This window comes from Brienomyrus brachyistius, chromosome 16 (assembly GCF_023856365.1).
Source record: "Brienomyrus brachyistius isolate T26 chromosome 16, BBRACH_0.4, whole genome shotgun sequence".
NCBI lineage: Eukaryota > Metazoa > Chordata > Actinopteri > Osteoglossiformes > Mormyridae > Brienomyrus > Brienomyrus brachyistius.
Genome location: NC_064548.1, coordinates 28,423,484 through 28,567,662, shown reverse-complemented (window position 1 = coordinate 28,567,662; position 144,179 = coordinate 28,423,484). Strand labels below are relative to the sequence as shown.

The window sequence follows — 144,179 nt, the reverse complement described above, 5'->3', positions numbered from 1 at the left end:
GTTTATAAGCATCCAGATCCTTGCCGATTTCAAATGTTATTAATGAAATGACTGGCTATCACTTCTGTCCTTACTTTTAGTGTAAACTAAAAGGATTGTTTTCCCCTGACAATACATAAATAGTTTATAAATAAATAACAGTTCTTTCTGAGTCATAAGGGGATCTGCTAGCAAAGCATGCTAATCACAGATGAGATTTCTTGCATTACAGGTGAAAATTGTCTTTAGACAGGAAAGGAAAAAACATATATGGGCAGCACCGCTCAGCATTTGGGAAAATGAACTCATTCATTCATCTCATCATTTGTTCACTGAATAGGTAATTGGGCAAATGCAGCTTGCCATGCATTAACAGCAGGACTGGGTGTTGTTATTTTGACAGCTCTGCCCCATGTGAACACTCGAAAATGAACCAACTGTAGCTTTTCATGCCTTAACAGCATCACTGGGTGTTATTTTGACAGCTCTGCACCATGTGCACACTAGATAATTGGGCAACTGCAGCTTTCCATGCCTTAACAGCAGCACTGGGTGTTATTTTGACAGCTCTGCACCATGTGCACACTCGAAAATGAGCCAACTGCAGCTTTCCATGCATTAACAGCATCACTGGGTGTTGTTATTTTGACAGCTCTGCACCATGTGCATACTCAAAAATGAGCCAACTGCAGCTTTCCATGCATTAACAGCATCACTGGGTGTTGTTATTTTGACAGCTCTGCACCATGTGCACACTAGATAATTGGGCAAATGCAGCTTTCCATGCATTAACAGCATCACTGGGTGTTGTTATTTTGACAGCTCTGCATTATGTGCACACTAGATAATTGGGCAAATGCAGCTTGCCATGCATTAACAGCATCACTGGGTGTTGTTATTTTGACAGCTCTGCACCATGTGCACACTAGATAATTGGGCAAATGCAGCTTGCCATGCATTAACAGCATCACTGGGTGTTGTTATTTTGACAGCTCTGCACCATGTGCACACTAGATAATTGGGCAAATGTAGCTTTCCATGCATTAACAGCATCACTGGGTGTTGTTATTTTGACAGCTCTGCACCATGTGCACACTAGATAATTGGGCAAATGCAGCTTTCCATGCATTAACAGCATCACTGGGTGTTGTTATTTTGACAGGTCTGCACCATGTGCACACTCGAAAATGAGCCAACTGCAGCTTTTCACGCCTTAACAGCATCACTGGGTGTTATTTTGACAGCTCTGCACCATGTGCACACTAGATAATTGGGCAACTGCAGCTTTCCATGCCTTAACAGCAGCACTGGGTGTTATTTTGACAGCTCTGCACCATGTGCACACTCGAAAATGAGCCAACTGCAGCTTTCCATGCATTAACAGCATCACTGGGTGTTGTTATTTTGACAGCTCTGCACCATGTGCATACTCGAAAATGAGCCAACTGCAGCTTTCCATGCATTAACAGCAGCACTGGGTGTTGTTATTTTGACAGCTCTGCACCATGTGCACACTAGATAATTGGGCAACTGCAGCTTTCCATGCCTTAACAGCAGCACTGGGTCGTGTTATTGTGACAGCTCTGCACCATTTCTGTATCATAAACAGGCTCTCCCAAATTCCTTTAATGTCCTTTAATGATGCAATATGCCCTTTGCTTATTATCCTTTTTTGACTCGTTAACTCTCATACTCATAATATCAATAATGTTAATTTAAGAAGTAGATTTAGCAAAAATTCAATGTGGGCATAATAATAATTATCCTGATCCTATCTCCAATGACCCGGTAGGTTGTTATATTGCAGCAGGCTTTGTTTGTGCTGTCAGAGTTGCTTATACACCTCTGAACACTTTACTAAGTTTACGGTTATAATCTCTCCCCTCCCCCACCCACTGTTGCAAGATTTCCCCCCAAAAATTCCTCTTTTATAATTATGCCATACAGAAGAATCTCTCCACTATTTATATAAGTTACAAATATATAGTATCCTGATACCATGTCACTAATGGTTACAGTGACAGTTACTTGCATTTCATAGGTGTCCCCCAACCCCACTGTAGAATATTCCCAAACAGACAGGACTCTGTCAGTCATACCAGCAGCATTTGAGCACATAAAGGCAGCCAGGCAGCTTGTGGGACACTCACCCTGAGAGTTTTGGCATCTTCACAAAGCTAAAGACATCCATACGTGCTGCAGGACTTCAGCCAGGGCTCCGGGCTGGATCTCACTGCTGTGCCATGCCACGCAATTTATTTACACGTGCAAAAGGTGAATAATTCAAACGTAGAAATGAGAAGTGGAGGAAACCAGCAGTCAGGCAGAGAGATGAGCCCCTTGTCCAAATGCCTGCATCTCCGTGCCTCGGCGACACAAACCCTTGGTGCCCGGATACGGGGTGGGGGGCGCAGCATCCCCGGCTCCAGCCTACGGAGTGTGCTGGCTGCATTTAGCCACCTTCATGCAGCTTATACAGCCAAGGAATAATGTGCAGGAAGCTTGCTGGGAAAGCAGCACGGATATGGGAGCGAGAGGGAGAGAGGGTAGATGATGGAGGGGGAGGGGGCTGAATGGGTGGCGTGTTTTTGTGTGTGTGTGTGTGTGTGTGTGTGTGTGCGTGTGTGTGTGCGTGGAGGGAGATGCACGAGAGTAGGGAGAATGTCAGTCACCACAGACTGATGTTCCCAGCGCTGATGATTTCTGTGCCATGAAAGGGCAGCCTCACTGGCACTCTTTAATCATCCTTTATGGCTGAAACAGCAATTGGTGAACTGGGGGGGGGGCAGAAAAAGGAGCTGGGGAGGATGCGGTTGGGGGAGGGGGGGGGACATTGCAAGCAGGGGTGGGATTCAGCCACACCGATCTGCCAGATGCATTAAGTGTAAGATGGTACACAGACATGTGTGTGTAAGTGTCAGCTACAGTAGTATACGGAAAGGTGCACATAAATATAAACTAGTACACCCACATGAGCGTGTGAGTGTAAAATACACTGGTGTAAATACAGACACTGGTGTGCAAGTATGATCTAGTATACCAACAAGTTCAAGTGTAAGCCAGCATACACATAGAAAGAGAACTGAACAGATTTGAAGAGACATTTGTGACATCAGACTCCTTTTCAGGGTGGCGGGTGGGCAAGTACATCTGCTATAGCAGCACAATTGGCACCCAATATCTCCATACTGCATGAGAACTACAATATAGGGCCACCCAGACGGAAGCCTGCTGCTAAAAAAATTAAACGGACGTAACTGGAACCTAATGAAACTCTGTGGCTGACGATCAGTCTACGTGATTAATCAATGTCTTTAGAATCACTGGGTCTCATCAGAGAATGTGAGTAGATGGCATAATATCAGTCGGAAGTGAACAACACACCTCTCATTCACTGCTTCTCAAAGGACAGAGTTTTTATCACAATGAAAACCATTCTTCCCACTTGATCAGAATGACAGACTCACTCCAGAGCAATGTGGGTAAAAGAAAAACTAGAATATGTTTCAGAGAGAAAGCACAAGACCCCATGGCAGGGGTGTCCAACTGTGGTGCTTAAGATCTACTGTCCAGGTGGTTTTCTATCCTACCAGGCTTCTGATGAGCCCAACCGGTTCTCAGGTAAATACAGGGACAGGTGTGGCTCATCAGAAGCCTTGGAGAATAGAAAACCTACTGGACAGTAGCTCTCCAGGAGTGGAGCTGGAGACCCCTGACCTACGTAAGACAACTAGGAAGATCAAAGGAACTGCGACATAACCTGTAGGCAAATGTCAAATAATTTGCAATAGATTCTAATAGATTAACTGAGAGGATTTGGTGCATCTTCTTCAATGTTCTTTTGCCTATGAATCACAAAGCCTTGAAATTCAATAACGAAAGTGCTCTCGTAGAGTGGGGTTAGAAATGCCATTCAGGCTGCAGCACTTCCTTTGATTAAGAAAGAGCTTCTTTTAGTCATATTTATTTTTCTTTCCTGCATCTCAGTCATACCAGGATCCCATTAAGAATCCATTCAGCACAGCCAGATCAAGGCATGTGAGCCTTAGAACCGATCTGCTATTTACATCAGTTATGCACCCAGACGTCAGCTACTATGCAAGCTGATCTCATCATCATTAACTCGGAAGCACTGGAGTCATACCCTACCTGTAAGATAAAACGAGTACAATATAATCTATAACCATCATGGTGATCCTGGAGTCCCTCCCAATAAACACAAGGCCCAAAGCAGGGGATACTGAGTTGGATGCAAATCCATTGCAGGATACACACAGGTTTTGTTGGACAGCGGCAGGAAACTGGAGTATCCATGGTAAATCTGTGACATTTAACCCTGAACCCTGGAAGTGAGAGGCTGCAGTGCTAATATCATTATATCTTTAGTCAAAGACATATAAATATGTTACATCATAAAATGATGTTTACATATAATATATAGCACGATTATTACAAGTTTTTAATATTAATAATATAGATAATACTTAGTTCCAAACTTTCCTAATCTTCTTCCTCAGTAGTTAATATCTCCTGAAGATGGACGCCATCCCATGAAGGTGTTGACAGCACTTGTTAGAAATCCTTAAATCCAGAGCAATAATAGTGCATTGATGGGTTTCCACAACCTCTAACTGAACCCCCTTGATTACCTCCCCATAATTTATGGAAAACCAGTCAGTCCCGGAAGTCAGTCTTCTTCCTAAACTTCAAGGTCACAGATTGAAATCTGCTACCCGTAACCATCCATATGATGGTTCCACCCTCCCTTCCCTTGAGAGGGTATGATCCCCAGAAAGCATCTCTGATTGGAGGACATAGAGCTGCCCACAAGCTGGTCTGCTCACTGCATTTCCTGCACCAACATGCATCTAATTATAAGCGTTATGACACTTGTTTTATCATTTCTTTGAAAAGTATTTTAAAACTACAATTTACTGAGTGATACTGGGGCAGGGCATAGAAGGATGTGGTTATTCTAGCTTAGGGTTTAGGGTTTTTCATTTCAGGAACAAGGCCAGGGCAGAGAACAGATCAACACAACAGAAAGAACCACAAAAAGGAACTGTTTTGCCAAAATGAGCAAAAACAAAGAGAACAAGGTTACTGGGGACAAATTAAACCAAATAGTATGATTGCAGCCCATGGGTGAGATACCAAGGGCTGCACTGGGTTACAGGATATGAAACAAATCATACAGAAGGCAAGATATATATAAATAAAAAGGGATAAACAAAAGGAATCATATCACCACCCCTGGCACCAGACTTTCCGGCCTGGTATGATGATGCAAAGGGATCAATCAGCTTACTCCCACTCTTTTAGGTCTTGGGAAATAGAAAACAAGGCAAAAAGAACCAAAAAGCATTTGTTGTGTTCAGAGTCTGTCAGGCTAGGTGGGAATCAGCAAGGCAGCACTCTGAACACACTCTTTTGGGAGGTTCCTTAGAGCAGGACAGTCAGTGTCCCTCATGTTACCTGTCCCACATTCAGCTCTAGCAATATCACTCTCCTTATGGGGAACCTGGCCAAAACACATTATGTTGTATGTAAAGTAGAAAAAGACATTGATTCTGCAAAAATCAAATAAAGTAATCAACTATAATGATGGGGTGTAAAGCAAGAGCCAGCATAAGGACAATAACCCTGAATCAAATCTAAACCATATAATTTATATGGCATAAGGTATAGTGGAGGACAGAACTGCTGCATCATACCCTTAGGGCAGGGTTTGAATCGTGACTGCTGTGTGTGTGGGCTTAGTCTGCATGCACTCCCCATGTTGGGTTCAGGATTTAAATCTTGACTTCTCAGTGTGTGTGTGTGTGTGTGTGTGTGTGTGTGTGTGTGTGTGTGTGTGTGTGTGTGTGTGTGTGTGTGTGTGTGTGTGTGTGTGTGTGTGTGTGTGTGTGTTCAGTCTGCATGCTCTCTCCATGTTGGATTCAGAGTTTGAATCTTGCCTTCTGTGTGTGTGTGCTGTGTCTGAATACTCTCACTGTGTTGGGTTCAGAGTTTGAATCATGCCTACTCTGTGAGTGTTTTTGTTCACTTTGCTTGCTTTCCCCCTATTGGGCTTGAGGTTTAAATCTTGCCCTCACTGTGTGTGTGGATTGACTTTGCACACTCTCCCCATGTTTGGTCCAGTGATTTTTTTTTTTTTTTAACTTTTTTTCTGTGTGCAGCCCTAGTCTGCATCCTCTTTCCATATTGGGTTCAGGGTTTGATTCTTGCATTTACTGTATGTGTGTGCTGACGTTTCATGCTCATCTCATATTGGGATCAGGATCTGAACCTTGCTTTCAGTGTGTTTGTGCCGAGTCTGCATGATATCTCCATATTGGGTCCAGGGTTTGAATCTTGCCTTTTCTGTTTGTGTGCCAAGTCTGCATGCTCTCCCCATCTTGGGTTCAAGTTTTGCATCTTGCTTTTTCAGAGTGTGTGCCCAGTCTGCATGCTTTTGCCATTTTGGTGTTAGGGTTTGACTCCTGTCTTTTCTGTGTGTGTTCTCATGTTACATGCTCATCTCATTTTGGGATTGGAATTTGAACTTTTCTTTCAGTATGTTTGTGCAGAGTCTGCATGCTCTCTCCATATTGAGAACAGAATTTGAATCTTGCCTTCTCTTTCTAAATGCTCAGTCTGTGTGCTCTCCCCATGTTGGCTCCTGGGTTTGAATCTTGCCTTGTGTGTGTGTATGCAAGTTCTGCATGCTTTCTCCATCTTGATTTCAAGGTTTCAATCTCACCTTATGTGTGTGTCCGAAGTTTGCATGCTTTCTCCATTTTGGCTCCTGGGTTTGAATCATGCCTTATTTGTTTGTGTGCTGAGTCTAAATGCTTATCCCATGTTGGCTTCAGAATTTGATTTTCACCTTCTCTGTGTCTGTTTTTGTTGACACTGCATGCTTTCCCCTTGTTGGGCTCAGGGTTCCCATCTTGCTTTCACAATGTGATGTGTGTGTGTTCTTTGCACGTTCTCCCCATGCTGGGTCCAGGATATTTTAACCTACCTTCTGTGTGTGTGCCAAGTCTGCATATTGAATGAATGTTTCCTTCTCTGTGTGTGCTCAGTTTGCATGCTTTCCCTGGGTTGGGATCAGGGCTTGAACCTTGCGGTGTTTGTGTGCTGAGTCTGCATGCTCATTCCGTGTTGAGTTCAGGATTCAAATCTCGCCTTCACTGTGTGCGTTTTTGCTGACTGTGCATGCTCTCCCCATTTTGGGTTCAGGGTTAGCATCTTGTCTTTTCTGTGTGTATGCTGATGTTACATGTTCATCCCATGTTGGGGTCAGGACTTGAACCTTGCTTTCAGAGTGTTTGTGCTGAGTCTGCATGTTCTCTCCAAATTGAGTACAGGGTTTGAATATTGCCTGCTGTTTGTGTGTGTGCAGAGCCTGCATGCTCTCACCATGTTGATTTCAGGCTTTGAATCTTGCCTTTACTGTGTGTGTGTGATTACTTTGCATGCTCATCCCATGTTGGCTCCTGGGTTTTAATCTTGCCTTCTGTGTGTGTGAGCTCAGTCTGCATGCTCTCCTCATGTTGGCTCCTGTGTTTGAATCTTGCCTTCTGAGTGTGTGAGCTCAGTCTGCATGCTCTCCCCATGTTGGCTCCTGTGTTTGAATCTTGCCTTCTGTGTGTGTGAGCTCAAACACAGGAGCCAACATGGGGAGAGCATGCAGACTGAGCTCACACACACAAAGAAGGCAAGATTCAAACACAGGAGCCAACATGAGGAGAGCATGCAGACTGAGCTCACACACACAGAAGGCAAGATTGAAACACAGGAGCCAACATGGGGAGAGCATGCAGACTGAATCTTGCCTTCTGTGTGTGTGAGCTCAGTCTGCATGCTCTCCCCGTGTTGGCTCCTGTGTTTCAATCTTGCCTTCTGTGTGTGTGAGCTCAAACACAGGAGCCAACACGAGGAGAGCATGCAGACTGAGCTCACACACACAGAAGGCAAGATTCAAACACAGGAGCCAACATGAGGAGAGCATGCAGACTGAGCTCACACACAAAGAAGGCAAGATTCAAACACAGGAGCCAACATGGGGAGAGCATGCAGACTGAGCCCACACACACAGAAGGCAAGATTCAGTCTGCATGCTCTCCCCATGTTGGCTCCTGTGTTTCAATCTTGCCTTCTGTGTGTGTGAGCTCAGTCTGCATGCTCTCCTCATGTTAGCTCCTGTGTTTGAATCTAGCCTTCTGTGTGTGTGAGCTCAGTCTGCATGCTCTCCCCATGTTGCCTCCTGTGTTTGAATCTTGCCTTCTGTGTGTGTGAGCTCAGTCTGCATGCTCTCCTCATGTTGGCTCCTGTGTTTGAATCTTGCCTTCTGTGTGTGTGAGCTCAGTCTGCATGCTCTCCCCATGTTGACTCCTGTGTTTGAATCTTGCCTTCTGTGTGTGTGAGCTCAGTCTGCATGCTCTCCTCATGTTGGCTCCTGTGTTTGAATCTTGCCTTCTGAGTGTGTGAGCTCAGTCTGCATGCTCTCCTCATGTTGGCTCCTGTGTTTGAATCTTGCCTTCTGTGTGTGTGCGCTCAGTCTGCATGCTCTCCTCATGTTGGCTCCTGTGTTTGAATCTTGCCTTCTGTGTGTGTGCGCTCAGTCTGCATGCTCTCCTCATGTTGGCTCCTGTGTTTGAATCTTGCCTTCTGTGTGTGTGCGCTCAGTCTGCATGCTCTCCTCATGTTGGCTCCTGTGTTTGAATCTTGCCTTCTGAGTGTGTGAGCTCAGTCTGCATGCTCTCCTCATGTTGGCTCCTGTGTTTGAATCTTGCCTTCTGTGTGTGTGAGCTCAGTCTGCATGCTCTCCTCATGTTGGCTCCTGTGTTTGAAACTTGCCTTTACTGTGTGTGTGCTGAGTCTGCATGCTCATCCCATGTCGGCTCACGGGTTTGGATCTTTCCTTCTGTGTGTGTTTGGTAGGTCTGCATGCTTTCTCTGTGTTGACTTCAGAGTTTGAATCTTGCCTACCGTGTGTGTGTGTGCTGAGTCTGCATGTTCTCTGCAGATTGGCTTCTGGTTTTGAATCTTGCCTTGTTTGTTTGTGTGCTGAGTCTGCATGCTCTCTGCAGATTGGCTTCTGGTTTTGAATTTTGCCTTTTCTGTGTGTGTGTGCTCAGTCTGCATGCCTTCCGCTAGGTTGGGTTCATAGTTTGAATCTTGCCTTCTTTTTTCTAAATGCTCAGTCTGCATGCTCATCCCATGTCACTGTGTGTGTTCCATGCTCGTCCCCTGTAGTCTCCACTGGACGCTACTTTCCTCCCGCAGCCTAAAGTCTTTCCCTTGGGATAACTGGCACCTCTGCCTTGTCCATAGATTTTGTTTGAATGTGCCCCATGATGAACAGGCTTCCCATCCAGGGTGTGCCCCAATCTTGAGCCTTATGACATCATGGACAGACTCCAGGACCCTTGGTCGTCTTGCTCAGGAAAAATAATTTGGGGATAGATGGACTGTATTTTGACAGATAATTTTTAGCTATAAATAAATGTAGTTACTTGTCTGTTGCGGTCCTGTAGAAATGGACAAAGAGCCGGTGTGGCTTTGGGCTCTGGATGTTCGTGCTTCCCTGTATGTCTCTCATAGCTGTCAAATAGAAACAAGTAGAAACTGCAGTGTGCCTGTTTGGTTTGATGTAGGCCTGCTTTGCTTTGCTCTGCTTTGTTTTCCCCCAAACCATATGACAGATAAGGATCCCTCCATGCAATCCCCAGCAATGAGAAGTCAGCAATTCCAGGTATTACACTCTCTGTTTTGATATCCCCAAACCTGAATGACAGGTGAGACTCTTTCCATGCAAACCTCCGTAATTAGGTGTCAGAAATTCCTTTGTGACTGGCATAAGACTCTGAGGAGGAGTTAAGGCAGAGGCAATAGCATCTAGCAACAACATATAGCAGTTTAAGGGCAGCAGACTAAGTCAAAGCCACAGGTGAAAGTTTCACATAAACCGCTGAAAGGTTTTAATAAATCTATTATCACTACATGTTCAGAGTATGCACACACAGTAGGAATAGGGTTACAGAAAGAGATGCTTCTAAAGAAACCTGCCTTGCCATGTCAAAATGTGCTCAATATGCTAATGGTAAAACATATTCCTCATAATCTTTATTTATTATGAAACCTATGCCAACCTTTGGTCCCCAACAGCAAAATTCAAAAGTAAATCGAGATATATTGTAAAAAATTTATCAGTAATTTAATATTCTGTGACAACTTGCATTAGGAATATTACATTATAGCTGCACTGTTCTAGTCACGAAAATTACTAACTAGCTGCATAGATTGCATCAGCTGACAGAGAAAGGAACAGGGCAGGACAGCTGTGCTTCACCATGGTAGTTAAGCCAGGCCAGCACCAAGCCATGAGAGAAGGAGGCTCCGATGAGGACGGCGTGCTGGCCATGGCAAAGGCCAAGGGTACAGGGAGGAAGCTGGGGGTAAAACATGAAGGGGCAAGGAAGGAGGCATAAATCAGGGGGCAAAAACTGAAGGGGCAAGGAAGGAGGCATAAATCAGGGGGCAAAACATGAAGGGCTATGTTAGGAGGCATAAATCAGGGGGCAAAACATGAAGGGGCAGGGAAGGAGGCATAAATCAGGGGGAAAAACATGAAGGGGCAAGGAAGGAGGCATAAATCAGGGGGCAAAACATGAAGGGGCAAGGAAGGAGGCTTAAATCAGGGAGTATAACATGAAGAGCAAAGGAAGGAGGCATAAGTCGGGGGCAAAACATGAAGGGGAAAGGAAGGAGGCATAAATCAAGGGGGGCGAAACATAAAGGGGCAAGAAAGGAGGCATAAATCAGGGGGCAAAACATGAAGAGCAAAGGAAGGAGGCATAAATCAGGGGTCAAAACATGAAGAGCAAAGGAAGGAGGCATAAATCAGGGGGCAAAACATGAAGGGCTATGGTAGGAGGCATAAATCAGGGGGCAAAACATGAAGGGGCAGGGAAGGAGGCATAAATCAGGGGGCAAAACATGAAGGGGCAAGGAATGAGGCTTAAATCAGGGAGTATAACATGAAGAGCAAAGGAAGGAGGCATAAATCAGGGGACAAAACATGAAGGGGAAAGGAAGGAGGCATAAATCAGGGGTCAAAACATGAAGAGCAAAGGAAGGAGGCATAAATCAGGGGTCAAAACATGAAGGGCTATGGAAGGAGGCATAAATTAGGGGGCAAAACATGAAGGGGAAAGGAAGGAGGCATAAATCAAGGGGGGTGAAACATAAAGGGGCAAGAAAGGAGGCATAAATCAGGCGGCAAAACATGAAAAGCAAAGGAAGGAGGCATAAATCAGGAAGCAAAACATGAAGAGCAAAGGAAGGAGGCATAAATCAGAGGGCAAAACATGAAGGGCTATGGAAGGAGGCATAAATGAAGAAGCAAAACATGAAGAGCGAAGGAGGCATAGATCAGGGGGCAAAACATGAAGGGGCAAGGAAGGAGGCATAAATCAGGGGGCAAAACATGAAGGGGCAAGAAAGGAGGCATAAATCAGGGGGCAAAACATGAAGGGGCAAGAAAGGAGGCATAAATCAGGGGTCAAAACATGAAGAGCAAAGGAAGGAGGCATAAATCAGGGGTCAAAACATGAAGAGCAAAGGAAGGAGGCATAAATCAGGGGTCAAAACATGAAGAGCAAAGGAAGGAGGCATAAATCAGGGGTCAAAACATGAAGAGCAAAGGAAGGAGGCATAAATCAGGGGTCAAAACATGAAGAGCAAAGGAAGGAGGCATAAGTCGGGGGCAAAACATGAAGGGGTAAGGAAGGAGGCATAAATCAAGGAGGGCAAAACATGAAGGGGCAAGAAAGGAGGCATAAATCAGGGGGCAAAACATGAAGGGGCAAGGAAGGAGGCATAAATCAGGGGGCAAAACATGAAGGGGTAAGGAAGGAGGCATAAATCAAGGAGGGCAAAACATGAAGGGGCAAGAAAGGAGGCAGAAATCAGGGGGCAAAACATGAAGGGGCAAGGAAGGAGGCATAAGTCAGGAAACAAAATATGAAGGGGCAAAAAAAGGAGGCATAAATCAGGGGGCAAAACATGAAGGGGCAAGGAAGGAGGCATAAATCAGGGGGCAAAACATGAAGAGCAAAGGAAGGAGGCATAAATCAAGGGGGCAAAACATGAAGGGGCAAGAAAGGAGGCATAAATCAAGAAGCAAAACATGAAGAGCAAAGGAAGGAGGCATAAATCAGGGGGCAAAACAGGAAGGGGCAAGGAAGGAGGCACAAATCAGGAAATAAAATATGAAGGGGCAAGGAAGGAGGCATAAATCAAGGAGGGCAAAACATGAAGAGCAAAGGAAGGAGGCATAAATCAGGTGCAGAACATGAAGGGGTAAGGAAGGAGGCATAAATCAGGGGGCAAAACATGAAGGGGCAAGGAAGGAGGCATAAATCAGGGGGTATAATATGAAGAGCAAAGGAAGGAGGCATACATCAGGTGCAAAACATGAAGGGGTAAGGAAGGAGGCATAAATCAAGGGGGCAAAACATGAAGAGCAAAGGAAGGAGGCATAAATCAGGGGTCAAAACATGAAGGGGCAAGAAAGGAGGCATAAATCAAGGAGGGCAAAACATGAAGGGGCAAGAAAGGAGGCATAAGTCAGGAAACAAAATATGAAGGGGCAAGAAAGGAGGCATAAATCAGGGGGCAAAACATGAAGGGGTAAGGAAGGAGGCATAAATCAAGGGGGCAAAACATGAAGAGCAAAGGAAGGAGGCATAAATCAGGGGTCAAAACATGAAGGGGTAAGGAAGGAGGCATAAATCAAGGGGGCAAAACATGAAGAGCAAAGGAAGGAGGCATAAATCAGGGGTCAAAACATGAAGGGGCAAGAAAGGAGGCATAAATCAAGGAGGGCAAAACATGAAGAGCAAAGGAAGGAGGCATAAATCAGGGGGCAAAACAGGAAGGGGCAAGGAAGGAGGCATAAATCAGGGGGTATAATATGAAGAGCAAAGGAAGGAGGCATAAATCAGGGGGCAAAATATGAAGAGCAAAGGAAGGAGGCATAAATCAGGGGGCAAAACAGGAAGGGGCAAGGAAGGAGGCATAAATCAGGTGCAAAACATGAAGGGCTATGGAAGGAGGCATAAATCAAGGGGGCAAAACATGAAGGGGCAAGGAAGGAGGCATAAATCAGGGGGCAAAACATGAAGGGGCAAGGAAGGAGGCATAAATCAGGGGGCAAAACATGAAGGGGCAAGGAAGGAGGCATAAGTCAGGGGGCAAAACATGAAGAGCAAAGGAAGGAGGCATAAATCAGGGGTTAAAACATGAAGGGGTAAGGAAGGAGGCATAAATCAAGGGGGCAAAACATGAAGGGGCAAGAAAGGAGGCATAAATCAGGGGGCAAAACATGAAGGGGGAAGAAAGGAGGCATAAATCAGGGGGCAAAACATGAAGGGGCAAGGAAGGAGGCATAAATCAGGGGGTAGAACATGAAGAGCAAAGGAAGGAGGCATAAATCAGGGGTCAAAACACGAAGGGGCAATGAAGGAGGCATAAATCAGGGGGCAAAACATGAAGGGGCAAGGAAGGAGGCATAAATCAGGGGGCAAAACATGAAGGGGCAAGGAAGGAGGCATAAGTCAGGGGGCAAAACATGAAGAGCAAAGGAAGGAGGCATAAATCAGGGGTTAAAACATGAAGGGGTAAGGAAGGAGGCATAAATCAAGGGGGCAAAACATGAAGGGGCAAGAAAGGAGGCATAAATCAGGGGGCAAAACATGAAGGGGGAAGAAAGGAGGCATAAATCAGGGGGCAAAACATGAAGGGGCAAGGAAGGAGGCATAAATCAGGGGGTAGAACATGAAGAGCAAAGGAAGGAGGCATAAATCAGGGGGCAAAACATGAACATTTAAGGAAGGAGGCATATATCAAGCATAAAACATGAAAAGCAAAGGAAGGAGGCATAAATCAGGGGGAAAAACATGAAGATTTAAGGAAGGAGGCATATATCAAGCATAAAACATGAAGAGGTAAGGAAGGATGCTTCAACCTAGGGGGAAAAGATGAAGTAGTAAAGGAGGCGGCTATAAACAAGGGGCAAAACATAAAGGCACAAGGAAGGAGGCTCAGAATAAGGGGCAAATATGAAGGGGCAAGGAATGAGGCATAAAACAAGGGGGAATTATGAAGGATCAAAGAAGGAGGCTCAGAATAAGGGGCAAAACATGAAGGGAAATGAGAAAGGAGGCATCAAGTTAGGGGAAAAACGTGAAGGAGCAAGGAAGGGAGCTTAAAACAACACGAAAATCAAGTAAAAGTAAGTAAAAGTAAGGGGGTGAGAATTAGGGGCAAGCTCTACAGGGGTGAGGAACGAGACATACGTCAGGGGTAAATCCTGAAGAGCTAAGGAAGGAGGCATAAATCAAGGGGTAAAACGTGAAGAGAAAACGAAGGAGGCATAAATCAGGAAGCAAAACATGAAGAGGAAAGGAAGGAGGCATAAATCAAGGGGTAAAACGTGAAGAGAAAACGAAGGAGGCATAAATCGGGCGTAAAACATGAAGGGGTAAGGAAGGAGGTGTAAATCAGGGGTCAAAACATGAAGAGCAAAGGAAGGAGGCATAAATCAGGGGTCAAAACATGAAGGGGCAAGAAAGGAGGCATAAATCAAGAAGCAAAACATGAAGAGCAAAGGAAGGAGGCATAAATCAGGGGGCAAAACAGGAAGGGGCAAGGAAGGAGGCATAAGTCGGGGGCAAAACATGAAGGGGTAAGGAAGGAGGCACAAATCAGGAAACAAAATATGAAGGGGCAAGGAAGGAGGCATAAATCAAGGGGGCAAAACATGAAGGGGCAAGGAAGGAGGCATAAATCAGGGGGCAAAACATGAAGGGGCAAGGAAGGAGGCATAAGTCAGGGGGCAAAACATGAAGGGGTAAGGAAGGAGGCATAAATCAAGGAGGGCAAAACATGAAGGGGCAAGAAAGGAGGCATAAATCAGGGGGCAAAACATGAAGGGGCAAGGAAGGAGGCATAAATCAAGAAGCAAAACATGAAGAGCAAAGGAAGGAGGCATAAATCAGGGGGTATAACATGAAGAGCAAAGGAAGGAGGCATAAATCAGGTGCAGAACATGAAGGGGTAAGGAAGGAGGCATAAATCAGGGGGCAAAACATGAAGGGGCAAGGAAGGAGGCATAAATCAGGGGGTATAATATGAAGCGCAAAGGAAGGAGGCATAAATCAGGGGGCAAAACATGAAGGGCTATGGAAGGAGGTATAAATCAAGAAGCAAAACATGAAGAGCAAAGGAAGGAGGCATAAATCAGGGGGCAAAATATGAAGGGGCAAGGAAGGAGGCATAAATCAGGGGGTATAACAAGAAGAGCAAAGGAAGGAGGTATAAATCAAGAAGCAAAACATGAAGAGCAAAGGAAGGAGGCATAAATCAGGGGGCAAAACATGAAGGGGAAAGGAAGGAGGCATAAATCAGGGGGCAAAACATGAAGGGGCAAGGAAGGAGGCATAAATCAGGGGGTAGAACATGAAGAGCAAAGGAAGGAGGCATAAATCAGGGGGCAAAACATGAACATTTAAGGAAGGAGGCATATATCAAGCATAAAACATGAAAAGCAAAGGAAGGAGGCATAAATCAGGGGGCAAAACATGAAGATTTAAGGAAGGAGGCATATATCAAGCATAAAACATGAAGAGGTAAGGAAGGATGCTTCAACCTAGGGGGAAAAGATGAAGTAGTAAAGGAGGCGGCTATAAACAAGGGGCAAAACATAAAGGCACAAGGAAGGAGGCTCAGAATAAGGGGCAAATATGAAGGGGCAAGGAATGAGGCATAAAACAAGGGGGAATTATGAAGGATCAAAGAAGGAGGCTCAGAATAAGGGGCAAAACATGAAGGGAAATGAGAAAGGAGGCATCAAGTTAGGGGAAAAACATGAAGGAGCAAGGAAGGGAGCTTAAAACAACACGAAAATCAAGTAAAAGTAAGTAAAAGTAAGGGGGTGAGAATTAGGGGCAAGCTCTACAGGGGTGAGGAACGAGACATACGTCAGGGGTAAATCCTGAAGAGCTAAGGAAGGAGGCATAAATCAAGGGGTAAAACATGAAGAGAAAACGAAGGAGGCATAAATCGGGCGTAAAACATGAAGGGGTAAGGAAGGAGGTGTAAATCAGGGGGCAAAACATGAAGAGCAAAGGAAGGAGGCATAAATCAGGGGGCAAAACAGGAAGGGGCAAGGAAGGAGGCTCAGAATAAGGGGAAATGTGAAGGGGAAAGGAAGGAGGCATAAAACAAGAGGGAAAAACATGAATGGGTAAAGAATATATAATCTTCAAATGTGAATTTATTACAGTGCATATGAAGTTAGTTTGATTTAATAATTGGTTGTTTTTTAAGACATCTAACTGGTCATAGATCTCCAGTGAAAGACATTCTGGTACTCTGAAAATAGTAACAGATAAAGTGACAGTCTTAGTCAGGGTTTGGTCATCTGGTGACCGTGACTGAATTTCCTGTTACTAGGTAAAACCTAGTGACTGCTTGCCTAGCCTGCTTCTCCAAGTCTTGCCTTTCTGCTATGGGTTTCTTTTAGCAGAAAATGAGAAGTGCACACCTTTAAGATGCTACTGAAGTGCATCAAATATTCTGGGACCTGAAACTTACTCCAGTAAATGACACAAAAGAAGAATTTAGGTAAATGGAAGTTTTGAAAATGAAACTACATTTACAGTAAATGGGGGTTCAGCACATCTATGAACTATATGCAGGGCAACAGCCATACTGTCAGCGAACGATAACATCGGCACATGCCCCAAAAGAATATTAATATCTAAATGAAAATCGCCCAGCATTACGGTTTGCTGAGGCACAATATAAGCACTTTAACTTAGGAAAAATATTTCTTCAATATCTTCTTCATTTTACTGCAAATGGAAAGAAACCGAATTGAAATAAGGAAGATTTAAAGTCAGTGTAATGTCTGAATAATTTAAATACTGAACTGCCCTTTTGAAACTTTCCAACATTATAGCTTCATTTGGTCAAAATAAGAGCCAAAGTATTGAATTTGAATTCCAGAAACCAGGAAAAACAAAGACCGATATTACATCAGCAAATACACATGGAAATACAAGGGCTGTTTTCAGAGGATTCCCCTTATGTGCAGACAAAGTTATTTCATATACATGAAACATGCCCCAGTAATGGAAAAGATGTTCACATCTCAATAGAAATGTTACAAGCAACTGAAGAAGAATCACCCTTTGACCCCAACTAGTATAAGCTTTTGGAAGACAGAAGGATGGATGAAGAAACAATGAAATGAGAAGAAATGGAGGTCATACACAGATTTTGCCTCCTTGGAACAAGCATAAGCAACAAAGGATCAAACAGTCATGAAATACAGTTTAACACCGACAGGCCCTTGGCAGAGCTGCAAGGGAAGATGCAGGAAAAAAATCTCCGAAAGCAGTAGAAATATACAAAAGGGCAAAGAGGGTCACTGCCCCGGATGTTAATTTCTGTATGTTTCTTTGACAAGACAGTAAGTTCTGGAGGAATGTTATCTTTGTCGTTCTAGCAGTCAGCACCATTTTGGTGGCAACTAACAATAATAGTCATTCACTGGAGAGGAAATACTGTCAATGCAGAGGAGATCTTCCTGCCTAGGAAAATGGCCATAGCTACATTTATTTCATACCATCACCCATGTGGTCCAGCAGGGACACACTAGCAGACATAACAGTCTGGTGTACTTGTCGTCTTTAATCAGGATCCCTGTCCTGTTTCGTAAGCTACAAGCACGTAGCCTCAGGAAAAGGTTACGGAAGATTCCAGAATTCTTTGAAAGAATTATTCCTAATATTTTACGAAGATAGTTTAATACAAGTTAGTTAGGTTCCTAGAGTTTTTACTTTAACTAGAAACCCACAGGCTATTTATTGGTGTCCTTAACTAAAAGGAACTAAACCTAAACTGTCCTTAGTAAAAGACTAGTCCAAAATGTTCAAAGGGATATAAAATGACCCCAAATGACTAAGAAATCTTAATTTTCTATCTGTTTAATGATTATGACTGTAATGTCCATTGCTATTATCCATCCATCCATCCATCCATCCATCCTCTATCAGTTTATCTTGCTCAGGATGACAAGGGACATGACAACAGCATGAATCACAAGACTGAGGTCCACTCTGGATGGGTGCACTCATAGGAGTTTGGTCCCTGTAAGTGAGGACCTCATGCTGGAGATTGGAAGGCTGATGTCATTGCTGGATTATTTTCATCATCTTTTTCTGAAGCCTTTTTCTAGGCGACCTTAAAACGAATATCAAAGCATGTATTTCATATTTCATTATCCATAATATGAAGTGAATTAAGTGTTAGATTTTACACAATCATAAAAATATTCTGATGTTTCCTCACTGAAAATATTTCATATTCATGTCCCAAAGAGTGACAGAGGTAAGAGTGGCTTCTTCATGAAAATTCACAGGAGGTAATGGAGCAGACAATCCCTTAGATGGAGTCATTTGCATAGTGTGATGAGAGTGGCTTCATGCAGAACGACAGAGGTCCTTAAACACTGCTTTGGGACAGGAGACCAAACACCTTTGGTGCTAATTTTTGCAAGACTACGTACGAATTTACCCAGTTCTCAGTGTTGCTGATTTTTCTATTCTACCAGTAAAATAAACGTTATGACATTAGTATTAGTCCACTTATATCCGTTATGCCATATTAAACTAAAACCTTTAACACGGCTCAGGAGATCTTCAACAGCTGTATTAATTACCTTAATTAGACAATGAATTTTGCTTAATCAGACCTGCAGAGGGTTGCATAATGCATAATTGAGTATAGGGCAGCCACTAACGACTGTTTTTCTATGGATTAATCTATTTTACCTATTGGTCGATTAATCTGAACAATTTTCTTTCAGAAAAGCAACTCGACCGTTTAGTTTTATTTTTGCAAGAACAAACAAAATGTCATTGCGAGGCTTTAATTAGATAACGGACGACGGCGTTTTATCACTATACAGCCATAATTTTCGCCCATAATTCCATAAGCAGGTTGTTTGCCTAAAATAGCAATGAGATGCGTATTGTGACACCTGTAAATTCGTAATCTGTATGAATTCGGCATGTCTTTATGGTAATTTAATTTTATTAGCGAAGCATACCACATACAACTGTTTTGGTAAATCAAGGGAGCGAAACACACTGAAGAGGCGATTAAGAAACGGACAGATGAGCAGCCATAGCTATTAGCTATTTAAAAGAGGAGATACTGTGGTTAAAGACGGTAAAATATTTTGTCGGTGTGATGATACTTTTTGCAGATTAAAGTCCGTCATATTTTTTTGTAAATATAGTTTTCATTTTTATTTGTTCACAGATTTTATAATCTATACTCTTACTTCATCTCTTGCTCCAATATAACTGGCAGAGTTATATATAAGCAGAACCTGTCCGTCACATCGCCTCCACAACCAGGTACCTTCTGACTTTCCTATGTTTCTGTGATAAACGTGTTTATCTGGGTAAATGAAGCAGCACGTGGATAGACGGAATGTTTCATACAAAGAGCCCTTGTAAAGTAAACTCACTGTGTACTAGGATGACACTGTTAAAACCACTTTTCTTCTGAGATGACTGGTACATTACGTTACAATAAATCTTCCACAATGCAGCCAAACTAATTGCATTCACATTTGGGCATACCTGAAAACAGATTAACTAACAAAACTGTATAAGTACAGTCGACGCTCCTCTACTTACGAACAAGATATGCTCTGAACGGCCGTTCGTAACTTGAAATGTTCGTACATTGTCATTAAACATCATTTTAAGGGTATACGCAAGTAAAAAGAACTAGGATGCTGAGAGTACGCACGCTCGTCGTACTCGGCAGAATTGGCGCGCAGAAAAAAAAAAAATGTTGCGGACGGGAAACTGAAGTCCAATGAACACAATTTGGACTTAAAGTTTGTTTGTATGTCTGAAAGTTTGTAAGTTGAAAGTTCGTAAGTAACGGAGCGTCTGTAGTTGCAATCTGGATGGTTGTGTACTGAAGCAAATGTTTACATCTATGTTGACTATTGTTTATTGAATTTTTAATACTGGTAATGTGTACTTTTTAATTGTAAAATGAGCCGAAAAAGTAATACCCTTGCAAAAAGTTTCTTACTTGGGGGCAGCATGTGGCTCAGTGGGCTAAGCCTGTGTGCCTGTAATCAGAAGGTCGCAGGTTCAAACCCAGCCTCAGCCTGTGCTTGAGCAAGGCCCTTAACCCCCAGCTCCCTGGGCGCCGCTATGGGTGGCAGCCCTTCGCAGACAACTTCCTCTATGAAAAAAGAGCAAGTTGTGGGAGGCGTAAAAAAGAATTTCCCTACAGGGATCAATAAAAAGTGTCAATTATTATAATAATTATTATTATTATTGTCTCAGATCACCGCTAGGTGCAGCTGACATCAAATGTCAAACCCTGGCTCAGTTGTATTAAATGCAGCAAACCCACAAACAGAAAAGATGACAGGATCTCATTTGGTAAAATATGGATCCAGACCTGGCTGATGGTTATTAGCCATTGGCAAAAGAGCTGGGTTTCCGATGGCAGTAAATTTTAGGCAGCCTTTCTTGCTGCGATCACAGCCCGGATATCTGATATGAGCACTCTGCTACACACAGACAAGTCTCTCCCAGGCCTCCTGAGAGGACTGAATTCCATGTGTTCAGCAATTATCTGTAATGCAGAAGGAAAAATCAATTTCTGTATGGAAAGACTACCTAGACCACAGCAGCGAGACGGCAACTTCAAGCAGCCAAGTCTGACTTCTGCTCCAAACAGTATGTGTGGTCGGTCACCTTTGCCACTAACAAGGCCAGCGCTTAACCCCTGTGGGCCTTCCTGTCCGGCTGCATCTGTGACACATGTCACTGGAGCACTCTCACCCGCAAGACCCCTCCTCCTTGTAGGGGAGGCCATGTAACGCTGGCATCTCTAATTCATAACGTCTCATGGATATCAATCAAATTTAAATTTACTGCTCATAAAAAATAAAAAATACTACGAATGATTAGGCAGCTTCAGTGGAAATTCAGAACAAAATATTTTCTCTTGACTTCCCATCCTTAAAATAATAATGCAATGCCAAATGTAATTCTATCATTATTAATAATGGCATTGCCTCTGAATACATATGAACGAGTGACCAATTACTCATGATTAATCACAAATACTTTGTACTGTCTGTGGTCAGTAAAGAGCCAGAAAAATAGGCAATGCAATAAGCTTTATATTCACTAATACCAATCACACAGGCATTACTGCCTTACACTGAAAATATGTCGAATACAAAAATAACGAAATCCAGCAATACACATGGATTTTTAAGACTACAAGGCATGTCATGAAATAACAATAAAACATAATATTCTTTTAAATATCATTTTAGCATGCATTTTTCCTGTTTTTATCAAAATTAATGAAAGTAGAGAACAGCAATCGCACTCACCCAGGCTGGTCCAGGTTGCCTGCAGCCATGCTTTCGCTATCCTGGAGCAGAGTGGAAGCTGGACTATTGCACACTAATGCTCTGCTCTCTCCTGTAGGCTCCTGCTCCATCGAAAAAAGAGACAGGTGAAAAATAGTGAGGAGGATGAAGGATGTCGGCTTTATTTTAATAGATCTGCGCAGACCGTCTGTCCCTCTCTGGACTGTACTTGTAGTGAGAAGTGAGATCGATCAATGTTGGCTGGCTGTTTTTGAAGTTCTGCCTATCTCAACATGATACCTTTTGGATCACTGTGTCCTGAGGTAGGGTCGCATTTGTAAGTGCATGAATTAATGGCTTATCCGACTTCTAAACTGCATTAAGCTCTCGCCATTACATCCATTTCAGCATTCAACACTTTCTCTATGGTATAATCGTACCATAAAAATATGATGGCACACCCTACACTCATCAAATTACTTGCACTTAAGAAAAACATAACCCTTAATAATTCTGTGGAACACTGTCTATATGGAGAGCATTAGAGTGTTCTGATACATCATTTAAATACATTTTGTGTTAGTAAGATAGGAGAAATGCTAGTGGAATTGCCTTTTGGGTATATTGGGTGGGACCATGGCCTCACACTTCCGCTAGTGGGTTTGATTCCTGCATTTCTGTGAAATTGCATCTTCCTGTACATTACATGCTTTGGCATCTCTAAACTGTAGCATGTCCATACTGTGTGATTGTATGTGCCCTGTGAATGACCAGAATCCTGAACAAGTCTCCAGCCTCATGTCTCAAGACTTTTGGCGTTTTTACTCTTTTGATTGCATTCACAGAATTTCATAAAATGGGGATCTTAAAAATATCCCCAAAAGTAAGGAAGTTTCAGGTTTGACCAAACTTTGGGGACATTTTCGTTCCCAAATGAGACCTTTTGTTTCCCAACATGTAATATAAACCTAATACACACACACACACACACACACACACACACACACACACACACACACACACACACACACACACACACACACACACACACACACACAGCTGAAACATTTCCGAATATGGATTAACAAAAAAGAATATTTTTTATGTATGAGGCAGCCGCTTTTGCCGGAATCCGCCCTCAACTATGTTAAAGTGATGTGATTGGATAATGAATGAGTACAACTAAGACCCCATTTGCCGTGCTGCTAAAATAAATGTATGTTAAAGTAAATTGCGATTTTTATCTTTACACATCATTCTAAAGCAAAAACTCCAGTTAATGACTAAAATCGATTTGTCTCTCAGCTCGTGTGTGTGCAAGTAAATAAAAGATTATGCAAGTAACACCACGAACTCCATCTCAAGATGTTAATGTGTGCAGTCATGCTGCTCTTTTAGTTATGGGAGAGCGTTCAGTGTTCAATCAAAGTATTTGCTGGCTCTATGTTTTTCTTCGTTAAAAACTGTTAAATTGGAAATGGAAATCTGAATAATGCAAGACATAACACTATACGGCATACGCAGGGCACAATGACAAGGTGCAAGCACATTTTAAGTTGTAAGAAAATACAGCTTGCCTTTAAAGAGTATGTGAGAAACGTTTTGGGACATACCTGCTAAATTATCATATTTATGGGAATCTATGTCGATCTTTGTCACTGTACAGCAACACAATATGTAGGTATATATATAATTTAGGTATATATAATTTATAAAGAACGGGGCGGAATGGTGGTGCAGTGGTTAGCACTGTTGCCTCACACCTCTGGGACCCGGGTTCGAGTCTCCGGCTGGGTCACATGTGTGTGGAGTTTGCATGTTCTCCCCATGTCGTCGTGGGGTTTCCTCCGGGTACTCCGGTTTCCCCCCACAGTCCAAAAACATGCTGAGGCTAATTGGAGTTGCTAAATTGACCGTAGGTGTGCATGTGTGAGTGACTGGTGTGTGAATGTGCCCTGCGATGGGCTGGCCCCCCATCCTGGGTTGTTCCCTGCCTCGTGCCCATTGCTTCTGGGAAAGGCTCTGGACCCCCCGCGACCCAATAGGATAAGCGGTTTGGAAAATGGATGGATATAATTTAGGACACAGGTTAAGCAAACCCTAAGTGGTGCCAACTAATTTAAAATAAGACACCAAATACCACTTAAATTTTCCCAGTCTTCCTCAGATCAGGTCCACAATTTGAACTAGTGACAAAACAGAAAAAGCGTGTTAGAGATTGTTGCCACTGGCCTGGTGTCACACTTCTTTGGCTCCAGTTCCTATGCTCTGTGCACAGCAGCACATCGTGATGTGTTTAACGCCTTTACGGTCTGGGGTGAGTTGTACACTCTGTGCTTCGCAGGTATAGAAATTTCAACAGAGCCTGTTATTGTTCACGGGTCAAGTCTCAGTCAAAAAAATAACGACTTGCAAGTCAAATTAAGAGTGACTCAAGTGCGACTCTAGTCCGAGTTACAAACTCGAGTCCACATCCTTGGTGCTGAGCCATCAGGGAGTATCCTGGAAGGAGACATGCTGGTAGGGCAGAGTAATATGGGAGGTGGAAAATAGCAGCTAAGCTGAAGAGAAACCCAGATGGAAACTGACGTTAGACATTAGAAAAACCACAAATAAATTCAAAAACGGTGCCATAAACATAATGAATACAACAGCAGGATCATGGAAGATCATGGAAGTAAAGCAAAACTTTTAGTTTGTTTCGAATGGAGTGGAATTAGCCAGCCTTTTGTATAACACATTACTGTCAGGTGCCTTTACCTCAGCCCCCGCCATACAGCTGTGGGACGGTATTTCACAGGTGGTTTAACACGCTACAGATCGGCTGTCACTCCTGGATTGAGTGCTGTTACATGCTGTAAGCAATGAGAAACGGCTTTGCAGTGAGCACATTCCACATGGGAGAAGGGGCAGCGTTCAAAGCTCGGTTATTACTCAGACAGAAGAGTCTTTAACACCATGCTGCAAAGCCACTCTGACATCTACGAATGCAAACAGTCCACTTTCCTGTGTGATATTTGCAGCACAATTACAGTTTCCCTATAAATATAGGACTCAGGCCCTAACATGATTAGGATATCACATCATCCCTCTACTCCTAGTGATTTTCAAATCATGCGTTCATAAACATGCTTAAATTGACCACAGATATGGTTGGCTATACAACACCTAGCAAACTTCAACAATAATAATATAAGATGTGAAGTAAATGTTTAAAAGTCATTAATTTATTTTAACTCTTGCCTGATCAGAATCCTGCAATTTTAAATCAGTAAAGCATAATATGTGTATAAGAATTTAAAAATTGGGCGTGGAACTTGCCATGGAAAAAAGTCCATTAATTTTAACAAACTCAAAGATACACTTCAACCTGGTAAAGACTGTCTGCACTGAAGTCCCTGTGAATATGCCTATGGATTTTGCGATCGCTGCTGTATTTAATCTTCATCATGAAGGAATTAGTACAACCAGAATGCAGAGGCTGAAAGTCAGAAAAATAATCCAAATCCAGTCTCTCCACTCTGGAGAGACTGTGGATTTCAATTTTATGAACCTCATTAAATATCACTTGTCTAATTTACATGAACTTCAAGGCCAATTTTTTAAGTACACCCACTTGGTCACCCAAACAGCCACCTCCTCCATGTGGTTGCAACTGAATACATACAGCACACAGACAAGGTCAAGAGGTTGAGTTATTGCCTATGCAGTACGATATGATGTAAGCGATCTTGAATCTGGTGGGATTGTTGTTGCCAGGTGTGGAGGTCACTGAATCTCAGAAAAAAAAGCCATTTTCCTGAGGTTTTCACATGCTACTGGGCATGGAGATCACAGAGAATTGTGAAATTCAGTCGGCAGTAAGTCCATGGTAGTTCTGTGGGCTATGACACCTTCTGTGAACCCATGAAGTGGGACTATAGATAGACAGATATAGAGCTGCAGAAGTTCATTGGAATTCTTCTGCGTAGCTCACAGTTACATTCTCATTCTATCTTGAAAGTTAAGAAGCAAATACATAAACAAACAGGTAGACAGATAAATAAATGAATAAATAATAATAACAATAATAATAAGAAGAAGACCACCACAGAAATAAACTATATATAAAAAGGACAAAGTCGGTCCTACCTAGTACTAGCCTACTTAATAGATCGGCCAATGAGAGTATTCTTTACTGGATTACAAAATGGCATTAAATGCCACATGCTCACAAGTCCCGTTCGGGAGAAAGCCCATATAAATGCCATAATAAGATGGAACTGATGTGATTTATTACATATACTGCAGGCAAGCCAGCACAGGTAATATCCAGGGCTGCCAACTCTCGCGCACCTGGCGCTCACGCATGAAATCTTACAGCAAATCTATTTTATTCCATTATAAACCTAAAATTAGCGACATCAAACGCGTTGGGGTAGTTTGGATACCCAACAGGCTACTTACATGTCAATAAAATTGTTACATACATATCAATGCGTGTGCAGACATGTCTCGAATCGAAAATCTCACGCCAGCCTACGGACCAAAGTTGACAATTCTGTATATCTCTACTATATACGATATAAACACCAGACTGAAAAGAAAAAAACTTTTACCAAACGGATAATTAAAAGACTTAAAGCTTTACAGAAATTTTAAGCTTTTACAGAACTTTCATGGACTAATTTCTAGAGGTGCACCGATCTGTACCTATTAGACAGATCGGGAATAGGCCATATGTAACCGATCCACGTTCAATACTTACCTAGTTTTTGGCAGTCTGTAAAAAGATAACTTCTATTTCTTGATAAGTCAATTTGTACAGTCAGTCCCAGAACACCTCTTTCCAATTTTAAATGGTTTTTGCGGCATTCAAGCTGAACGCTAACGCTGCCACTCAGTGGGTGTGATCGCGGTGACTTCCGCCTGCTGTGACGTCATGCGCATACTCTTTGCAGCTAGAGAAACGTAAGAACATCGGATAAATTGGTGAGTATTTTACACTTTTAACAACTAGTGGCACAACGATTTGCAATTTTTATAAAAACAAAGTTTGAGAGTTGTAAGTAGTGTTTAACCAAATGGCCAACGTGGATAACGGACTCATTGATGGATTTTGTTTTGATTCTTAATCACAGCTTATACCTACCTTATACCTAGCAAGCAAGACCAGTCTCTCTGTTTTCAGTAATGTTAGCATGCCCAGGAGGGTGGGCAGCCAGTTGACCCTGGACCCCCAGAGGTTTTTTGGTCTCTCTCCTCCGTTGTCATCTAGCTTTCTTTATTTAATTTCTTTCCTTCCTTTTTCCCGTTCTGTATTACTCTCTCTAATTATGTTTCATGTACAGTATCACAGCACATCACTATAAAGTGCTTTGGGACGACTCTGTTGTAAAAGGCACTGTATAAAAATCAGTTGAATTGAATGGAATAAATATTTATATATTATATTCAAATATTAAATTAACAGCTCCTCAATCAGAATCTCTCGGTATTGGCAGTTGTGTATCAGAATCGGATAGGAAATTAAAAAATGTGGATCATCCATGCCTACTAATTTCCCAGTGTATGTAGTAGGTCTAATGTGGAATGTTCATGTTGTGTTCTGTTATGTTAAGTAGGAAATATAGGTTGTAGTCTTCCATCATCTGGTACATCGCTGTGTGCAACACATGGTTGAGACAATAAAGCTTTACTTTCGAGTCAATCAAGGAAACCTTGCATAAGCTCAATGAGAACATGCAAGGAGCTGGGCTTAGGGATCAAACCTATATTCCTCGAAGAGCGAGGCAACAGTGCTAACGAATGAGTAACACACCACCCTGACATACAGCAGGCCAGTAGCTTGTGCAAATTCACTTAGCGTGCCGATAAGCAGGTCAACCAAATGTGCAGGGCACTGCATGATTTTGAAGTTTGTTTCCCATTAATCAGTGACATGAATATGTAATGTAGTAAGCTTTTTTCGTTCAACGGCATTTTCTTCATCCATTGAATATTAATGACATGGTTTCTTTGCATGAAAATCAGTAAAGGTGAGCATTAATCACTCTCAGAGCATGTTGTGACCTGGATGCTTTGCTGTTTAGGTTAGAAAGCCAGTCATCCTACAGAAACAATGGCATCAAGTAATGTGGGATGTAAGTTCAGCAGAAAGAAAGTCCTTGTAGGAAGGAATTGTGTTTCTTGTGTTTTTTTTGCACATGCAAAATGGACCTAGAACCACAACTGGGGCATAAGAACTGGGGGGCCTGTACCCTTCAATATTTAATTTATTTGCCTTCTACCCCCCCCCCCCAATAAATAGACCTTTGCAATTAAATGACAAATTAAGAAGCTGTCCTCTCAGGGACTTGGGACGTCCCCTCTAGGATCCTTTCATAATTGTCATTATGTCATGGGCTTAAACACACAAACATCTTTTCATAAACAATCCACACTGCTAACAGTGAATATCCACTTAATGCTGCATTGATTTGCATCATTGATGGACTAATTTATTATTAGGTAATCACGCATGCCTTAGTTAGCTAACAGTAGGCATCGTCATGCTTTTAAGAACACTAATCCTGCTCTCTAACACTCAGCATCCTTTTTTAAAAACTTGAAGAGCTGGCTATCTGACAAAGTTAAGCTCAACCTCTATTCCTGCATAATTAAGGCCAGGCTCGCTTCTTCAGGAAATCAGTTGACATAGATCCCCACAAGATCTTGTTCATCCAAATCAGACAGTTGCCTTCTATAGATCTGGTCTGTGGCTAAGCACTGGTGTGACTGAGAAATATCAACATACTGGGCTGGACCTTCAGCAGCTATCACATTAAAGAATATCCATTTGGGTCATTCTACATCCCCTCACGCAGAAGGTCCCAGTTCACCCTCTCAGACTCCCCATAAAAAAACACAGGTGCTCCTATCCCAAATATTATGTCTGTATCTCTGATAGTTTTGAAAAGACCCTCTTAAATTTAATTTGAAATGCTATATTACTCAAGCACAGAGGGCAGCTGAAGGTAATCTACTTGGCACGCAATAACTATCAAATTGACAAGGAAAAAAACATTTAAGAAAGAAAAAAGACTGTTATAACACACGCGTATGCAATTCTTCTTTCTCTGCTTGCGAGTTTCACATTTGTGTTCGCAGGTGGAATATTTATGCACACAAATGTTAAAACTTGCAGCAGGTGTATTTTTTTCACCTTGTGCTTTATCGCCCTCTAGTTTTGGCACTGATGTGGCACCATACCCTCCACCATGCTTTTTGGTCTGCGGTGTTAAAAATTTAAGTACTGCTTTAGTTTAAGATGACCAGTGACATATTTTAAAGTTATAATTAGGCCTAAATCCTGCCCACCTATAAGTCGCTTTCCATTGAGACCAAAAACGAATGACCTGCACAGCTCATCCGCTCCCTCACCCAGCCCGGTTAATGCTGGCTGTTTGGCGGATTATCGTCTTTGCCTAAATTTCAATATTAGTTTATCCCAATTTTTTTTTTATTAAAATATCAAACCTTTGTTTAGACTAGCAGTTCTCAATCCTGTTCTTGTATATTTACTAATGTATCTTTAATGTTAGACATGAGGAATCTACCCCAATACTGCAGATGATCTTAACCAATGCATGCAAAACTGCAAAGAGCAGCAATGCAAGTGCTTCAATAGCACTTTATCACTATGGAACATAGTACAGGTATTTTATATAGTTACTGTATTAAAAGATTGATAGTAAACAGTACACAGTCATACAGTAGCAAACATTTCGTAGAGATGATACACTGAAAGAAAAAAAGTCAGACTTAAAGAACCTTTATTTTTAAATGAAGGGAAAAAGTATTTTCTGCAGTATTCTTATAAATTTTAGGATTGCTTTGTGATCACAGATACCCTGTGAATTACTGAAATACCTAAAATTTGGAGATTAAAGACACAGCAAACACCAAAGACAAATATACGATTTCCCATTGTTAAGCATTGGCACAGTTCTGTACAAAAAGTTCCTTTTATAGAAAAAGTATGTGTATATATAGATTTTCGCTGTTTTTTGTTCAATTCAATCCGTTTAGCACATTTTCAGTCCTGGAAAAATATGTTCTGATTAAAAGTGTGAGAAAAAGCACCATAAGTATCTTTTAGATTTCTAAACATGCATTTTAGTAACATCATAAAGAAAATGCAAGTTATTATTCCAACTACACATACAGCTGCTTTTACTGCAACCTGAAAGAGGCCACAACCTGGCTGTCCTGATATTCTTTTATGCAGATTTGCATTTGGTGAAACTACATACATCTTTTTCAACATGAAGGGCCTACAGTTTACCTTGCATGGTTTAATTCGATTTTCCATTCAGCGTGTATAAATTGCATATTTACTTGCTTCATTATAGGTTCTCTTCATAAAACTGCAAATTAGATATGAAATACCAGCAAAAAAGCTTATCCATCATCATTTGCATGACAAAGAAACATCCAGTTTAAATAGCATGAATCTATCACTATAAAGAAAAGCTCATTAAACCATCAGTGAATTATTAATGTGAAATAGCACAGTAGGTCACAGCCACCATGTGCCAACATCTACAACCCAAGATGATAAAGCTCATTTAAACTTCATTCTCTACTGCTTTCATAATGTTCTTCCCCAGACGGCTAAGCTTTGGACAGCTACATTAAACATTAAAATCCTAAAGCCTTTCTCTGTGCAATAATTACTCATACTGTGCAGTCTATTTCACATTTTTATACAGGAGTGCAGCCATTGCTGCATGGATGAAGTTCAAAACTTGACATATGTAGTATATATAGGAATAAGAGCAATTTTGCTCACTGTGGCCTAATGATCAACGTGGTGGTAAGCAGATACCCAGCTTGAGACGCCATAAAACGATGTAAATATGCACTTCCGCTCATGCTCAGCCTTCGCACTGTTCCTGCCCCACAGCAGAATATGACCATGTCAGCATTTTCGAAAGACACTGTCCAGTTCCTTTTCCCCATATACATCCAAACGTGACAAGGACAATTAATGTTACCTTCTGTGTCATATTAAAATGCAGTTCAGTAATGTGTTCACACCAGATAGTGGAAATGAAGCAGATTTCGGTATTACAGTATTACCCACAATATTTTCCCAATACAAAAACACTTAAACTACATTGGGTTTACCCAAGCTGATATTTATGAAAGCACCTCTCTATATTACAGAAAAATGTATCCTTTACATTTGAGTAGATTCGTGCTGCATCATACACACAACCTAGTAACCCCTGCATGACAATCGAGGGAAATTCAGCTTCATATAAAAACATCCCAGAACCTTTTGTAGTAAATTTGCAATAACAGACTTCTATAAAGAAATTATATATAGAACTTATGCTGTCTGAATTTAATCTGAAAACCTTTTTTCTTCAGCAGCACAACACTGCAAGAAAAAAAACACAGACCAGCAAAATCGAAAAAGATGAGGAAAAAAAACTTTGCTGATGGGAACTGTTCTATAAACATTGTCAAAACTAAAAAAATCACTAACAGTGATATCCACAGCTGGACCATTGTGTCAGCAAATAAGAGTTCAGCGAAGGCCAATATGGCAGAAAACATCCAAATCAACAGGGAATCATCTTTAAAAAGGTTTCCACTTCACTCGGCCTAATGTCTCCGACAAAAACAAACACTGCTGCCGGCAAAGCTGAACAGCACATCAGGAGTCACCAAGCGGGAAGATGACAGGCATCTAAGGAATAGATCTCCAGGTCAAAGCTCAGGGGTCCAGAACGTGGCCGCAGCCGTCCAGGAGAAGATCTGAAGCAGAAAAGGGCTTGGGCTCCATCATCTGCCATTCAAAGAGGTGAGGGCAGTGGCATCACTTAGGGTCAGCTGGTCACCCAAGGCGCAGTACCAGCACCATTACCAGCAGCAGCAGGAACACGCCGGAGCTCTCCAGCCCGCCAGGCAGGCCGTCAGCAGAGGGGCCGGGGGTTCTTCATGCTGTAGTGGGCCTCCGAGGCAGAAACATAGGCAGATTCAGGGAAGAAATCCTCATGAAACTCCGCCAAGAACCTGCAGGGGGGTGGGTGCACAGGTGCTCATTGCATATCTGCTGACAGTAAACAGCACCACTATGATTACTGTAATGTCACACTGTAGGCGTTACGCTGCTGTGTGTCTAAACCTCAATTTCAGAGGCAAATGATTATTAATAATGGAATGATAGCTAATTTGTACTAATGCTGTGGTCTTTCATTAAAGCACAGGAGCCAGTTAGTTATGAAACAAACTATGTGCAGATGCGACTTCTCTCACAGCCATGCATGCAACGATAGATTCACAAGTTTGCAGAACATGGAGCCATGAGGACCGAGATGACAAATTCATGAATGTGTTTAAATGATTGAAATCATACCACGAATGTGTATGCACATGTTCAAGTGTTCAAAGCTAGCATGCTGTCCGCAGGGTGATCAATGAGAAGTCGCCATCATCAGCGAAGAACAAAGTGAGTGTACCATCCTCACACACCGAGCCCTGGGTGTGGGATTCCAGCAGAGTTCCTGGTGCTGCTAGGACAGCTGCAGTCAGCATGAGAGCGCAGAGTGCTGAATCGCCCAGGCTGCCCAGAGACACACCTACTTGTGTCAGCTACATGGGTAGGGAACCCCCAGCCTCTGAAATGCCATTCGCCATAAACCAGTCCATAAACCAACAGTAGCAACCTCAAAAGGACACCGACTTGAACCAATATTCAAGGCAAAGTTTGCAAGGAAAACCACAAACAGAACCAATAATACCACGTTCTTAGTATCTGCCATTTTGTTAGATCTCTCCAAATCTCACTATCAAATTCCCGCCTTATAGACCTTAATCTATTAGTAGAAAGGAAATAAGGGAAACTGAAAATTAACACCTTTTGCCCCATTAACAATATCAAATTATTCCTGGTAATAAAGAGCCATTGTAACAAAATAAGGACAGGCAGGGAGATTAGGTACCAACGTTCACTAACTCTCACATAGGCCTACAGCTTGAAAATCACTCTAAATCATTCCTACACACCTTTCTTCTCAGACTCGACATGCAAGGCCAAATGATTTCTCTTAGATGTGACACTAGAAGATATCTGGCCAGAAGACAAAGAACTCTTTAGCGCCTGACTGGACAGCAGCAGCCAGCAGCCCTTACAAAGAGAACGGGATGTTGATCAGTGAAGGCGGCAATGAAAACCCCCCCAACTGCTACCATCTGAAAATCATTTTGGCAGGATTAAGGATTACGGCCCAGAATGCGGCTTCCGTAACTCCACTAATCCTCCTTATCTCTTTGCATTCGGGAAGGACAAGCATGTTTTAACCAACATAACTGAACACCCTGAAATCCATGCTCCATTTCTAAAGGAATACCCAGCCCATACATCAATAACTATTACGCAAAGTGAGTGACATACTGTAAAGCAATCCGCCACATTCCGATCTTTGGAAAATGATCCAGTAGCTTGTGTCCTTGGTCTACTCATAATTTCTCCCAAAGTTCTTTGTGATGAACAGAAATGGAGGAAAGCTTTAAAATCCACCTTCTCCGCTGTCAATCACAGGATGCTTTAACCCATTTTCATGAGTTAATACCCCACTTTCTACAAGGTTAAGCCATGTACTGACCCACAGAGTTTTAAAAACCCATCTGTCCTGTTTGCAGTGAAGAGGACCCTGGGATATAACCTGTAACCCATCGGACCTGTACAGCCTAAGCAGCAGTATGCTGACTAAAGTTAATCCATAACATCTAAATGGCCTTTCCACTCTCCTAAACACCCACTGCATGATTTACTGTCCTCACTGTCTTCCGTCTTTCTGACAAAGCAGCATAACACACTTCTGTCACAGCCATCTTCCGTGTCATTTTTCTTTCAGAACTCCCATTTCTTACTAGAAAAGGCTCTGAATCAAAAAGAAAAACTTTCAAACAAAAATACATTCACTGCATCGACCATAACAGAAGCAGCTGCATTCATTGTCCAGAGATGTCTGTAGGCTAATGGTCTTCGCCCTGGTGCTCAGGGGCCAGACAATGGGAATGTAAATGTTTTGTGCTGCTGAGGTCACCCATAATTCACTTTAAAGTCATTTCCAGCTCCATAAATGACTCATACATCATTCACATACTCCACTAACTGATTTCTGTTGTATTTCAGCCAGACTGGAATTTCCACCAGATTACTTCGGCTCTTGCTGGAAAAGCTTTGAACATGCACACTACAAACACTGCTAGGGGGCGTGCGCTAAGCATCTCCAAGCTACTAGGTTTGATAATTATGCAAACGTGGGCAATTAGTTATAAGCTTAATTTAAGTCAATTTTGTGTGGGTCCCATTAACAGCTAAATGAGCTCATTTTTGGATGTTGTCTAACCCCCCTACCGCACTTGAAAATTAACTAATGGCAAGACACTGAGCTGAGAAGCAGCCAGACCACAGGGTGGGACATGGAGGGGATGCTGCGTGAGGGTGGAAGGTGCTCGGTGTACCCCAGGAACAGCTCCAGGTGCTTCACCAGAGCCCTCAAGTTCTTGTCAGGGATGAGCATTTTCCCCAAGATCTCTGGAAGTTTCACTGAAACAAAGCCAAAGAAGATCATGTCACAAAAACAAACAGCTTTAAACAGCTTTAAGGATGCACAAAAACAAACAGCTTTAAACAGCTTTAAGGATGCACAAAAACAAAAAAAAAAACGTCACAATAATGTGGATGAGCCACGTTTATTCCTACATCTGGGAAACTGTGACGTGCTACTCTGCTCCCTTTGGGGGAAAAGGAGGCGCAGGACCACAAGGAGTGGATGAAGGAGCAGCCCAGACAGAAAACTGCAGGATGACAACTAACAGCCCAGCAACCCATGAGCTGATGGCAGAAGGCTTCTGGCATGGAGTGACAAGGAGGATTTAACCATTAGAGGTCAGGGAGGAGCTCACCAAAGAGGCGGAGGAGGTGCTGTGAGCCGTACATGTAGGATGGAGGCGGCGGCTGGTCACTTAGCGGGTAGTTCTCTGGAGTGAGCTTCCAGCTCAAGACCTACGATCACCAATGACGGGATGCTTAGTGGCAAGAGGCCAATCTGATTGGCCGAGGTAAGTGAATGACAGCACAGGTGCAGCCAGGCAGAAGCCACACCTATCCTGCATTATTACCGGCAGCTCCCACACAATCTGTCATCGTTATTATATTTTTATGAAAACCTAATAAAAATAGCTACACACAACAGTAGACAGACAAACCTCATTGAGTTCATTGCTCCTGCTGCTCTCCAGGGCGGAGAAGACACAGCTGCCCTCTTTACTGGGGGTCAGTGGTAATGGTGAGGAGGAGCCGCTGTGAACAGGGGTCCCTTTCCCAGATAAAGGAACAACATTTACAACACGGACAAGCAGACAGAAGGAAAGGAAGCAGGCAGCACTTCCTCCATTCCACAGAATTATGGGTGAAACAGACATGTATAAAAGCCGCTTGGCTACAGCAACACGAGGTCCCTAATGGCGGCTCGATTCTTCCTCATGGAGGATGACAGGCAAACAGAGCACGGACACGTACTCTTCTCCAGGTTGAGGATGAATCTCGGCAGTGAGGCAGCCATTTCCGAGTGCCGCCTCTTGGGCTGGGGGGACGCCCCGGGGTCAGACAGCCGGTCCCCCCCCGAGGTGTGACGGGTGGAACGGCGCAGGGAAACGGGGGCCTCAGACTCTGCACGCCGTCGTTTGGGTGTAGACGGCTCGCCAGGGGCCAACTGACAGTCCGAGGTCTGTGGCGTGGATGGGTTCAGGCCTGGGGGGCTGGGGGAGCACTCCCGTGGCATCCTGGGTTGGGGGGAGGGAGAGACACATTTACATTTCATTAAGTAGTCTGGCATTTGAATTTAAAATGAGATCTGCTTTCTAGATATGCAGCTAAATCAGCACAAAAAAAACAATGACAGGCCAATAACAAACCGTGGTGGGGGGGCTGTGTAAAGCCATGGCTCTGTGCCCGTGTGAGGATGTTTGTTGGTTCGTATCCTGCGGCCAATAAGGTGATGTCATTGTCAGGCTCTTGAACAAAGCCCTGAACCCCAATTGCTCCACACACACACACACACACACACACACACACACACACACACACACACACACACACAGTCTGACCCTGTGCTGCTCACTCACTTTGTATAAAGGTGTCTGTTAAATGTACTGTGAAACACGACATATGACTCATAAGAGTTTGATGGCACATAAGACTCAGTGGCAGGCAAGCCAGCATTAATCTGAACGGGAAGGGAAAAAGGTGGCAGAGAAATAATTTCATGCCGTGTTTTCCAAAGAGAAACGAAACATATTGAGTTTTACGACACCCAAGTATAGCTTTTCCTGTAGGCTGACGGGCTAACAGGCTTCATTCAGACCTAAGCAGAATTGTCATTTAACATTCTTTAGCGAAAATGTTCCTCTACAGATCCACTTTTAGTTGGGCGATTAATCACGCTGATCGCCATACAAAGCATGACAGCGAGAGAAGACAGATTTGTAGAGTTGACTGCTGCTTGAATAAAGCACAAAAAACGAGCCGGATGGCAACGTGTAAAAACAGGAGGAAAAGCCTGTACACAGAGTCCTTGGTTAAAAAAAGGAAAAAAAACAACAGTACTGAACAAAAGTGCTGTGATCTGGGACTACAAACGTCTTCATGAGCTTTTCCAAAAGCGGCCAAGAACACAATTAGCCTCGTCTGAAATCATCCATCTACAGTTAAGGCCAAGGTTTCCCTTTGTAGCAGCTAGTAGAAAGCAATCACATCAGGTGCAGTAAGGGACACCAGAGGAGACGCTGGGCACAACAGTTACCCCTTACCTCCCAGAAGTCATCGCTGCATCCCTGATGGGCATGAACAGCTTGGATGAGCTGGCTTTCTTGAATTGAGCTTGTTCATTAGGATACAGGAGAATCACCGGAAGCGTGAAATCAAATGTTATCCGCAGCCCGTCCACCATCTCCTTGCACAGCTCCTCACTAGAGAAGAAGATCGATGATGAGAAGTAGGTTTATGGGGAAAACATAACGATTCCCAAGGCAGAGCAGTGGTGCAGCAGCAAAAATCCAGAAAGAGTTGCCAGTCATTTTCCAAATGGCATATATTCCATGCATCCATTTTCCAAACCGGAAAGCAATGGGCACGAGGCAGGGAACCACCCAGGATGGGGGGCCAGTCCATCGCAGGGCACACTCACACACCAGTCACACGCACACATGCACACCTATGGCATATATTCCATGACACCAAAACACAGACAATGATAATTTAAAACACGGGGAGGCTAACAAACACGTGACCTCCACAATGAGACAGGGTTGTCTTGCAGACACCCCTGCGGTGCACATTACATAATATATATGCGGAACAATGGCTGACCAATTTGGGTCTATAGGAAGTATGAAAGTAAGGCAGAAGACTTCTCTGGATTTCAGACTAAGCTGAGGTTTCTACAACATGGAGTTCAACTATGATACAATTTAGAAGTCGGCCCTGACCTTCTGAATCAACAAGATTGTTTCCTTGTTCATAAAAGTAACCAAAACTCATTAATGAAATAAGACAATGCATCATTGAAGCACTAAGGGGCACCACTTCACACAGCACTGCACTGGAACTCACTTTTTTTCAGGAGGAACATAGTGCGGGTTAGATCCAACATGAGTCACGCTTTGGGGGTGCCGGTATCTCTCGTTGGCGGAAAAGGCCGCATTGATGGTGAAATGTTTCACATAGGACTCCAAGATGTTCACGATATTCATTTGGCAGGGAAGCTTCACCAGCTGGTTGAGGACAAATTGTTATTTAGTCAAATGAAAGAACTGAATACTTTGGTCGGGGGGGGGGGGGGGGGAGGTAGCAAAACAGTTTCTCTAAATTTTAGACCTCATATAACATTTCTATGAAAAAGAACCAGCACTTTCCACAGAAAAGCCTTCTGAACAATAGTTGTGCATTATTAAGCTCTTGCATAGCTAAATCCATCAACAAGGATCATCTAACCCAGTGGTTCTCAAACTCGGTCCTCGGGACCCACTACCCTGCTTGTTTTCCAGCTATCCCTGCCCTACGCACTGCTGATTGACTGAACACACCTGATCCAGGTAAATCAGAAGCAGAAAGACAGCTAGGACTTGTGTCTGGGGCAGGGATAGCAGAGCAGTGGGTCCCGAGGACAGAGTCTGAGAACCACTGATCTAACATCTACTTGAAGATCTGTACCTTTTTCCTTTTGTTGACATAGTAACAATCATCTTCCAGCTTTTTCTTAAGAACCTCAGGGATATCAATCTTGATTGTTTTATCTTCACTTTCCCGTTTGGCGTGAGCCTCTTGTTCTTCCTTCTGGGAGATGAAGAGGCATTAATCAGTACCTTGCATGTGTGTTTAAATGTTTACTACAATTGTGTAACAGTGAATTGCTACCATTTCCTCCAGGTCTTCAGATGAGTCACTATCACTTTTTAATGATTCAACGTCCTCCGAGTTGCCCTCTTCACTGTCTTCAGAAGAAGAAGAAATCAGAGCTATGCAAAGAGAAAGGAAGCGGTCAGTCAGTAATCGGGCCATCTCTCACCTGTTCATCCCGTGCAGGACCACAGAGGACCATCAGCACCTGTTCAACGCATTTCTCATTGAAGGTTTCACGTAACGGAAGTCGTCATAGTGGGGACTTAAGGAAGATGGTGGTTAAAACACATAGTAGCTCTAGTGTGCTGCTTTGCACTAACTCAAAGAAAAAAACAGCCATATTTAGCCTTGCATCAGTTTCCCTGCATCACAGATTTAAGGAGGAAGTGCTTGAGCCATTAGAAGAGAAGAAGGGCTGGATCTCTGTATAAAAAGCAGCAGCACATTCGAGTGCGAGCAGCATTTTCAGTCCTGAGACTCCCAGCAGCCTCTCGCTGGGTGAACTGCGAAGCCCCTTAAGATCAATGCAGTGCACCTTGTACATCAATAGAAAGACTGGGGGGGATGCACAATGAGCAGCTGGGCTGTAGATGATGGATGTAAAAATTTGTCCAGATGCCGGCTTTTCAGTAACATACGAGCATTTACTTACTCTGACAATTTGCTGATTAATAGAGTGCCTAAAATATTAATGAGAAGCATATCGTGATGCCCAAAAGTTAGTAATCTGTATAAATCCATTGTATTCTTGTGCTTAATGAAAGTGCTGGACTTTAACCTGCAGGAAGCAGCGCCAAACCGCCACTGTCTTTTGAACCTTGTTTATCCTTAATATCTGCTCTCTTAAAAGATGTTGTGGCTGTTGAGCTGTTCCTTCCAGTTCAGTGCTTATCGCTTTCATGATATAGCAAAACAATATGTGCTCTACTATCTGAACTTAATAAACACAATGATACGCCAAATTCATACAGATTACAACATCTGGGCATTACAATATGCATCTCATTAACAGTTCAGGCATACTACTAATGTGTTCACCAAACTACAGATGTATTTACATGTACATAATACCAAAAAAACGGCTTCTGGGCAAAAGGTTTTTGCCTGCTATCTAAAGCCTTGGTGCAAGCACTATACAATCGTGATTGTGATATGTCGTCTTTGAATTGCAGGAGGAATCCCACGTCATACAGGGAGAACATGAAATTCCACCCAGAGGGAAAATGAGAATTGGACTCCCAACCCAGGTACTGTGAGGCAACAGCACCACCCAATGAGTCATCACACCACGCTGAAAAGACTGACATGTAGAAAAAGGACACGGCTTTGGAATGTATGGCTAACCCTTACAGGACGGCTCCGAGAACAATAAAGACACAGTTACTTCCGGGATTACGTCTCTCACCACATCAAAAGCTTTTAAGGTGAACACGGACAGGCGCATCAGAAGCGGCTCAATTTCCTGCTGTCTGCATCTTAAAACGGTATGGTCTTAAAGAAATGTTAATGCTGGAACTAACGATAACGTCAGAATTTTTACTTGACCGGTTTTAAATTTGGCACTTGGTTCTGGTGGCCAATCATCAGGCCGAAACATTACTCACACGCATCGTCACTATTTCCCTCCTTCTCCTCCTCAGGTAGGCTTTTCAGCACTGAGTCAACACCTGGAAGACGACAGCGTCTCTTCTTCCATCCCTTTCTCTTCCTGAGAGAGAGAGAGATAGTTATGGACCAAAAAGCACTTTCATTCCAAGCCTCCCATGCGTAGTAGGTTGTATTCAGCCTGCACTTGCAGTAGATGAGAAGATGAAAGAACAGAAAAGGTGGCACTTACACACAAACAACGTTGTATAAGAGCGCCATACTGCTAACTTTGAATGAATGAATGGCATGACAGTTGGGTATGAAATTTGCAGCATGCTTTATTCAACCTGGCGGGGGGAACAAGATCTAACAGGTAAGGTGTGTGAGAGGCCCCCCATTACATTTAATATACTGTGGAAAAACATGGTAGTTACAAAACCGGACGCAGAAGCCTTGTCATTTTCAAAGCAGTGCAGGTGCATTACGGGTGTGAAAAATGCAAACTGTAGGTACAGAACCTCACCACCAACCCTGAAACTCACATGCGAGCCACAGCCTTGCGAGCCAGTTTTCGCTGCAGTCTGCGGTTTTCGTCTGTGTCGGGGAGAACATGGTCCTCTGCAGCCCAGCGATCCCAGCTTCAGAGATAAAAGGGGGGGTAGTGTGTTCTGGGCATAGCCAACACTAAGTGCTGCTCTGCATAAGCCAGTGCTACGCTAATCAGCACACTAAACACAGCACACTAATGTTAAGCTAACACTATTAGCATTTTGAAAATGACTGATCTCAGAGGTAAAGGTCATTGCTATGACGCTGCTGTGGTCGACTTATCATGGTTCCTTTCCTAAACACAGAGTAATATTACGGTAATTCGTAAGTATAGTTTCAGATAATTGAATGAATAAATACTAAACAGGACTTAAGCGCAAAGATTCGGAAAATGAGGCTACCTTCTGTTCCAACCGTTGAAATGGATCAGATACTCCGGGACCTTCCTGCCCCGGTCATCTCTGCCCAGGACAACGTCAACCACCTGAAAGGGTCCCAACGAGATGCTCAGCTGGCATAGCTGTGTATTTATATATAACACCTCCCAAGTAAGCCGACCTTGGGATAAATTGCCACTTTAAAAAGTAAAACTTGTACAAAAATTAATTTAATTAATTAACATTTCACACGCGGATATAAGATTATAAAATAAATGACAATATACGACGGGCAGAATCCAAGAAAACAAGACGTACAGGAGTTAGTCAGGTCCGAAACAGCAGCTCAGCTGCAAAATCGCCGATAGGCAAGAAAGTAAAACCACACCGCATCTTGTATTTTCATCATCTTCAAATGCACGAAACCATCAATGAAATAAAATAAGAATAATAAAAGTGAAAGACTAAGACATGCATGGCATGAGCCATTGCAGGCCTTACGTAAACAAACCAAAACGTTTAGCCAAATAACTACACGTAACCAGTAATCTAACGCGTGCAGCTTAACTTAAACGACTTATTACTGTTTAAAGAGATTGCATCTGGGTGCATTCTTGTTTTTATGCTACTAATTTGCAAAAAAAATACACGTTTGCTTTGCTGCCGGAAAGTGTGCAAAGACCCCTTTACCCGGGACTACAAACGGAATCAAAAACTACGCAGAAAACAGTTTATTTTAGCTTACTACAGAAATACGTCGAAAACACAGCAATTCGCACACCGAGCGCCTTGTGCGAAGTTACCGGTGAGCTCGTTTTTTACCTTTGCATCATACAGCACTTTAGCCTTAGTTGGGTCTGGTTCAAAGCAGAGAACTTTTTCTCCTTTGTGAAATTTAAATTTCATTCCCCGAGAGTTCATTTGTTCATCATGGCGAGCAGGAGAGGAGGAATCTGAACCCCCCGACTCCTTAACCCGTTCACCGCCGTGCTTTATCAAACCAATCCTGGTTCCTGGAGAGGGGAAACATGAGGATAGCTAGGATGCGGCCCCCGATAGCTGAAACGCGGAAAACAAATCGCGGAATGAACTTCGGAGGACACCGTAGCAGGCAAGAAGCAGCGCGTGTTTTAGTACGCGCGTCTTGGGCGGAAGGTGTTTCGTGCCGATAGTCCCTTCCGGTCTCTTCCGTTCCCTTTCGATCCGTTTTCTGTGCTGTTCTTTGTCATACGGTTGGTAGTGCGTTTCGCCCCGACCGATTCGATTAACGTTTGTTTCTCAACCCCATATTGCTGGAGGATGACTGTCATCGCAGCACCCATTACTTATAGTCGTGGTCAATTGTGTTGCCACCCTAGCATATTTTTCCAATAGTTACAAATATAACAAACGACGCTGGTCTCACTTTTATTAAACATTTTTGTTAAGAAATAAAAACAAATCCCCGTGCAAAATTACTGGCTCCTTCCTGCTACTGATTTTGATGCAAGTAACTGATTTTCATATTCTTCCTCTCAGCTGTATTGTTACCGGTAATTTTCTAGCTAATCTTCGCATGCATGCAATTCTGAAGTCCTGTATTTATTGTCTAGCTTTCCTCGGTGAAAATGGTCAAGAGAAGAGAACTATCTGTGGATATCAGAAAAAAAATCATTGCAAAACATAAAAAGCTAAAAGGCTACAAATCCATTTCGAAAGATCTTGGTGTTCCTGTCTCAACAGTTCGCAATGTTATCAAGAAATTTGCAACCCATGGGACAGTATTGAACCAAGCAGGACGTGGGCGTAAGAGGAAAATTGATCAGAAGTCTCTGCGACGGCTGGTGAGAACTATTAAAAAAACACCACGTGCAACTGTTGAAGACTTAAAGGTTGACCTTGAGAGATCTGGAACAGTAGTCTCCGCTACCACTGTCCGCAGGGCTCTAAATCAGGAAGGGTTATGTGGCTGCAGGGGCCTGTCGTTGAAAAGGACACAAAAGGGGCAGCCTGAACTCTTGAAAAGAAAAACAAAACAAAAAAATCTTAAACTAGCCTAAGGCTTCCTAGAAAAATGTTCTACTGATGAACAAATGTTGCATTTGCTCCTGAGCTGCTGAAATAAATCAGAGGACAGATCAAAAGAGCTCACAGAATAAATGTTATAGACAAATCAAGAAGTTAAGAGGGATCCTCAAAAACTGAAACGATGCAAGAAGTAGCTAAGGAGACGACTGATGTTAGGTCATCCACAGTATGGACAAGTTTCTTGTCGTTTCCCAGCCCAGTTTTGGTCCTGTTCTGCCTACTGCTAATTGTTTTTTTATGTTGTATTCCACACGGACTCAACCATGCTCATTTTTACACTGATCTTTGCTGTGTTAATTTTGCAAACTAAATGGTATACATTTACTAGTGGTTACAAGTTCACTGATTTCTTCAGAGGACTGAAATGTATGCGTGAATAGCCACTGAATGTGATGGTATCATAGCAGCTTTGGAATTGGGGTTAAATTTGTCCTCTCTACTAACTGCCCTGTGTGACCTAGGGCCTGTATCATGAAGCAAGGTTTGTTGGTTAGCTGGATAACTTAGATTTAAGGTGTGCCAGTTTAAATGAAGTTTGTCTTCATTCACTCACATTTGCTGTTATATAGCTAAGCAAGAAATCCTGTTTTATGATACAGACCCCAGGGTAATTATGATTATTATTATTGCTCTTGTTACCTCTATTTGTATCATACACATTAATAATTTAACTTAATTGGGAATGTCTGTACTGCAGATATTGTTAGGGATCATTTGGTGGTCTTTATAAATGCACTACAGGAGACTTTAAAGTAGAAAGAACTTTTTTCCCCTTTTAGGATGTTTTACTGCAGATAGTCCACAAGTCCTTTTTAGGAAATGACATTGCCCACTAGATGGCTCCCTTCCTGTATGTATAATATCAACAATCTTGGCTTGCAACAGGATTTCTGGCTAGTAGTTCACTAGAATTAGTAAATAAAACATATTTGCAAGAGGTGCTGTCTTTTAACTACAGAATTCATCAATGTTTTGTTTGTCATAGAGAGCTAATATTTAGACATTCCTCTTAAAAATGCTGAAGTTTTAATTTGTCATGCTTAATGGATGGCATAAATGGAATGATCAATGACAAAATATCCCATGTGATTTACAGGTCAGGAATTAATGTACAACATTCCATTTTTCAGCAAAAATGTAAAGTATAAAGAAAAATTGGCAAAATAAGGGTTCAAAGACAGTACTGTTTGATCCATTCATTTTCTGTACCAGCTTGTCCTGTTCATGGTTGCAGGGGGTTTGGAGCCTACAGGTAAAATGCAGGGAACAACCCAGGACGGGGCACCTACCTGCTCCAGAACACACACACCATTCACACCAATGGATAATCTGACAGCACCAATTACCCTCAGCATGTTTTTGGCCTGTGAGGAAACTGAAGAACCAGGAGGAAACTCCATGGCAACATGGCAGGGAAAATTGAAATTCCACACACATGGAGTCATGGCAGAAACACGAACCCGGGTCCCAGAAGTGTGAGGCAACAGTGCTAACCACTGCACCACCATGCCGCCTCCCTGCATAGCCCTATGTTCCTGCCCCCCAGAGTGGCTGGGCAGAGTTCCGCAGAAACCCCCAGCCCGGTGGTGTGAGGTGTGCGCTGACGCTCAGGCTGACTGGCCACTGCCACGGCGTTCCTGTGTATGTGGCCGTTGGCTTATTGAATGCCGCAGAAACCCCAGAAATATTATGTTAAATCCCAAGGATTTCCCCCAAAGCACAGTTCCTTCCTACGTGCCCCCTCCCCTTAATATCCAGCATTTCCTAGTTTTCGAGGACCTTGATTTCTTTTCTTTGTGTGAAGGTGCAGCATCACTCAGTTACGTATTTCACCTCCTTGAAGATGAAAATGTAACAATACTTGTAAAAGCTGCGGTTGGGATGGCACCAGTGTATTCATCTCCCCCTCCATCTAACCCCTACTCCTCACACACCGCCAACCTGTATAATCTCTAGAATTACTGGATTGATTAACTGGTAATGTGAAAACCAATAAATGTGTTTTTACCAGAATGTTCTGAGTCCTACTTGTGACACATAACATTCCACTTGCATGGCCATTTGCACAATCTTTCCCCATCAGTTAGGCGGACACCCATATTTCTTTGGATATGCCTTAATACTCATGTCTGAAAACGTCATTTGTATTATGTACACTCTTCAGTTGACTAACTATGTATATTTTATCTATTATGCTGTCATTTGCACCATGACCACTGTTTTCTGTGACAAAACAGTAAGATCTATAAGAAATACCAATGGTATAACTAAGTAACAACCATGCAATTTCAAGTGGGCGCACAGACGCACACAGTCCCCATTGTAATTATCTTCTAAGATCAAATGTGACTGCTGCCTGTTTTTCAGTGCAGACACACAAGCTGCAGTAGCTTCACAGGCACAGTGGGGTGCAACATAAAACCAGTATAATGTACCAGATACCAAACAAATGGCAAAAATGATAATCGTATTCCCTGGATGGCCTCGTCACCCCCCATCCTCAAATAATATTATTATTAATTAATATTACATTATTAAGAGTTTCTAAGTTGAACTGTCATTCAACATTGACAATTTGTGACAAAATGAATGCCTCGTGATGTGATAGTATTAGTGACAAACATTTCATTTTGCATTAAAATATATTAAAATATATTTGGAATTAAGCTCTTCATTTTGCAGGTATGATTACAGGACATGTTAGACATTCTAATGGAGAATGGCCTATATTTGTGTTAGGATTGCGCGCTCTAAGATAAGATTCTTTAGGTTGTGAAATCTTTTATTGGATGGCGAATGTAAATTGTTCTTGGCAAAACAAATTTGTAGTCTATCTTAACATAGAAAGAGGGTCAATGGAGGGTGATGTATACCATGGCATGTTCAGGGAAGGCTTTCATTCATAGGGAGCCTTAAATACACTAATGGAGGCCAGTGCATGTATAAATTAAAAGATCGGCGCACATTATATGCCACGGTCAGCAAATTCTACCGTAGGCTCTTCCTATTCCTTCTGTCCTAGTGGGGGCCCAGAATCTCCACATATGCCCCTGACTACAAATATTTACTCAGAATAATTAAATGATTATAGAGTGACCTCAAGGTTAACTAGCTTTGGGTTACGGAGAGGTACCTTGCCGTTTTCCCCTCTTTAAATAAAATGTGTGCAAACCGATTATTGTGATATTCGAGGAGCAAACTTCCTGTTGACCTTAGATTTGGCTTACAGCATCATCCGTCTGTGATTGTGTCATCGGGATGAGGTCATGGGAGCAATACGGCTGCATATAACACAGAACGGTGTGTGTGTGTGTGTGTGTGTGTGTCTCCGTTTCCTCCATCTGTTTTAGGGCAGCCAGTACCCGACCCACTTTTATCAGTGACATCCCGGGTTACTTCATGGACTATTTCATCATACGACTTTCCCTCCCCCGCAAGTATGGGGCTTTTACAAAGCCGTACCAAGTGTCTTTTCTGAAGCGCAAACTACAATTATTGTTTGAGCTGCATTTCATGCGTACCTAGCAAACTACATTAACGAGGTTATATTCCATAATAAGAACTACAGTATACCGCGCAGTGCATTTGATATTTTTTTTGCCTTGTTTAACGTCAGGTGGCAGCAAGTTATACTATAGGTGACGTAAAAATGATCTCTCCAAATTGCTTATGACATTGGATTTTCGATCTTAAACCGAGCGCTCCGAACCGAAATGTTTATCTTCGTTGGTTTTGTGGTGAGTAAAAGAGTGTGGAATTGGGGTGGGACCGGTATCATTGTCTGAAGTAGAAAGAGACGGGATGAGACAGAAGGGAGCGTCCCTAAAGCCTGTTACTCAGAGGGGAGCGAAGCCGAGCGACGCGAGAAGAACTTCCAGCTGGAGTCAGCCTCGGGGGTTACTAGGCTGACGAACCATGCAAGTTCACACCCTGACATTTTAAATCGATATTCGTTTATTTTGGAGATACTTTCTTATATATATATATATTTATATAAACTGAAATACATCATAAGACAATATGATGATATCGGGACCGGTGAAATGGAGTGATGCATGGGACAGCGTCGGGTGTGAAGAAAACTCGAAAGCATTATTAGTTTAGCATGTACATGGAAGCAAAAATCAAGGACTGATATTAATCTAGAGGGGAAAGGAGATGTCAGCTCAAGGACTCTTGCACAGTGTCTTCTCATGCTCGTCCCCTGCATCCAAAACTTTGTCAAAGCGAAGACTTCGACAGACAAGAAGTTTGGATCCCGCTATAATAAGAAACTACGGCACCGAAAGCACATCAGAAGAATATGACAATCTGGAGTGCAGAGCCTTGGGATCACGGGAAGCAGGTGTTTTTTCCTCGCACCCAGAATATCTGCCTGCTCCCAAACTTGATCATCGCTCCAAGTTGTTGAAGCTGAAACAGCCGATTTCATCTTTTTCCAGTCCGTCTACTCCCCTGGACATCTCACCGTCTTCGGTGTTTCAATTTGACTACGATCCTAGGGTCCTGAAACGGAGTATTCCTTGGGATCTACCCTTCCTCACAAAAAGCCAAGCGGCTAGTCCACCGGGAAGCACGACTTCCATCTTTTCGCCACGAAAGTGGCTTCAGAAGAAATTGCATCAATCCAGTGCCCAATATTCTATTGTATGGAGATCCGAAGTAAGTATATTTGCAAGAATTAGGCTCGTTAAGAAACAATCTGCATGCATTGCTGAGATGTACAAACAAACACATGCTTGTTTGAGCGAAATGATTGTTATTTCAAATGAATCCTAAAATTCACATATCACACACTGGCTCTCACGTGTGATCGGTATTTTCCCAGGATATTCTGTCACACATAATCCTGTGCACGTAGAACAGGCTGTTATGCGCTAAATGATCTAATCTCCATTGTACACCCTGCAAATAAAAGTCGCACACATGGTTTTAATTACCGGCACCACATGTTAAAAATAAAAAATCCTGGGACCAAGTAAATAAAATAATTTCAAAACACACTCGGGAGCTATTTTTAGTGAAAGTCCCCCGAGCCACATATTTGACAACATTCCAGTCCGTGCCCTGATTAAATGGCTTGTGTTTCTCGTTTTTCGGCGAAAGCATCACTCCAAGGAAATGGTCATTCTCTTATCCTCTTTGGTATATTGTAAACCAAACGTATTATTATTATTATTATTATTACTGTGTTCAGAGCACTACGTTGAGCGGTTTTGCTTCTACCAGCTGTCTCTTGCTGTGGGAACAGGAGGCAGTTATTGCTGTAAATGTCTCGCCGCTGAACTGTGCCGTGGGAAGCACATAACTGTTACTGAGAATGAATGTTTTGGCAGAAGTGTTGCAGTAAATGGTATATGGGATCGCACATTTGCTGCTGACTTTGCTTTTGTCAAGCTACAGGAAAGAGTTAAAAGTAGCTCCAATGATCGATGACAAATGTAAGCGTGGACTCTGGAGACTTGCTGAAAATGAACAGAAAATTTTACATGCATTAAAAAAACACACTGGTTAAAACTGGTAAACTGATATAGGCTATTTTCCAATCAAGCTGATTCTACATTTGCAACTATGCCATTTGAACACGGAACTATATGTTCATTTCCCATGCAGTTAGGACATGAATTCAATATATCAGGGCCAATGCAGTACCTACAATAACTTTAGTACCATAATCTGTAAGCGGTAATTATGGCCAGCCGCCATACGTGGGTGTGTGCTTGTGTCTAAGAAATACCTTTTGACGACAAACATCGCAAGAGGTCATACGTCTCATTTTGGGGAGTGAATACGGCTGCGCTCATGCCACTCAGGTCTGGTATAAACTGTGAAACCGCTCGGTTTTTAGGCGATATACGAGTGGAATAAATGGGGAACCCATTATATGTATTTTTTTAATGATGATGGTATGCAGTGCAAGTTTAGTTAAGTTTGTTTAGATTTTTTATTTTATATTTTACTTTGTTTACCAAAATACTTTCTGTGTTATTTAAGTGTGATGTCATTTAAACATATAGAAATATAATATAAATATTTAAAAGACTTTTTAACTATTCTATATTTTGGGGGGGTCAAATTATATTAGTAAATGGAATATGTTTGGTGAGGTGGATTTTGAGGAATCCAGTGCATTTAAGGATTCCATAATTTCATTTCAGATTGTCACTTAACCTACTTTCTCCCGATTTAAATGGTAAACAGTTCTCAGTAGGCCTAAAAGAAAGAGAGACCTCTGATCTTGCTACAAAATTGCACACAAGACGTCCAAAATCAGGCCAGCTTTTAGTAGTGTAGGAATATTTTTTACAGCCGAGTGGCTTCTGCTGTCGTCCAGTGACTTAGCGGAGCAGATGAAAGAGTGGCTGGTTACCAATGAAAACATGCTGCAGGATCAGACTTTAACCCAAATTAATTCTAATCCACCATATCTGCATTTTCTCCCCTTGTTGTCTTTGACTCTTCTTTTGTAACAGTCTCATCATGTCTGTACTTCAAATGTACTGATATATAATTTCTTGCATTTTGATTCGGCTGTTATCTACAGTCAGATTTGTTACTTTATTACATTCAATTTCTAGGCTATGTTGTGTGTATATACAATGCTTACATCCATCCATCCATCCATCCATCCATCCATCATCTCCCGCTAGATCTGAGGTCGGGTCTCGGGGGCAGCAGGGAAACCCAGACTTCCCTCTGCCCGGCCACTTCATCCAGCTCTTCTGGGGAAATCCCGAAGCATTCCCAGGCCAGCCGAGAGACATAGTCCCTCCAGCGTGTCCTGGGTCTTCCCCAGGGCCTCCTCCCAGTAGGACAAGCCCGGAACACCTCACCAGGGAGGCTTCCAGGAGGCATCCTAATCAGATGCCCGAGCCACCTCATCTGGCTCCTCTCAATGCGGAGGAATAGCAGCTTTACTCTGAGTCTCTCCTGAATGACCGAGCTCCTCTTTAAGGGAGAGCCCAGCCAGCCTGCGGAGGAAACTCATTTTGGCTGCTTGCACTCGCGATCTCATTCTTTCGGTCACTACCCAGAGCTCATGACCATAGGTGAGGGTAGGAACGTAGATCGACTGGTAAATCGAGAGCTTTGCCTTTTGGCTCAGCTCTTTCTCCACCATTACAGACCGATGCAGCACCCGCATCACTGCTGCCGCTGCACCGACCTGCCTGTCGATCTCCCGTTCCATCATTCCCTCACTTGTGAACAAGACCCCAAGATACTAAAACTCCTCCACTTGGGGGAGGACACCATCCCTGACCTGGAAAGAGCATTCTACCCTTTTCCGGCTGAGGACCATGGTCTCGGATTTGGAGGTGCTGATTCTCATCCTAGCCGCTTCACACTCGGCTGCAAACTGTCCCAGTGAGAGCCAAAGGATACAGTCTGATGAAGCAAACAGAACCACATCATCTGCAAAAAGCAGAGACCTAATCCTGAGGTCACCAAACCGGACACGCTCAACAATGAACAGAATCGGTGACAAAGGGCAGCCCTGACGGAGTCCAACCCTCAACGAGTCCGACTTATTGCCGCCCATGTGGACCAGGCTCTGGCACCGGTCATAAAGGAAGCCCGGCACCCCATACTCCCGAAGCACCCCCTACAGGACTCCCCGAGGGACACGGTCGAATGCCTTCTCCAAGTCCACAAAACACATGTAGACTGGTTGGGCAAACTCCCATGAACCCTCCAAAACCCTGCTGAGGCTAAGGAGTGTGATCCCCTATAGTTGGAACACATCCTCTGGTCCCCTTTCTTGAAGAGAGGGACCACCACCCCGGTCTGCCAGTCCAGAGGCACTGCACCTGATGTCCACATGATACTGCAGATGCTTGTCAACTAGGACAGCCCCACAGCATCCAGAGCCTTAAGGAACTCTGGGCGGATCTCAACCACCAACGGGGGCCACCCACCGAGGAGCTTTTTAACCACCTCAGTGACCTCCAGAGATAGGGCAGTCCACACCAAAGTCCCCATACTCTGCTTCCACGTTGGAAGGCGTGTCGGTGGGATTGAGGAGGTCTTCGGCTGCCTCTGGAGTCCCACAGGCCAAAAAGGCCTGATAGGACTCCTCCCATGGGTGCAGGCCTGGCCATCAGGCACTCGCCATCGAGCCCCACCCCCAGGCGTGGCTCCAGGGGGGGGGGGCCTGGAGACCTGCATCTGGGCAAGGGAAACCGTGGATCCAGTATCTTTTTCTTCATTAGGGGTCTTGTGAGCCACACTTCGTCTGGTTCCTCACCCAGGACCCGTTTGCCTTGGGTGACCCTACAAGGGGCATAAAGCCCCGGGCAATATAGCTCCTGGGATCACTGGAACACGCAAACCCCTCCACCATGATAAGGTGTCGGCTCCTGGAGAGGTATAATGCTTACACTATATTAAAAATGAAACTTGAATATGCAGATTTCAGAACGTTAGTAGACAGATGTTTAAACAGTTTGGCAAAATATGACAAAATATTTGGTAGAAGCACCTTTCATGTCAGTTTCGGCTGTGAGCCTTTCTCTCTCAGCCTTTGCCAGCTGCACGTCAAGCTCGCCGTGCATTTTGCCATTTCGTTTTCATGCGTTTGTGTCCCATGTTGGTATGGCTGTGTTTACAGAGAGCAGCTGTTAGGTCTTCCCATGAGTTCTTAACAAGATTCAGGTCAGGGCTTTGACACAGTGGCCACTCAGGGACACTGACCCACTGATTCTTAATGAAATGGTCAGTAGTTTAATTCAAATGTTCAAGAATTAAAAATCTCTTTCAAAACCAGGATGTGCTTCTGCATTCCAAAAGCATTTTCTGTTATTTTGTATGATGAACACATCTGATGAATCTGTGTGTGAGTATGAACAGGTATACCTTACCTTATGGGGGCACAATGTCCCCATAACGTGATGAATACCCTTTTTTCCCTTATGGGGCCAGTTTCCTGGTCCCCATAAGGGAAAACTCAATTTAATAAAAATCACTGACTGCAAAGAAAAAAATAAAAAATGCAAAAACTCTTGTATTTTGCTTGCTTACTTATAGTTAGTGCTGGGTAGGGGTTAAGGTTATCATAGTTAGCGTTAGCTATTTTCCCATAGAAATGAATGAGCGGTCCCCATAAACATCTGTTTACCCGACATGTGTGTGTGTGTGTGTCTGTGGGTGTAAAGGCACAAATCTGCATACCGGGCTGCGGAGAAACTTATTGTAACAGTAAGGATCTGCGTACCGGGCTGCGGAGAAACTTATTGTAACAGTAAGGATCTGCGTACCGGGCTGCGGAGAAACTTATTGTAACAGTAAGGATCTGCATACCGGGCTGCGGAGAAACTTATTGTAACAGTAAGGATCTGCGTACCGGGCTGCGGAGAAACTTATTGTAACAGTAAGGATCTGCATACCGGGCTGCGGAGAAACTTATTGTAACAGTAAGGGTGACAGGCCTGCGTACCAGACTGCAGAAAGCATGACTGGAGATGGCCATGAACTGAATAAGCTTAACGCATAAATGTAGGTATTACATTGGATAGGTGGGTATTCATATGGATGGATGGAAGCGTGGGCATTGATACTACCCACACCCACTGCTTGGACAGACTTCACCTTCTCAAAGACTCAAAGTTCTGTTTTTACACTGGGAGTCAAGTGGTGCGTGTGACATTGGTGCCATTAGACAGTGTCTGTTTGGAAGCTCAGTGGTGCCTCTTTACTATGAAGCTACTGCACTGAGTAGATGATGCACCTTAAAGGATTAGTTCCTCAGTGAGAGTGATGTGAATTGTATAGTAGATTTTTGAAAGCCTGGAGTGATGGTAGCCCTCTGCTGTATGCCCTGGAGTCATGGTAACCCTCTGCTACATGCCACGGAGTCATGGTAGCCCTCTGCTGCATGCCACGGAGTCATGGTAGCCCTCTGCTGCATGCCATGGAGTCATGGTAGCCCTATGCTGCTTGCCATGGAGTCATGGTAGTCCTCTCCTACTTGCCGTGGAGTCATGGTAGCCCTCTACTGCATGCCATGGAGTCATGGTAGCCCTCTCTTGCATGCCACGGAGTCATGGTAGCCCTCCGCTGTATGCCCTGGAGTCATGGTAACCCTCTGCTACATGCCACGGAGTCATGATAGCCCTCTCCTGCATGCCACGGAGTCATGGTAGCCCTCTGCTGCATGCCATGGAGTCATGGTAGCCCTCTGCTGCATGTACTGGAGTCATGGTAGCCCTCTGCTGCATGCCATGGACTCATGGTAGCCCTCTGCTGCATGTACTGGAGTCATGGTAGCCCTCTGCTGCATGCCCTGGAGAGATTTCAGTGATGCAGTTTAATCCTTAAAACAGAATTAATCCAGCATCCAGCTGTACTACAAAGGTGCAGTGTTTCTGCTTCCAGAATTCATTCTCCCTTGATATGATGACCAGTCTGGCATATTTTCTCATGCATACTGGATATCACTACCTTTGTTACTATTCTGCAATCATTCAAAATGTTGCAGTCATTTTTTTTTGGTGAAGGATATATCAGCTCTGTTAGTGTTACTGATATTTTGGGGTCTAAATAACACCAGACATAATGGCTCAAAAGAAAAGTATAGTCCTGTACGTTACCAAGGCCTGAAAATGGTCATCACTGAATCTCTTTTTTCTCTGAAGGTGGAGCTGAGATAAGAAGCATGTTGAGATGAAACTGCTCGGCCATCAGGAAAAGGATTCTTGTATCTGGCTTTGATTAACTATGTGTTAGTTATCACAGATTGTGTGTTTGCTGGTTCCTGGTCCCCGACTACAAACATGCATACACATAACTGCCTGACAGTCTCGTAAGAAGGTACAGAATAAGGCTGGGGAGCTCAATTGGGGAATACAGATCAGGCTTTTGAGTTCTCTTTAAATTGAGTTATGTCGAGTGAAGTAAGCTCCTCCCCTTGTGTTAACTGGAATAAATGAAGTAAAAGTCAGGAAGACTGAGAAGCAGCTTGAACCTGTTATGCACCACTGAAGAAAGGGCTTCCTGAGAGAGACAGCTGGGCTGTTTAAGCTGCTGTTTGGAGAAGCAGGAGGACATGAGCTGATGCGGAGTCAGAACCTCTGTGCTGGGATACGGCTAAGAGATCAGGAATGGCATGAGGAAGCAGAGTCCGAAGTTTCTGCAAATCATACTGAAAAGCTGTGAACAGTCGATGGCAGACTGAAGGGTTTGTGTGACTTTGGGCTAAACCGGCTTGGTCTGGTTTAGTTTAATGTTCAGATTTCTGTGAAAACACCTCTTGAAAATATATGTTAAAACTTTGGTAATAAATCACACTAATGTGAAAAATCAATTATGCTGATTATAATTCAACAGCAGTCAGAATTTAAGGGAATGAAAGGTACAAACTAGCTTACAGAAACAATGGTTTGCTTTGATTGAAACCTGTTCTCTAAGAAAATTAAGAGTCAAGTGGTTCTTGGTAATTTTATGTTTCTCTGTTCAGGAAGTAACATTTGTTAAATTGAAAAAAAAAATCCCTTTACAAAAATCAGCCTATTCTGCTTAAAGTAATTTCCTAAGAAAAATGTTAAAACTTTAGATCTTTATTATCTACAATTAGTCATTTAATAATTCTTAATTTTTTTTAGCTAGTCTGGGCCAGTAGTCATATACAGAGTGCAGGTTTTATGTATATGTGTGTGTCAAAGCCTAAACTAAAAATGCCAAAAATCTCGTATTTTGTTTGGTTACTTATGGTTAAGGTTTAGGCTGGGTGGGGGTTAAGGTTAAGGTCGTCATAGTTTAAGGTTAGGGTTTTTGCCATAGAAATGAAATTATGGTTCCCAGAAAGATATGATTAAAATGTGTGTGTGTGTGTGTGTGTGTGTGTGAGAGAGAGAGAGAGAGAGAGAGAGAGAGAGCCCTACAATGGGTTTTTATTACGATAAACATCCCATCCTGTGTTGTTCCCTGCCTTGTGCCTGTAGCTTCCTGGATAGGCCCTGGATTCCCTGAGACCAAGAATAGGACAAGTGGGTACATAAAATGGATGGATGGATGGATGGAAGGAAGGATGTACAACGTATTATAATGTTTTGACATTTCTTCTTCTTTTTGTTGTGTATACAAATGCTACTGAAACGTTTCAGAAGTTACAGTGTAAATAATAAATGATAAGATACGTATGACAGAAGGGCTGAACCAAAGCTTGGAGACTCTTTGGAGAATGCCACATTCAGCCATGTGCCTGAAGAGCTGCTACTACAGATGCAACCATTTGTCACAATGTTCAGAAGCCCCCTCCCCCTCCCTAGTGCAAGATTCCAGGAGTTAATCAATCTGCAGATTACGACCAGAAAAGTCACTGGCCGTAGCTGAAATTAGTACGTAGCCAAATAAGGAAATGGGAGCCAGCAAAGGAAAGCAAAGAAGGTGGCTATTAAAATGCATTCTACTGTGAAAGTGTTTAATTACTATTTTAGGATAAGTTTATTCAGATTCACTGGAACTATGTGAGTCTAAAATCCACAGCTTGGTAACCAAATCATTTACGTGTTGGACATTAAATATTCTTTTTAGTAGAAAGCAAGTCACTGTCTGTGACAGATCTGTGAACTAACTGAATATTTTGTGGTGATGCTGTTATGATTCGCAGAATTCGCAGATTCTGTGAATCTTGTTTGCTTTTTTCCAATTGGGTTATAACTGAAATGATTTATTTAAACAAATCATGGTATTAATTTGCTGGACTGTAGTCGAACAGGGAGCCATATGGTTTTTTGTCTGGAGAAGACAAGAGATGTGTTGTATTTGCAGACTTAATACAGTTGTATTTATTTTATCTGACTTTTTCTCTGGGTGCAAACACTGTGCAGACTTTGCAACTCCAAATGTATATCTAAGAAGTAAAGAGAGCGTGGGGCGGCTGGGGGATGCCTGGAATACCGGAGTGCCATTTCCACATCTGCCTCAGACAACGCTGTCGCACTGCTTTGGATTTAAAAGCCTAGGTTCAGTGAAATGACAACTGCTGTCTAAGGCAGAAGCTGGCCACTAATAGAAACGTGATACTTAAAACAGAAAGCATGTGGAACAGGATGATCGACCATGAAGACTTCATAAAGAAACATTAAAAAATGGTTTTCCATGGAACGTCATGCGTTTTAAGTTTGGAAGGATCACTGCCTAGCCCCTTCATTGGCTACAGTGCATGAAGCTTGCATGTTGTCCCTGCATTGCACAGGTTTACTCTAGACACTATGTTTTATGGCCGCAGTTGACAAACAAGTGGTTTTGGTCAATTGTTATCTCTAAATCATATATAGTACTGTAATTAAGAAGGAAAAACCTTCATATTCAACATGTTGAAGAGTTTTGCTATGATAGAATAATGAAAGAAAAAGATAGAATTTAATGCTATTGTCAGACTCGATTCCTGCCCTGTCACTTTTTTGTTATGTCTGTCAATGCCTGCTTAGCCCATTAAGCTATGTGACAGTCCAGGGAACAGGGGAACACAGTAAGGTGCTAACTACAGGAAACAAGGGGAACACAGTAGGGTGCTAACTACAGGAACAAGGGGAACACAGTAGGGTGCTAACTACAGGAAACAAGGGGAACACAGTAGGGAGCTAACTACAGGAAACAAGGGGAACACAGTAGGGTGCTAACTACAGGAAACAAGGGGAACACAGTAGGGAGCTAACTACAGGAAACAAGGGGTACACAGTAGGGTGCTAACTACAGGAAACAAGAGGAACACAGTAGGGTGCTAACTACAGGAAACAAGGGGTACACAGTAGGGTGCTAACTACAGGAAACAAGAGGAACACAGTAGGGTGCTAACTACAGGAAACAATGGGAACACAGAATGGAATGAGCAGTGAAACCAGCTGGTCAAACTGGGAATTGATAGACGTAACACAAAGGGGGAAGGGCTGGCTATACTGTGTGAGTGTGTGTACTGTGATGAAATGGTATCTCCTGCTTTGTACTCTCCACTTCCAGAGATGGACTACTGCCCATGGATGTACAGCACAGTGGATGTATAGCACATTGGATGTGTAGTACAGTGGTTCTGTAATATTACATGTGTAGTACAGTGAATGCTAGCACAGTGCATGTGAAGTACTACATGGATGTATAGTACAGTGCATGTGTAGTACAGTGAACATTTAGTACTACACGGGTGTGTAGTGCAGTGGATGTGTAGTACTACGTGGATGTCTTGTACAGTGGATGTATAGCACAGTGGGCAGATGACTACACGGTAAGCCACTCCCAATCATTTTTTATTGCTAGGCAACCTAGTTTAATAAAATCAAAGAGGATTTTCATAATATTAGCAGTTTTTGTATCAAAAAAAAAATAGCAGCGGGTGCAAAATGTCAAGACACAATGTGGCATTCAGAGTCGTTCTGCCAATGTGGCTCTGGTTACTGCAAAGAATGTCTTCAGGCTGGTCTGATGGGGGCACAGTGGGGTGACGATCTTCTCGTTAGGTGGGCTTATAATTATGAAATTAAGGTTGGGGGGGTGGTGTGTGGGTTACTTAAGTCACATGCCTAACAAATGGATGATTATGATAAGTCTACAACCATTTAATAGCTGTATACATTATCTATATGTTCTTCATTTTATACGACTATTGCTCTTGTCTGTAATTGTGTGGAGTTCATGCACTTAGGTGAATTGCTATTTACAGATTATGTGCATATGACATGCTGTCCAGGGTGTACACCAACCCAGTGCCCTGTGATGGACTGGCATCCTGTCCAGGGTGTACCCCAACCCTGTGCCCTGTGATGGACTGGCATCCTGTCCAGGGTGTACCACAACCCTGTGCCCTGTGATGGACTGGCATCCAGTCCAGGATGTACCCCAACCCAGTGCCCTGTGACGGACTGGCATCCTGTCCAGGGTGTACTCCAACTCTGTGCCCTGTGATGAACTGGTATCCTGTCCAGGGTGTACCCCAACCCTATGCCCTGTGATGAACTGGCATCCTGTCCAGGTTGTACCCCAACCCTGTGCCCTGTGATGGACTGGCATCCTGTCCAGGGTGTACCACAACCTTGTGCCCTGTGATGGACTGGCATCCAGTCCAGGGTGTACACCAACCCAGTGCCCTGTGACGGACTGGCATCCTGTCCAGGGTGTACTCCAACTTTGTGCCCTGTGATGAACTGCTGTCCTGTCCAGGGTGTACCCCAACCCTATGCCCTGTGATGGACTGGCATCCAGTCCAGGGTGTACCCCAACCCTGTGCCCTGTGATGGACTGGCATCCTGTCCAGGGTGTACTCCAACCCTGTGCCCTGTGACGGACTGGCATCCTGTCCAGGGTGTACACCAACCCAGTGCCCTGTGACGGACTGGCATCCTGTCCAGGGTGTACTCCAACTCTGTGCCCTGTGATGAACTGGCATCCTGTCCAGGGTGTACACCAACCTAGTGCCCTGTGATGGACTGGCATCCTGTCCAGGGTGTACCCCAACCCAGTGCCCTGTGACGGACTGGCATCCAGTCCAGGGTGTACCCCAACCCTGTGCCCTGTGACGGACTGGCATACTGTCCAGGGTGTACTCCAACCCTGTGCCCTGTGATGAACTGGCATCCAGTCCAGGGTGTACCCCAACCCTGTGCCCTGTGATGGACTGGCATCCAGTCCAGGGTGTATCCTGCTCATGCCCAGTTCTTCCAGGGATTGGTACCATGATCAGGATCATCCTGTAATGCATAAACAGTTATAAAAGGTTCATGGATGGGTGGGTGGCATAAATTGGATGAATGCCATGTTGTTCAGTGAGTTACGATGCAGTGTTATGATCAGAAGGCTGAAATCACATGGTCAGCAGAGTGACTTTCCTGTGGGACTCTTGAAAAGGCTTTCTACCGCATTTGCTCCAGGGAGTATCTGAGCCTGTTACTCAAAAATGTCTGACACATTGGATAAAATCATATGCTATATAAATTAAATGTAAATATAATTTTTAAAAAAATCATGAAAAGCTGTGAGGGAGTTAGAGGGAGTGTCAGTTTACCCATTAATTTGCTGGTAAATCAGGTTTCCTAGTAAACAAAGATGACCTAATCTTAGCTCGATGAAAATCCAAACAGGCTTAGCATCTCGCAGCAAATTCCACACCACATGCAGCAGGTTTGAAATGCAGTGGTCCAGTTCATCTTATGAGCAAATCAAGATTTCAAATGAAAAAAATCTATAACCACAGAACAACAGATTTCCATCGTTCAGTCAATTTTTCCCATGATTTGAATCACTCTTTTCTCCTTTGCTTTTAGATCTTTTAGCTTTTCATTAAACTGCCCTTATCTATTTGAAAGGCAGGACCTTGTTTTCCAGTAAATCAAGAAACCAACTCAGCACAAGCAGCGTGCAGCTCTGAGTTGAAGATGTTTACTCTCACACTGTGGATCTCAGATCCTCGATACTTAAACGCAACCACAAATCAGGCTTGGCTGGCGGCAAGACACAAAAAAGGCTGAGAAATAGTAAGTGGCTGCTATAAATAGAATGTGTTACTCCTGCGCTATGCTGTTCTTGTGCTATGTTGTTCTTGTGCTATGTTGTTCCTGTACTATCCTGTTGCTACACTATGCTGTTCCTATGCTATGCTGCTCCTGCGCTATGCTGTTCTTGTGCTATGTTGGTCCTGTACTATCCTGTTGCTACACGATGCTGTTCCTATACTATGTTGTTCCTGCGCTATGCTGTTCTTGTGCTATGTTGTTCCTGTGCTACGCTGCTCCTGTTCTACGTTGTTCCTTCGCTATGCTGTTCTTGCACTATGTGTTCCTGTGCTTTGTAGCCTTATATATTGTATTTGGTTGATGGAACATGTTTATGTGAAACTGAATTGTTAGATTTCCGCACTATAAATTAAGTTAGGAAGTAAGGACATGAATGTTAATAGACATGGAGATTGTTTAGCAAGGTTAACTTCCTATCAAACTTAAAATGTTAATCCCAATTTACCCTTTTAATTGAACTTGAAAATAAAATCTATCCTATAAATTTTCCTTATGGATGCATAAGCCTAATGAACATTACTGGAATGAAATGTGAAACTGATCTTGGTAAAGCAATTCAATTCAATGCAACACTGGTAGGTTTCACAGTGTGTGTGGGAGTAATGTGTCCACGCCAAGTGAATGTGGAGTTGGTGTTCGTCAATGCTTTCCAGAGAGCCTGAAGGGTTGTATCTGACAGGGTGAGAGTGGAAAACAGGAAGTAGTTGACAGCTTAAAGAGACTAGAGTTTGGAGTGGGGGGTGGTTCTGAAATATGCCCTATTTGGCAGCAATATGTGTTGTCAAAGTAGACAGTGAGCATCAAAACTGAAAATAATGAAAAATCTTCAAAGGACAATTCAACTAGTTTTAATTGCCTAAGAAGCATTATTATCGGGCATCTAAATAATAAGGAGCTCTGTCAGTCTATAATGGCACAAGGATCTATGCCTGTGATTGGAGGGTCGACTGGAACTGTGTTTGAGTGTGTGTGGAAAGGCCCTCACAATGTAATAAAAACCTGTTATTTTGACATTGTGGGAACCATTTTTCAGGTCCCCACAAAGATCTGTGAATACAATCAAAAAACTAAAAATGCCAAGAGTCTTGTATTTTTTTGGTTACTTATGGTTATGGTTAGGACTGGGTAGGGGTTAAAGTCATTGTCTTGGGATTTGAGCTTTCCCCATAGGAATGAATGGAATGTCCTTCCAAATGTATAATTACAAACCTGTGTGTGAGTGTGTGTACAGTACCCTGTACTATTGTCTACATTTTAGAATAATTATAAAGACATCAAAACTATAAATAACATATACGGGTTATGTACTATGTACTACATACATGGGTTATGTACTACATCCAAAGCCCTGTGGCTTGGGATTCAAATCCTGTGATCGGCAGAGTGATCCCACCATTGGCTCCCAGAACAAGGCCTTTAACCCTGATGCGTGATCCCACCATTGGCTCCCAGAACAAGGCCCTTAGCCCCGATGCGTGATCCCACCATTGGCTCCCAGAACAAGGCCTTTAACCGTGATGCGTGATCCCACCATTGGCTCCCAGAACAAGGCCTTTAACCCCGATGCGTGATCCCACCATTGGCTCCCAGAACAAGGCCTTTAACCCCGATGCGTGATCCCACCATTGGCTCCCAGAACAAGGCCTTTAACCCCGATGCGTGATCCCACCATTGGCTCCCAGAACAAGGCCCTTAGCCCCGATGCGTGATCCCACCATTGGCTCCCAGAACAAGGCCCTTAGCCCCGATGCGTGATCTCACCATTGGCTCCCAGAACAAGGCCTTTAACCCCGATGCGTGATCCCACCATTGGCTCCCAGAACAAGGTCCTTAGCCCCGATGCGTGATCTCACCATTGGCCCCCAGAGCAAGGCCCTTAGCCCCGATGTGTGATCCCACCATTGGCCCCCAGAGCAAGGCCCTTAACCCCAATGTGTGATCCCTCCATTGGACCCCAGAGCAAGGCCCTTAACCCCGATGCGTGATCCCACCATTGGACCCTAGAGCAAGGCCCTTAACCCCGATGCGTGATCCCACCATTGGCCCCCAGATCAAGGCCCTTAACCCCAATGGCTCCAGGGGCTGGCTGACCCCATTGTCTCCTCTACGTCAGTTTTATCAGGTGGCCTCCTGGGATGCTTTTCCTGCTGTCCTGAAGGGGGTCCCACATATGTTGAGCACCCATTGGCCGCTTTTCCTTCACTCTGGTCAAACTTCTCCAAGCAACTAGAGGAAACGGGATCAACCAATCGAAATCTACTGAAAATGACAACTGTTTCATGTAACCTCAACAATAACAGAAACAAATGCAGTGTCACAACTGCACCATGCTTTGTATTGAATGGACTGGATAGAACATGCTCTAGCTGTTTGGAGCCAGATCCTCTACAATCTGATTGGTTATCTTTCTGAGCCAGTTATTTTTCCTTCTGCCCTCAGAATATTTTTGTGTAAGTAAAACTCTCACGAGTGCTTTACATCACAGAACACATTGTTGTCATGTGAGAGAAAGTAAAAATAGTTTGCTTGTAGCTTAAATGTTGATGTTCTTTGTCAGACATTTGCTCATGTATCAGGTTTATTATTTTATGAATTTCATTCCATCTGGGATCAGCTCCAGGTCCCCATGTGAGCCTGATGAGGAAAAGTGGATGGATGGATGGATGGATGGATAGCTCTAACACTGTCACCACTCTAATGCAGAAAGTACTTCTTGCAGCGAGAATATGTTTGATAGTTAGGATGTTTCTCTTTAGATTGCCTTGAATGATGCAATGCTCTCTCTTGGGGAGATCTTACATTTTACAGAATTTGTTTTCTTCTGCCATATTTGGGCCCAGAGGTTTTAGCGGTCTTTTGCTGCCAAGTGTTACAAAATGAGGAGCAAAAGTAACTCCCTTAACAGCCACAGTTTGTCGCTGAAAAAGCCCTAAAATTAAACTGTATGATCTCTTCTGCTGATGATGTTTGATACAGTCATACCAAGCTCATTTAAAATCAAAGTTTGTGTTAATTAAGCAGAAAATGTAAGGAAGAGGTCATTTCTCAGTGCTGCATAGAGAAGGAGAAGGAGACAGAGAGATGGAAAGGGTTCCCATATCTGGCAAAATACCATAAAATGTTCTGCTGCTCTCAAGAGGCTGAACCTAAAAAGTATAAAGTAGATTAAATCAGATAAATCTATAAAGGCTGGGCCTGTTTTATGCAGACATGTGACACACACATGGTGGTGTTGCAATAGCAGTAAATAAAAGTTTCATTTCAGATGCATATGTTAGTGGTGTTTGGATTTTCAAGTTTCATTTAACAAATAAACGTATTGTTAACATCCATCCATCCATCCATCCATTCATCTTCTAACTTCTAACTTCCAGTAGCAAAACAGGGCTGAGTGTGAGTGGAACCTTCCAGGCCATGTCATTGAACTGCGTGAGGTTTATATTTCCTGGTCATGCTGCAGGGGTCTGCTTCCCACAACCCCGAGACTTCTGCCCGCTCGCTGACTGCTTGTGCTGTTTGTGGATTCAATATACATTAGGGCAACCTGTTTACAAAAAGGATGCACATTGGTTTCCATGACGGAGTCTGTGAAACACCCATAATGCTGAGGGTGTGTCTGATTGTGGGGCCTTTGGGTGACTGATGACAGGCTTCTGATCATTTCTGGAGCTCATGCATAGTCTAGAGCCTGAATGAGATGCAGAAGGTAATAAGCTACCTGTGATGCCCGGCTCGTCCGCTCCTCGTGTGTGCCACGCCCCCTGATTACCCACGTGTGCTTCCCTGATCGTCTCCAGCTTCGTCCGATTCCTTTGATTAGTCTTGGTGTATTTAAGTCCTGGTCTGACCTGTTTCCCCTGTCTGTCATTGTAGTTTGGTGACCTTAGTCTTTGTCCTATGTTTCCCGCAACCCGTTTCCGAAATAAATCCCCGTTTTCCCTGCTTTTGCCTGCTCGCCTGCTTCCTGCTCGTTGCCTGCCTGAACGATCGCCCGCTCAATCACTTGACGATCGCAGCGAGCGGGACACTACCATCTGCCCTGTAAATGGCCCAGGGTGGAGTAAACTGCCATAACCACCCATGATGCACTTGTCTGCCTAGAACCCACTCTCTCCCACAAACGTGACTTTATTCAATGACTGCTGTCACAATGGCTGGTTGATTAGAGTCCGACTGAAATGTTTTCTTGAGTGTGATGTTATGACAGCCTATGGGAAATTACTCTAAAGGAGTATTAGTGTTACGTTTGACTTGCTAGTCTATATGATAAACACTGTATTCTTATTACCATGATATTCACTTAAATAAGCATATGAGAAAGTATGCCGTAGTTTTTGTATTTTACAGTTTAACACCTTTTCTTAGGAAATATTACTAAGCCTAAAATAGATTTTATTATTCTATGTTAAATGTTGACACAGACTTAAGAATTCAAGGGTCCCAGCTAATATACATTGCAAGCGTTTTTTTTCACTGATTGACTTTCACTGATGTGGTATTAGTTTGTAGTGAACGTCAGAGACGACTGTGAACACATTTGTTTGTATTTGTTCTTTCATGTGATGGAGCTGCTTTGATCAGTGAAGTGTAGCTCTCTCATAAAGGGATGTTTTTCTTTCTTTTTCTTTGCTCAGTTTAAATCTTCCTTGGCTTTTACACTGATGGAAATTCCCATTTTGGTTTCACCTCCACACTGAGTCTTAATATTGTTGCCTTTGGGGGCGGGGGGCGGGGGGGGGGTGACAGATTCCTGAGTTTCCATTTAATAAGAGCTCTTCTTGTTCCGTGTGGGGCACCTTGGCATTGTGTAGAACCTGTGATATTAAAACACAAGCTCCATTTGCCTCGTCCCTTTATTACTTAGGAAAACAAATGCATGTCTTGCCTTATTTATCTTACGGCTGCTGGGATACTTCTGCTGAGTGTAAACTCTGGCTTGCTGGGAGCATAAACTTCAATGTTATTTGAATGGTGTTTGTGAGTCAGCTTTGTATGCTTTGGACAAAACATTTTGACAATAGTGTCTGCTGCATATTATTATTTGTTCTTTTATTGCTGAAAGTTGTAACCCTGTACTGGATAAGCGATGTGGAAGATGGATGGATGATAGAACCTGTATATTACAAGCTAATATTTCTAAATGTATCACCTGTAATATGTGTTGCCTATTCTACAGTATAAGCTAATAGCTATGTGTAACATTTTAAATGCAAAATACACAGTTCACCTTTTTATTTTTTACTTCAGTCTGAAGTTCTGTCAACTCAATGATTACAAAAGTGTTTCTATTAGATTGGGTGGACCTCAATGTAAAATGTGGATGTGAAAAATATATGACACATATATATGTATATGACTGAAAACTGTTTACAGGAATTTTAATCTCTAGATTTATGCTGTAGTCTGTGCTTATACTGATACCAAACTGTTTGTAAGAACATATAAACTCTTCTGCTGGCCAAAAACAGTGCAGCATTATGTCTATGGTCCATATCAGTGCTGCACTGCTGACATCTTGTGGCTGCATTTGTGCTGTATTTAAGACTAGTTTATAGCATAGCGTAGTTTATAGCATAGCGTAGTTTATAGCATAGCGTAGTTTATAGCATAGCAATGCTATAAATAAATAGGTTAGATGGGAGATTCACGTAGATACAGGTAGCTGGCAAGGTTCCTTCTATGGTGAAATATCCCATATGACCGTTGTCCATTAGCTGCCACATTGAGGAGCAGCATGAACAGAGCGGCTGCCAAACCTGAAATTTTCCACAGCGGATCAGACACTGATCCTTCTCTTCTGGTCTCACTCCTCCAGCTCTGTACCCTCCTCTTTTCTTTGCTCTCAGTATTCTCCCCTGTGCCCCCTCCTCTCTTCTCTTTACTGCTCCCCTTCCTCTGTTTGCTGTTTAGTGTTAATCCTGTGCTTCTTTTCAGCCTAGGTGATAAACACCCAATGGGACAGCATGGCTGGTCGTCCATCGTTAAGGTGCTTATTTTAGATGTAGTGTGTTGTTACATATCACACGCTTACCAATGGTAATGTAAGCAAGTTGTACCATTTCTTTAAAGCTGCAAATGTATATTGTGGTGTACTAGTAAACTACAGGTAGTGCTGGTCTATAGATAATTATTTAATGTAGCCAGCAGAGGGAGCCACTTATCTTATTTGACACAAATTCTCTAAAATCACTTATTCACAGCCTCAGCACCTGTCTTTTAACTAAGTCAGAACTGTTCCATCTGGGTCGGTGGTCATCGTATGTTCATGATTTAGCTGGAATTTGAATTAGTTTGTTTGTGGGTGCCATCCCGACAACTTAACAGTATAAGTCAGGTAGTAATGTTATGTAAGTGTCAAGGAACACCAGACATATAACCACTATACTTGTATTTCTGCTAGAAACATTATTTACCTCTCTTTAAGAATATTTTTTGCACCAGTTTAACTTGTACAGTCATGTGACCATCAATCCTCCATAGCAGCCTATTTATACAGGGTGGCTGGGGGTCTGTTGCCTCCCCCAGGAAGTGCAGGGGACAACTGGGATGGGAGGCCGTTTCATCACAGCACACACTCTTTCACCTTGTGGGCAATTCACCTGAGTACCCAGAATCCCCAGCCAAACACTGGAGGATGACTCCAACCAACAAAGTACCATTTTTTGAGTCAAGCAGTCAGCTCTCATGTCTCACTCCGTAGCTGGCCATATGTCCCAGTCTCCAATGCAAATAAAAGCACCTCGCTGTGTCAATGTTTACTCACTGCATGATCCAGCCGCCAGATGTGTGGCTGGAAGGCGGTCAGCCTTGCTGCATGCGCCGGGTGACGTGAGGGGCGTTTGTGAGGCGTGTCGTTTTAGGGGGGACCCACGAGGATTGGGCTCTGGTTTGCATGGGCCAAGATGCGAGTCAAGGACCAGGGATGTTCATAGGGGAATGGGGACTGATGTAAAGCTGCACATTAGATTCTGGCAATAGAGAAATGTAAAGGTCGCAGAGCACTGAGGCCTGAAATCAGAGGAATGAACATTCGCTCTTACAGAAAACTCTTCACCCTGCGCAGAGGCCTGAATCAGAGGAACGAGCGCTTGCTCTTACCGAGAAATCATCACCCTGCAGTGTGGCCTGAAATAGAATGACGAGTGCTCGCCCTTACAGAGGAATCTCCACCCTGTGCCGAGGCCTAAAACAGAGGAACGGGCACTCGCTCTTACAGAGGAACCTCCACCCTGTGCCGAGGCCTAAAACAGAAGAACGGGCACTCACTTTTACAGAGGAATCTCCACCCTGTGCCGAGGCCTAAAACAGAGGAATGGGCACTAGCTCTTACAGAGGAACCTCCACCCTGTGCCGAGGCCTAAAACAGAAGAACGGGCACTCACTTTTACAGAGGAATCTCCACCCTGTGCCGAGGCCTAAAACAGAGGAACGGGCACTCGCTCTTACAGAGGAACCTCCACCCTGTGCCGAGGCCTAAAACAGAGGAATGGGCACTCGCTCTTACAGAGGAACCTCCACCCTGTGCCGAGGCCTAAAACAGAGGAATGGGCACTCGCTCTTACAGAGGAACCTCCACCCTGTGCCGAGGTCTAAAACAGAGGAACGGGCACTCGCTCTTACAGAGGAATCTCCACCCTGTGCCGAGGCCTAAAACAGAGGAACGGGCACTCGCTCTTACAGAGGAATCTCCACCCTGTGCCGAGGCCTAAAACAGAGGAACGGGCACTCGCTCTTACAGAGGAATCTCCACCCTGTGCCGAGGCCTAAAACAGAGGAACGGGCACTCGCTCTTACAGAGGAACCTCCACCCTGTGCCGAGGCCTAAAACAGAGGAACGGGCACTCGCTCTTACAGAGGAACCTCCACCCTGTGCCGAGGCCTAAAACAGAGGAACGGGCACTCGCTCTTACAGAGGAACCTCCACCCTGTGCCGAGGCCTAAAACAGAGGAACGGGCACTAGCCCTTACAGAGGAACCTCCACCCTGTGCCGAGGCCTAAAACAGAGGAACGGGCACTCACTCTTACAGAGGAATCTCCACCGTGTGCCGAGGCCTAAAACAGAGGAATGGGCACTAGCTCTTACAGAGGAATCTCCACCCTGTGCCGAGGCCTAAAACAGAGGAACGGGCACTAGCCCTTTCAGAGGAACCTCCACCCTGTGCCGAGGCCTAAAACAGAAGAACGGGCACTCACTTTTACAGAGGAATCTCCACCCTGTGCCGAGGCCTAAAACAGAGGAATGGGCACTAGCTCTTACAGAGGAATCTCCACCCTGTGCCAAGGCCTAAAACAAAGGAAAGGGAACTCGCTCTTACAGAGGACTCTCCACCCTGTGCCGAGGCTTAAAACTTAGGAACAGGCACTCGCTCTTACAGAGGAATCTCCACCCTGTGCCGAGGCCTGAAATCAACTGGAACAAGCACTCACTCTTAAACTGCAATCTCCACCCTGCACAGAGACCTGAAATCAGAGGAACGAATACTCACTCTTAAAGAGGAATCTCAACCCTTAATCAGAGGAACAAGCACTTGTGCTTGCACAGGCATCTCCACCCTGCACTGGGGTAAGTAAAACTCTTCAACTCTTCCTCCTTTCTCCCAATATTGTAGATTATTAAGGGATACCAGTTGACCATAACTATATGTTACCAACTGCAAACCACATTGTATAGAGGAAACCTGTGCAACACAGGGACAACATGCACGATTCACACACCCCAAACCCCAAACCATGAAGGGTAACAATGCTCCTCATGGATTATTCAAGCTTCTCAAGGCAGCATCCTTCCCTGTATTCAATTCCTTATCAACTTAAAAAGCATGACATTCCCTGAAATGAAGAATCTTTTTTTTGAGTATTTGTATATGAAGTCTTCATGGAGGAACATCCTATTCCTCTTCACCCTCTCTTTCCTTTCATCCTCCTTTTATTGGGATTTGACCGTCCAGTTTGTAGGTTAACTGAACAAGCAGTCTTTTGTTATCTATGCTATGGAGGCAGACTTTTTTGGTTGCTGAACATAGTTTCCTGCATGTGGACTTCCGAGGCCCTGACAGTGTTCCTGGAAAGGAGGCCAAGGAAACAAATCAGCCGTTTCCTGTTTAACTGGAGAATGCATGTGAGTAGAGGAGCCAGTCTTCCAGCACATGCGTTTTCAAGAGAGACCCCACCCCCGCATTCAGGCCATACCCCGTGGCCCTTAATGGGAACAAGGGGCTTCACAGTCATCCACTCAATGTCAGTGATGGATGCTAGCTAAACAGAAATGTGTGAGGACTGTTCTCTGTGCTAGTTTGCTTTGGATCACATGGAAAATTAGCTCATGCTGCGTCTTTGATTGAGAATGGATCTGTCAGTGTAAGAAAATACGCGCCCATATGAGCCACTACCAGCCGGCCATTTGGAATGAAAAATATATTCACATGTAAAAGTGCCACATAGACACTGCAATGGAACTGCGCCACACATTATATGCTTATAATTTGCATTTCTTTATATATAACATGGGTGGTGCACTTCTTAAAAGGGTGTGATTCCCGGCACCAGCTCTGTGTGTGTTCAGCTTGCATGTTCTCCCCATGCAGTTGTGGGCTACTTAGGGCTCGCAAAATTGCTGCCCGATGCCCTGGAACAATCAAGGTTTCCCGTTGGGCTACCAAAATGTAATGATACGCTGCCCGATGGGTTGTCAGAAAATACTTTGACCAAATGAATGAGTTGATGATTATGATGATAGTTTGTGCACTAGCAATGCAAACGTCACAAGTCAGACACAAATTGAGGGGGGGGGGCACTTCACGTTGGTGACATCATCATAGTTGCTTTCACACCAAAGTTCTGGAACCTGGTCTCAACCATGGACTTTTGAAGCACTTTCATGCATCGCTTTCACACCAAGCAACAGGACCTAGGATTTTAATGCAAAATAAGTGTGGGAGACGCAAAATGTTCATAAGGTGAACTTCAGACATAATTCAAAGTAGCAACTTCAGGAAAGATATCCAGACCTCCCTCTCCCCAGCTGCCTCTACCAGCTCTTTTTGGGGGTGTCGAGGCCTTCGCAGGCCAACCGAGAGATATAATCCCTCCAGCGTGTCCTGGTTCTGTCCCGGGGCCTCCTCCCTGTAGGACATGCGCGGAAAACCTCTCCAGGTAACTGCCCAGGAGCCATCCGCACCAGGTGTCCAAAACACCTCAACTGGCTCCTTTCGACAAGGAGGAGCAGTGGTTCTACTCTGAGACTTTCCTGGATATCCAAACTTCTCACCCAATCTCTACGGGAGAGCCTAGACACCCTGCGGAGAAACCTTATTTTGGCTGCTTGTATCCACGATTTCATTCTTTCAGTCACTACCCACAGCTCATGACCATAGATGAGGGTAGGAAAGATGGCCGATGACAGCCCTGTCAAAGCCCAACAGGCACTGGAAACAGATCCGACTTATTACTGGCAATGCGGACCAAGCTTATGCTCCGTTCATATAAGAACTGAATCACCCACAGTAGTGAGCCCTGAACCCCATACTCCGGAAGCACCCCTCACAGGGCACCTGGGGGAATCCGGTCGGAAGCCTTCTCCAAGTCCATAAAACACATGTAGACTGGATGAGCAAACTCCCAGGCTTCCTCCAGTACCCTCACAAGGGTATAAAGCTGGTCCAGTGTTCCATGGGCAGGACGAAAACCACATTGTTCCTCCTGAACACAACCTTTTATTTATATTTTACCCATACAACCTAAGACGTTTATATACAAAAATTATCCCGCTGCTCAGTCCTGCTCAATTTTTGCTCCTCTAATTAAATCTCTTTTCTTCAGACGTTCCTTCCAAGTTAGTGGTGGTGCTTGTGGTCAACCAATCAGCAAGCTATCATTCTAAGAGCTCCCAGTTGTTCGTGTTAGAATGAAAAGTACCTAGTCTGGAGTAAGTATTAAAAAAGGGTTCTAGAAATGACTCCAAAGAGCTACAATTGGGTTGATTTCCTGCAGTGTGAATATGACAAAAGTTTCTGATTCAGGAAAAAAGGTGTGAAAATGCATGAATAGAGTGCAGCTCCTCTCCAGGAGTTTGGTTCCAGAGCCCTAGCTGTGCATTGAGGCGAGCCTGACTATGTCTAGTCAGTCATCTCTCTACCTCCCACACCAGCTCATGCTCCTTTCCCACAAGAGGGCGGTCTCATGTAACCCTTTAAGACTATGTCTGGCCAGGCTGCACGGGTAAAAACTCAAGCACCAGGTGCTCACCTGCGAGATCTCCCCCCCCCCCCCCCCCCAGGCGAGCACCAGGTGCTCACCTGCGAGCCCCCCCCCCAGGCCTGAGTCCAGGTCAGTGAGGTTACATGCTCCTTAATTCTTTCTGTCACAATTTTCTGAATTGCACTTTGTCTGGCTGCTCATCTAGGACCAATTTTCCTTGGGAGACCCTATTAGTGATTCTGGAGATGCCTTTCTGTTGACCCCTGTTGTGTTGAGTTTGTTTTTGCACTTTCCTGTTAGCGTTAATGAGTCTAGTCAGTCTCCTCTCTTCTCTCCCATTAACAAAATGTTTTTTTTCTCCTTACAGAACTGGGTGTTCTTTATGTATCACTCCATTCTCATAAACTCCAGACATTGTAGTATGAGCAAATCCCAGCAGAGTGCCTGTTTCTGGTGCTGAAGCTGCCACGTTTGCTCCTGTCACTCATGCCTGCTGTAGGACTTACTTAGATCACGCGTCTTGGCCATTATAATGCTGAGTCACACAGTAAGTGAACCTCCTGACCCAATCAGTGTGCTGCATGTATCCAGTTACTGCCACACGATTTGCTGTTGGGAGGAGCAGGCTGTTTGTATTGTCAAACAGTTGTAGCTGCTAAATCGGCTACTGAGTGTAGATATGAAATACAGTTACTGAGTGTAGATATGAAATACAGTAACTGAGTGTAGATATGAAATACAGTTACTATGAAATAAAGTTACTGAGTGTAGATATGAAATATCCTATTACTTTCATTATTATACTTTCCTTCTGTTTCTCTGCTTCTTTTGCGGTATTGAATGAGCAATCCAGGAGTGTACAGCAGAACCTCGACAAGGAGAGGCAAACATGAAGCAAAATATACAAAACATCAGGCTTTTCGAAGGAATACAGATGGATGCCAGGTTAGGTACATATTCCAAATAAATGAGAGCCAGGACTACTGGGTTTAGGCACGTTTCACAGCAATAGTGATCACTGAACAAACAAGCCACAGAATATTGGGGTAAGCAAGCAAAAGAAAGGAATGTGGAAATGGAAACGCATGTCTCAGAAAAAAGGGTGCAGAGTAATGGAAGAGAGGAAAACTGACATAAACAAACGCTGGCAATGTTGGTCATTGTCAGGGTCCAACAAATAAATAAGAGTGAGAATTTGCATGAAACTAGAATGAAATGAAATGTGTCCTGCCCAGTATGAAGTACTACAGGCAGCAGAGCCAGTCTAGTCTCCCACAGAGTTTTAGCCGTGACTATAGCTCCGCTAATTGCTAGCAGATCTCACAGCTCTTATTACTTTACGTGGCGTGTGATTAATTAGCCCATATGCCTCAGCCCGGTCATCACCTCGCTGGATAGTGCCTGATCCTTGTGAGCAGGCTTCAGGCTTCAGGCTGACTGCTGATTTTCGTTTTTACACTCTTGTTGTGGTAAGTGCATATTTGATGGTTTCTCAGTTATAAAAGTGCTTGTGTGTTTCATGTGTGCATTATTTCATTCTCAGCTTCCGTACATAGTCTTCCATACAGAGATATATTGTATTGTCAAAGCATGTGAGATTAAGAATCTTAGTCTTGGGATTTGAAGGAACAGCATTTTAGTCATGAGTATGATACTATAACTGCTGAACTAGTATTAATGGCAGCTCTGTTGACAGATCTAAGATTGCTCAGGTCTTTACCTTCGGGAAGACCGGGAATACAACTGGAACATCCATCCTTTCAAAATATGTAAGCCAAACATTTTTTTCAAAACTAGAACAATACAATAGTGATACTTCATTCATCTCCATAGGAAAATTGCATTTTTACCTACTCCATCCTGTTCACCATGAGACACACAGACTCATATACAGGTGAGCAAAAGCTTTGGGGTCACAGCGCAGGGTCAGCCAGCATGTGGAGCACTTGGAGCTGGGGCTGAAGGGCCTCACTCTAAAATACCTTGCCTATGGATCCTCTTATCTAAGGCCATCTTGTTATGGAGGTTGGATGGTACAATGTCTCAGGGTGAAGCACTTGTAAATTCTCACCTTCCTGGACCTGTGAGTGAGCATCTTCTCGCCATTACCTTCTACAGTCTAGGTTGTCTCACGCCCTGTGCCTCCTGAAATAGTCGTGAGGGGTCTCTGCAGCCTTGTACCAGATGGGCGGTTATGGAAGATTCATTGAGAGATGAGTGGGCACCATGATCTAGCCTGAACCAGCTCTTTTGATCTTCTCTACTAAGCGGTACCAATGATTTTGATTCATCTTTGAATCTATCATAAGGGGTGTCTTTATGTGAAAATAACTCCATACCAAAATCCTTCATACCAAGAACTTTTGTCTGTGGCACCACCAGAGTCCATGGGAGTCAAATTCTTTAACCGGTGGGCTCTGTGTACGCTGCTTTCCATTGCTATGTGGCTTTTCATTCCAGTTCATAATCCTGGGTAAAATGGTTAAGTTAATTACTATTACTACAGCAAAATAGAGCGCACTGTTGAAGCAAAAAGCTAAATAGCTATATCACTGAAGTACACTATGAAAACCACAGAAATTACTTATTTTTATACTCAAGAAAGGAGAAAAGGTTCCTGGGCCTGGGTTCCTCTTGAAAGTACCTAAGACACACCTGATTCAAACTGTACAGGTCTCAAAACTTACTGTTTTCACAAGAATCCGGCCAGAAGCCTTTGCTGTGAGACACACACATTCAGATTCTGCTATGCATATCATCCCCAGAAAAGAAGCAATCAGAATAGGTTTGGAGGATAAACTGTTAGACCATGATGTGTCACAGATGACTGTAAGGTCCCATCACAAAAGTATCAATGTTTAGACGTAAGGAATATGACTGACCCAGTAACAATGCTTTTTCTGCTTTGAATTATATCTACACTCATTACCACATCTGGAAATAGTTCACAAATACAATGCTGAAAGAAAACAAAGAACACAATCACTCCTGCATACCTTTTATAACATATGCTTTTGTTTTTAATAACATATGCGGACTTTTATGCATTCTGTATATCCATCATAACAAGGACCCTATTCAAACTCCCTTTTCAGTGACACATGTTATTCATGTAGTCCAAATAAAGACACCAGCCAGCTTTCAATCTTATACGTTAATTAGATCTTCAATAATTTCAGCAAATATGAGTAACACATGTGCTGTACTTAATGAAACTATAGCTCAGCTGCAACAGGTGCCACAAACCAACATGTCATACTCTGGTATATTATGTACTGCCTGTAAAATTATGGTGTGGCCAAGGTACTGCTAAGGAATTTTGGATTTGTCCCAAAACTGTTCTGCATAGCATCATCACAAAAAGTGTGACTGACAGCATGGTTGATCCCCTCATCAAATGTTTCACATTACAGTCTAATGGACATACTTGCAGTGTTTACGTTAAATGGTTTGCATGTCAGGTCAGGGGTTCCTCTTTTAAATAGAAGAATCCAGTAGGTGTCACTGCTGAGCACAGCGATCTAGGCCGAGCTATCTGGTCCAGCTGTATCATCAGTCTGCAAGGTTCTGAGCACTAAAAAAAATCACCTACATAAGGACCCCAAGCAAAGCAAGAGCTCTGCTCTCTACAGAACAAATCTCAGGTCAATGTTAAACCTTTCCAGTGCAGACTGTTTTTTACATACTTATTTTTTAACCGGAAGCTCTTTGTACAGAAATAGAACTCACAGTATGAACTTATATAACACATCGATTTCCTCCACCCCCTTTGACTTGCAGTCTTTGTTAGCACTAATGATATAACACATCGATTTCCTCCACCCCCTTTGACTTGCAGTCTTTGTTAGTACTAATGATGTAACACATCTATTTCCTCCACCCTCTTTCATTTGCAGTCTTTGTTAGCACTAATGATATAACACATCAATTTCCTCCACTCTCTTTCACTTGCAGTCTTTGTTAGCACTAATGAAGAGTTTAAGCAGCAAAGAGGTGAAACTCTCTCTTCCAAAGATGGAAGCCAGTGGAACCTGAATGTTTTAGGAATTCTGTGATTTAGCATAAAACGCAACTCTTTCTGGACTACACTGTTCGGGGGGTGAGGGCAGTTATGGTGATTTCCAAGGGTCCATGAGTGACGGAGGCCCTAAGAATTTGTAATATATTTGGACTGGTCTTTGGGCCGAATATGATATGCTTTCAAGGGCTGTAGCAGAAGCCCTGATTCCCATTGTGACGCTGTTATTGAGTCAGCACTAACAGTATAGCAGTCGTCAGAAATGACCTTGTCTGTTTCCCTCAAGGTTTTCAACACTTGGATCAGGTCCCATCAGTAACTTTTACTCAGCACCAAGAGACGTGGTGCTTATATCCTCTCCTTGTATGGCAACATCTCAGGAATTCTGTTTGTTTGCTCTTCACTGAACTTTCACTTGAAATCAAAAAATATTCTGTGTGGTGAAAAACTCGCTCAGAGTATGTTAATTGACATTTGGCAAGTGCATTGTTCAGCATGAGAAACTCACCTTTTCACTTGAATTCAGGATATTCCCATAAATACGTGGGGAGTCTACAACAACCAAAAAGCATCAAGTTCAACTGATCAAAGGTTCCACATCCAGGAAGGTAGGGTCATAGTAAAGGCAGACTGCTGGCTATAGTGAGATGCTGGATTTAGTGAGATGCTGACTCTGTGCAGACTGCTGGTTGTAATGAGACACAGACTCTACACAGAACATTGGCTATAGTAAGACGCTGACTCTACACAGACCGCTGGTTATAGGGAGACACTGACTCTGCACAGACTGCTGGTTATAGGGAGATGTTGACTCTGCGCAGACCGCCGGCTGTAGTGAGATGATGACTCCGAGCAAACTAATGGCTGTAGCGAGACACTGATTCTACAGAGATTGCTGTCTGTAGCAAGATGCTGACTCTGTGCAGGACACTGGCTGTAGTGAGACACTGACTCTGCACAGAACGTTGGCTATAGTAAGACGCTGATTCTACACAGACTGCTGGCTATAGGGAGACGATGACTCCGCGCAGAACACTGGCTGTAGTGAGACACTGACTCTATGCAGACTGCTGGTTGTAATGAGACACTGACTCTGCACAGAGCACTGGCTATAGGGAAATGCTGACTCTGCACAGACTGCTGGTTATAGGGAGACGCTGACTCTACACAGACCGCTGGCTATAGGGAGACGATGACTCTACGCAGAACACTGGCTGTAATGAGACACTGACTCTGCACAGAACGTTGGCTATAGTAAGACGCTGATTCTGCACAGACCGCTGGTAATAGGGAGACACTGACTCTGCACAGACCACTGGCTATAGGGAGATGCTGACTCTGCGCAGAACACTGGCTGTAGTGAGACACTGACTCTGCACAGAACGTTGGCTATAGTAAGACGCTGACTCTGCACAGACCGCTGGTTATAGGGAGACACTGACTCTACACAGACCGCTGGCTATAGGGAGATGATGACTCCGCGCAGACCAATGGCTGTAACTAGACACTGACTCTACAGAGATCGCTGTCTGTAAGAAGATGCTGACTCTGCACAGAACACTGGCTGTAGTGAGACACTGACTCTGCACAGACCGCTGGCTATAGGGAGACACTGACTCTGCACAGACCGCTGGCTATAGGGAGACGCTGACTCTGCGCAGAACACTGGCTGTAGTGAGACACTGACTCTATGCAGACTGCTGGTTGTAGGGAGATGCTTATTGAGCAGACCGCTGGCAGTAGCGAGATGATGACTCTATACAGACTGCTGGTTGGGCCTTCCTGTGTGGCCCTATGTGTCACAAAGGGCTAAGCTAGCATGTCATGCCCTGCTCTCCGCCCCCTCACATTGGGGAGGGGGGACAGGGAGAATTCCTGCTTCATCTCCTCCTGTGTGTCTAAGTAAGGGGCTACATTTAAATAAATCCCCTCCAGTTATATTCCAGTGACTCATTCATAAATATTGTAATGTTTTTTGACTTTTTATTAGTTACTTGCTTTTGACTTGGGGGGTGACTTCAGTATGTTTTCTGATTTTTTTTATTACTTATTCGTGTATATTGGCATGACATTTTACAGTTTCATTAACTTTTTTTTACATCTGTACAAAGCAACTAAATACTGAGAAAATGTGCAAATGTGATGAAGTTCCACTGTCCGCTCTGCATGTGTCATTTTCGCCGCGGATGTGTGGTTCATCCCTCTTTGCGGACCTTTAAAGCTGCCTCAGTAGTAGCCGGGCATTTGTCTGGATTGCATTACTTTCGTTGCCATGTTTGACAAATGCCCCAGATGTGTGTATGTAAGAAAACGGTTGATTTTAAGCTACGCGTCATTTAAATAAACAATGTAAAATGTACACAAAGTCCTAGAGAACGAAGATTGCTTCCAAGCATAATCAACAAGATAAGGAGTGTGGTATACTGGCACTAATTTTTGTCAGAAACAGAAACTTTGCTCCTACTTCAAGGACAGGTTTGCTGATTATTATGAATATTAATTAAACACGTAGTACAACCTTAGATATAAAAATCACTGTTTATATTCAGTTTGAGGTTAGTTCGGGATTGGATGTTAGTATGACTGTGACATTTATAATTAGTTATTTAATTACTAATAATATTTTCAAATTAATGCTCATGGTTGCTGGTTATTTCTGGATTGACCTTAATATTCCATAAGTTTGCTATGATTACTTTTGAACTGCTGGTTTTTGGTGGTGTATCTAAGATGTAAAATGTCACCACTCCTTGTCAAGGACTGTGAGGTACACTCTTAAAACTTTATTGTCTAATAATAAGTCGACCTCCGTGTTTATCTAATCGCATTTTCTTACCAAGAATGGCTGCCTTGCCCCTGCCTGCTTCACCTGTGGAGGTGAAGTCATGTAGGAGGTGCTTTAAAGGGGAATATGATGTGTTTTGCAGGTAAACCCGCCACAGTAACAGTGAGCTCAGTGGACACTGCATGTTTTTGTTTACCTTTATGGTCTGTCTTTTTCTAAGATGTTAATCTACTTTCACACCATACTGTAAGAATAAGTGCTATTTTGTAGGCTGAAAGTAATCCCTTGACATAAATTTGCCAGACTGAAGTGCCAAACTGCTTGTTTGACACTGTTTGTGTTGTTAGTTAGTTTTGAAGTATTAGGCTCAAACAAGTGGAAGCTCAGACATGAAAAGGAAAGAAAAACAATTTCTTTCAAAAGTTACAGAGCACAGCTATGCGATTGTGTTGTGGCAACTGCAGCGAAGGCTCCAGTGGTAAAGTAAGACGGCAGGAGAAAAGCTTGAGTTACCTAGTTTTGGAGATATCAGCTGTAGAAATATCAGTCTTCTTATCAATATATTGGGATAAATGGCATTCTTTCTAAAGTGATTAAAGCACCAAAAAATACATTTGAGAAATTTAACAGCAATGTGTCTAACCGGAAATCATAACCTGATTACGAATCCTTGTAGTGAACAGTTTCATGTAGCACTTATTTTCTTTCTACTGAACTCCACGCACCACCTGTATCACTGCTCAGAAGTTAGCTAGGGTTGAGCAGATAATAAAAATTATCGATAAATATATTTCTTTATTGATTTTTTCCAGCTATATTGATAAAATTAGAAAAAAATGTGTTTGTAAAGAGTTTTCATTGTTAGATACAACTAAGTCTGTTTTCACTGGGGCAGAATGCATTATCAAACTAAAAAACAAACACATGAAAAATCTTCTTTTCTTGCAGTTCTGTGATAAGCACACCCCAGCAAAGTTTTCTGTCCTACGTCATAGGAACTAATTTTTTACAAATATGTGTTTTCAGGGCATGTTTAATATTCCCTATGCATTGTTTGTAAACGTAAATGCAAAATGCAGTATTTTAACATATTCATTCATTGATTGATTCATTTATGATCATGTGTTTATATATTATAGATTATCTAGATATATTTGCAGCAATAATGAATAATGCAAATTCAGGTATCAGCCCAACCCTACCCGATGCTATCTTCTGTTCAGTGATATGGTTGGTGTGTGGAGTTCTTATATGAAACTGCTCACTAAAAGGCCCCTGGGATTTCTGGGGTGACCCAGATATCTGTTAAGAGACATTGTTGGTGATTTTTTTTGCCATTGAAATGCCATTCAGTCTGATTCTATTTGAGAGAAAACTGACATTTGTATGGCCAATATTTCCAAAACTAGGCAAACTATAGCACTACAGCATACCTGAACATATATTCTGGAGGGGGGGGGTGAACTGTCCTATTAATTTAAAATAAAAAAGTTTAAAACAATTCCTTCCTAGGTTGCAAGTTATAGGAACATTGTATATGTTTGACAGCATTTTCATTGTTTTTGTATGACAAAATGCATACAGTAGCAGTAATGTCACACGCACATCCACACGATTTACATACAGTTTGACCACAGACAAGCTGAGAAATATGACACATCAGTTAACTGGATCCAATACCGCAATTTTGTGAGCGTGTGTCGATTATAGAATAAAAATGTTTTAAAAACATTTTTATTTTAATGTTATCCTAGGTAAGGTCACAGAAAAACTGGAAAGCATTCATAGTGATTCTAAATTCACAGATATTATAACTCCAGAATCACAAAGGAAGATTTGAAATATAGATTGTTTACTAACAACAATAATCACCCAGGCATAGAATATACTACAAATAAAGGCCAAGCTCATCCCTTTAAATTATATAAGAACAATGTTATGCGGTTTCAATAGAGGGTTGAAAAATGGTTGGAGTTTGTGTGTTTTTATTAAGACTTGTCACCAGTATGTATTGTTTGTTACATACATTTCAAGTCTTTAGTGAAAACAGTGGTAGTGCCAGAATCAACTACGTGCCAAGAATCCAACTTGATTTTACAAGTCGACTTATAAAGTACTGTTGTAAACAACTTAGATCAGACAGTTATTAGTCAGTATACTGCAGTCCATTGAAATGCAAATTGCAAATTCCTAATCCTGGCTAACTCACTTTTGCATTGCTTAATAACAACTCATGTAAAGTTTGTTCAAATGAAGCATGTTGTTTTAATTTGGAATTTTTGGACACTGACATTGAATGGCTCATTTCTTGTACTTTCACTCCTGAGTTTGATTTATTTTCAAATATGCGTTTGATGGTTTGTTTCTTGTAAGTTGATATGCCTCAACCAAGAAGCATTTGAAGCAGCACTTTCTGTCTTCCCGATACTGAGAGGAGTAATAACCGAAAAATGCCCTCGGAAGAATGAACTTTTCCCCTGGAACATATGAGTACCATGGTATCACATTGCTTAGTTGAACACAATGTTTATCTAACTACTATATTTTATTTACGTTTAGTTAAATATCTAATAGTTTTACCCATTTAAAAAGCAGGATAATTTACTGTACTAATTATGGACATGAATCAGCATCAGTAATGTCCCGTCTGAGACTGATCCATAAATCTCTAGTCATAATCAATGTGGTTTACCTCTACCATACTCAGGACTGTCACGTTTTAACTTGGAAAGTCACTATGTACAAATTTTAAGGAAATAATTTGCTTTTGGTCAATATTTTGAATGAGTAGATTTATTTAACTACACATAATAACAAGAATTAGAACAGGGTGTGTACATCGATCCCCGAAGCGAGACACGGGGCGGTGTGTGTTGTGAAGCACACTGATGTAGCTGCTGTATTTCATTAATAAAGTAAATTGGTGTCATCATACCCGTTATAATACTTGCAGTCTACTGACTTACCATCACGTGATGGACTTATAGAAAACCTGCCTACAATAACTGTTTATTAGCAGGTAGTGAAAAGTAGTTTTGAACTTTAACAAGAATGCATATCATGTGCTTTTAGTTTAAGAGCATTTTAATGCAGCGAATCAGTTCGATCGGTTTGTGTCTGCAATGGTATAAACAAAAGTAAGTGGAAGAATTTCGTGCGTAAATGGCCATCATTCCAATAGTCTGCTCTTCTCAGAAATGTACTGATAAGGAGGCTTGTAAAGTCTATTATAACAGGCCCTTTGACCGCATTTGTAAGGAGTCTAAGCGTTTTCCTGTCCACGCCGGAGCGGAGCCCCTTGGCGGCGCCCCGCCTCGCCTTCCTGCCGCGGCGATGCAGCTACGCACATCTGTCCATGCAGCCCAGGCGCTATGGATAAATCGCTCACTCCGGCGCTGTTTTGTGAAATGAAGTGTGATTTTTTTTTTGTACTGTTTTGAGATGAACATTTCTTTTTTCGGCATTTTTCGGTCTCCGTTTTTGCTTACTCTTCTTTTTCGATACTATGGTTAAAGACTCAATGTATTGCAATTTGTCTGCTGGATTCGATTAAACTATTGATACTCGCTTCTTCGCAACTTGTCAGTCCTATGTGGATATTTACTCAGTCATGGGAGACTCGGTATTCTTCGAAAAGCACATTACTTACCTTGTAAGTATTGTTTACTATTCGATATTGTCCATCTAATACTTTCAAAGACATCTTTTTCCGAAATGTCTCCTGCTTAAAAAGTAACACCATAGTATAAACTGTACTGTATAGATTACTTGTATTTCGATAGCAGACATAATGCAGAAATATTGCGGATATGCATGGAGATATATTTTAGCGGAGGCGTATGTTGTGTGTATGTTGTGTTTATGTGTGTATGTGTGTGTGTGTGTGTGTGTGTGGGGGGGGGGGGGGGGCGGCATGGGGTCGTGGGGATAATTACTGTGAAGGCTTTTTCGATGCTGATGGCTGCACGTGGAACCTGTGTTTACATTTTCAAATAGTATTGATTTTCTTATTTTAGCTTTATGAATGCTGCTTAAGTCCTTATGATATACGTAGAACTCGATATAACACTACATATTTCTGTTTGCAAAAACAAAAAACTCAGTAAAGCTTAAAATCTCTTGCCATGTTGGTGTCGTGCACTAAAGGTCAGACATCATTAAAGTGCTTCAGGTTTTACCTGGTTTTTCAAATGACCTAAAAATGATGAGGAATCAGAGTTCATTAGGTCTACATGATGGTATGTGCCTCCTGGTGACTTGGAAATGCTGGCTGGAGACTGTAACACGGTTTTATCATTTTGCTGTTTCTACTAAGGGAAAAAATATGCAGAAGAAATATGCATTTTATTTAGGCCCTATGGCTGAATCATAATTTATCTGCTGTTATAAAACCTGTGTGTGGGAGCACTGGGTTAATTGTGGTATATTCCTGACATGTGTGCTGTGAATGGTGTGCAGGGTTAGGCTGCTGGCTGGTGGGTATGTTTGTGGTCACCTCCCTGCTCCTCACATCGCTTCCTTCCTGTAACATGCATTGAGGATTTCTCAAGGGCAGGCCAGTGGCACTTAGTCATGCCCAACCAGATGAACTGCATTTTGATATAACTCACTACGAAGTTGCACGTAAGACAAATGGCTGCACAAATTGCCCAGGAGCTATTTGACAGCTCGTTCTGAGGGTATGTGGCCAGAGTTTACGCTTTTGGGATTAAACCCTGTCTAACACATCACCTAACACAATGGTCCTTTTCTTAATATTTGTCGCTGCTGCTGTGAAATCAGTAATGTCATAAGCAGAGGCCTGAAACTTTCTAAGATGTGAGGACACCGGAAGGATGTCTATTTAGGTTCAGAATCTTCTGTCTAGACCTTTCTTGCATAGCTTCACTATCGTTTATCGTCCCCCCACCACTTGGTTCTCATGGAGAGGTCTGTGACATGGGGCAGATACAGACCAGTTTGTGTTAAACTGGGCTTCTCCAGCCTTCCAGCGGGTGGGCCCCTGCAGTGCCCCCAGACAAGATACACATACTGCACTCCAACTGAATGGTGTAAAGGCCCAGCTGCCTATGTTCTGGATGAAAAGGAGTTCATGATTATCATTATGATTATCATCACGATTATTTTTAGCATCTCTCTAGTATGCCAGTGATTAAAAATAATATTATTTTAATAATTCAAATGTAGTAAAGCTGCTGGCTCAGGCAGCTGATTTAAATAGCTAATAGTTTAGGTGAAACGTAAAAGCTGTTCCTCCTGTGAGCACTTGTAATCATCTTCTGTAGCATCAGGTAATGTCATAGCTCTGGTAGTACTGTGCTTCAGGTGATGTCATAGCCCCTGTATTACTGTGCTTCAGATGATGTCATAGCTCCTGTAATACTGTGCTTCAGGTGATGTGAAAGCTCCGGTAGTACTGTGCTTCAGGTGATGTCATAGCTCCTGTAATACTGTGCTTCAGGTGATGTGAAAGCTCCGGTAGTACTGTGCTTCAGGTGATGTCATAGCTCCTGTAATACTGTGCTTCAGGTGATGTGAAAGCTCCGGTAGTACTGTGCTTCAGGTGATTTCATAGCTCCTGTAGTACTGTGCTTCAGGTGATGTCATAGCTCCGGTAGTACTGTGCTTCAGGTGATGTCATAGCCCCTGTAGTACTGTGCTTCAGATGATGTCATAGCTGTTGTAGTACTGTGCTTCAGGTGATGTCATAGCTCCTCTAATACTGTGCTTCAGGTGATGTCAAAGCTGTTGTAGTACTGTGCTTCAGGTGATATCATAACCCCTGTAGTACTGTGCTTCAGGTGATGTCATAGCTCCTGTAGTACTGTGCTTCAGGTGATGCCATAGCTCCTGTAGTACTGTGCTTCAGATGATGTCATAGCTCCTGTAATACTGTGCTTCAGGTGATGTCATAGCTCCTGTAATACTGTGCTTCAGGTGATGTGAAAGCTCCGGTAGTACCGTGCTTCAGGTGATGTCATAGCTCCTGTAGTACTGTGCTTCAGGTGATGTCATAGCTCTGGTAGTACTGTGCTTCAGGTGATGTTATAGCCCCTGTAGTACTGTGCTTCAGATGATGTCATAGCTCCTGTAGTACTGTGCTTCGGGTTATGTCATAGCTGTTGTAGTACTGTGCTTCAGGTGATGTCATAGCTCTTGTAATACTGTGCTTCAGGTGATGTGAAAGCTCTGGTAGTACTGTGGAGTAGTAGTAGTGCTAATGTCCCACAGCGTTAAGTGATGTCCACACCCCATGGTAGCTGAGAGACAGAATACTGTCCTTCACATTTGCTGAAGAAGGAATGTGTCACAATGTCACACTGTTCCCCAAGGGTCAAGCAAAACATGCTACCAAAGTTACAAAAAAAATGACTTGCCAAGCACAAGGTATAATATAGACTTTACAACTGATTAGTGTCATTTTTTATGCATTAACTGTGTTAAAGAATTTTGAAATATGCTTTATGCTACAGGGCAAGCAAATATAGAAAATGGATGGATGTATGAAAATATTCAATTAATTTTTAAGGCTTTTGAGGTTGCATTATACTAGCAAAGTGGATGTATTGAATTTAGTAAAGGATCAGGGTTTTTTATTGTCATATGTATGTACTGCAGTGAAGGTGCACGTTGTACATTTCCACAGTGCCAAATAAATTCAGCAAAGTATGTCACTGTGGACAAACAAACCCTTAGCATAATATCTTCTTTAACTTTTCACGGTTGGTTTAATGAATAAAGAATGAAAAGAGTTTAGAGACAGTAAACAAACTTTTTTCAAGCTAGACTTGGCAAAAGAAATGTAACATAAGAGGCCTGCAGTGTCAGTAAAAGAGGGCATTTTCCTTAATACATTTATTTCCTGGTTTCCCCATGTCAGAGCATCAAAAAAAATAATGTTATACTAAAATAACCATCCTGGTTTTCAGAAATGCACAATCAATAAATTTTATTATATTTGAAAACACATTGTTTTGTTTCATAATTAAGTTCTCAGTTGTATTTAATGTCTTTGTACTGGTATCAAACACAATGATTCTGTTTTAAAGCAATTCTGTTAATCCCCTTTATGTAATTCCTTCAGTTCTGTTGATGACCTGTGGAATAAACGTTTTAAATCTTTTCACTATGAACTTGCACAGTGTTACCATCTGTGCTTCACACCTTCACAGGACTGTCAGAACACTGTCTCGGTACATAGCTGTTAGAACATTGCCTCATTGCTTAGCTGTTAGAACACTGCCTCGATACTTAGCTGTCAGAACACTGCCTCGATACTTAGCTGTCAGAACACTGCCTCATTGCTTAGCTGTTAGAACACTGCCTCGATACTTAGCTGTCAGAACACTGCCTCATTGCTTAGCTGTTAGAACACTGCCTCGATACTTAGCTGTCAGAACATTGCCTCATTGCTTAGCTGTTAGAACACTGCCTCGATACTTAGCTGTCAGAACACTGCCTCATTGCTTAGCTGTTAGAACACTGCCTTGATACTTAGCTGTCAGAACACTGCCTCATTGCTTAGCTGTTAGAACACTGCCTTGATACTTAGCTGTCAGAACACTGCCTCGATACTTAGCTGTTAGAACACTGCCTCGATACTTAGCTGTTAGAACACTGCCTCGATACATAGCTGTCAGAACACTGCCTCGATACTTAGCTGTTAGAACACTGCCTCGATACATAGCTGTCAGAACACTGCCTCATTGCTTAGCTGTTAGAACACTGCCTCGATACTTAGCTGTCAGAACACTGCCTCATTGCTTAGCTGTCAGAACACTGCCTCATTGCTTAGCTGTTAGAACACTGCCTCGATACTTAGCTGTTAGAACACTGCCTCGATACTTAGCTGTCAGAACACTGCCTCATTGCTTAGCTGTTAGAACACTGCCTCGATACTTAGCTGTCAGAACACTGCCTCATTGCTTAGCTGTTAGAACACTGCCTCGACACTTAGCTGTTAGAGAACTGTCTCGCTACATAGCTGTCAGGACACTGCCTCAATTCGTAGCTGTCAGAACACTGCCACAGATCATAGCTGTCAGAACACTGCCACAGATCATAGCTGTCAGAACACTGCCTTGGTGCTTAGCTGTCAGAACACTGCCTTGGTGCTTAGCTGTCAGAACACTGCTTTGGTGCTTAGCTGCAGTCAATGCAGAGTGACTTATCACAGTTACTATAGAAACTGGTTTTGTTGTGAATGCAACAGAAACATCATGTTTTTGAAAGCATCTATCACCGCTCTTTTATTTCGTGTCCATGCTTATGACTATTTATGCAAAAACAGATGTTCTTCTGGGTTTCATATTGGAAAACACAGATCTTATGTTACCATTCAACAGATTTCGAAACTGTCAGTTGTCAAGAAGTGTGGTAAAGACCTTTTTTGCAATCTTTGTATAGTAGATCAGAAACATTCCTGGAGGTAAGAATGCATGGTCTGAGAGATTAGCATGTGTGGCCTTTGTCTGTACATGAGGTAACTGCATAACATGTCCATTAAAATATGAAACCACACAAGAGGAACGTGCATCCGTTTGATTTGTTTCTGTGGGAAGCACCCATTCAGACTAAACTGGCATGCTGATCGTGGCAGACACTCTTAGAATCATACTGGCTCTGAGCACCAAAGAACCTGCTCTTAAGTTCACTTCAGAGTGAACATGTTCCCCTGACATTCCTGCTTCCAGGGAGCCAGGAAAAATAAAACCTGATGATTGTCCACTAGAGGATCCACCCAAGTGGGCAGCTGGTAAAACTGAGGTCTGATCAGTGGAGAAACCAACTCAGCTAGACATACTCAATTATTTTTAACTAGCCGGCAAGTTTTTTTGACTCACCTCAGGTGAGTGAGCAAGCTGAACGTCCAGCCCTGGCTTTGACCTCAGCACATCACCGGGCAGACAGTTACACACAGTAAGAGAAACCTACAGATCACCTCCTGATTTCGGAATGTGGAGGGAAATGGGAATATCCAAAGAAAACACGTGCAATTATGTGCGGGGCATGCAAACCTGCTCCATGCCGTGTGCCTCAGTGCAAGCCTGCACTGGATATGTGCTTAAAAAAGATGGATGGGTGGATCTGATCTCCATAATAAAGACTGTGCATTACAGTATGTGCAGCACCTAAGCAACCTTTCGTTGTCTCAAGGGGTAATGTAGCATCATCCCCATCAATCACACACTGTCCATCAAAAGATGAGCATTCGTTTTACTTCTCTGGGTTTAAGACTGTTTGTTTGTTCTGCGGTTCAGAGCTGCAGAACTGGGCTGAGGATTGTGTGTTTTCTTTTTGGCTTTGGGCAGAGTTATGTTGACCAGGCGTGTGTGTTTGTTTTAAATGATAGGACCATACAATACATGAAAGTGTGCCCCTTATCTAAGCTGGAAGTTGGCTTCCTTCTGCTCCTGCCTTTCTGCCTGGAGTGCCTCTCTCAGATCTCACATTACTGTCTGTGGTATAGATACGAATTTCTCCCTAATGGTTCGTCGTTCATGCAGAGCCCTCCACCCAAAATGCACAGCTCTGCGCACAGGTGCTTTTAAGAGGTAAGATCATTATGTGTGGTACCCTCCCCCATCGCTGGGATGCCGTTGGGGGCCACGCTCGTTTGGAATCTGTGGCAACAAGTTTGAAATTCCAGCCACTGTCGTCGAAGGGCAGTGGGGGTGGGTTGACTTTACAGATGAAGTCTGGCGTTTAAAAACACGGGCACACATCCATAGCTCGTGGTGTGAACGTTTGTCTCAGAGGTAACTTGGGATATTAGCCGGGACGCACACATCAAGAGGTCAGTTTACAATAATGTGGTTTATATGCATACGCGCACATACACAGACAGACAGACACACACACCCACACACACACACAAACAGTTTTTACGTGATGAAACCTGAACCCAGCGCATTCTAATGGGCAACTTCATCTAAGTAGAGTTTAACAATAAAATTAACAAACTGCTCTTTTTACAAGGTTTCTATAAATATTTGAACAAGATGGGGCTTTTACAAATTTTATTATATTACATTTAGTTTTGTGTCAGTCAGCTCTTTGGGGGTTGATGTGAAATATGAGGATTTGCATTGGCAAAACAATCTTCTCACAGCAAGCACAAAAAGCATTTAAGGTTTAAAGATGTAAAGTTCTGCAAACTGTATCAGCCACTTATCCATAGGAAATAATTGCCAGTGGTAAGAGCTTAATGCGAAGACACTGATTCCCTTACCAGGGCAACTTGGTGGCTCAGTAAGTAGCTGGTTGGTTCACAGCCGCACAATGATGAGTTTAAATCTCACCCCCAGCTCTAAGTGTGGAATTTTCATGTTCTCCCTCTGTCATGTGTCCTCCTGTGTCTAGTAACTGTGTAGATTTTCCATAGTGTGTGCCCACTGACAGACTGGCATGATGGGTGTTGACCTGTGTACTCTTACAGTGACCCTGAACTGGATTTAAGTGCTTTGAAGATGGGTGGCTTTTATAAGTTATAATCATGAAACATTCCACAGTAGTCCTAGCGACCTAACGGACTGTGGTGTAATGACTTTAAAATTTCTTATCACCACTAATAGAGTAAATGTTTTTATTAGCTTATGAAAATCAGGACACATTTACACTGGGAAGTTCATTGCATGTGTTAAAATAAAAGACAAAAGCCACAGTAACTAATGGAAATGAGGCAGAATGAAGATCAGAGAGATATCCGGTCAGTGCAGAAAGCGGAAGAGTCGCCCTTCTACTCACCGCGCCTCAGTCTTTATCTCTGCTACCATCAGTGCATGTTATTGGTCTGGCTATAAATATCACTGAGCAGTGTATAAATTATGCACTTTCTTTTCTTACGTAAATTGCTGTTTATGTTTTACAGGAAGCTTTCACACCACTGCTTTGGTAAAGGAATTTCTCGATTATGGCATTTGTATTTTTGGAAAAGAATAACAAATATCTTTAGTGTCAGTGCAGGGGAGAAAAGACATTTTGCTTTGATCCACTGCTGTCTTTAGTGGAACTTAGAAAGATTACAACTGCCATGAAATCATGCAATTCCATGCAATCTTTTGTGCGTACCTGCAGTGGCTCTCTTGAGGTTTCTGTTTGTGCGTACCTGCAGTGGCCCTTTCAAGGGTTCTGTTTGTGCGTACCTGCAGTGGCTCTCTTGAGGTTTCTGTTTGTGCGTACCTGCAGTGGCCCTTTCAAGGGTTCTGTTTGTGCGTACCTGCAGTGGCCCTTTTGAGGGTTCTGTTTGTGCGTGCCTGCAGTGGCGTTTTTGAGGGTTCTGTTTGTGCGCACCTGCAGTGGCCCTTTTGAGGGTTCTGTTTGTGCGTACCTGCAGAGGCGTTTTCGAGGGTTCTGTTTGTGCGTACCTGCAGTGGCCCTTTTGAGGGTTCTGTTTGTGCGTACCTGCAGAGGCGTTTTCGAGGGTTCTGTTTGTGCGTACCTGCAGTGGCTCTCTTGAGGTTTCTGTTTGTGCGTACCTGCAGAGGCGTTTGAGGGTTCTGTTTGTGCGTACCTGCAGTGGCCCTTTTGAGGGTTCTGTTTGTGCGTACCTGCAGTGGCTCTCTTGAGGTTTCTGTTTGTGCATACCTGCAGTGGCCCTTTTGAGGGTTCTGTTTGTGCGTACCTGCAGTGGCTCTTTTGAGGGTTCTGTTTGTGCGTACCTGCAGTGGCCCTTTCAAGGGTTCTGTTTGTGCGTACCTGCAGTGGCCCTTTTGAGGGTTCTGTTTGTGCATTAACGAACCTCTTTCCACATGCAATGTCATTGTCATGCCTACAGACTGATGGTTTATCTCAGGGGAGGTCTGGGACTGCATTTCGGGCTGTCTTGCGATACGCACCTTACCTGGTGGTGGATTGAGGGTGGTCGCCAACGTGAACTTCAGAAACTTACAAGACCTTCAATGCAGCAATAAGAAAAATACACAGAACAAAATGTCAGAGCACCATGCCTGAACTGTGCTGTAATTAACCAGTATTTAGAGATTATTACCTACTCAAAGTTGCCATGATGGTTTAGCATTGAATAAGATGGCTTCTTTTGTTTGTGCATTTTTGCTGGATTCTTCAAGGGTTGTGTACTTAAGGTGGAGACAAAAAGATCTATTGTTTCGTTGGTCGAGTTTGGTGCCTTGTTGTCTGTCAGAGCCATTTAATTGTGTTTATGGTGTAAGCTGGCTGTGTTCTGATTTGAAAGGGGTGAAGATAAAGAACCCTGCCTTCCACTGGCGGAATGGTAGCCATCTATAGCATTTTATCAGGTATGATTAATAGGTCTTGCTGTTTCTCTTTTCATGTTTTTTCCCATGTACCAGGAAACAACACTATAAAGTATAAAATCAGTGTTTTTATGTTCCTGTGGAGTTTTACTTACAGTAAGTCAGAGCATATACATAAACCACAGTTAAACTGGTAACCAGCAGACCGATGTTAGCTACTGTTGGAAGTGCTGTAGAACTGCACTTTTATTTCTTCATCCTAAAGGAGATAAAGACTAAAATACATAATAAAATTGACTGTTACTGTACTGCAATGAATTATAACTGAGGAGAGGAAGTTCTTTGTGTTGATTTATTATTTTTATTTATTTTTTTTCTCCTGAAGCAAAGAGTGGACTGGCTATGTAGTTCTTTGTTTTCACTAGTACCAAGTTCAACAAAGGATAAAAGTTCAGATAGTGTCTGGTGACAGGACACGTAGTTAGAATCACGGCTGGTGGCTCCCTTTGCACGGTCTTACAGCTCAGTCAAACAGGTATTATTTTATAACAAACTGTACATATGATCACGACTGGCTGCTGTCTCCAGCTAATAATATTGGTAGAACTGTGAACTGCTACAATTTGTGACTTGCATAATGTCTGAGATTTAGTAGTACTGATATTAAGCTATGGATTGGCTGGTTTTCAGGATACTTTTACAACATTTGCATACTTCGTTGATGATTGCATTTGATTTACCAGAGGTGGAAATTTCAGGTCCAGAAAGTAAAAATCCAGACCAAGATTGTGTTTCAACCAACCAGTTGAGCATAAAGAGTCAGTCACATAGTACTCAACTGGTTGGTTGAAACAAAATCCTGGTCTGGATTTTTACTTTCTGAACCAGAAATTGCCACCTCTGTGCTTTACACATATTCTGGAGGGTAGTCTGTGTCTTTTTAAATTCCGTGTGTATACAAGATCAATTGTATCAGTAACAGAAGATCTCCTTTCTACATCTGACATCATGATTATCAAATTAATTTACAAGACTTATAGCTTACACATGCAAACTTTTTTGTTGAGGGATATCAAAATTCTGCCTGTATTCACTAGAGGGAAAAATCATCTTAGATTAATGAGCACGGCATATCTATGTGTTAGTATACATGTATGAAAACGGAATAATCCATTTCCTTCTGGGCCGACATTATCAACCTGCTCTGTGGCTGCCTGTTATTAACTGTATGGTTTTTCATACTTGTTGAATCATTTTAATTGATGTAGGGATGTCACTATGCCGGAAAACTCCTAATTGCTTGATGGTAACTTTCTCTTTGTTTTGAACATTTACTTCAGTGCTAACCCTGAAATCTGGTTTTTGGCTTTTATACTTTTATTTTAGTGTCAGTAAAAGTAGCTAGTTGCGTTTTCCATGTCTATGAAGGAAGCAATATTGATATTTCAAATATAAAATTTAATTGTACCTATATATTCCATGACTGAATCTGGGAGATCAAAGGGTGTCAGAAAAGAGGCGAACTATAGAGGACAGAGCTGTATTCCCAATAGCAGTCAAACAGGAGGGTCAGGCCCTTCCCAGAGACTGAAATTCAGAGCATTACAGAACATTTAATACCCAACCTGTGTGTGTGTGTGTGTGTGTGTGTGTGTGGCTGGGTGGGGCGGGGGGGGGTAAGTCTCCTGGGACTGCCTGTCTCATGTGGACATACCCTGAGTGCCTTAACACTCTGCCCTTTGTCGTTGATGTTATTTTATCTATCTATCTATTATAGTTATTATTATTGTTAATAATAATAATTTATATTTTAAGAACATGATTGTGGGTGTTTTAAGCCCATTCTTTGAGAAGTGATTTTGTTCATCTGAAAACAGCACGTTTCACAGAGTTCTGTCACTTTTGTGCAGTTGCTTATTCAGGGAATGAGTCCAAACTGTCACTTGTAGGATCATTTGCTGGTCAGAAATATAAATGTTACAATGTATTGTGTATATCGTGCCGGATTGCGGTATGTGAACTCATGGGCTTTCATAGTAGGACTTTTTCTCATTACAACCTTTGAAACAAGTTATTTCGACACTAACATAACAGGCTTCCCTAACATAATGACACAGAGCATGTGTTGTATTCTTGCAGTTCTCTTCTTGTATTTCAGTGTTGGCTCTTTTTTTAATGTCATTCACATGTATTTTAAAGACTGAAAGTTTATCAGGGTAGGTTTGAATATATGTGGAGTTTTACTGCTCTGAATCTATCATAAATCCAGCAAACTGAGCACTGAAGGGCATATATACAGAACACTGGTGCGTATAATGCTCATGTAATGCTTAGGAGTCATGCACTCAGCAGCACTTACAGAGGAAAGGGTGGCGATTGTTTAATAACTGATCATCACAGTGCATTTGTGTGCATTGCACACCAAGAGCTATCGCAAAGTAAGCAGCTACGAAATAATTATGTTTTCAAACTACACAATCTCCTTTAAAATGTAAACTTTTGGAGCGCCTGCCTCCCTCTGTCCTGACAATGAAAAACCTTTTCACAGTCCCATGGACTCACATCTGAGGAATGTCCGGATTGATTCTCCAGATGATGCCTGTGGTTTCTGTTTGAACCAAAACATGAAAACACCTTCCCAACACATTCAACAGGACAAACCCACACGTACGCATCCGAGCGTCACTGCTGACTCTTAGTTCATGCAGAATTGCGTAAATTTAGCACGGAAGTTCTCGCATTGTTACACAATTAACTGCTTTCTGAATGTGGGTAGTAAAAGTGTTTTAAAGGTTCTGTGGGAAACAAATAGCCAGTAGAGTAATTACTGGACTGCAGTCTGAGAGGACATAGAAAATCCTTGGGGAGGAAAATAGGACAGCAATGCTTGCCTGTTGCCAAGTAACCCAACAGTAGCTACACCGTAAAAGAGAAATGGCAGCACCAGAGGAGGCTTTATGTTAGCCAGTGGCTCTCTGAATGTTCCAGGGGGAGCTGCTGTTGTCTGCAGTGTACTCATATTAATTTGCAGTGTGCAGTACATACTGGGAAGCCTGCAGGAATAATACAAGGCAGCAGGGAGACTTTGCAGTGTTGCTTCTCTTACTCATACACTCTGCAACCTTTTTAAACATCTAAGCCAGTCCTCAAGGACCCCTAGACAGTCCACATTTTTGCTCCCTCCTACCAGACACAAGTAATCAACAAAAGTGTATAGCTGGCACAGGTGTGATGGGAGCTGGGAGGGAGCAAAAATGTGGACTGTCTTGGGGTCCATGAGGACTGGATTTAAAAACTTTAGTCTAAGACAACAGTCAAGATAAAAATGTGTGGGGGGGAAACTTTCTGGATTTTTTTCTGTGATTATAGGGGGACACTGCAACATTTTACCAGGACGCGTGACTTATTGTGGATATCTGAAGACAGAGGATAGTGTGTATATGCCAGTGTGTGAACATGTTTGTGTGTGTGATGTTTCTGACTAAATGGATGTAAACATACTTGGGCCTCAGCAAGCTGCTGGTACCACACTGTAATGTGGCGGTCCTGGTCATGGTTGGATGCCACTGGAAAGCTGTGCACTGGAGAAGAGGAAGAGGCACCAGGGGAAGGTTGATTAATAAAGGGTGTCCTTCATCAGCAGTTGTGGATTTTATTTACATCTTGAGCTGCAATCAAAAGAGAGCTTGGCAGCTTGACAAAGCCACACTGCCCAGCTTTTGGGTTTGTAACCAACCCTCTCAAACTCAAAGCATTAATTGCAATGGCCATATAAACAAATCAGGGTACAACAGGCAGTGAAATGTTTCTGCATTTGTTCTGTATTCATGTAGCCATTTGTCAGCAGGTCTTTGGTGGTTCCCGTAATCCCTTTGGAGAAACACATGTCTGGTTATGTTTAGTTGAGGTTTTTTTTAACAAGAACCTGACATGGTCAAAGGTGCATTAGATGTTTTTAGTACTGAGGATCGCCGGTAAGGACACAAAACTGCTCCCTGCTGGCTGAGAGAAAGGAAGCTGTCTGTGAAAAGTGAGGAAGTGCTACCACTTTAGAGTACGGAGTGGCACTTCTCAGATATTGTCCCGAAAGACCCCATATATAATGCCTGTTCTACATGAACTATAATAATGTTTGGCTGCGCTGCTGATTCTGCCAATTTGCTGAAGGTTATTGTATTATCTAAGTGGCAGCACGATAATATGCAGCGTGTGGGAAGCAGATTGATTGTCACTAAAGATGATGGTCTTGTTGTGAGAGGATACATGTCTTTTATGGAGATGGAGAGAAGGACTAAGGATATAAATCATGGGTCTGTAACGGACAGGAAGCATGAGGGTGGGATAAGAAGGGAGCTGGGGTAAGGGGAGCGTATCCAAAGTGACAATCACGAGTCTCCAAGACTGATACCACTGTGCCCCAATGTGAACATGGCTGTCATGACATGGCCGTCATCAGATGTTCATGTGTGCAATGCGAGCTTCTCCCTCACTTCCTGTGTCTTGGCTGAGTTTATCAGACTGTTTCCATGGCAACCGGATGGCAAATAGCTGTTTTTTTTACTGTTTGCTGAAGTTCTTGTTTTGTACATATTAAAAACTGTATAGGTATGAGTAGGACTGGCAGTGGGTGGGAAATTGTGACACATAAAAGAGATGGGAGAGAAGAATAGAGATATTAAGCTTGTAATGTGCAGTTTGTCTTGCCTTGAATGGTCAGGCCTGCTAACTAAAGTTCATATAAATATGAAACATTTGGGAAATTGAATGGAGACAGATATGTTGTGCATCAAGGTCTAGGTGTTTTTACTGGAGGTCTGATAAAAGAAAGCTAATTTTTATATTAGAGCAATTGTGTATTGAACGGACAAAAATCAGGGAAATTGAGTGAGTGGGATTGTTAGCCGACATCACACCAGTCTCTGCAGGGTATATTTCTGAGTATCACATTCCTGCTCTTGAGTGGGATTGTTAGCCGACGTCACACCAGTCTCTGCAGGGTATATTTCTGAGTATCACACTCCTGCTCTTGAGTGGGATTGTTATCTGACGTCACACCAGTCTCTGCAGGGTATATTTCTGAGTATCACATTCCTGCTCTTGAGTGGGATTGTTAGCCGACGTCACGCCAGTCTCTGCAGGGTATATTTCTGAGTATCACACTCCTGCTCTTGAGTGGGATTGTTATCTGACGTCACACCAGTCTCTGCAGGGTATATTTCTGAGTATCACATTCCTGCTCTTGAGTAGGATTGTTAGCTGACGTCACGCCAGTCTCTGCAGGGTATATTTCTGAGTATCACATTCCTGCTCTTGAGTGGGATTGTTATCTGACGTCACACCAGTCTCTGCAGGGTATATTTCTGAGTATCACATTCCTGCTCTTGAGTGGGATTGTTAGCTGACGTCACACCAGTCTCTGCAGGGTATATTTCTGAGTATCACTTTCCTGCTCTTGAGTGGGATTGTTAGCTGACGTGTCACCAGTCTCTGCAGGGTATATTTCTGAGTATCACATTCCTGCTCTTGAGTGGGATTGTTAGCTGACGTCTCACCAGTCTCTGCAGGGTATATTTCTAAGTATCACATTCCTGCTCTTGCGTGGGATTGTTAGCTGACGTCTCACCAGTCTCTGCAGGGTATATTTCTGAGTATCACATTCCTGCTCTTGAGTGGGATTGTTAGCTGACGTCTCACCAGTCTCTGCAGGGTATATTTCTGAGTATCACATTCCTGCTCTTGAGTGGGATTGTTAGCTGACGTCACACCAGTCTCTGCAGGGTATATTTCTGAGTATCACATTCCTGCTCTTGAGTGGGATTGTTAGCTGACGTCACACCAGCATCTGCAGGGTATATTTCTGAGTATCACATTCCTGCTCTTGAGTGGGATTGTTAGCTGACGTCACACCAGCATCTGCAGGGTATATTTCTGAGTATCACATTCCTGCTCTTGAGTGGGATTGTTAACTGACGTCACACCAGTCTCTGCAGGGTATATTTCTGAGTATCACACTCCTGCTCTTGAGTGGGATTGTTAGCTGATGTCTCACCAGTCTCTGCAGGGTATATTTCTGAGTATCACATTCCTGCTCTTGAGTGGGATTGTTAGCTGACGTCTCACCAGTCTCTGCAGGGTATATTTCTGAGTATCACATTCCTGCTCTTGAGTGGGATTGTTAGCTGCCGTCTCACCAGTCTCTGCAGGGTATATTTCTGAGTATCACATTCCTGCTCTTGAGTGGGATTGTTAGCTGACGTCTCACCAGTCTCTGCAGGGTATATTTCTGAGTATCACATTCCTGCTCTTGAGTGGGATTGTTGGCTGATATCTCACCAGTCTCTGCAGGGTATATTTCTGAGTATCACATTCCTGCTCTTCAGTGGGATTGTTAGCTGACGTCTCACCAGTCTCTGCAGGGTATATTTCTGAGTATCACATTCCTGCTCTTGAGTGGGATTGTTGGCTGATATCTCACCAGTCTCTGCAGGGTATATTTCTGAGTATCACATTCCTGCTCTTCAGTGGGATTGTTAGCTGACGTCTCACCAGTCTCTGCAGGGTATATTTCTGAGTATCACATTCCTGCTCTTGAGTGGGATTGTTAGCTGATGTCATACCAGTCTCTGCAGGGTATATTTCTGAGTATCACATTCCTGCTCTTGAGTGGGATTGTTAGCTGACGTCACACCAGTCTCTGCAGGGCATATTTCTGAGTATCACACTCCTGCTCTTGAGTGGGATTGTTAGCTGACGTCTCGCCAGTCTCTGCAGGGTATATTTCTGAGTATCACATTCCTGCTCTTGAGTGGGATTGTTAACTGACGTCTCACCAGTCTCTGCAGGGTGTATTTCTGAGTGTAACATTCCTGCTCTTGAGTGGGATTGTTAGCTGATGTCTCACCAGTCTCTGCAGGGTATATTTCTGAGTATCACATTCCTGCTCTTGAGTGGGATTGTTAGCTGACGTCATACCAGTCTCTGCAGGGTATATTTCTGAGTATCACATTCCTGCTCTTGAGTGGGATTGTTATCTGACGTCACACCAATCTCTGCAGGGTATATTTCTGAGTATAACATTCCTGCTCTTGAGTGGATACTAGTTCAGTACTAGTTGTACTGAAACAACTGTAGGTGGGATCTTAAAATAAACACCACAAATAAATCAAACATCATTTTTCTGAGGGTACCGCCTTGACATCAATTAAGGTTTGAGTATGACAGTTACATTCCAATCTTAATTGCCGAAAATCAATTTTCACCTGTAGTTCTCTAATTTTTCTCTAAGAATTATAGTTAACTGAAAGTTTGTGCTGTAGCTCTGTATTTGTTACTAATGGCATAAGAATGAAGATTAACTGAAATTTGTTTGTGTTGTAGCTCTTTATTTGTGACTAATGACATAAGAATGACGATTAACTAATGGGTTTTCCCGTCAGTTTGCTGGATGATGTCCCTGCCTAGACAGGAGACATCACACAGCCAACGTCACTGCAGTCCCATGGAAAGATTATAACTTTGGCTTCTTGCTCAGTAAATCAGTAACCCTCTTTGCCACAGAGCTCCTATGACAAATCTGACTCAGTGGATCAAAGTAAGTATAATCTTATCAAGGCAGATTTAAGAGAAGGATTGTTCTGAGGTCAAGAATTTCATCGCAAACCCCACCCCCAGTTAAAATCTCAAAGCTGACTGTTCCCCAGTTTTTGAAGAGATAAGGTATTCTTTCTTGTTTTTTCATGCTGTACCCTGTGTGATTTTCTTTACTGCCATACACAGAAGTGAGACACAGTTTGGGATTTCAGAATCCTTTCAGAAATTCATCCGTATGCGAGCCGTGTTCGCCATATGTGTACCATGAGGAGACAGGTGGAGGAGGGGGGCTTTGGAGCCAATGGCATGTGGACCCTGTGATGGACCGGTATCATATCTAGGCTGTATCTCTGCTACCTATAAACTAATCAACAGAGTGCATCTGAAAAGCAGATATATCTGTAACAAGTTACTGAAAACAGATGATAACTATAGAAGCATGCCGAAAATCCACGAAAAGGAGTGAAAACATTCTTTCTGTTGAGTGCGGCTATGTCTCTGCTTAGCATGCCGGAGCAGAAAGGCTGTTCTCAGGCTGTGTTGTCCCTTTTTGGAGATACTCTGAGTGGGATTGTGATTGGATGACCGGCGACAACTGAAATCTGTCAGACTCTGGTGCTCTAGCCAAGAACCCGACACGCTCAGTAACAGTGCGTCTCTCTGTCTCAACGGCCAGTGCAGCTTTTCCCTGCTTTTTTTGAAGCATTGTTGGGATAATGAAAGGTTTGGTTTGTTTTCCATATGTATTTTTCATAATTCTTGAATTTCAGGGAACTGTTTGTTCTAAAACGTTACTGTAAAAGTTCTACCAGAATCAAAAGAGAAAGGAGGACCGTCTGCTGACCGAGGTTTGTAGCAAACACCACCCAACCAATAAGTCCAATAAGTGCTGAAGATTGAAAAAAGGTGGAACACTGTGGTTCTCCAGGGAGCTGGTCCTCACAGTGAGGACTGCAACAGTGGACATTTACTTTTTGCTTCACTTTGCCTTTCATCAGTGTGCTCAGTTGATAGGGGCAGTGGAGGGCATATTGTGGACCACACAAATGACCTGCTTCTCTCTGGGTGGTTGGGTTCCAGAAAGGAGGCGGGCTGGCAAATGGGACTGATCACAGAGCTGCAGTCTCAGCTGGGTGAACAACTGAGCCTCATCTCCCCAAGAAGGCCAATCTCCAGTGTTCAGCTAGATTTATATGGGAACATCTGTGGATGACACCTGTCAGTAGCAGTGACACTTCCTGTGTGCAAATGCATTTCTCAGTGCTATAAGCTCAGTGCTGAGTCTGTTGGCAGTGAGCCCCAAGGTAAACAGGGTCATCACCTGATGTCCAGTCTGCTGTGTGCAGATTATTCACACTACAACATGTGCATGACATGCTCAGTAACATTGGTGTATCACCAACATGTGTTACTGAACTCTACATGATCGGAGATCTCTTTTAAAGGCCCATAACCTCAACCACCACACTCCTCAACCTCCTATTTCTGCACTTTTGATGCCAATTTTCTACATCTGCTGGGGAGCTGCACTGGTCTTGGTGACGTTGGTGTGATGTACAGTCTTTTTAACACTCCTCACTCAGCAGGCAGATCTCAGAAATCTGTCAGACTGGCCCACTTTTCCTACGGTTGAAACCTTAGCTGTGCAGGTCCACACACGCATTCCCATGCTCACACTGCACCCTGCTCACACTGCACCCTGCTCACACTGTGCCGTGCACACACTGCACCGTGTTCATACTGCACCGTGCTCACACTGCACCCTGCTCACACTGCGCCCTGCTCACACTGCGCCCTGCTCACACTGTGCCGTGCTCACACCGCGCCGTGCTCACACCTCACCGTACTCATACTGCACCCTGCTCACACTGCACCGTACTCACACTTCCCCATGCTAACTTCACCACTAATGATATTAGAGTTTTGCCAAGACCACAATACCATTGTGAACGAGGTCATAGACATAGTTCCATTACCACTCCACAGCTCACCATCATGCATATTTTAGGACTACAAGTGGTCCTCTGAGAATTGGATAGTGTAATGTCATGGTTGTCTATACGAGCCCTATATCCCTAAGCAATTCAGTGAACCTATTTTTTTGGTAGGTAGTGTGTGGCTCAGTGGGTTGGGAATCGGTGTCTGTCTTCAGAAAACTGGTGGTTTAATTAATTGTTGGGCTCTTGAGCAAGACCCTTAACCCCCACAGAGTGATGTCACCATTGGGCCTCCAAGCAAGGCCCTTAACCCCCACAGAGTGATGTCACCATTGGGCCTCCAAGCAAAGCCCTTAACCCCCACAGAGTGATGTCACCGTTGGGCCCCTGAGCAAGGCCCTTAACCCCCACAGAGTGATGTCACCGTTGGGCCTCCAAGCAAGGCCCTTAACCCCCACAGAGTGATGTCACCATTGGGCCTCCAAGCAAGGCCCTTAACCCCCACAGAGTGATGTCACCATTGGGCCCCTGAGCAAGGCCCTTAACCCCCACAGAGTGATGTCACCGTTGGGCCTCCAAGCAAGGCCCTTAACCCCCACAGAGTGATGTCACCATTGGGCCCCTGAGCAAGGCCCTTAACCCCCACAGAGTGATGTCACCGTTGGGCCTCTGAGCAAGGCTCTTAACCCCCACAGAGTGATGTCACCATTGGGCCCCTGAGCAAGGCCCTTAACCCCCACAGAGTGATGTCACCGTTGGGCCCCTGAGCAAGGTCCTTAACCCTCACAGAGTGATGTCACCGTTGGGCCCCTGAGCAAGGCCCTTAACCCCCACAGAGTGATGTCACCGTTGGGCCCCTGAGCAAGGTCCTTAACCCTCACAGAGTGATGTCACCGTTGGGCCCCTGAGCAAGGCCCTTAACCCTCACAGAGTGATTTCACCGTTGGGCCCCTGAGCAAGGCCCTTAACCCTGATAGCTACAGGGTCAAGCTGACCCCAATTTATCACTGTACGTTGCTAAATAAATAAATGTGACGTGTTGCGCCCGATAGGAATTCTAACATGCCAGGTGCTTTTTGTCTGCCTTGGCTCTCGTCTTCTGGGTTGAGTCCCCTGTCATAAATGAACATTCCATTGGATTCATTAGTGACAGGTGTGAGAAATGTGAGTGGGGTCAGTCACACACCCTGGTGTCCTACTTCACTGGTTTTAAAGTTTTGGTTCTGGATCTTGCAGGTTCCTTTGACAACATGGAGTGTTGTGTAGCCACTGTGTGTTATTACCCATAACCAGTAACTGCTGTTCTGATTTGTTCAGATGTCCAAACATCAACTAAAAGCGTGTTCTACTGCTCATGTTTCCATTTCATTGGATTTCGGTCGGAAAATAGCAGCTCCTCCACCAGCAACAGCCTCTGCTGACTGAACTGAATTGTGCTTCTGTTTTGACATGCATGTGTCCTATTACACATCTGGCTGTCCACTCCTACAATGACACTAAGTTACACGCATGACTATTCTTCCGGGGAAATGCATTGCAGGATCTGTATATGGCGAACCCCAGATGTGAAAAGGGAAAAGGGTGTCAAATCAACAGATTAAGTGATCTGCAAACCAGAGATCTACTAAGACATCTTGGCTGTCAATAGGGTGTCTTTGGTAAACATGCCTCGGTCTGCAGCAGGTGGGTGGGATTTCCTGAACATCTGTCAGTCTATTAATTTTGCAGGGGACCCAGGACAAAGTGAACAGCCAGATATTAAGTTATCAAGTAATAAAATGTATTGAGTCAGAGTCCATTTGCTGATTTTTACTGGAGAACAGATGGAAAAGGTCACGTGTCTCACACCACATAGTGTAAACAATGCAGAAATGGAGTGTCTAGATGAATAAACATTTTTTGACTGTTGCAGAATTAATCAGCTTTTCTTATGCCTTTCATGTTTTTACAGTATATCAAAGGGATGGAGGTGGGCCAGGAAAGTCCACCCAGCTGCCGCTTGAGGCATAGGGCAGAGCAATGAGCCTCCAGGCAATTTAACCCCTGCTTGTGCTATCAAGTCATCTCAAGAGTAAATGCAGCACATTCACCACTTTGCATTCCATCCCCTGAACTTAATGTCTCCTTAGCAAAATTAGCCTGTAAGGGAAATCTTTGCACACTGTTAGCGATGCTTCAGACCCCAACGCAGGGCTGCTAATCACAGTCATACTGTCTTTTTCTTGAAATAAACGGAGAAACAGGATATCAGTGAGAACTTGGCTCAGGAAACTCTGGCATGCAGACTTTTGGGTTTGCTTTTAATTAAAATTTATCTTTTGAAAAAAATTGTAGGCCACTGAGAATGGGGGTGGGGGGGCTGGATTGGATTAAGGGTGGCAGGACCTTCCCTGGTCTAAGGGGCTGCCAGGATTTTGGAATGATTTATTAATAACCCAAACCTGTTTGTAGTTTTAGATTTTTTGTTGAATTATGTCATATGTAAGATATTGGGATGTGACTTGGGATTGATCCAGGATGGCAGGAAAATGGGGGAGGATTTATGTCTCATATTACTCATTTTGAGGCCGAACAGCAAGTCAAAGCCAGCAGAAAAGCTCAGGACAGCGGGATTTCCCCCCTTTTCTCTGCAATTCTGTGATTGGCCTGAGGGTGATTAATGAGGTTAGGGTTAGGTGCGTCAGCTTGGAGCCGCCTGCCAGGCGGGACCGTGCCCTCTACAGCCAGTTTGATGCCCTGCAACTCATTACCACCCAGAGATTCATTGCCTTGTGTAACTTATGGTGCCAAGTGGTATTTGTTAAGTCTGTTACATCTGAAATGTACGTGGAGGCACTCCTACTTTTGTGATTAAAATGTTATGGGGAAACTTGTTTACCTTTACATTTATGTATTTAGCAGACATTTCTGTCCAAACGTACAGGTGAGGCAGATAATGCATAAGAAGGATACAGCCAGCAGAAGTGCTTGGCTGAGCTTTCTACCAGTGACCAGTAACACGTGCAAGGCAGCACAGGAGCAAAAGCTGCAATACAAGATTGTAAGAACCTGGAATCGGAAGAGCTAATTGCACCCTGAGGACGAGGTTCCTGCTAGACAAGTGCAAAGCACTAGAGCATGCAGTGTCACCAAGAGAGCATTAGCAAGAGATAGATGAAGACATGGCTGTTCAGGGATAGGGTCAGCTCTTTGGGGTCGTCCTGACCTTGTGGCTCCATGTGTGATTCCACATGAATAAATACACAGTTTCATGTGCATATTCATGGCTAAATATGAGATTCACGTGAGCTGACGTAGAACAATGTCATATTTCATCTGAGTAAGGACTGTCCATCTGAGTAAGGACTATCCATCTGAGTAAGGACTGTCCATCTAAGTAAGGACTGTCCATCTAAGTAAGGACTATCCATCTGAGTAAGGACTGTCCATCTAAGTAAGGACTGTCCATCTAAGTAAGGACTGTCCATCTGATTAAGGACTATCCATCTAAGTAAGGACTGTCCATCTGAGTACGGACTATCCATCTGAGTAAGGACTGTCCATCTGAGTAAGGACTGTCCATCTGATTAAGGACTATCCATCTAAGTAGGGACTGTCCATCTGAGTAAGGACTGTCCATCTGAGTAAGGACTGTCCATCTGATTAAGGATTGTCCTTAGCCTGCTCTTCACATTTCAGGATTTCCCACTTTTTTATTACTATTTAGGACTTTATTCTTTTTAATATCGAGCTACTTGCAAAAACAGTCCTCTGTCTCTGCGCCTAAGCAGCCCTAGATGACGACCTGTGTCTTACACATCTGCTCACACTGGGCCCAGTTTTTTTTTCCTGGTGGAATACAGCTTTAAGGATTTCGTTAATGATACAACCATTCAGGAATGTGAATGTGTATCCATAAAAACAGGAGGCTGTATCTGAGCCCTGTTCTGCTGAAGCCATGGTCAGCTGCAACCATGGGAGTGTTTACTTAGAGGAACTATCTAGAAATTTTCCGTTTGTTGAGATCCACATAACCCTATTTGTATATATATATCTATGGTTCATTCCTATTATGTATATACAGCGAACATTTGTTGAACTGACTGATCGTAAATATTTTACCAGTTTTCTAAAATGATAATAAAGGGAAAGGTATATAGCTCGTGAAATTAACCTGACTCCAACAGCACAGGCTGACTTTCAATCGCCCACAACCACAGCAGTGAAATACAAAATGGAAAGCAGATTCGTGATAGACTTTGAAAATGGTTGTCATGGCAGCCTGCAATCTGTATTGCTGCGCCTGTTTTCGATAAAATGTGTCTCCTTGGGGATCAATAGAGTGCAGAAAGGAGAAAGGACATATTACTCTAATGATGCAGTCATTGTATCCTTGTATCCATTTTCAATAGCCTCTTATTAAATTTTGTGGTGATTCAGCGCCCGCATTAAAAGAATAGGATAGTACTCTACATGTAGAATCAAAGGATCTTTCGGGATGCATCATAAACCCGAAAGAGCATGCAGAGATACACGTGCCTCAGGTAATTTACTCATCAGTTCACCTGCGTTAAGCTACAAGTCATCAGGCGCACATGCAAAGAGACTGTGAGTATGTGGGATGAGTAACAGAACATAAGCGCTCTGTGTTGCAAAAACACACATTCCATCATGGGGTGATGCCACAATGTCCATTTTCCTGATATAAGAAAGCTCTGTACCTCACACTCTGTCTCAGAAAGCTCTGTACCTCACACTCTGTCTCAGAAAGCCCTGTACCTCACACTCTGTCTTAGAAAGCTCTGTACCTCACACTCTGTCTCAGAAAGCTCTGTACCTCACACTCTGTCTCAGAAAGCTCTGTACCTCACACTCTGTCTCAGAAAGCCCTGTACCTCACACTCTGTCTCAGAAAACTCTGTACCTCACACTCTGTCTCAGAAAGCCCTGTACCTCACACTCTGTCTCAGAAAGCCCTGTACCTCACACTGTCTCAGAAAGCTCTGTACCTCACACTGTCTCAGAAAGCTCTGTACCTCACACTCTGTCTCAGAAAGCCCTGTACCTCACACTCTGTCTCAGAAAGCCCTGTACCTCACACTGTCTCAGAAAGCCCTGTCTTGCTTGAGCAAGATCAAAATTCATACATTTATAATCTGTTCATGTATTTTGTTAACCGAGCCTGTCAGCACTTTTGGAGAGGGGGGAAATTATTTGGCTTTTACTTGGAAGGCAGTTTTCCATCTGAAGACAATTCACTGACCATTGGTAAACAACTACAAATTAGACATGAATTCCGTTTTCCTGGACTTATATACTTTTTGCCCAAGTAGCAAACAAAATTAAATTCTGTACTTCGTGCCTGGCCATAAGCGAAGTCTTTCTGATTTTTGACTTTGCAACTTGCATATTCATGCCTGAGTAAAGTATGTGAGAAATTAAGTGATACATTAATCTGTAATGCATGCCTAGTGCTCTGAGTTAACAAAATAAGATAAAGACGAATCATTATTTACTGTGTGCGTGTGTGTGTTTGTGTGTGTGTGTGTATATATATATATATATATATAACTGCTTTATATGCATGTGCTTTTAATGTTCTTAAAAAAATAGCAAGTCATCAATAAAGCCTCATAAACAATGATAAAGTATCTCCAGTGTTAAGTGTTCGTGTTCAGACAGTACAGTGCTCAGCCAGTACATGTTTGCACACACCTGTTAGGGAGGTATCTGGAGAGCTCAGTGATGCTACCCATCATAGGCTCACTGCATTGTAGCCACATTTTAGCTGACTTACAGATTTCAGGGTCCCGTCACATAAATGATTTGTCTAAATGGCCCAAGCTGCCCATCCTGGACCACCATGGTGAGAGAAGCATATGGAGAGAACATCCAGGAGATGCTGGAATGTGAGGCACATGAATGAATTAAAGATGAGGAGGAAGAGGGAGCTCTGGAGATGCAGGAAGGAGTCGCCTGAGTGATTCTCAGTCTTTATCTAAGAGGTCCCTGGGCTCTGGTGCCAAGGGCAGAAAACTCAGGGACGGTGGCAGGGGACCCTCTGTTTAACGGGTCCTGTGAAGGTAAACGATCTGGGTGAGCTTAGTGCCACTGATAGTGGCAAATAATGAACAAGATAACAAATGACACAGGTAAAGTACGATTGAGATTCATGAGTGTTTCCCAAAACATCATCCCAGGATTTATGTTCTTCTCTGCTCCTTCCCAGCCTGTAACTCATAAGAAAAGCACAGACTGATGATGACAGGAACATCCATCCCATGTATTTCAACGGCAAAATATAACTTAAATGATTATCACATCAAACCTATGCAAAGATATAGAAAAATAAGCTAGAAAATCAATAAAGCACACATTAATATCAAAATAAACTGACACGTGTGTGTGTGTGTGTGTGTGTGTGTGTGTGTAATGTTACAGCTCCCGATGATTTGTGTAGGCGCCAGAGTCACATCTGCCACATGCCCAAAGTGCGCTGTGTAGCCATGCCTGTGTTTCGGTGTGTGGTGCAATGCCTCTCCTCAGCAGCTATTTGCTAAGAGGATGCCTGATGTCTCCCAATATCCAGCCACCAGCAAACACAGACACTCAATCATGTACTCAATCAATCAATCAGTTTTATTTTGTATAGGGCATTTTCAATTTGAAGCCATATTTTAGTTTTATATCACAATATTGACATTTACAAATCCGTAGTGCAGCACTCAGCAGACCTATGCATCGTGGGGGCAGGAACACGATTAGGCAGGTAGAACAGATGGAGGAAGAAACCTGGTGTGGGTGGAAAAAAAGCTTTTTTATCAATGTCTTTAAAAAGACAGTTGAATGCTCGCACCTCCACCTTTCTGCCGGCTCAATCACAGACTGAGCCCCTCACAGTCACCTCACTGTCACCTCATGGCTGGATGCTTATCAGGTGGGCGGTCACCACATGGAATGATGGGAAGGGGGCCGGGTCAGGCTTACCCAATCCCCCTAGCCCCATGTGCTGAGCTAGTATTATTACATCATTATCATTATTATTCCCTTGTCCAAAAAAGGGCATGACTGTGGTTTTCTAATCGATCTCAGACAACTTCTGTGTCTCTGGGACTGAATGGTGGGCATAAGTTCAAATACAAGGACATTAATGTCAAAAGGCCTCAATTTGTTACTTATTTCTTCTCTTTTAGAAAATGCAGCAATGCTATTTTGATTAAACGAGCAACGCTAATATATTACTTGGTTAAGTGCCCCATATTTTGTAAGGCCGCATAATTTATGAAGATTTGGATGTCGTGGTGCCTCGTGCCCATTGCTTCTGGGATAGGCTCCGGACCCCCCCGACCCAGTAGGATAAGCGGTTTGGAAAATGGATGGATGGATGGATGTCGTGGTGATTGCAGTAGTGGTGCAAATATCTATCTTAAGCGTTAATCACTGCATTACTAATAATTAATTGTATATAAACTGTAGCTGATGCTTAACATTGTTATATTCACTAAGTAAAGTGCCCTGTGAGCTGAAGTCTTCTGGAAATGTTTTGCTTCAAAATTGATAATAGCCCTTTATGAAACAGTAATGCAGAATGACCGTGGCTGTTCCTGTCTTTAGAGCACTGCCTTCACTTACCTTCACTGCATATTTTCATTCTTGACAGGTTTCTCTATAATATGGCTAAGATATCACAGGGTCTGACGTTAGGCTGGCGTCTCATTCTCTCTAATCCGTTCTTTTCTGTGTTTCGGGATGGAAGCTGCCCGAGCCCCTCGGTGATGAGGATATTTGGATGGCAGAAATTGCCAGAGAAATAGAGCACACCAAATTTAATATCAGGGAGGCTCTGAATGACGTAGGTGCACAGATGAAAAAATTGGATTAGTTTATTAAGATGTTCCAGTTGATGGTCATCTGAGGTTCATTCTGAATCTTTTTACAAACTGAAAAGGTGCATATTTCCCTGTCGGGACTGAATGTATCTGCCAGTGGTTGCATGGCTGCAGCTTTTTATCAGCGCACATGATAGTGATTGAGACACATTTCTTTTCTCTCCCACAAGTTTCTCATCAGCATTAAATAGAGAGAATACAATTCTCGTATAATTTTTGTATAATTACTTGATTTAACTCATATTTTTTTTCTTTGTAATCCAATTTCATACTTAAAACATGTGAATTTCTGAGCCAGATGCAATTATGGGGTTGACCTTGTCTTTTCATGCCTATATGGGTAGGCTTTTTTTATTTACTTCAATATATTTCACTTTCTGAACATAAATTCCCCAATGCAGAAAGTACATATGACTGTTCATAGTTACTGGAAAACTAATTGTAGGCTTGAAATAAGCAGTAGATAAATTAATAAATGTAAATGTGTGGTCATGTTTTAGCTTGGTCTTATTCCAGCATGCATTACTATAAACTCACAATGGTTTAATAGTCTAATGTGGGTTAGGGAACAGACTTAAATGTACTTAAATGTATTTGCTACCGTGGACACAGACGGTGACGTCAACTACAGGCATCTGCCTCGTAATGTAAGGAAAAAATGATTGGTTTAGAGAGACAGCCAATCAGATTAGAGAGGCGGTGGGTCCAAGTAACTACAGGAGACGGGAACAAGGTATCTGTCTGCTTCGACCCACCTTCTCAGATTGGTTGTCTCTCTAAACCAATCATTTTTTGTTCTGCCCTCATAATATTTGTCTGCAAGTAAAACTCCCATCAGCCATAAAATGCACTGGCTGGCCAATCCATACTCAGCACACATGTGTGTACAATTAAGAGGAGACTGTTGATTCTTTGCACACAGCCGGATGTGTAACAGAATGTAACAAATAAAATTCTGCTCAGCTTCTTCAGGGGTCATGGAAAATGACAGGAACATTCAAAATTTCAGTCCATAGGAACGTTCACAGTGAGACTTGGGCCTGCAGCATGGCTGTATGATAAGGCCAGTGAAGCTGGAGGGTAATGGTGCAGAATGATGTGATGGCCTCTCTACTGTTCACAGGGTGACTTCACGTGGAGCAGCCTGTCTGGTCGGACTGTTCCTCTACAGGCCATGCCCATCCAGAGCCTCTCGGAGCTGGAGCGGGTCAGACTGCAGGAAGTGGCCTTCAGCCGCCTCAGCCAGGACTACGACATGGGCTGCCAGATCACTATCCCAAAAGGTAGGGAAGCTTGCAGCTCATCAGCTATTCAACTTCAGAGGTAGGGAGGCCTGCAGCTCATCAGGTATTCACCTTCAAAAGGTAGGGAGGCCTGCAGCTCATCAGTTATTCACCTTCAAAAGGTAGGGAGGCCTGCAGCTCATCAGCTATTCACCTTCCAAAGGCAGGGAAGCCTGCAGAACATCAGCTATTCGCCTTCAAAGGTTAGGGAGGCCTGCAGCTCATCAGCTATTTGCCTTCAAAGGTAACGAGCTCAGCAGTTCATCAGCTATTCACCTTCAAAGGTAGGGAGGCCTGCAGCTCATCAGCTATTCACCTTCAAAGGTTAGGGAGGCCTGAAGCTCATCAGCTATTCACCTTCAAAGGTAGGGAAGCCTGCAGCTCATTAGCTATTCTCCTTCAAAGGTAATAAGCCCAGCAGCTCATCAGCTATTCACTTTCAAAGGTAGGGAGGCCTGCAGCCCATCAGCTATTCACCTTCAAAGGTTAGGGAGGCCTGCAGCTCATCAACTATTCGCCTTCAAAGGTTAGGGAGGCCTGAAGCTCATCAGCTATTCACCTTCAAAGGTAGGGAGGCCTGCAGCTCATCAGGTATTCACCTTCAAAGGTAGAGTGGCCTGCAGCTCATCAGCCATTTCCCTTCAAAGGTAACGAGCTCAGCAGTTCATCAGCTATTCACCTTCAAAGGTAGGGAGGCCTGCAGCTCATCAGCTATTCGCCTTCAAAGGTTAGGGAGGCCTGAAGTTCATCAGCTATTCGCATTCAAAGGTAGGGAGGCCTCCAGCTCATCATCTATTCACCTTCAAAAGGCAGGGAAGCCTGCAGCTCATAAGCTATTCGCCTTCAAAGGTAGGGAGGCCACTGGAGGTGGGTGAGTCCACTGGTTTGTTAAGAGTAGTGCCACCTGTCTTCATGCAGTTCTTCAGTGGTTTGGGTTTAAATAACCTCAACCAGACAATCACATTTTGATTCTTTGCGTTGGACCCTATTTTATGACAAGATATATAAATGCTATAAACATGCAATCATAAATGTGCAGTACAGGGAGCCTCAAAATAGGTACGGCTCCTACACCATAATCTACAGTATAAGGTGCTTTCTGTAGCACACATGTGATAGTACAATACATTTACCATAGACACAGAGCAGTTCCACAGCCTCAGTGTGCCCCAAGGCACAACTCTGCCGACAGAGTGGGGCACAGCAGCCCTCCGACAGGGCAGCAGGACCTTCCCAGGTTTCCGGCTCCTCCTGAGACAGCCCTGCTCTGTTCCACGTCAAGCTGCTGCTGTCAGCGTGAGGCACCCAGGGGATCGAATTCCCTCATGTACTCCTGCTTCAGTCTGGCCTCCATAATCCAGGACAGATGCCTGCCATGCATTTCCAACCTCGGCACTGCCGCATGAAATCAAGACCATGCCTTTTCTAGAAGAGATCGCAGACTGTCCGTAGCCAGTGGCAACAGCGGTGAATTTTGTCATGCCTTTCAAGAAGTTTTTATGGCAGCTTTTAGCAGTCAGAATGTGGGTGTTCAAAACAGACACCGATTGGCCTTTCTTTTTAATAAGAGAGTCCATCTGGAGAATGAAAATGCACAAATTATTTCACTGTGATTTACTATCGGGGAATTACTGAAACAGAACATATATCATTGAAGATTACAGTCTACCTTTGTATTTAGGTTTGCCTCAACATATTTCATTTGGCTTTATTGTTTATTTTTCTACATTATATTATTTCTTTGTATGTTTTTCCCATTTTTCTGTGTACAGAGGCCTTGGCATGTAGTGGGGGACAGGAGATCCCTCTGTTATTTCATGTACTACAAACCCTCTGAAAAGAATCCAAACCATTTCCTCTTATATGCACAGAGTCAGGGCAGTCGGTGAATCTAAAATGACTGGCAGGTGGGAATAATGACGGTCCATTCCACCTTCACACTGCCTTTCATTTAGGCCAAGAACAGGCTGTGAGACAATAAATAAATCACACCAGCTTTTTGCATAGTAAGATGCATAAATGCATTCGGATTATCTTTGTTTCTTTTCAGATGGGCACAAACGCAAGAAGTCACTGCGGAGAAAGCTGGATTCACTGGCAAAAGAGAAGAACAAAGATAAAGGTGAAGTGAAATATACAGCACATATCTCCTGCTTACATTCAGTTAAATTATCAGGTGCCTTTGCTGTTTCAAGAGAAATATTCCACTTATTATTATTATTTAGTTGTTTATTATTTTGTTAGTTTGTTCATATTAATATAATAAAATCGGCTCATGGGACTCTAATATTGTTAATGTTATAATAATATTATTCATTTTCTACTTCACTCTGGTGGTGCTCATATTTTAATTTATTTATATCTCAGCTGTCGATCTATGATACCATGAAAAAATATTCATTTAAGCATCTAAATCTGATGATCTATATATATATATATATATATATATATATATATATATATATATATATTTTTTTTTTTTTTTTTTTTCTCATCCAGCAATATTTCATGTCATTTGTAGGGCACTGTCTCAACTTAGCTACTGATAACATGATTAGTTTTTTTTACATTCCTAGCTGTAGCGATAAGTGCAGCCGCCCTTAGGACAGTGAGTGTGCAGCATTGTGGCAAAGCATTGTGGGCCTTTGGTCCCTCACAGCTGGCCTTTGTTTTCTCACATGTCGGCCAGCCAAGTCTTTGGCGGCTTGAAAATGGAGCCTTTGATCTGTGGTACTGATACCAAACCGGACCCAGAGCATCAGACCCGGAACACTAGACCCGGAGCGCCGGTGCTGACATAATAGCGAGAGAGAGCACCCAGAGCTGCTCTTCTTACCTGTCAGATGCAGCAAGAATGTGCACGAATGTGGTCAGTCAGGGATCACATGAAAAATGGTCGAGCTCTTGGTTCTCCTGGGTTGTGTCTAAGCACGTCCCACTCCTCATGCGTGTACAGAGCATGGTCACAAGCATGCATGCGTGCATATGCATTGGATCATTTTTCTGTGTCAGAATCTGTGTCCTTAGCTGTCTGGCTGTCGTTGCAGTGCAGCCCAGTAATAATTAAGACTTGAAAGCCCCTGTTTGACTCAACCTGTAATTCTAATAATATCCGCAGTTAAGGGCCCTTCCATGTATCTGATTGCCAGTTCAAGTCCTGGGATGCACTTGTGCTTAAACCCTTTGGCAAGGTTTACGATGTGACTGCGTTCACTCGTTCACTGCGTTCACATACACATTTATTGCTGTGTATGTAACACAGTGAAATTCCTGCTTGTGTGCTTCCTCCAGAACATAGTGCCAAATACATAAACACAATGCAATACAAATAACACAAGGGTTAATCTCAAGTGAAATTATCAGCATTTATTCTGGGTAGGTTATAGAAAAACACTAATATAATAATACAGATGTCTTTGTAAGGGCATAAAAGTTCATTTATGTGCAAAAATTAGCTAAGAAACTATTAAAAATGTAAATGTTCCTCTCTCCTCCCCTCCCTCTTCCCCTGTAGAGTTTGTGCCACAGGCTTTCGGCATGCCGCTGTCACAGGTGATCGCCAATGACCGCACACACAAGCAGCGGCAGGACAGCCACAAGGATGAGCACCGTGACGTCAGCGACCTGGTGTCCTCCATCCTGCAGTTTGCCACCAAGCGACCTAACAAAGAGCTGTCCAGCAGCAACTCATCTGTTAGTTCTTCTTCAGAGACACCTAATGAGTCCACCTCACCCAACACTCCCGAGGCTGCACCGCGGGCTCGCAGGCGGGTACGGCCCCCCTCCTCACAGTCCAATAGTCAATGCCTCCCTCATCCCACCCGCTCCACCCTTCCACACGCTGAGGCTCATAAACATCTGGTCCAGACGAACTAACAAGGATCTGTATGACACTTTGAAGATCAGAAACCTATTGATCTCATTATCTTTATTTAATAATTGTTAGACACTTGTGTTATGGTGTTTTATTACTTTAATGAATTGCAGCTTGACGGTCTCATCCAATTTGTAAAATAAAAAAAGACTTCATTTCACTTGAGAAAACAGGAGACAAAGCATGCATTATGATGTCATAGCAGCTCCACAAGCTTCTGGGGTGCCTGACAGGAAGCTTGTTTCAGAAGATAGAGAGCATGAAGCCCCCCACCCCATCTGGGCAGGGGAGGAGGGAGAGAGGTGATGTAATTCCCCCGTGTTGCTCTGCATTCGGCAGGGCGCGATGTCTGTGGATTCCATCACCGATCTGGATGACAGTCAATCCCGCCTCCTGGAGGCCCTGCAGCTTTCGCTGCCGGCCGAGGGGCCCAGCAGGAAGGAGAAGCATCGTGACAAGAAACTCAGCCTGAACCCCATCTACAGGCAGGTGCCGCGGCTGGTGGACAGCTGTTGTCAGCATCTGGAAAAATACGGTGAGCCCGGGGACCATGTCTTAGGCCGGTCTGTCACCTGCGGTTCTGGTTCTTGCTCTGAACGGGGGACACGGTTAGCTCAGACTGCCAAGGAAAAAGTATGATGGCAGGGCATGCTGAGGTGCCGATCCACATTGTGGCTCACAATAAAGGATTTTACCGAAAACCCTAAACAAGAAACACATGATACAAAAGGACCATGAAGGGTCAAAACAGAGTAGGAAGACAACACTGCCTAAAGCTAGGGAGCTACACAGGAACAAGCAGATAGCTTCTAGTTTCTAAGCACACCAAAAAAACAAGAAGTAACAGCTAAATTACTCAACACAAACGCGGAAAACTGTAGCAAATAACCACAATGATTGATCCAAATAAGAGCAGAAACACAGGTAACAAAGGCATGATGAGGGATAGGTGTGGGTCATTACAAAAGTACATACTAATACTAATACAACAAGGAACAGGTGAGGGTAATTAATAATCACTGGACTTAAACACTGGGAAAAACTAGAAGCAAGGGTACAAATCATTTTTAGAGAACTAGACACAAATACAGATAACTAAAACAAAGGCACAAAACAACCAATACAGAAATACATGAAGCAGATCACCATCATGGAAAAAAAGAAAACCCAAAATATCAACAAACCCATAACAGGAGGGGAGCTTGATCTTAAGCCGTAAGGGAACACAGACTGAGATGACCAGTGACACCAGCTCACCAAGCAGGGATTTGACAGACATAAGTCAGGGACTAATCCTGACAGAGAGAGCTGGGCGATGCTTTCCTTCTTTGTTACAGACATTGATTTATAAACTGGAGGCTGCCAGTTCAAATTTCAAGACGTACCACCTCTGGGTGCCAAAAAAGGGTATCGGCCCAGTGGCTATCAGAGAGTGCCCCTGACTGATCTGCCTGTCTGACTGGGTAGGGAGGTGACAATTAAATGTATTAAATTTTGCTTAGGGTTCCAAAAAGATTTGGGATGGCCCTGTGTACCTGTGTTGCTTCAGTGATTAACTATTTTGAAAAACCCTATTTTTACATTATGTATAAGAAAGCATTTAACTTCACATAATATCTGTTGCAGGACAATGTGATTTCCATTGTATATTTCTCATTTTTGTTTAGTTAGCTGGTTAGATTTGTTCAATTAGTGAAATATAGTGAAACTTAAAATTAAACTTAAAAATCGTTTCTATTTTTGTGCCATCAGTTATTCCTTTTGATGAGATTTCAGCCTGTTAAGCTGGGATTTCCCACTTTTTACTTAGGTCTCCAAACTGTTGGAATTTTCCGGGTTGGAAGTTCTAAGAAAAGAGTGAGGCAGGTAGGAATCGTTGGAGGAATTGATTAGAGGCGTCAGATTTGTAGCTAATAGCTATATTATGCAAAATATAGGTAAATTCACTGTATGCATATGCATTTTATGTTTTATTTTAGTTACTCCCAAAATTAGTTGATATAGTAATTAATTTTAGTGATTGTAAAAATTAATTTGGGACACAAATATGGCATCTCAGTTGGTATTTGCACAAATGGTGTAAATGGCTGCCAGTGGTTGTGGCTGGGAACGTGCAAAGTGATGTGCTTCTATGGTGTCACAGCTGCGAGAGGAGTTTGACCGGGGCATGGATGTTCTTCTTGACGAGGAGCACAGCATACATGATGTTGCAGCTCTGCTGAAAGAGTTCCTGAGGGACATGCCTGATCCCCTGCTGACCAAAGAGCTGTACACTGCCTTCATCAACACCATGTGTGAGCAGGAGTTTACCTTCCCCAAAGCCCGAACCCTACAACAAACCCAAACACTCACCACAATCAGTGAGAAATTCTACAGAGAATATACCAATGTAGACGTTTGCAGAAGTAGGGACTATTTTTGGCTGATGTCTGCCATCAGTAGGGAAATGGAAATCAAGAGCACATCACAACTGAATAAATGCTGATCAAATCAAACACTAATTATACCTTAGTCACGTCTGGATCACACACTGACTATATGCTGGTTACACCCAGATCATGCCCGGATTACATACTGATCACACACTGACTATATGCTGGTCACACCCAGATCATGCCCGGATTACATACTGATCACACACTGACTATATGCTGGTCACACCCAGATCATGCCCGGATTACATACTGATCAGACACTAACCGCATCCTTCTTCTCCAGTGCTGGACCCTGAGGAGCAGCAGAGTGCCCTGCAGCTCCTCATCTACCTGTTGCCTCCCTGTAACTGTGACACCCTCCACCGGCTCCTGCACTTCCTGTCCACAGTGGCTGCACATGCGGATGACATGCATGACAAAGATGGACAGGAGGTAATGGGGGTTTTGCGTTTATGCTCCTCTCCTGGGAATTCAGAAAATATCGTTAAACCCATTGATTTAAAGATAAATAAAATAGGAAGGGATTCATGTTAAGAAGGAAATATCCATTAAGTCATTTACTCTAGTATGTGATTGATTTACCCCGCCCTGCACTGAGGTTTATCGCTAAATTACCATCTTCCACATGCCAGAGCCTGCTGTTCACTGCTCCATTTTTTGCCATCCCAGGTCAACTAAAAAATGTGAAAATGAACTGGGATATGTTCCGCCTAGATCCCCGATCCTGGCGCAGATGCCAGGCAGGGACCGTCGATAAAGGCCCTCACTGGGATATGTTCCACCTAGATCCCCCATCCTGGCACAGACGCCAGGCTGCCCTCACATTTGGCTCATGGGAGCACTGAGACAAGGGGCGGAGCTGGGCGGGGCTTGAAGGGGGCACTTTCCCACCTGGAGCTTTATCTGGGACCTCACTGAGTTCATCTTGCAGGGTCACAAAGCACAACCAATTCTAAAACTCATGAGTTTTGTGGTTGTGACAGAAAAAAAACTCTTCATTTTGATCGTGCAGGCCAACTCTCATCAAAGAGTGCATGCTGTAAGAAAAGCCCCTTCCCTGCCAAGGGACATGATCTTGGATGGTTTTCAGGATGGGGGGTGGGCTGTTTATGGTAGAAACAGCTTTTACTAATAATAGCCTAATGACTCTGCATCTGTTAAAGAATGTATTAATGTCCTACATATGTTTTTAACATTGGAAAACATCCATCCATCTTCTGGCCTTTTCTGCTAGTGAGGGTCACAGTTGCAGCATGGCAGGCAGGTCAGATCAGTGCTCTCTTTCCAGGGCTACATAGTCTAGCTTGTTCGGGGGATTCCCAGGCATTCCCAAGACATCTGGGTGCTATGACTCCTCTCCCCTGAAGCCTCAGCCTGCTGGGAGATGCCTTGATCAGGCTTCCTTGGTATCCAGTATTCCAGGTTGCATCCTTAAAAAATGTAAACTATTCAGCTCAACGTTCATGTTTCCTTTAAAAATACCACTGCATCTTCGTAAGCAGTCTTGCTACAACACAACTAATGCATTTCTCAAAAACCTCACATTCACAAAATTACTCTTTGTACATTTACACATTACAAATATAAATATTCAAGAAATTATTATATAAAACACACAGCAACCTTTTTAAATTCAATTACATTTGTTTTTTGTAGACTGTCTGTAGTTATGTTGGTTTCTGTTCCCCTGTGCATACTGCAATCCATTGTATTTGTGGTTGCTGTTTGTTTTTAATTAATAAGTTGTCTAATAGTTTTAGTTGTTTAATGTGTGGGTGTACAACTTTTGACTATTTTAGATTTGAAAACCCGGTTCGAATGATTCACCGAAAAGAACCAGTTCAAAAGAATCATTCTTTCATGAATTGGACATCACTCTCGTTCACTTGCATGGCTGTTTTTCTGTGCAAGTAGTGTTATTCACCAGGACCATATTGCGCTGTAGATTGCATAGTGCTTTTCTCCAACTAAAAATCTTGCCAATACAAATGTGATTCTGCATTGTATTGGACTTGGGTACTATTACAGTGGAAAATGCTTATAGTAATCACGGTTATAGTGATCAACCACTTATATTGATCAAAAAGCTTGGAACAGAATAATTCCTATACAAATCCTGCTTAAATAATTCACTCATATTAATCAAGTAGTTCACTTAGTGTTCATTTTGGGTCCTATTACACATGACAGTATATCAAAAAAATAAAACTATACGATTTTTTTTTACTGTACTTCGATGAGCCTACTTTGCCTTGCAGTAACCCGTCCGCTTCTGGCAGCTACCCGAGGCTAATGCTGCATGCACAGAAAACATGACAGGAAAAAGAAAGACATTTTCTCTTAATAACAAATATAGACTCATCGAAGCTTATGATAAACCACCAAAAACTAGCAAAGGCCAAACTACAAGAAGCTATATTTTATGTACCATATTGTACTGTATGGAAGAACCAAGCAGGCCAAGGAATCGCGGCAAGGGCGAATGAAAACGACGATAGGCGGACTGACACAAAGTTGTTCTTCATGTTACTTCTTAAATTTACCAAACAACAAGTAACAATAATACAAAAGGCATGAATGATAGGGAAACATGAGGAAGGGGAAGTACACTAAGGACGGTAAGGCACATAGACGGCGAGTGATTACACAATGGCTAAGACGCAAGGATCAGGCAAGAACTGAGTACAACCACAGGTAATGCCACACATGGAAACCGGATACACAGCACAACAAGTACCTACACTAAAAATTACAAACAGGGGTCATATACAACCGGATACACAGCACAAGTACCTACACTAAAAAATACAAACAGGGGTCATATACAACCGGATACACAGCACAAGTACCTACACTAAAAATATATACAAATGTCAATTAGATGGTAATCTGCCTGAGATATAAAGAAAAAGGAAAAAAAACGGTATATATAATCATCTGCTTATAGCGATCAACTTCACCCAGACCGATGTGTTTACTAGAAACAGATTCACGGTGTAATATCACACGTTGTAGCAGGATCGACTGATTACCATTTTCAGGCCCCAACTAGGCTGCCAGTCCTTCATATGAGTGCCATGGTCGTAGTACTGGCCAAAAAAGCCAACATGATACCAATTAAACCTCCATTATCTTGCCATCCCCAGCTACTGAGTAACTGAATTTGTTTAATCCCACTAAGCAGAAGGAATTCAAGTATGCTGGTGTTGGCAGAGCTTCCCGGATTAACAGAGTTATTCTGGATCTTTCTCTCTTTGGCTGTTGCTGGCTTAAACATTCGAAGACTGCACTAACTCATCTTGTCATGTTACAGATAACTGGGAACAAGATGACATCGCTGAACTTGGCCACCATCTTTGGACCTAACCTCCTGCACAAGCAGAAGAGCTCTGACAAAGAATTTTCTGTGCAGAGTTCTGCGCGAGCAGAGGAGAGCACAGCCATCATTGCCGTAGTCCAGAGGATGATTGCCACTTATGAAATTCTCTTCATGGTGAGCTTCAAAAGTCTTTGATTTTGGGATTCCCTCCCAAGTCTTGTAGTAGTATTTATCAACATAAGTGGATTTTCAGAGATCTGCTTGTGCTGTGTCTTCCTGGAGCAATTCAGGTGAAAATATTTTTCAAGGTCATAGCACCATCGGTCTCTCGGCCAAGTCTCGAGGGTCCTTGGTTACTGCGGAGCTTAAATTATTAATATTTTGATGTTAAACAAAACACTATATTTCATGAAGGTCCCATTTCTCAGCAGGCCTTAGAGCTGCCTGTTATTGTAAATGTTTTCACATTTAACCAGACCAGACATCACGTCAAGCGAAATACCAAGAGAAGCACAGCGGGTGTCAAGCACGGCCCATGTGTCTCCTGGTAGCTTTGGCAGAGGCTGTTGAGAATCGTGGCCGCCGATTGTTTAGGTTAACCGATCTCCAAGCTTAACAGACAATGCCTTTGTCTTACACAGTGTAAACACTTCTCTTTTGTGGGAGAGTAGTTTAGATAGTGCAGGCTTATGGCAAATCCAGACTGGAGACAGCCATGAGTATAACAACTGTGGGCTGGTGCCAAAAGTTTTATGAGTTTATGAACCGGCAATTATTTCACTTTTAAAGCCCAGCATTGTATGAATTGTAGATTTAGCTTGCATTTTTTAGAGGTAGCCAAAGTTAAGTTTCAGAAGAACATAGGAAAGTGGAAGACAGCGTTGCTAAAAATGTAAGTCAGTGACTTAGTTGCTCTGCACCCAAACCAGGTTCCTCCAGACCTACAGAATGAGGTTCTGATGAGCCTTTTGGAGACAGACCCTGATGTGGTTGACTACCTCCTCCGCAGGAAGGCCTCGCAGTGGTCGTGAGTATAGCCCTGGACACATTGGCTCCAGAATGCCTGGTCTCCGTTAGCCTGAGTTAAGTGTCCATGTTATTGGGGAAGTACAGTGTCTCCCTCTGGTGGCACACAACTGCAAGCAAGAGTGACGTTTACCAAATCCGCAAGGACTGAGAACTCAGAATGAGAATGTACATGGAAAATTGTGTCAAAATGCTGGGCTACGGATCCCCCATGACCCTGAATAGCACAAGCGGTTACAGAAAATGGATGGTGGGATGGCTGGATGGATGAGTGTCATGGCTGCACCCTATATAAGTTTCCATCTATTCTAATGCAACTGAAAGGTTTTCTGGGCTGTAGCCTCCATTGCGGGGCGGCATAGTGGTGCAGTGGTTAGCACTGTTGCCTCACACCTCTGGGACCTGGGTTCGAGTCTCCGCCTGGGTCACATGTGTGTGGAGTTTGCATGTTCTCCCCATGTCGTCGTGGGGTTTCCTCCGGGTACTCCAGTTTCCCCCCACAGTCCAAAAACATGCTGAGGCTGATTGGAGTTCCTAAATTGCCCGTAGGTGTGCCTGTGTGACTGAATGGTGTGTGAGTGTGCACTGCGATGGGCTGGCCCCCCATCCTGGGTTGTTCCCTGCCTCGTGCCCATAGCTTCCGGGATAGGCTCCGGACCCCCTGCAACCCAGTAGGATAAGCGGTTTGGAAAATGGATGGATGGATGGATGGATGGATGGATAGCCTCCATTGCGGCATCTCACAGGCCTCTGTCTCATGCTCTGACAGTCACCCAGAGCCTTTCTCCCTGAGTGAGAGGCTCTCATCCAGCGATTCCAACAAGGCCTCCAGTGGCGAGGTGTCCCCGTACGACAATAATTCGCCAGTGCTGGCTGAGTGCCCACTCACCCAGCATCAGGGAGAAGAGAGCCCCAGCCCAGAGCAGCTCTTCCCGACCCAAAAGCAGTGCCCAGCGCAGCTGGCCTTCAAGGCCCCATCCAAGAAAGCTGGTCTGGCTCAGTGGGACATCAAGGGTGAGCTTTGACCACCACTATTTTTGTTTCCACAGGAGCTGTGAGTTACAGCGATGCGACTAACATCTGCTCCATCTGCTGATGACTAACATCAGATGGTTCAGTGATTAATTTTCAGAAACATCTGCACAGGCAGATGCTGTCACGCTGTGCCATCACACCTCCCAAATTAGGTGCTTTAATCCCACCTCTGCTTGTGGTGTGTGGAGTTTGCATGTTCTCCCTGTGTTGAGTGGGATTCCAGCTGCAGTCCAGTTAGCTGTTAGGCTCAATTGATGCTTCTGAATTATACATGTGTCCTGAGATATCTTAGCTGCTCAGCCTTGTATCCTGTTCTGATGGATCTTTAAACTTGTTATTGTATTTACAATATATGTCTGCTAAATATCAGATTATGTGCCTATAAATCAAATTATAGAATCTCAATGTCCAGGTTAACACATACATTAAATAAAACACAGGCTATGTATCTATTCATTTTCCAATCCCTTACAATTCTGGAAAAATTAAGACCACTCTATATTTTTTAAACAATCAGCATTTGTAAATCCTGGTTTAATCCTGGTTTTGCTGGCAGAAGGCTACTCTGAGCGGCAGGTAGCTTCCAGGTTAAAATTTTTAAGACAGTAGTACCATGAACACGGTGAAGCAGGAGACACTGGGAATGAGCAGGAACCAGGCAGGTAGAGGACGGAAGTGACACTCTAATGCCAGAGATGACAGTCAACTTATTGGACAGTTTCTCATGAATCGTGACATCAAGAGACCTTCTAAAGGAATGGGGAACATTAAATGCAGGTGTGAGGTGCACTGCTAGGACAGTTCGGTTCCTAGAAGCAGGACTGAAGTCCCATACATAAGGAAGAAGCCCTTCATTAATGAGAAAGAGGGAAGAACACACACACACACATTTTTGTCTTCATCTCTTTGTGGGGGGGTCTCTCATTTCATTTCTAGGGGAAACCCCTAATCCCAACAATGACAACCCTAAGCCTTGCCCAGCCCTAACCTTAACCGCGCACACAAACACATTCTCCTTACACTGTCACACAATACAGGAGGACAGAGATCACCTGGGCCTCGGCCATCTTGTTTTAATTACACTGTTTTATTTTTCTTGTCCTCATAATGAATGTCGAGATGCACACGGAGGGGGCTGCTGTAAAGCTCTTCATCCAGCACTCATTTCAACAATTGTGGTTGATGAATAAAGAGCAATTACATTTTTTAAAACATGAAACTTATGAGAGGATTGTTCACTTTCTCCTTGTTTTATGTGTTTTTCTACATCAAAGTGCACCAGCAGCAAACAGAGAGCAGATTATTCCAGCATCCAGTGCAGCCGACTCAGCTGTAAAAGTTGTTTTGCCAGATTTAAAGAGAGTAAATATTGTCAATATTTACATGATACCATCTGTAATGTTCCCCAGATTCTTTATGAAGCTTTTCTATTCATTTGAAGTATATACTGTGAAACTGGAGATCGACAGAGTTGTCATTAAGTTTAACAGCCCTTATATTCTGTCTTATATTAGCCCATTTTCACATTTTTCAATGATGCTGTTTTTAGATGAAAACACAGATATCTGGGGAACCTGGCATGGCACTTTCAAATCGACATTCAGAAAATTACCACATGTAATAATCAAGAAATACAGTTCTTATTTTAAAACCCAAATTTTAAAGTAATGTGTATATTTAAGTACTGTTCATGTATGGAAGAAACTAACTTTAACAAACTGATTCACTGTAAGTCTTTTGCATTTTTCAGGGTTACATGGGAACATCTCACTCGAGCAGCTCGACAATCGTCAGGACAATGTAAAACAAACTGTCCTGCAGACACAGGCTGTGTTGGGATTGCCTCAGTGCAGGCCACACCTTCCAGATCAGTGCAGGCCACACCTTCTAGATCAGTGCAGGCCACACCTTCCAGATCAGTGCAGGCCACACCCTCCAGTGATGCCGATGTGCAGCAGCCCACAAGACACGCCAGGATGCCAGCCGCTGCCTGGCCAGTCAGCAGCCACTCTGCCGGACGGCCAGTCAGTGTGCAGCTGCATGGAGGGACTGCCAACCAGAAGCCACAAGGGCTGTGATCTTCACAGATCCACTGTACAGCAACCTGGGTCTTCTTCCCCATGTGGGAGTGGGAGCCCTGCCCCCTCCAGGGCATCTCCCCAGCACTCTGCTCCAGCCCTGGAGGCTAATGGACCAGCTGGGACCGAATGGCAGCACTGGCAGAGAGAAAGGTGGCAAATCTGGCAGCTGTTATCTTCGGACAATGCAGACACTCTGCCAGAGACGCTTGTCTAGTGCCAGCTCAGCTGCCGAGGTGCTGAGCAAACAGCGCCCCCTTCTGTCCATATTATGTATGTGCTGCTGCTGTCAACAAGTGCGAATGTATGTTTGTCTGCCTGTGTGTTACTCTGAATTGATTTCTTTTTTCACCATTTTTGTTCAATGGGTGTATTTTGTTCAATGGGTGTATGCATTGTGTTTTTGAGACACCTCAGGCAAGCCACAAGAGAAGATGTGGATGTTATATGAACAGACTTAAATTTAAATACAAAAGCATACCTATTTAATTACTGGGCTGTAAAATGAATATCTGTTCCATAACTGTAAGTGACCATATATGATTGGGTAACAAGTTAGCATGGAATAGCTTTAAAGATTAGGATGAAGATGCCATCCAATCCATGGCTTGTAAGTCTGAAACATAATAATTAATCACATTAATTATTATTATTTCATTATTTTTGGTTGATTCATTTACTAATGTTTATATTAAGGAACTAACATCCGCTTTTGTGAGTGCTTGTGTTATTTCATTTCAGTTTGCTTTAAAATACTAATTTCATTTAAATGAAAGTCAGTTATTTTCATAAAGTTCCAAGAAGTGTTGTTTATTATTATTATTTTTGTATTTTGTAATGCTGAATGTACATGTAAGGTTCTCATAGTATTTGAACTAATTGAGATCTTTCTGTTTTTATACAGACTTTCAGAAATGCTTTTTTATACATTGTCCACATATAGCCATTGAAGCATGCTTTGTTTTTCTAAATACCAAATGCCCACACAATTTATGTGCCAAATTAACATATTTCTGAAGAGTATTTATTTAGACTAACTTTGACAAAGCAAGTATTTTAATTCTATGTCTTATTTTACCACCTATATTTTTCATATTTCCTAAGGAAACGGCATTCGTATTTTTTTTTTCATGATTTATGATTTTTGAATCCTTATCATTTGGAAAACCAGATTATGTCCGGTTATATTTATGATCTTCATCTATGTTCAATGGCTGTTGTATTCTCTTTGTATTTATGTCATATTCATGTTTATGTTTTACCAACAATAATAAAAAATCCTCTGGAATAATTTCCTTATATGTAAACAAGCAAACAAAGAAAGGCATTTCAGCGTGCTTTGAAGATATTGGAGATCCTGTTTGGTTTTAATGAGAAGTTTGAGAGCAGTATATTTTAACACGTGTTCTAGAAAAGTGAATGTCTACAGGAAAGCCCACTTTAGGTTACATGGGTTTCCAAAGTACTCACTGTGTGAATAATTACATTCCCTAATAATTTCTCCGTTGTGTTTGCTTGTCTGTTTTTTAGGTGTCAATGCTGTTGGTTTTGGTGACTTTGCAGTTCTGTTGGAGATCTCGCTGTACGTTGATGTTCTCCCTGCACCTTAGTCTGTCCCCAGGGGTTCTCTTCAGTGCAGCATTTCATGATATTTTATCAGTCTTTGGTACTTTGTCTGTGAAGGTTTATATAGCAGTGCATTATTTTGGGAATGCCATTTTCTCCATGATATCATGCTTGATCTCGTTTTCCTATACAGCAGATTTTTTCACTGCTTCTGCATAAACATTTTACAGTATGTGCTTTAAAATTATTCACATTAAGGCATGTATGGTTCAGTAGTCAGAAATCATCTATACATCCGTAAAAATATGAATGTGACTAAAAGGGTTTCTTTTTAAACGTAATGAAATAGGAACTAAATGAATTATTGGTCGTTTAGGAATCTGCCATTTTACTCACGACCATGTTGATCCAATACCGTTCCTGCTGATATACTTTGTCTACTTTTGCAGGTCATAACACCTTTGCTTTGACTTACTGTATTTGCTTTTTCACAAAGTAAATATAACTTGTGGATATCTCAAGTAGACTTATGTCATTCTTTTTTAACAAATCTATTATGTGAACATGCACTAATTCATTCGCATGTTTTGTTAATTATTTTCAATCGGTGCTTATTCATCCACTGACAATGGTTTTTTTGTTAATTTCATTCCCTAACACATTCCTTGTTAACTGTGTGAATCTTCATTGACTGATTCATTCTTCAGTTCATTCACTGTGTGATTCATTTTTCACCCTGTTCACCTGTTCTGTATGCAATATTTATCAGAAAAATATAGTAATAGTAGTTGTGTAAATATATAATGAATTTTACTTACACAATTTAATAAATATATGTCAAAGAATCTTACAACAATTTTATTGAACATTCAACACCACCTCAGATGGAAAAATTTCCAGGACCCCACCCCCGGAGATTCACTGAAACGAATCACAGTTTCCGTCCCTACGTGGAATTACCGGGTGAGTGAGTTGCAGCATCCAACATTTAAGAAATCTCTCAGCTTCTTTAACTCTTAAGAGAGAAGCGATAGATCATTAGACAGCACACAGTCGGTCTATCACACAGTCAGACCGACAATAATGTCTCGCGGCTTTATTATTTTTAATGCAGCACATCTATATGGATATTTTTGTAAATTGCTTCTTGCAGGTGAGGCATCTTGCCTACAGACGGGTGCTGCAGTTTCCCATTGAATGGGATGTTACTTCTACATTTGGATGTGAGGATTCATATTTTCAAGCCTCCTGTAGGTTGTCACTTAACAGCACATTAATAAAGTTCCGTCATGAGACAATAATGACAAGCAGTAATACAGAAAATACATAACAAAAAAAGAGAACATTATAAATTATCACAAAATTAATTGCACAAAATTAAGTGATCAGCAGTGAATTCTGCAGTACCATTATATCTCTGGAGTCTGTGGAGCAGGTGTAGGGCTTCTTCAGAAATTAAATGTAATTTGAGGTGAAAATGGTGCAAGTATCCAGTTTTTAGAAGGATCCCCCACCCAGAGGCAAAAATATGCACCTTAGTCACTCATGTGATCACACACTGGTGGTGGGGACCTGACCTTAGCTCTGCTTTCACTGAGGGGTCTTATCGTAAGAAGGGCTGATATCCCCTGATCTAATGATTTTGAAAGGAGGTAGGTGGATTGGCAGGACTTCAGGCTCTGTGAAGGCCGATTTCAGCACTGTAATGACACAATGAGTTCAGTCTGGTTTGACCAACTGGAAACCGAACTGTTGGATGGCAGCTGTGAGACTGTCTGGGTGTTTTTGAAGGGTGGGAAAAGCAGTCATTGAACTTTGGGAACTTTATCTTTTCACTCTTTTATATGTTCCCTGGTGAATGATTTTTTTTTTTATCTACCTACACTATACAGACAAAAGTATTATGAAACACCTCTGAATCATTTGGGAGTTTCATTGAGACCCATGAACAAAATCATGCACTTAGCCATGCAGTCAGGTTTACAAACATTTCTGAAAGATTGGACTGTTCTGAAGAGCTCAGTGAATTCAAGCATGGTGTTATCATAGGATGCCACTTTAGCAGTAAGTCAGTTTGGGAAATGTCTTCCTTGCAAGCAGGGACGGATTACGGACCGGGCCAGCGGGGCCGCTGCCCAGGGGCCCTTGTGGTGCAGGGGGCCCGTGGCGCCCCTAGCCCAAAACAATTTGCAACGCTTATCAACAATGTATTTTCGTTTGTCTATTTTAGAGGGCCTACATTCTTTGATCCTCTGCCTACAAGGGCCCCTGACCGTATAGGGAGGGCGTTTGGCTGCCAAGGGCCCTTGAATTGTGCTGGTTGTGGTGGTGGTGCTGGTGGTGGTGGTAGTGGTGGTGGTGGGGGGGGGGGGGGGGGGGCTCGCGAACGTTTTGCCCAGGGGCCACACAACCCATAATCCGTCCCTGCTTGCAAGATATTTCGCAGTCAACTGTGAGTGGTATTATTGCAAAGTGGAAGTGTTTAGGAAAACGTTTAGAAATTCCACCTAAAGTAACAGAGCAGGGTCGCGGAGTTCTGAGGTATGTAGTGTGTCATTAGACTCTGGAGCAGTGGGAATATGTTCTGTGGAGTGCTGTGTCATACATCTGTGTCTGTTAGTCTGATGGATGAGTTTGAGTTTGGCAGATGCTAGGAGAACGTTACCAGTGAAGGGAATTCTTAATGCTTCTGCCTACCAAGACATTTTGGACAATTATATGCTTCCAACATTGTGGGAACAGTTTGAAGGCCCTTTTATGGTCCAGCTTGACTGTGCTCCGGTGCACAAAGTAAGGTCCACAATGACATAGTTGGGTGAATTTAGTGTGGAAGAACTTCACTGGCCCACATGAAGCCCTGACCTCAACCCTTCTGAACACCTTTGGGATAAATTAGAATGGAGATTGTGGGCCAGGTCTTCATGTCTAACATCAGTGCCTGGCCTCACAAATGCTTGTCTGGATGAATGGGCAAAAATTCCCAGAGACACATTCCAAAATCAGGTGGAAAGCTTTAGCAGAAGAGTGTCAGCTGTTATAGCGGCAGAGGAGGGGTCAAGTCCATAATGAAGCTTATGATGCACAATAGGATGTCAAATGTTTCTGTAGGTGTAATAGCCAGTTGTGTATGTATGTATGTATGTATGTATGTATGTATCTGTCTGTCTGTCTTTATATATTAACATCGCCACTTAGTTAGGTACACCTGTTCAATTCATCTCATAAATGGCCACCCTCCTGGGATTTTCAAACTTCTTTACAGAGGATGGTGCAATAAAAAAAATCCAGTCAAAGTGGGCAAACAAACCTTATTAATGAGAGAGGTTAGAGGAGAATGACCAGACCTGGTAAAGGTAAGGGTGTGTTTGCCACTAGTACAATAATAACAGCTCAGGATTTCGGTGCAGTGTTGAAAGGCGTCTCATTCCACGCTTGAAGTGGAGCTGGAGGCAAAGGTGGGTCCTACTCAGTATTACTCAAGTGAACCTAATAATCAGGATGGTGTGTGGATCTGTGGCAGGCTAGAATCATGCTGTTAAATGAGGCCTTTTACCCCAGTGAGCATTCTGTGTGTCTCAGAGAACAAAATACGATACAATTATGGTCGAAATTATCAGCATCCCTGGAATTTTTCCAGAAAATGCACTTTTTGGAATTACAAATGTTTTGTTATACACATTTCCTTTATGTGCATTGGAAAAACACAAAAAAGAGAAAAAAAAGCCAAATTTAACATCATTTCACACAAAACTCAAAAACTGGGATGGACAAACTTATTGGCACCCTCTACTTAATATTTGGTTGCACGCCCTTTGGACTGAAACCAATCGCTTCCTATAACCATCAACAAGCTTGTTACACCTCTCAACTGGAATTTTTGACCACTCTTCTTTTGCAAACTGCTCAAGGTCTCTCAGATTTGAGCCTGAAGGTCTCAAGGTGCCTTCTCCCAACAGCAATTTTGAGATCTCTCCATAAATGTTCAATCGATTTAGACTCATTGCTGACCACTTTAGAACTCTCCAGCACTTTGTCTTCAACCATTTTTGGGTGTTTTTAGAGGTATGATTGCGGTCATTGTCCTACTGGAATGACCGCAACCCATGACCTCTGACGCAGACCCAGCTTTCTGACACTGGGCCCTATGTTGCGCCCCAAAATCTTTTGGTAGTCTTCAGATTTCATGATGCCTTGCACACATTCAAGGCACCCAGTGCCAGAGGCGGCAAAACATTCCCAAAACAGCTTGAAACCTCCACCATGTTTGACTGTAGGTACCATGTTCTTTTCTTTGTAGGATCATTCCGTTTTCTGTGAATAATAGAATGATGTGTTTTATCAAAAAGCTCTACCTTGGTCTCATCTGTCTACAAGACATTCTCCTTGAAGGATTTTGGCAAACTCCAGTCAGGCTTTTTTATGTTTCTGTCTGAGCAGTGGGGTCCTCCTGGGTCTCCTGCCATAGCGTTTCATTTCGTTCAGATGTGGACGGATAGTTAGTGCTGACACTGTTGCACCCTGAGTCTGCAGAACAGCTTGAACTTGTTTAGAAGTTGATTGGGGCTGTTTATCCACTATTTGGACTATCTTGCGTTGCAGTCTTTTATAAATTCTTCTGTTCCATCCACGTCCAGAAAGATGAGCTACAGTGCCATGTGTTGTAAACTGTCCTGCCCCAATCGTACTGACCCTCCTCTGTGCCACGCCCCCCTCTCTACCTCATGTGGAATCCCCGTGTTCCCAGCCGTTTCAAGTCCTGTTGATTATTGTGGTGTATTTAAGTCCAATTCAGAATCTGTTTTCCTAGTCCGGTTGTTGACGTCATTCCGTGTTCCTGAGTGTTTCGATCCCAAATAAACTCCGTGTTTGCCTGATTTCCCTGCCTCCTGTGCCTGCTTCTTCGCTTCATGTGAGGACAAAGTTCTTGACTATTTTGTACACAGTGGATAGAGGAACATGAAGATCTGTGGAGATGGCCGTGAGATTGTTGATATTTTTTCACAATTTTTATTCTCAAGTCCTCAGACAATTCTCTGCTTTTTCTGTTCTCCATGCCTAACGTGGTACATACAGACACACAACAGAAAGGTTGAGTCAGGTCTGATTCCTATATTGCCAGCACCTATTTCTGGCAACAGGGGAGTTCAAACGAGCATCATACTGTATGCTTGAAATAAAACGATTCATCCACAATTTTGAAAAGGTGGAAATATTTTGTCTGGCCCATTTTGTGACTTGATGTCAAATTTGCCTTTTTTTCTCTGCATTTTTGTGTTGATCCAACACACATAAAGGAAAAAAAACATGTGTATACCAAATGATTTGTAACTGCAACAATTTTCTGGGAAAAATGGTGCATTTTCTCCAAAAATTCCAGGGGTGCCATAACTGTACATAAAAAAAATCAACTCTCATGCAGAAGCCGATCTGGTCAAAACCAAACATATGCCCTTGTAGGTATGAATAAAACATCACTACAGGCATCCCAGGTTACCAGTGGGATTCTGTTCCCAAAGTCTAATCTTTAAATTCAATTTGTAGGCAAGTCGGAACAATAACAACACTGTACTAGATGATAATAATTTTAATATACAGTAATAACAGTAATTACCTATGGTACTGTGCCATCAAACGAATCAATAATATTATAGGAACAGACTGGCGTAAAACGTAAGTACAATTTGTTGTTTAGTCAGATGTTCTTATCCCTGGGACTCCCCGAACCCTAATCCATACAGTTGCTGCTGTGTTACATATATTTGACCACAAGAGGGAAGCATATTTCAGAGAAAGAATAATTTAACATGACATCACTCTCAAAAACAGGGATTTTATACTATAGGGATCTGAGAACACATAACAGAGTAATAATATAGTGCAGTTACATGCCTTTGAAGAGTCACTTGAGGTTTCACTATTTAGAATCCAGCGGCAGTTTCCATCTGTCTTTTCAGAATCTTGTCAGGGACATAGCAGGGCCAGCAGCTTGTTCTGGAGACCAAAGGACGCAGGCTGGGATACACTCTTAATGAGAACACACACAGAAATTTAGAGACGCCATTTAGCTGAACTACATGTCTTTGCACTGCTGAAGGACACTGGAATATGCAAAGGAAACCTTGTGTAAACAGCAGACACACAGTACAGGCAGGATTTGAGTCCCAACCTCTCCGCTGAGAGGAAATAGATGGTGAATAGCTCTGATTATTATACTGGTCCTCTCTACTTAATTGCACCAAGGACCTGAGCATGTCCTAAACTTAAGCTTACCAGACATGCAGTGTGTGACTGTCACGATTCCTTGGAAACATCAAACGCCACCTCATGACAATGACCTGACCTCCACTGTGCTTTGATTTATTCCTTTTCTTGTCAAAGGAAAGCTACTTAAAAATAAATATTTAACTGAAACAGAGCAACTTATTTTGATTTGTTAGGCAAATTAGTGCTAATTGGTACTTCTTCACTCAGCAGGAACATAAACAAAATATTTTTTAGTTAAGTATTAAAAGGCAATGAAGTGATTTATCAGCACTGACACACATAATAGCCTAAGGGCTGGCACTGCACTTTCCATATTGGCACTGCCACATATAGCAGTGTAAGTGCAGGCACTGCACTTCCTTTGTTGGCACTGCCACACATAAAAGTGTAAGGGCAGGCACTGCATTTCTTTTATTGGCACTGCCACACATAACAGTGTAAGGGGAGGCACTACACTTCTTTTTTCGGCACTGCTGCCCCCCCATGCCCTCACCTCTGACCATATTGCTCCTCAGTCAGGACATCCAGCTTTCCAAACTTACAGCCCACTCAACTGCCGGCAACTGTTCCCCAGCACCAAACAAATCCAGGACAAATGCACTGGCTGTGTTCTCGCGTTTCGTCTGGGCCAAGCTCCGAGGCTGGACATTCCCGTAGTGGGATTAGGGGAGTCCTTGTATTCCAGTCTGGGCTCTGACACCAGCTGGCTGTGCCTTTATTGCCACAAGCATCAAATGCCACAGTAATAACGAAGCGAGAGACTTCACCTCTGTCAGTGTGCTTTGGTGTTACAGTACCAGGCAGAAATTAAACAACAAAGATGATTTTTGAAGTGCTCATAGCAAAGCTCATTATGGACATTTTTTTTTTTAAGATGCCAAATCTGTGTACATGTATTTTCCATTTACACTGCTAACAAAATTTTGTTGTTATGAAGCCATATGAACTGTACATTTATTTCTTAATTCACTACACTGAATAGAATAGGGGAACCTATTCATCCCCATGAGGAATTTGGGAGTCTTGCATACCCTGTCTTGCTTTCTATGAGATACAGAGACACTTGCATATACAGCTAACAGCGGGTTTTGGGGTCAGAGGGGCTGGGAGGCCAGCATCCAGCATCCCAGGAGTAGTTGGGGCCTTGTTCAAGGGTGAAAGGATAATTGATGGCTGCTGGATTCAAACCCACAACCTTCCAGATACAGATACCCAGTTTGCTGTGCTGTACACTAATGTTAAACTATTGCTAATCATCAACCCCATGCTAGCCCACATACACATCAGCCCAGCAGGAAAATGCACAGTACGCCAGAAAGCCTGGCAGTCCAGCCCTGCAACTCATTATCCGTGTGAATCATTTTACTGACATGTCTGAATTAAAGTGAAGTTGATGCCTGTCAGTCCTTGCAAAGAAAATAATTATTGTGACTGTGAAGAAAGCAGTCATTGCTCTGCTCTTGTTAATAAATCCTCTCCCAGACAAACAGTATTCAATATCACGACATTATGAATGACGGCCCACGTGCAGCTGAGGAATGGGAAACTATTCTTAGCCAAAACCAAAATGACAGGAAGCAAAAAGGACCATGAGGGATCTAAGCAAAAGCAGACAGACAACACAGGACTTAACTTGGACTCACTGAGAAGGAAAAAACAGAGCTAACTGAGTAGGAACTGGGGTACAGAGCAAGGGGGAATGAACAGAAACTGCAAGCTAATACCTTCCATCTCAGAGAGTACAATGAAGACAGAGGAACATTTCAAGAGAAGGGACATACACTAGGAATGAGGGCAAGATGAGGGGCAGGTGTGAACCATTAGTAATTATTCAAGCACTAGGGGTTACGAGAAACAGGTGAGGGTCATTAACGCTCACAAAGTAGGAGATGCTGGGAACAGAGAAGCGGGATGGCCAGCGACACCTGCTGGCCAAATGTTCCCCAGGCACAGGCAAGGACTCAACCTGACAATTACTATAATACCAACACGCTAGTAGCAGCTATTGTTTTGAGCTTGTTAACTCAAATTATTGTTGGCTAAAAAAAGTTTTTAAAATGGAGAATATCTAAGAACTTTTGTAGATGTAAAAGACATAAAACATTGAAATCTGTGAGGCACTCATGCGGCCTGTCCCTGTAACAGTACCAGCTGCCTGTAAGGACAGATCTCAGTCCTGATAGCACATAAACAGTGAATTGCTAGCGTAAAAAGAGCAGCAGCACGATATTGCAGGACCGTGTTGTGCATGCAACATCATGCACCTTATTGCCTCTGTATTTAAAGTCATTTATTATTGTTCATAGTTCATTGTGTGTCATCTATTGTGTCAAATTGTACAACTTATGTGTGTGCGCTGCTCCTCTATGCCTTTCAAATTGCCCTCGGGGACAAATAAAGTTTTTTGAATTTGAATTTTTTTCTTTTACAGCTAAGGTTTTCATTTTACAGTGAACAAAACAGGAAGTATCGTGTGAAAGTCAAACAGTTTGGCTTTGCTGTATTTTCTTCTTTTCCCTATTGAAATAAATTTGTTGCTAGAGAAAGAGAGAAGAAATCTGTTCATAATTTTTGATTTGATTGATTATTTTTAAGTAATGAGCCAAAATGTGTACCCATGATATCACAATAGAATTTATTTGTTTGTTGATTTTCTGTTCAGTTAAGAAATCCATATTTGGAGAATACAAAGCCTTCTTATCTTTATTTATGTTACAGTCCACAGACACCAGAATGTCTGCTACCCTCCAATTCAAATGCACCAGTGAGGATCCCAGGATTGCTGCTCAGTCACAAACCAGCCAGCTGATCATTTGCAAATTAAATCGACGTATTAGTCAATGTCTTAAATTTGTTCCGATTTATTTACTCTGAAATTCTGAATGTTTTCCAGAAATGAGGTCAGGAATGAGGAGCTGTTTGTGTTGTACACAATCTGGCCCATAGTAGTTTAATAGCAAGCTGGGGTCGACTGTGTCTAGCCGCCGGCCCCATTCTCACAATACAATGGAGGTTTGGATACACTGGGTCTTTCTGGGGGCTGGACCCTCCCAGTCAATAAAATCAATGTCACTAAGTCTCCTTTCTCTGTCTCTATTCTGTGTCTAGCTCAAGAAGAAAAGGAAAAAAAACAGAACCAAACCATGCTGTATGACTAAAATATGTTTTTTAATGACTACAACTGTTTTATGAATAATGTAAACCTGATAAATCTCATAAATACTGCAAGTACAGCAACATCGAGTCAGCTGCAGCTAATCTGTTAGATTACTTTTCGTGTTTGTTGGAAACAGAGTCCCTCTAAAGACAGTGCTTCATTTGTTCATTCTAATTCATGATAGCAATGACACCAATATTTTACCATCCAGTATCCAATCACCTGTCCGGTACAGGATCACAGGGAGCATACAGGATATCCCAGGAATCATATGGCATGTTCATCGCAGTGCACACAATCAGAAGCAATTTAACATCTAACCTCCCACTTTTGGACTGTAGAATTAAACCCACTCAAATGTGGCTAGAACATGCAAACTGAGCACCATCAGAGTCACTCGATGAATTGAGACCGGAAACCTCACCTGGAGGTATGAGAGAGTCGTGCTGCACACTGAGCCGCTGCTTTGCACACTGGGGCGCCGGCACTCTGCACACTGCTGGGGCGCCGCCGCTCTGCACACTGCTGGGGCGCCGCCGCTCTGCACACTGGGGCGCCGCCACTCTGCACACTGCTGGGGCGCCGCCGCTCTGCACACTGCTGGGGCGCCGCCGCTCTGCACACTGCTGGGGCGCCGCCACTCTGCACACTGCTGGCCCGCCGCTCTGAGCACTGCTGGCCCGCCACTCTGCACACTGCTGGCCCGCCACTCTGCACACTGCTGGCCCGCCACTCTGCACACTGCTGGCCCGCCACTCTGCACACTGCTGGCCCACCACTCTGCACACTGCTGGGCTGCCATTCTGCACACTGGGGCGCCATTCTGCACACTGGGGCACCGCGCTGCACACTGGGGCACCGCTCTGCACACTGGAGCACCGCGCTGCACACTGCTGGGCCGCCATTCTGCACACTGGGCTGCCATTCTGCACACTGGGGCACCGCGCTGCACACTGCTGGGCCGCCATTCTGCACACTGGGCCGCCATTCTGCACACTGGGGCACCGCGCTGCAGACTGCTGGGCCGCCATTCTGCACACTGCTGGGCCGCCATTCTGCACACTGCTGGGCCGCCATTCTGCACACTGGGCCGCCATTCTGCACACTGGGCCACCATTCTGCACACTGGGCCGCCGTGTTGCACACTGAGCTGGCGCTTTGCACACTGGGCCGCCGCTGTACGCGCTGAGCTGCTGTTGTGCACACTGGGGTTGAGCAGGGTGAGCAGCTTTAAGCATCTAGGTGTCCACATCAGTGAGGACCTCACCTGGTCACTGAACACCACACAGCTGGTCAAGAAGGCTCAACAGCGACTGTACTTCCTGAGGAGGCCGAGGAAGTTCGGTATTTCAACCAAGATCCTCAGCAACTTCTACAGCTGCATTGTGGAGAGCACACTGACCAAATGCATCACTGCGTGGTACTGCAGCTCTACAGCTATGGACTGCAAACGCATGTAGAGAGTGGTGAAGACTGCAGAGAAGATCATCAGGACTCCGCTACCCTCTTTGCTGAGCAGCTACCACCACAGAGTCCAGAGGAGAGCTGCCTCCATCCTCAAAGACCCCACACACCCCCAACACGCAGGGACGGATTACGGACCGGGCCAGCGGGGCCGCTGCCCAGGGGCCCTTGGGGTGCAGATGGCCCGTGGGGCCCCTAGCCCAAAACAATTTGCAACGCTTATCAACAATGTATTTTCGTTTGTCTATTTTAGAGGGCCTACATTCTTTGATCCTCTGCCTACAAGGGCCCCTGACCCTATAGGGAGGGTGTTTGGCTGCTAAGGGCCCTTGAATTGTGGTGGTTGTGGTGGTGGTGCTGGTGGTGGTGGTGGGTGGGCCCTCGCGAACGTTTTGCCCAGGGGCCACACAACCCATAATCTGTCCCTGCCAACACGGACTGTTCACACTTCTGCCCTCAGGACGGAGGTTCACAAGTGTGAAATCTAGAACCTCCCGACTTAACAGCTCCTTCTTCCCCACTGCCATCAGACTCCTTAACAGCTCCTTCTTCCCCACTGCCATCAGACTCCTTAACAGCCGACAGGAGTATGATTAATGGACATCATCACCTACCTCATACTGTAATTTTCGCACATTAAATCTTAAATCTTTTTGCACGGCAAATCTTCAATTTACACAAATGCACAGTCAATATTTCTTGTCAGTCTGTGGTTTAAATAAGACAGGCTCCACAAAAAGCTCTGTAACGATGTTCTAATCATTTGCGCCTGATGTGGTGCACCTGAATCTAATTCTAGGCATCTTAAACAGTAATTGTCATGCCTTGTGCATCCAGTCCTCATATGTGCCACGTCCACCACATTACCCGCATGTGAATTCCCATCGTATCAGCTGTCTTGAATTTGTTCTGATGTCATGTCCTGTATTTAGTCCACGTTCAAGTTTGTTTCCCCAGGTCTGTCATTAACGTTACATGTCTGCCTGCTTTCCCAGCAATAAACCCCATTTTCCTGTATTCATGGCTCCCTTCGCCTGCTTCCCCAGCCCGACATGACAGTAATGGATGTCAAGGGGGGTTCTAACTTTTTCCTCCGTAGGAATTGGCATCACAGTTAATTTCTTTTGTTAAATAAGTGAATTTGTTTCTTGTTTTTGCACAGGTGATACAATTGCACAACCTTTATCTACAATTATGATTTGAAAGAAAATTTAATATTGATATGTTGATATTTCTTAATAAAGAACTAAATATTTAATTTTTTCACATAACTATATAAGATTCTGATCAAGGCTTGTGTAGAAGTACTACATTTGGTCTATGTGCTGAATATACCAAATTCAACTTAGCCATAATCTTATTTTTTGTTTCCATATTTTATTTTATATCACACAGAAAAATGACACAAGAATTGGTTTGAATTACGGTTCTCCGTGTGTTCACTGAAATACCTGAAGTCTAATATTAACTTTATTAACTTTTTTAATATTGCACATTTGCCTCTCCTGGAGCTGACACCTTATCGTGGTGGAGGGGTTTGCGTGTTCCAGTGATCCCAGGAGCTATGTTGCCCGGGGCTTTATGCCCCTTGTAGGGTCACCCAAGCCAAACAGGTCCTGGGTGAGGAACCAGACGAACTGCTGCTCACAAGACCCCAAATGAAGAAAAAGATATTGGATCCACGGTTTCCCTTGCCCAGACACGGCTCACCGGCCCCCTCCCCTGGAGCCAGCTCTGGGGGTGGGGCTTGATGGTGAGCGCCTGGTGGCCAGGCCTGCACCCATGGGACCTGGTCAGGCACAGCCCAAAGAAGGCACGTGGGTCTCCCCTCCAATAGGCTCACCACCTACAGGAGGGACCATAGGGGTCGGGTGCGATGCGAGTTGGGCAGTAGTCGAAGGCGGGGACCTTGGCGGTCTGATCCTCGACTGCAGAAGCTAGATCTAGGGACATGGAATGTCACCTCTCTGATGGGGAAGTAGCCTGAGCTGGTGCCTCCCTTCGCCTTCAGATGCGGGGATGGGTCCTGACTGTTGTTTGCTCTTATGCGCCAAGTGGCAGTTCAGAATACCCACCCTTTCTAGAATACTTGGAAGGGGTGTTGGAGGACGCAATGACAGTGAGACCTGGAGTGGCGTGATTGGGAGGAACAGCCCCCCCATAAGGGAGTCTATATGTACACTTGGCACCAGGACACCCTAGGCCGCAGTTTGATGATCCACTTTGTAGCCTTGTCATCGGACTTGCGGCCACATGTCTTGGACACTCGGGTGAAGAGCGGGGCGGAGCTGTCAACTGATCACTACCTGGTGGTGGGTTGGCTTTGCTGGTGGAGGAGGAAGCCGGCCAGGCCTGGCAGGCCCAAGCGTATAGTGAGGGTCTGCTGGGAACATGTGGCGGAATCCCCTGTCAGGAGGAATTTCAACTCCTACCTCCGGCAGAACTTCTCCCATATCCCGGGGGAGGCGGGGGACATCGAGTCCGAATGGGCCATGTTCCGCACCTCCATTGTGGAGTCGGGTGACCGGAGCTGCGGCCGTAAGGTGGTCGGTGCCTGTCGCGGTGGCAATCCCTGAACCCGCTGGTGGACACCAGTGGTGAGGGATGCCGTCAAGCTGAAGAAGGAGTCCTATCGAGCCTTTTTGACCTGTGGGACTCCAGACATAGCTGACAGCTACCGGCAGGCCAAGTGGGATGTGGCTTTGGCAGTCGCTGAGGCAAAAACTTGGGTGTGGGAGGAGTTTGGTGAGGCCATGGAGAACGACTTCCGGATGGCTTCGAGGAGATTCTGTTCCACCATCCGGCGGCTCAGGGCAGGAAAGTGGTGCAACATCAACACTGTTTATGGTGGGGATGGAGTGCTGCTGACCTCACCTCAGGACATTGTGGGTCGGTGGAGGGAATACTTCAAAGACCTCCTCAATCCCACCGACAGACCTTCCAATGAAGAAGTAGAGTGTGGGGACTTTTGGGTGGACTCCCCTATCTCTGGCACGGAGGTCGCTGAGGTGGTTAAATAGCTCCTCAGTGGCTGGGTCCCGGGGGTGGATGAGGTCCACCCGGAGTTCCTTAAGGCTCTGGATACTGTGGGGCTGTCTTGGATGACACACATCTGCAGCATCGCGTGGACATTGGGGGCAGTGCATCTGGACTGCCAGACCGGAGGGTGTGCTCCGACTATAGGGTGATCACACTCCTCAGCCTCCCTGGTAAGGTCTATTCGGGGGTACTGGAGAGGAGGGTCTGCCGGATTGTCAAACCTTGGATTCAGGAGGAGCAGTATGGTTTTCACCCTGGCCGTGGAACAGTGGACCAGCTCTATACTCTCAGCAGGGTTTTGGAGGGTTCATGGGAGTTTGCCCAACCAATCTACATGTGTTTTGTGGACATGGAGAAGGCTTTCAGCCGTGTCCCTCAGGGGGTCCTGTGGGGAGTGCTTCGGGAGTATGGGGTACCAGGCTTCCTTTTAAGAGCGGTTCGGTCCCTGTATGACCAGTGTCAGAGACTGGTCCGCATGGGTGGCAATAAGTCGGACTCGTTTCCGGTGAGGGTTGGACTCCATCAGGGCTGCCCTTTGTCACCGATTCTGTTCATAGTTTTTATGGACAGAATTTCTAGGCGTAGCCAGGGAATTGAGGGTGTCCGGTTTGGTGACCTCAGGATTAGGTCTCTGCTTTTTGCAGATGATGTGGTTCTGTTTGCTTCATCAGACCAGGACCTTCGATTCTCACTGGGACAGTTCGCACCCCAGTGTGAAGTGGCTGGGATGAGAATCAGCACGTCCAAATCCAAGACCATAATCCTGAGCCGGAAAAGGGTAGAATGCTCTCTCCAGGTTGGGGATGGGGTCCTTTCCCAAGTGGAGGAATTTAAGTATCTCGGGGTCTTGTTCACGAGTGAGGGAACGATGGAACGGGCGATCGACAGGTGGATCGGTGCGGTGCCAGCGATGAGGTGGCTCGGACATCTGATTAGGATGGCCTGGGAACGCCTCGGGATTCCCCCGGAGAAGCTGGATGAAGTGGCCAGGGAGAGGAAAGTCTGGGTTTCCCTATTGAGACTGCTGCCCCCGTGATCCGACCCCAGATATAGCGGGAGATGATGGATGGATGGATTTATGGATATTGCACATTTGTTAGGCCCTTAAAGCCGAGGTATAACTGTTTGCTACGGATCCGGTTGACATGTAAGCCTGAAGATCTATTTGTGTACATTTTTTTACCTTCCATTGTATTTTCTATCACTTACAATTGTGAAGATGCCTCAGCAGGCATTTGTTAATAAGCACCTCAGAGAGCACTGATTTGAAAAGTAATATAGTGACCATTTTATATGAAACGTTACAAGCCATTAAATTGGTGATCTAATGGATAGGCCTGTACTCACTAGCTGGACACCTGCTGCACTTCCTTTGCATCTCATTATCTTTTAATCAGCAAAATGACCTTCAAAGATCTTTCAAAACTGTTGACTGACAGACAATAGAGCTCTACAGCACTGCCTTCTGACGTCTTAGCTCCGGTGCAGACTGCGTAACAAAATGATATGAGCACAAAATTCAGTTAGGTGACTTAAGAAAACTGCTTTACAAAAGTCAATTCACTAGCAGAAGAAATATTACCTTTTGTTCTGATTAATCAAGTGCATGTTTTTCATAAAAGCCTTTGTAAATCCACACATGTGGACGATACCTTTGGAAATACAGAGAAACCCTCCTAAGTAAAGTCCTGTCAGGAGGGAGGCTTACACCATATACAGTTGAGTTTTCAGGTTTGGGATATCCAAGTACTCATTTGGGATATCTGAATATTCGTTTGCGATGGCCGAGTATTCATTCTGGTTTACAAGTGTTACTGCGTTTTTGTGATTGGCCTTTATAACATGTCAATTGTATCTGACACAATTGTCTTTAGGAAGCAGGCATCATAAGCTACAAATGATATATTTCAGAATTATATGTTGTAGGTTTCTTTGTAGGTACAGTATGTAACTTCCTGAAGGACAACTTAAAGCAATTCTTAACAAAAACAAACCCGCTAAGGAGCTTTTCACAGATCTAGCAGAAGTAGAACAAACATTCAAGCTTCTGATACATTCATAGTGTTTTGCAAGGATGTTGGTTTCTTGTCCCCGGAGTAGCACAAATATTTCCACCAGATGTTCCAAAGTTGTGTTCTTCCCCTTAGAAGTGTGAAGAAGAAGAACGGATTCTCATAGTACTGCTCTTTTTTCCTCAAGAATTGTTTAAATAGTTTTGTTTATACGAAATAACACAGGTATTTTTGTTCAAAAATGCTGTACCTAAATGTTGTAAATGTAAATACATGAAATGTTGGGCAGAAGCCTTGCCACAGACCGGTTATTTTTTTGCCAGCCCTTAATATGTTGATGCCAAGGCAACAGCTAGACAAACTCGATCATACCTCATTTTTCCACATCTCCCTCTTTTTCCAAAATTTATTTTGCCTTTCAGATAAAGATATTTCAGGTATTTTTTTGCTGAAATTAAATTAGAGTTAGAGAAAAATCCACATTTGGTGAGTTAGCTTCATCTCACACTGAAGAAATTAGAAAAATACAACCTTTAATAAAAATTAATTTCTATATATCCTTCTTTAGGGGCGGCAAGGTGGTGCAGTGGTTAGCACTGTTGCCTCACACCTCTGGGACCCGGGTTCGAGTCTCCGCCTGGGTCGCATGTGTGTGGAGTTTGCATGTTCTCCCCATGTCGTCGTGGGGTTTCCTCCGGGTACTCCGGTTTCCCCCCACAGTCCAAAAACATGCTGAGGCTGATTGGAGTCGCTAAATTGCCCATAGGTGTGCATGTGTGAGTGAATGGTGTGTGAGTGTGCCCTGCGATGGGCTGGCCCCCCATCCTGGGTTGTTCCCTGCCTCGTGCCCATTGCTTCCGGGATAGGCTCCGGACCCCCCGCGACCCAATAGGATAAGCGGTTTGGAAAATGGATGGATGGATGGATATCCTTCTTGAAATTCCTTAAAATTCCTTGCAAAGTACCTAAAAAGTTAATAAAAAAATAAAAATTAATTTAAACAATTTGTACACTGGTATAGGTCTGAAGATGAACTGTTTTCATAAACGTTATCAGGTTCGTGCATGTCTGGTGTGCAGCTACAATTACATTCCTGTTTTTTCCTCACATGGGAATGCAATAGACATTTAATTACAGAGTGCTGTCCATGAGTCTTGTAGGTGAACATGAAGGCCACTCTGCAGGAGAAGCTGGTGTGCTGTCTGACAGGCTTTGTTATTGTTGGATCAGTCCTCTTTGTTTTCCCCTGACACTCCTCGGGTTGGGTCAGTTAAACATTGCTTGCGAGAAACCCCCCTTCAGCCTCCATATTTACTCAGGAATGATGTTTATCTGTTAGAGAGTTTGCTGCTTTGCACTGAAACAAGTTTCAGTAGCATAAAGGTCATATTACTGGAGTATATTTATTGGGTTAAAGGAATTTACAACCAAACATGGGATTGTTCTAACAAACAATGTGAAACTGTGGTAATCCTTCCGTTGGGTTTGATGCAAGGCCTTATATGCCACTGGAAGCAGTATGTAATTACACAAATGACATCCCACGATTAGAGGCACACATCACTTCTGTGTCGTTAGACCAGCTGAAATACTTTGAAATTCCAAGGTCAGAGAAGGTAATCTTCAGTCACGCTAAAGCAGGATTTTCTGAGCCCCCCTGGCTTTTGGGTCTGTACTGCACCATGCTTCTGTGAGATTTAAGCACTGTAAAGTGCAGTGCAATGGGAGATTGAAAGTGCATTTTGGGCGCTCTGGTTCTGTTCATGAAAGGGCATCAGCAAGTGACGTGAAAAGCATACAGGGAGAACTTTCTGCGAACTCCAAGCGTATGAAGCTTCACACATATTTTAGTATGTTGGGACAGAACTTCCTAAGACTTCCTTCACAACAAGTCAGGCTGGAGCATGGAGGTTTCCATCCTGTGCAGGACCTCAGGCTGCTGCCTCACCACCCCCTCTTCAGCTAAAGCAAGACATGCTGTTTTTCACATACACTTTCAGTATTGTCTGAGCAGTAATTGGCACATTTGTGTGTGTGTCTGTGTATATTGGGGTGCTGTTACATTTTTTTTGTTTTGTTGCTGGAAGAATAAAACTTCATTAATAATTCTAGTTGAAAATCTATTGTTTGCCACAGCACTTAAGGGTCTTGATAAAATATTAATTCTGCCTTTACCAGGACATTTAGAGATGATGTCTGTCCATGCAGCAGAGCATTGGGTGCATCAGCAGAGATGACATCTGTGCATGCAGCAGAGCATTGGATGCATCAGCAGAGATGATGTCTGTCCATGCAGCAGAGCATTGGGTGCATCAGCAGAGATGACATCTGTTCATGCAACAGAGCATTGGATGCATTCGCAGAGATGATGTCTGGCCATCCTCAGAACCAGCAGAGCATGGGGTGCATCAGCAGAGATGATGTCTGTCCATGCAGCAGAGCATTGGGTGCATCAGCAGAGATGACATCTGTGCATGCAGCAGAGCACTGGGTGCATCAGCAGAGATGATGTCTGGCCATCCTCAGAACCAGCAGAGCATTGGATGCATCAGCAGAAATGATGTCTGTCCATGCAGCAGAGCATTGGCTGCATCAGCAGAGATGATGTCTGTCCATGCAGCAGAGCATTGGCTGCATCAGCAGAGATGATGTCTGGCCATCCTCAGAACCAGCAGAGCATTGGCTGCATCAGCAGAGATGATGTCTGTCCATGCAGCAAAGCATTGGCTGCATCAGCAGAGATGATGTCTGGCCATCCTCAGAACCAGCAGAGCATTGGCTGCATCAGCAGAGAAAATGTCTGGCCATCCTCAGAACCAGCAGAGCATTGGCTGCATCAGCAGAGATGATGTCTGTCCATGCAGCAGAGCATTGGCTGCATCAGCAGAGATGATGTCTGGCCATCCTCAGAACCAGCAGAGCATTGGCTGCATCAGCAGAGAAAATGTCTGGCCATCCTCAGAACCAGCAGAGCATTGGGTGCATCAGCAGAGATGACATCTGTCCATGCAGCAGAGCATTCATGCAGAGCTGATATCAGTAGGAACATTGGGATAAAGCCAGACGCCTGCCGTGGGCTTCATGGTGACTACATATGAATATCAGGGAACCTTAAGAGGAGTGAGGGTTAGGGTTAGATTTCCATCATCTTCATCTCTCAAAATACTAGTGGCTTTTCTTCTTAAGGTCTAGAATTGTCCACTGCACTTAGCTCAAGACTTGTGTGATTATTTTCCTAGAGAACATGAAGTCCTTGATATTACTATATTGTTCGGTGTGTCTTTTGTCCACACCACACACATACATACATACACACACACACACACACACACACACGGTCTGGAAAAAATAAAGAGCCGACTCCATATTTGACAAGGTGAAACAAGAGACACTGGGATTGGCCAAAAACTAGCGACTTTACAATGCCAGAGATGATCGTCAGCTTATCCGACATGCATCATGAATCGCAGGACATCAAGTGACCTTAAAAAGGAATGGGTAGGTGGTGTAAAGTGCACTGCTAGGACAAGTTTGTAACAGACAGAGTCACTTCATCAATGAGAAACAAAGAAAAGCCAGACTCCATTTGTCACACAGAAGCATACCCACCAACTGAGAAATGAGTGAAACTAAAGGTTTTGCTGTGGTATATATATATAAATATATATAATCCATACATTATTATTATTATTATTATTATTATTCAATCGCATTTAACCATGCTACCATCTTCTTCTCAGTGAACAACCTTTGCTCATACAATGTGCAATCTGCTGTTTCTGGAAGAAATAAAGAATATTTAATGCAGGTCAGTCAAAAAAATACATACTTTTAATGTCCTTCTTTTTCTGCTAAATTGTCCCAGATCCCCCATCCCTGCAAGTGTAATATTTTCATATGTGACCTCACATAATTAATCAAAGGTGAAAACAACATTTTGCTTTCTAAAAATCCTTCACTAATTTATCAAATGCAATTCATGCATAAGCAGTGACTTTATTGCATTGAATTTGTGGCGCAATAAATTATACCAGTGAGGTTTTGGTGCCTTTTCGAGACTCTTTTCATGTCATTTATATTGTAAGTTTTAAATTGCATGTTGCAGTTAAAAGTTGAATCTGTTTAGGAGGCTAGAACAATCCTCTTTCATGTATTATTTTTTAACAGCACTATGGCATCATACTATGGGTGAAGTTCTCTCAGGCTCACTTCTTCTCAATTCGAAAAGGCTCCTTGCTTCTGTAAAGGTTCATTCCCACACTCAGTTCCTTGCTACCTTCTGCACAGAGATCCAGTACCAACCATGTTGTTCCACACCTGCCTAGCAGGACAGTGGATGGAGCTTTACCTTTGATTCTCCATATTGTTGTTCAGCTACAGCCCAGGCCCCTTGAAGCTGCTGAGGGGGATTGCAGTACCCGAGGAGGCGGGCTGGGTCTCATTACAGACCCACACCTAAGCATGGCACATGTCCCAGCATCCTCAGGAAAGCCACAGGGCAGGAGAGAGTGGCAGTTGTGCAGGGATATGCCCCACTGAGGAGACGTGGGCAGGAGGCATTACAATTTACAATTTGGTGATCAGTGGTCATTGTTACACCACAGTACACACTGCACAACAACGAAATGTGTCCTCTGTATTTAACCCATATATGACATCATGACATAGCAGGGGGCAGCTAATTCAGCGCCCGGGGAGCAGTGCTTGGGGGCGGCACCTTGCTCAGGGTACCTCAGTGGTGCCTTGCTGGTCGGGGATTCGAAACAGCAACCTTTATATTACAAGTGCACTTCCCTAAACATTAAGACACCACTGCCTACTGTACAAGGTGTTAGCATGAGGTGTGAGCAGAAGTCATGGGCATGGGGCATGAACAGGAGGCATGGGCAGATGCGTGGGTAGGGGGCATGAACAGGAGGCATGGGCAGATGCATGGGTAGGGGGTGTGAGCAGGAGACATGGGCAGATGCGTGGGTAGGGGGTGTGAGCAGGAGACATGGGCAGATGCGTGGGTAGGGGGTGTGAGCAGGAGACATG

The 144,179-nt window shown here is 43.4% G+C and overlaps 2 protein-coding genes and 2 long non-coding RNA genes across 9 annotated transcripts; 2 read left to right on the top strand and 2 right to left on the bottom strand.

Annotated features, from left to right (window-relative positions):
- Nucleotides 1-18,219: 18,219 nt before the first annotated feature.
- On the bottom strand, nucleotides 18,220-26,356 carry LOC125709884 (uncharacterized). Its single transcript, XR_007382858.1, has 3 exons — nucleotides 26,208-26,356; nucleotides 21,482-21,582; nucleotides 18,220-18,279 (listed from the first exon to the last, which is right to left on the bottom strand). It is a non-coding gene; the product is annotated as an uncharacterized LOC125709884 (long non-coding RNA).
- A 2,880-nt stretch (nucleotides 26,357-29,236) lies between these two features.
- Nucleotides 29,237-41,591, bottom strand: LOC125709795 (male-specific lethal 3 homolog). Of its 4 annotated transcripts, none has more exons than XM_048978662.1 (14): nucleotides 41,237-41,591; nucleotides 40,439-40,521; nucleotides 40,031-40,126; nucleotides 39,506-39,609; nucleotides 37,917-38,017; nucleotides 37,713-37,835; nucleotides 37,113-37,273; nucleotides 36,311-36,469; nucleotides 35,022-35,284; nucleotides 34,709-34,818; nucleotides 34,406-34,505; nucleotides 33,962-34,046; nucleotides 31,356-31,504; nucleotides 29,237-31,277 (listed from the first exon to the last, which is right to left on the bottom strand). In XM_048978662.1, exons 1-13 carry the CDS (start codon nucleotides 41,333-41,335, stop codon nucleotides 31,405-31,407), a joined length of 1,584 nt encoding a protein of 527 aa, XP_048834619.1. In that variant the 5' UTR covers nucleotides 41,336-41,591; the 3' UTR covers nucleotides 29,237-31,277; nucleotides 31,356-31,404. The 4 variants fall into 4 exon arrangements, with proteins under 4 accessions (XP_048834619.1, XP_048834621.1, XP_048834618.1 ...); XM_048978664.1 differs by having other exon boundaries at nucleotides 29,237-31,246; XM_048978661.1 differs by having other exon boundaries at nucleotides 29,237-31,504.
- A 193-nt stretch (nucleotides 41,592-41,784) lies between these two features.
- Nucleotides 41,785-43,418, top strand: LOC125709796 (uncharacterized). The gene is made up of 2 exons (XR_007382836.1): nucleotides 41,785-41,903; nucleotides 42,007-43,418. It is a non-coding gene; the product is annotated as an uncharacterized LOC125709796 (long non-coding RNA).
- Nucleotides 43,419-45,867: 2,449 nt separating this feature from the next.
- Nucleotides 45,868-123,727, top strand: LOC125709685 (rho GTPase-activating protein 6-like). Of its 3 annotated transcripts, XM_048978359.1 has the most exons (13): nucleotides 47,011-47,143; nucleotides 58,793-58,941; nucleotides 107,714-107,873; nucleotides 109,924-109,995; nucleotides 111,388-111,644; nucleotides 112,087-112,282; nucleotides 113,558-113,613; nucleotides 113,891-114,041; nucleotides 114,466-114,614; nucleotides 117,496-117,675; nucleotides 118,431-118,528; nucleotides 119,297-119,541; nucleotides 121,313-123,727. In XM_048978359.1, the coding sequence occupies exons 3-13, from the start codon at nucleotides 107,765-107,767 to the stop codon at nucleotides 121,855-121,857; spliced, it is 2,058 nt and encodes a 685-aa protein (XP_048834316.1). In that variant the 5' UTR covers nucleotides 47,011-47,143; nucleotides 58,793-58,941; nucleotides 107,714-107,764; the 3' UTR covers nucleotides 121,858-123,727. The 3 variants fall into 3 exon arrangements, with proteins under 3 accessions (XP_048834314.1, XP_048834316.1, XP_048834315.1); XM_048978357.1 differs by lacking the exon at nucleotides 58,793-58,941 and having other exon boundaries at nucleotides 45,868-47,143; XM_048978358.1 differs by lacking the exons at nucleotides 47,011-47,143; nucleotides 58,793-58,941 and adding an exon at nucleotides 78,741-80,632.
- The last annotated feature ends 20,452 nt before the right edge of the window (nucleotides 123,728-144,179 follow it).

Bases quoted from the DNA above. Each gene is read 5' to 3' on its own strand.
- LOC125709685 (XM_048978357.1), top strand. From the start codon at position 46,640: ATGTCAGCTCAAGGACTCTTGCACAGTGTCTTCTCATGCTCGTCCCCT. The intron at 107,874-109,923 runs GTAGGGAAGCTT...GTTTCTTTTCAG, and splicing joins CCAGATCACTATCCCAAAAG to ATGGGCACAAACGCAAGAAG. The intron at 114,615-117,495 runs GTAATGGGGGTT...GTCATGTTACAG, and splicing joins ATGACAAAGATGGACAGGAG to ATAACTGGGAACAAGATGAC.
- LOC125709795 (XM_048978661.1), bottom strand. From the start codon at position 41,335: ATGAACTCTCGGGGAATGAAATTTAAATTTCACAAAGGAGAAAAAGTT. The intron at 39,610-40,030 runs GTGAGTTTCAGG...TCTCTCTCTCAG, and splicing joins CGCAAGGCTGTGGCTCGCAT to GAAGAGAAAGGGATGGAAGA. The intron at 36,470-37,112 runs GTGAGTTCCAGT...CTTCTTCTCTAG, and splicing joins TATGTTCCTCCTGAAAAAAA to TGAGGAGCTGTGCAAGGAGA.